This window comes from Centrocercus urophasianus, unplaced genomic scaffold (genome assembly GCF_019232065.1).
Source record: "Centrocercus urophasianus isolate 14NV4802_14NV808 unplaced genomic scaffold, USGS_Curo_1.0 seq_12, whole genome shotgun sequence".
Taxonomy (NCBI): domain Eukaryota; kingdom Metazoa; phylum Chordata; class Aves; order Galliformes; family Phasianidae; genus Centrocercus; species Centrocercus urophasianus.
This window is the reverse complement of record NW_024884364.1, coordinates 62,622,544-62,744,439: the sequence shown is the minus strand read 5'-3', so window position 1 is coordinate 62,744,439 and position 121,896 is coordinate 62,622,544. Positions and strand designations below refer to the sequence as shown.

General features: G+C 44.4%; 3 protein-coding genes across 13 annotated transcripts; 1 reads left to right on the top strand and 2 right to left on the bottom strand.

Annotated features, from left to right (window-relative positions):
- Positions 1–421: 421 nt before the first annotated feature.
- ING1 (inhibitor of growth family member 1) lies at positions 422–6,602 on the bottom strand. Of its 3 annotated transcripts, none has more exons than XM_042811000.1 (2): positions 5,937–6,602; positions 422–2,076 (listed from the first exon to the last, which is right to left on the bottom strand). In XM_042811000.1, the coding sequence occupies exons 1-2, from the start codon at positions 6,076–6,078 to the stop codon at positions 1,373–1,375; spliced, it is 846 nt and encodes a 281-aa protein (XP_042666934.1). In that variant the 5' UTR covers positions 6,079–6,602; the 3' UTR covers positions 422–1,372. The 3 variants fall into 3 exon arrangements, with proteins under 3 accessions (XP_042666934.1, XP_042666936.1, XP_042666935.1); XM_042811002.1 differs by lacking the exon at positions 5,937–6,602 and adding an exon at positions 5,559–5,583; XM_042811001.1 differs by lacking the exon at positions 5,937–6,602 and adding an exon at positions 3,624–4,206.
- Positions 6,603–7,260: 658 nt separating this feature from the next.
- On the top strand, positions 7,261–45,940 carry CARS2 (cysteinyl-tRNA synthetase 2, mitochondrial). 7 transcript variants are annotated; one of them, XM_042811081.1, is made up of 15 exons: positions 12,194–12,381; positions 12,463–12,513; positions 17,515–17,632; positions 20,510–20,581; positions 21,263–21,368; positions 22,061–22,144; positions 24,153–24,282; positions 26,608–26,741; positions 30,907–30,974; positions 34,008–34,074; positions 37,657–37,795; positions 39,537–39,660; positions 41,003–41,101; positions 44,000–44,263; positions 45,782–45,940. In XM_042811081.1, exons 1-15 carry the CDS (start codon positions 12,194–12,196, stop codon positions 45,854–45,856), a joined length of 1,719 nt encoding a protein of 572 aa, XP_042667015.1. In that variant the 3' UTR covers positions 45,857–45,940. The 7 variants fall into 7 exon arrangements, 6 of the variants coding, with proteins under 6 accessions (XP_042667016.1, XP_042667019.1, XP_042667017.1 ...); XR_006167462.1 differs by lacking the exons at positions 12,194–12,381; positions 12,463–12,513 and adding an exon at positions 7,261–7,329 and having other exon boundaries at positions 44,000–44,626; XM_042811083.1 differs by lacking the exon at positions 12,194–12,381 and adding an exon at positions 7,273–7,340 and having other exon boundaries at positions 44,000–45,940.
- A 424-nt stretch (positions 45,941–46,364) lies between these two features.
- On the bottom strand, positions 46,365–96,947 carry NAXD (NAD(P)HX dehydratase). Of its 3 annotated transcripts, XM_042809568.1 has the most exons (11): positions 95,357–95,997; positions 93,954–94,325; positions 90,580–90,730; positions 89,282–89,327; positions 87,379–87,467; positions 74,973–75,081; positions 59,233–59,283; positions 59,047–59,151; positions 58,564–58,684; positions 50,804–50,924; positions 46,365–48,713 (listed from the first exon to the last, which is right to left on the bottom strand). In XM_042809568.1, the coding sequence occupies exons 1-11, from the start codon at positions 95,904–95,906 to the stop codon at positions 48,563–48,565; spliced, it is 1,866 nt and encodes a 621-aa protein (XP_042665502.1). In that variant the 5' UTR covers positions 95,907–95,997; the 3' UTR covers positions 46,365–48,562. The 3 variants fall into 3 exon arrangements, with proteins under 3 accessions (XP_042665502.1, XP_042665504.1, XP_042665503.1); XM_042809570.1 differs by lacking the exons at positions 93,954–94,325; positions 95,357–95,997 and adding an exon at positions 96,870–96,947; XM_042809569.1 differs by lacking the exons at positions 93,954–94,325; positions 95,357–95,997 and adding an exon at positions 96,767–96,863.
- Positions 96,948–121,896: the final 24,949 nt, after the last annotated feature.

Genomic DNA, 121,896 nt, shown 5'->3' with positions numbered 1-121,896 from the left:
ATTTTCACGGGAGGTGACCGTGAGAAATAAAAACACCTTCCCTGGAGCAGCTGCAACACTATTTTGAAAACGCTGTAATGCAAAAGAACTTTCTGCCAATAACACAAGCATGGCATAATTTACATCCACCGTGTAAAGGCATGAAAACAACTGAGCAAGACCAGCTCTGTGCAATTGATTTTCAGATAAATGGCCAGGTCTGGGAGCGACTGCAAGCACAAGAAAGAGTAGCTGAGCAGGTTAAGCGCTGCTTTGACTCTCCAATGCTCTTGTTAGTCTGTAAAGATTGATTATCAGAACTGTAATTTGGTTACTACTACAACAGCTTCAGGTTTCCTAGCAGCAGCTTGCTGGAGCTGCGAAGGTTAAAGACAAATTATGCTTTTTTTTAATAAACTCTTCAAATGATCGTTAAACACGATTGCTAAGAAGCAAACTGTCAAAGTTGTTTCATTTATTTCTTAATATCACAGCTGTACAATTTTCATACATAACAGCAGGAAATGCACATTGGTTACACAATGGCATTTGGCTGCACTTCCAAGTATAATACATTAAGTGCAATTCCACTTAAAAATGTACATTTATACAACTTAAACAAATTAAGGATTGCTACACTACTATCGGTGACAGTATAAAGCTTCATTTATGTTAAGTCATTACTAAACCACTTCCTGGTTAAATATAAAACATATTCAATCATTTTTAAATTGTTCTCGTGGTACTCGGCCAGAATATAAAATATCTGCCGTGTAAAATTGAACCACTGGCTTTTCTTTTCAATAATCCCCTAAGCCTATTAAAATGTTTGCTGTCGAACTGTTATACTGGCACTTCGTAGCAGGAACCAAATTGTACCCTCCTTCAGTTTGACCTTGCACTGCTCATCACCGAAAGAAATGACATGTGTAATATACTGCAGCTTTATTCAGATACAACCAGAGGGCTCAACTATTTTAACAATTCTGCTCAAATGTTAAGTAACATTCTTCCATAAGGAAAAAGAAATTACATGTCAGAAATATTCGCCGTCAACATTGTAATGGTTGCTGTGCTACAAGCACTGGGAGGAAAAAAAAAAAAAAAAAAGTGATTTATTCATTTATCTTTTAAGACCCACCTGGATATTTAGTTTGAACTCTTATAACTTCACTTTTGGAATACATTGGTCCACAGACCATATTCTTGTTACAGCTTACCAAGTGAAAAACAAAACTGCTTTTATTGCCGTCCCTGTAACAGGAATGGTTCAGTTTTAAACCTCCTTTAAAAATATACATTTTACAATCCTTTCACCTCAACAAAGGTGACACTGACAATAAATACACTGGTTTGGTGGTTTTCTTTTTCTTTTCCACGAAAAGTCTAGAAACTACCTGTTGTAGGCCCTTTCTTTTTTAGATTTCTCCAACGCCTTGTCCATAGTTTTCTCATTTTCTCCCCTACATTTGGGGCAGTACCACTTGCCCTTCGGTTTGTGATTGAGTCCCACACATGAAAAGTGAAACCACTCAATGGGGCACTCATCATTATCGCATCCTATCATTTCTCCATAAGAGACTTGGTTGCATAAGCAGTATGTTGGCTCGTTAGGATCAATGGGAAGGTCTGGGGGAGAAGCTTCCCGCTCCGCTTTAGCCTTGGATCGTTTCTTCTTCTTGGACGTTTTTGCTTTCTTCTCCTTTGGAGTTCCTGAAGTGATGTCATCGTGGTCATGATTATTTGAAGCATTTTCTCGATTCTCATTATTTCTTTGCCTCCTCGACCTCTTGTTGTTGGGCTTCTCAGATTGAGCGATTGTCTCATTCTTTGACTTATCCTGGCTGGCTTTCCCACTGTTTCCAGTGGTGTCATTAGTCTCTTGGCAAGTCTCAAACAGTTCCACATGGCTGTCCACTTGCCTGGATCTGTTCTCGACCAGCTCTACCATTTGACTGACGATTTGGATCTTCTCATCTCCCAGCTCCTGACTCCGAATCAATGCCCTCTGAATGCAGTGCAGCATTCTTCTCTTCTGCACAGCGTCATTCTCTCGTTTGAACTTTTCATAGTAGTCATCCAAGTCCTTCAGAATCTCTGCAAAGGAAAAATAAAACCAGTAAGGAACTCAGATAAAGAATATGATGAAACAAAGCCTTCCTGTATTTTTCCTCCCATTCAGCAACACCTTTTCTAAAACACACAGCTGATCAGCTGAGAGCAGCCCTGCAGAGAAGGACCTGAGCGGTCCTGATGGATGAAAAACTTAACATGAGCCAGCAGTGCGCTCTTGCAGCTTGGAAAACAAATGGTATCCTGGGCTCCATCAGAAGAGGGGTGGCCAGCAGGGACAGGGAGGTGATTGTCCTTCTCTACCCTGCTTTTGTGAGGCCCCATCTGGAGTACTGTGTCCAGGTCTGGAGCCCCAGTACAAGAAAGACAGAGAGCTGCTGGAGAGGGTCCAGAGGAGAGCCACAAAGATGATCAGGGCAGTGGAGCACCTCCCCTACGAAGACAGGCTGAGGGAGCTGGGCTTGTTCAGCCTGGAGAAAAGAAGGCTGCAGGGTGACCTCATTGCAGCCTTTCAGTACCTAAAGGGAACCTACAAACAGGAGGGGAATCAACTCTTGGAAAGGGTGATAACTGCAGGACAAGGGGAAATGGTTTCAAGTTGAGTGAGGGAAGATTCACATTGGATGTCAGGGGGAAATTCTTTACAGAGAGAGTGGTGAGGTGCTGGAACAGGCTGCCCAGAGAGGTTGTGGATGCCCCGTCCCTGGAGGTGTTCAAGGCCAGGTTGGATGGGGCCCGGGGCAGCCTGGTTAAATGGGGAGGTTGATGGCCCTGCATGTGGCAGGGGGACTGGAGCTTCATGATCCTTGAGGTCCTTTCCAACCTCGGCCATTCTGTGATTCTGTGATCAGTGATGAATTCCCTGAAGTTGAAATCTGCCCAAGGACTCATGACTCCGTTGGACTGCTTTTGTCCAGCAGGTCCCTCAGGAAGAGAATGCAAGTGCCGATTTAAGGAAAAAAAGAAAAAAAAGATGAAACAACCTAGTGCATTTTGACAATTCTTTTCTTTAAGCTCATCAATAATTTAAGAAAATAATAATAATGACAGAAAGTATAGCAACAAAAATTCTGACATCAACTGCCGAATTGAAGGGGGAGGTAACAGAATACTTCCTAGGACATTTTCTGTATAATGACATGTGTTTGTAGCGAGTGACTGAGAGTGGAACAGAGAGAAAGCATAAACCAGCACAGAAGTTAGCTTACGAGTTACTTAATAATTGCTATCTCACTTGACAGCTGATGCAGAAGAACTCCAAATGCGCCGAGCAAGGCATTCAGTTACAGTAAGCGCCATCCGATACTGCTCTGTTACTGCTGAGCATATGAGGCCAATTAGATGCTGATAATGACACAACAACTACAATAACCAAGAAGTCTAGGTTGTTTCAGCCCTGTGTATTCTGCAAAACACCCATAACTTACTTTCCTAAACACAGAAACATATTTTTCACTAAATATTTACTGTAAAAAAAGAGACAAGAGTTAGGAGATCATTGTGACAATTTCTAGGGTATATCTACAAACTTGCTTTAAGCAGAGCTTTTGGAGTTCTGCTGTGGTACTCACACACACTCAGCCATCCTAACTCACGAGGACTTGGCTTCACAGACACCTCTGTCATCGTTCTGCTCACAGCTTTCCTTTTTCCCAGGTGAGTCCATTCTGGCTCAGATGAGCAAGATGCACACAAATATGGAATCTCACCCCAGCTCACTGAGTGGAAATCATCAACCCATACGCAAACGTCTTTGCTAAAGCTGTAGAGAATTATTTCTTAAAGTGTTTTGTTGTTGTTGGGGGTGGTGTTTTGGTTTAAGAGATCTCGATGCTGTCCATTTCTGCGCTGACATTGCCGTTTTGCCACCCCTGGGCACTTGAACAAATCCATTCCGAAGACGCATGCTGACACGTGAAGCACACACAGGTTTTATACGGCCCTGTTAGTCACCGGCGTGACTAGCACCGGCATCTCACGCTGTTACCAGCTACCTCCAACAAGGAGCTTGGCTCTCACTACTCCAGCTACCGCTCCGCCCCTCCCGAGCTCAACAAGTCGGGACGTGCAGCACTCTGCAAGCGGCGGAACCTAGCAGCACTAATTCCCAGCGGCTGCAGCTCCCCCAACGCGTCCGTTCCCAGCTCCGGAGCCGCAGAGGCACCCCGGGATGCACGGCAGCGCCGTCCGCGCCCCGGATGTGACGGAGCAGCTATTGTTCTCCGGCAGGAAACCGGCGGCGGTTCCCCGGTTCGCAGCGCAACAGCCGGAGCAGAGGAAGCGGGGTAGGAGGAGCCCAGAGAGGAGCGGAGGCGGCCCTCCCGCCATTCCGCCTATCAGAGAGGGCGACGAGGAAAGCCCGCCCCTGCTGTCGCCCCGCGCCCAATTGAAAGCCGGAAGAATCAAAGAGTAAAAAAAGCACAGAGCCAATCACAGTGCGCAGAGCTACCTCGCGCCCGCCCCTCCACAGCTGCCGCGCCACTCACGAACGGGAGGAGGCGGGTCCAGCCGCTTCCCCCTCCCGCGACGCCGCCGGCCTCCGGACGCCCAAGGTTGGCCTGCCCGCTGCTGGCGCTGCAGCCAATGGCAGCCCAGAGGCCGGGGCAGGTCGAGATATTCAAATCAACGCCACAGAAAAGTTGCTTCTCGAAACGTCACGCGGGGGCGGAGCGAAAGGCGGGACGACCCGCCCCGCGGCCCAATCAGGGAGAGGAGGCGAGCCGCGGACGGCCCGTGGGGAAGGCGCCCACCAATCAGCACGCCCGGGGGCGGGGCGAGCGGCGCTATGCTAACGAGGGATGGTTATAAAAGCCACACCGACGCCAAATCCCCACCACAGCGCGGAGGCACCCGCTGGTGGTACGGTTTCGGAGCGCGCCAGAACCGCGCCGATCGCCTTGCCCCGCCACTGCCGTCTCCCCACCCGCTGCCCAGCCCCCGCGGAAGTTTCCCCCGTCCCCTTCCCTCCCGTGGGGCCGCCTGGCGATATGCCCGCTGAGCACCGCAGGGCTCGCTCCCCGCCTCCCCGGGAGCCTCGAGCAGCGGGGCACAAGGGCTGAGCGAGTGGGGTGCTCCCCACCCCGCGCCCCGGCTGTCAGCGCTGCCGGCTACGGCCTCCCATCCCCCTTTCCTTCCCGAACGCACACCGGCGAGCGAGTGACAAAGCTACCCCCAGCTCCGCCCGGCCCGACCCGGCCCTGCCCTCCCTCCGCCCGTGGGGCAGAGGCACAGCGTGCCCCAAGGAAAGGAGAGGGGTACCCCGGCGCTGAGCACATCCGTGAGCGTGGCCGCCCCCCCCGTACACACACACACACATACACACACGCATACACACCACGCACCCGCCGGTCCCAGCCCCCCCCGCCCCGCTCAGCGGGGCCGCCTCACCGGGCGCAGCGAAGAAAGCACACCCTGCCCCCCGCTCTGTTAACCCCCCTCCGCTCTCTCCCGCCCGCCCCCCCACGAGCCGCCTCTCTCCCCTAGTCCAGCCATCATGAATACTGTACATTCCTCTATGTTGTGCCGTAATCTCTCCCTCGCCGTCCGCGCGGCACTTTCCTCCGTAGCCCCGAAGCCTCCCCCCGACGCCCCGCAGCGGCGGAGGGCCCCCCTTTGTGCCCCGCACGCCCCGCTCCCTGCCCCCGCCTTCTCGGCCGGCGATTCGCACGGCGAAGCGTAGTCCTCGCTCCGTATGAGGAGCCGGGGACCTTTTGTTCCGCCCCGTGACAAGAGGCAGCGCTGCGGCTCGGCCCCCCGGCACACGGCTGCCATCCCCGCGGCGCGGGGGGCACGAACAGCCGAGCCCCGACTGCGGGGAGAAGAAAGGCAGAGACAGCCCTCCCCCAGCTCCGCACCGCACACACGCACGCAGAGAGAGCGCTTACCTTGGTATTTGGCGTCGATTTCCCTCATCAAGGAGACATTTCTCTGCAGATCGAAGGGCAGAGACTCGATGGAGTCCAGATAATCCTCCACGTAGTTCACGAGGTGCAGCTGCTCTCCGTTTGCAGGACTCAACATTTTCATCCGGCAAAGAGGAGAGGAAAAAAAAAAAAAAAAAAAAGGGGAAAAAAAAAACCTCCTCCTCCTTCCCCACGCCTCTCTCCGCCGCCGTCCGTGCCCCGTTCCCCCGGCAGCTACATGGGAGCCCGCTGCCAGGCACAGCCGAGCTCGCAGCCCCCTCCGGTCCCTACAGCCCGAGCAGCTGACTGAATGGCTGTCGCGGTGGGGAACTCACGGAGGAGGTGGTAGGAACAATCAGCGGGATTTGTGCGTGCGGAGGGAGGGGGGGGAGGAGGAGAAGGAGGAGGAGGGAGGGGGCTCGGGCCAGCCCCTCCGAAACAAGCCGCCAGCAGAATGTGCCCCGCCGGGCGCTGTCAGAGCCAGCCCGGCCCGGCCCCCGTTCCGCCACCCGAACGCAGCCTCCCCGCCGCCGCACGCCGTGCTCGATCCAACGTGGAGGAGCCGAATCCCAGTTTCAAACACTTGGGAAACACTCAGCCCCGCCACGAACAGCGCATGCGCGGCCCTCCCCGCGCTGTGTACACACACGGACGGACGGACATACGGACGCGGGCGCACACACCGCGCGCGCACGCTCCCCTCCCCCGCCCGGAACCGCGGCGGGGCTCGGCACCGCCCCGCGCTCCTCGTCCCTCCTCCTCCTCCGCCCCTTACTCACGTTTGGGGGGAGGAAGGCGGTGTGGGCGCGGGGAGAGGGAGGCGGAGGCTCCGGAGAAGTCGTGCCCGGAGGAGAGCGGCTCCTCCTGGGCTCTGAGGGCGCGCGTGGCCTGAAGGGGAGCGGGGTGCTTTGGGGCACGGGCAGCGAGAACAGAGCTGAGGAGTGGCTCCGGCCGCTCGCCGCCGGGGCGCCGGGAACCACGCGGCGGCGCCGCCGCCCCGCTCCGGGGGCAGGGCCGGGCCGGGCCTGGCGGAGAGCAGCGCGGCCTCCCGCCTCTCAGCGGGCGGGCGCATCGATCACCCCCGCGGCCGCGCCGGCCAATCGCGCGCTCCCTCGTGGCCCGCCCCGCGGCTGCTCGGCCAATCGGAGCCGAGTGGGAGGGAGGGCACAGCGGTGACAACACCGCCCTCCCGGGATACCGGAGGGGCGGGAACACGCCCCGAGGGGTGTGGAAGAAGGAAGAAGAAAAAAAAAAAAAAAAGAAAAAAAAAAGAAGCGGGGCGGAGTGCGCATGCGCAATGCCCGCTGCGCGAGTAGAAAATGGAGCCGCGTTGTGGTGGGGCAGGGCAGGACTATGTTTCCCGGCAGGCTCAGCGGTGAGAGAAGGGTCAGTGACAGGCGGTGGTATTCTGCTCCTCTTTGGGCCTGAGGCGCTGGCGTACAGCTGCAGTGTTCCACAGCCCTAGCGGGCTGAAGCGGTGGAAAGCGCCGGGAGCGAAGCACTCTCCCGCGCGACTCGTCCCCGCCCTGGCCGAGGCAGCCGAAAGAGCCGCGGGTGGCCTCGCGCATCCGGTGCCGCCCCTTCGGGGAGGGGCTCCGAGGTGCAGGGGCTGCGCCTCAGCGCTCCCGCCCTGTGAAATGCAGCGGCGCGGGGCCGTGCACCTCGCTCTTCGCTAAATACGGAACGCAACGCGCTTTTCTCACTGCGCGTGCCGCGGGACGACGTCACCGCCGCTGCGGAGCGCTTTAATCTCCTTTTTATTTCAGTGGTCACGGCCCGTTGCCAGGACGACGGCCTCGCTGCCGGGAGGAGGGCTGCGGGCGGGCGGGCGCTGAAAGGGTGGATGGGAGGCGGCTGCGTCTCGGCTCGGGGGGGAATGTGCTCATGTTTACCTGGAATTTCCTCTCGCGGCGTGCCCGCGGTCGCCCGAAGATCTCCGGTTTCTGTTAGGAGGGGCGGGGAGGGTCTGGAAAAACTAACCCGGCTCTCGCAAAGCAAAACAAACGCTCGCCGTCTTATTTTCTTAAACCGTCACCGGCAATCCCCTAATTGAGGGGACTGACTCATGGCTTCTAAGCCCGGACCTGCTGGTGCGGTTGTGCGTTAGGCGCTGGCCGTTCTGCTGACTATCGTGTGGGGCACGGGAAGGGCCTCTGCGCTCGGCTGCCGTCGGCGTAGCGCCCAAGGATTGTGTTTCTAAGGTCTGTGAGGGTTGCAGACCGTGTACCCCTTCCTGCTGGCAGCCCTGCCCCGGCAGAGGTTGGAGCTGGGTGGTCTTTAAGGTCCCTCCCGACCCAAGCACACTACGATTCTATTATTTCACAGGGCTGCTTCTTGTTTCCTGAAGATGCGTTAAGTTCTTGGTTCTTCCCCTGGTTTTCTGTTTCTTTGAATTGCTGTGCTTGCTGTAGCAGACGTTGCTCATCTGAGTTCTTACGTAAGTTACTATGAGTACTACAGCATCCAGGCAGCGCTCCAAGCTGGCGTTCCTGGGCCAGTGTGTTCTGAGTTACAGCGGCATTGAGAGAGTGCAGTGGCAGCAGCAGCCTGCAGGCACCACAGCTGAATCGCTGGCTCCACCTGGGCAGTCGCTCTTGCCTTGAAGAAGCTGAGCTACTGTCAGCGATTAAAGGTGGTTAACAGACCCCGGTAGCATAAGAACCAGAGCAGATAGCTGTAACGTGCTAGAAACCAGACGTTTAACAAAAATATAGGTGAATCCCGAGGAGAGCCATTCTTACAAGAAGGGCCACAGCCATCCTAGACACACAGGACTAATTAGGCATAGGTAGCTCTGAAAGTAATGTCTCCTGTTTATTTCCATGGAAACTACTACAGGTGCGAAGAGCACAATAACGCTATTTGATAGAGCACATACTCAGCTACAAATCGCCGTTTGATTTTAACAATCACTACTGTTAGCTGTGCCCTTTTGCCATACAAATAAGAAATCAGTTCATAAAAGTTACCTGTTAATTTGTTATAGGGAGGTGTAACTTCCAAGTGTAGCTGTGGTCTGCCAAGCTTCAGTGACGTGCTCAAAAGCAGATGGGTGTGGATGTGTTGAGGATGGAGAACTGTCACCTGCTGCAGGGGTGCTGTTTGCTCAGTCTTCTTCCATTTGCCCTTTGGTGTGGGCCAGAAGAGTGACGGAAAAAGCATTGCTGGGCTTTGCACCAGTCTTGCAGCAAGGGTAGGGCTGAGTTCTGAGAGTGTTTAGTAACTCCTTTCACAGTTCCTTCTCTATGTTTTACACTGGCCTTTTCTCTGTGAACTGAAGTAGGAAGATGAGATGGAGGACTTTGAGTGGAGTTTCAGTTCTTCTTTATTAGAGGCATGCTCCTTACAGTGACAGAGCACGCACAAGCATAGGGGATGACTGCCATGTGTCAGAGAAGGAAGAGAGTTGTGGGCTTTTGTGTTCTTCCTATTTTCTGTGCCTCATGGGAGGATGGTGTATCTAATGCTCCTGCTCCCAACCTCCTCTGCTCTGATTGTACGAAGGCTTTTCCTTTTTAGAAACCCAATTTTAAGTTTTTTGGAAGTTTATTGGAGCCGTGACCTCGCTGAAGATCTGAGCTCTTTGCAATGAGAATCAGAGGAACATGTAACCAGATCAACAGCTCATACAGCTACTGTGTAACATACTTTGTGTATATGATTCATGTAACATGAATATTCCAGAAATTGTCTCCGGATCATCAGCATAACATTCTGGATTATTAATGTAAGCAGCACAAAATCTCAAACATTCAAACATGAATGTAGATATTGAGGATGTGTAAGGACTTCTGCCTCTTTTCTCCACTTTAATTGAGTATTGCTGCATGAAATACTGTGCAATTGCTACAGCTGTGTCCCTTTTTATTAGAAAACAGTGTCTTCTGATCATTGGTCATCATACTTCATAGGCACAGACAATTCAGATGAGTTATTCCTTCTGATGAACTGTTGTTTTTTCTCCATTTAATAGCTTTATCCCTTTCTTCTACAGTTACATATGGGTGTTTTTTGTTGTTTCATCTTGTCCATTTTTTTAGGAGACTGAATTCATACTCACCTTGGAGGTTACAATGGCATTTTACAGCTCTATTTTGCTTACAGCTGAAGGTTTGGAAACAAAACAGCAGAAGTTTAACATGCGAGATGAGCAGGGTTGAGTTTTGCAAGTATTAAGACCAACAGAGAAGTCACACTTCAGACTGTCATCCAATAGGTGCTGTGTGTGAGAGATATCTGCTTTTGTCAACAAGTGGTGTGGATCTGATGGAACTGTAACATCTGGGTCACTGAGTCAGTCTCTCTGCTGCTTTCCAGGAAGAACTGACCTAACCCAGGCCTTTTGTTCTTTAAAAAGTATTGTAATAGAAGAACAAGGATTAAGCCCTGCTTAAGAAGAAAGGTATTTCACTGGATGCAGCTGCTCATCTCTTTGCCCTGGGACTGTCAGTCTCACTGCCTCACATGTGTTTTCTGGCTGCTGCGCTTTGTGAGCTCAAACAGCACTGCATGAAGGGTGCCCTGCGAATTCTGACTACAACCAGTGACTGCGCTGCAAGGTAGAAGAAAATTCAGATACAACATGGATCAAGGAGCTCCAGAATCCCACCATGATTTCTAGAGATGTACCTCAGCAGCTGGAAACATCAAACAGACACCAATCTGTCCTCCAGCTGAGCTCATACACGCTCTCGGGAGATGGTGACTGCGGTTTACTACAGAGCTCTAAGAAGCTCAGCCCACTGCAGTGGATTTAACTCATCTTCCCCTATGGTTGGTAGTTTGTCTTCACAGCCTTTTCCCCCCCCTTTATCTTCTCAGGATCAGTTTCCTTACCAGGTTTCTGGGCTAGAATCATTCTAGAAGGGCCACAGATACCAGCAACATGTTCCTGTGAACATGTGCCAGAGAAACGCATGTTATTTAGTATTGATTTGGGCTCTCTGACTGTACAGAACAAAGCACACAATGGAGTTAATGACAACTCCTAACAAGATGTGCTGAACGGTTAAGATGTCTAAACCAGCTTGCTATGGAAACTGAAATAAGGGGCTTTTGAAGCTTCTTGTGAAACGTACCAAGCAAACATTTACAAGGTCCTTTGAGCTTCATCCTCCAAGATGCAAAACAGTAGGATAGGTTTCTTATTTGATCAAGAAGTTAGGATTGTTCGATGAAAAGTATTATGGAAAGCAACTGCATGTTAAGGAGAGAAACCATCTGTCTGTGGTAGGGCTCTCTATCTGATACTGTGTGACTAAGTGAGGCACAGGTGGACTGTATGAAGAGAGAAATCACTATGATAACAAAAAAAAAATAATCATAGAATACTCTGAGTTGTAAGGAATGTACAAGGATCACCAAATCCAACCCCTGGCTCCATACAGGGCTACCCAGCAATCAGACCACACGTGTGATAGAGGTGTCCATACACCCTTTGAATTCCAGCAGCTCAAGGCTGTGCCCACAGCCCTGGGCATTCTGTTCCCTACCCACCGCCCTCTGGTACAGAACCTTCTAACTCCCAGCTGCCCCTCTCCTGACAGCTCCGTGCCGTTCCCTCGGGAAAGCTGAATGCTGTTGTTAAACACGAGAAACACCCACGAAAGCCGTCCCCGACAGATTCAACAGGATGTGACGTCTGTGAGGCAGGCAGCTCACCAGAGCCAGTGCCCAGCGTGTTCATCCTGGCGGGCCCTTCAGGACGCTCCAGCAGGCAGCACCGCGGGCTGCAGCAGGTGGGGTAACCAGCTTCTACATTCAGCACGGACCGCCAGGACTCCTGAAAGCGGCAGCAGCCGAAGCAGCTCAGGGGCTGGAGAGCGGCAGGCAAAATGCGGCGAACAGTTGCGAAGTTCTCCCTTGTTTCCCCGGTACCTGCGCGGTTAAAACAAGCAGTAGCTTAAAAAGACTTCGAGCAACCGCGCGTGCGTTCCATCGAACTTTTATTCACTCCGATTCTGCAGTTCACAACTTCCACAGCGGATCCGGGCGGTGTAAGCCCAGCCTCCTCTCAGCGCTCAGACCCAAGAACGCCGGCAGCGGGACCGCCCCGCGAGGCGCGGCGCCGCTGGCCCCTCCTCTTCCTGCGCCGCGGCTGTAGCTACCCAGCTCGCCGGCTGTCTCCCTGCACGGGGAGTGCGGCTGTCGCGGTTAGCTGTTCGTCGCCGTTAGCTGTTCGTCGCCGTCTCCTCTCGCCCTCTCCCTCCCCTCGGCGAGGCGGGGCAGGCGGTGCGGCCATGCTGCTCGGCGCGGCGTTCCGACGGTGCCGGGCCGGTGGCGTCGTGGCGCGGCGTCGGCGGAGCGGGGAGGCGCGGCGGAGGGAATGGGTGCCGCCGGCGGGCCGAGCGTGCGGCGTGGTGGCGTACAACAGCCGGAGCCGCAGCAAAGAGCCGCTGGTGCTGGCCAAGGACGGCGTGGCCACCTGGTAACGGGGCGCCCGGGGGCTGCGGGGTGCCGCCTTCGGCCCGGCGCGGGGTGACGGGCGCCGTGTGTGCTCTCTCGGCAGGTACAGCTGCGGGCCCACCGTGTACGACCACGCGCACCTCGGGCACGCCTGGTGAGTGCGGGGGGCTGCGGGTATCCTGGGCGGGTAGCGGAGGAGACCCTCCTTTTGTGTCGGTGTGATTTTGACAGAGTGGATTGTTCGAGTCTCGATATGGCAGCTGTTAGTTCTTTCATCTTCGTCTTACTCTCTTCTGCTAGTACTGCTCGGGCGTGTGTGATGCTCCTTTAACGGAGTATCACTAATGAAACTTCTTTCTGAGGAAGGAGAGCTTGCACAGCAGGATGGTGGAGCAGCTAAGAATCATAGAATCACTCAGGTTGGAAAAGACCTTAAAGATCGAGACCAACCTCAACCTATCCGTACTACCCTAACAACCCTCTGCTAAATCATGTCCCTGAGTACCACATCCAAATGGTTTTTAAACACACCCAGGGATGGTGACTCCACCACCTCCCTGGGGAGCCTATTCACTTAGCAGGGCGGAGGACCACATGTTTTGGTCTCACATCATTCTGCATCTCTTGAGTGCCGGTTTTGGTCAGCGGTTCTCCATCTTATTCTGATTGAAGGGAAACCCTACCCATATCTTTATATCCTGTGCCCAAACTACCACTTCCAAGCTTCAGTTACTGTTGTATGAAAGAACAGGTGGGGCTGAATGTCACACCCAAAGCAGTGTGTCATGCAGATAAGCAGCAGCATTACCATTCTGTTGCTGCCTCTTTAGTGCCTTCATGGGTTGTTTCCTATGGTAGAGTGAGGTGCCTGCACTGAAGATCATCCTCTTTTTTGATCAGGTGAACCCTTCAATGAGAGAGGCATTAACCATTCCTTCCAGTGTCTGCAGTCATGCATATGTCAGTTTTGGCATTTTGTTGCTCAGGTGCTTTGTTCTAGATGGCAGAACATACTTTATTATTATTACTATTATTATTGCTGCTATTGTTATTATCAGAGGGGCAGCTTTGCTCTCTGTGACAGTGACAGGGCACAAGGGAACGGCATGGAGCTGTCAGGGGAGGGGCAGCTGGGGATTAGGAAAGCATTCTTCACCAAAGGTTGTGGGCATGGAACCAGGCTGCCCAGGGCAGTGGGCAGGACTCCAAACTGCCAGAGTTCAAGGAGTGTTTGGACACTGCTCTCAGCCATGTGGTCTGATTGTTGAGTGGTCCTATGTGAAGCCAGACTTGATGATCCTTTTGGGTTCCTTACAACTCAGAATATTCTATGATTCTGTATTGTATTTTTAATTTTTTTTTTTTTACCAATTGCTAGGCCCACCTGTAGAGCTGTAAGGATATTGCTTTGTTTGGCACAGCTGAGAGAAATGCTGCTGCTGGGAGTCTACAGGCCAGGAAGCATACTGGGAATAAATAAGAAGTCAAGTGGAGCGATAGCTCTTGCTGTGGTGTCCTTCCTACAGAAGTCCCTCATTGTGCTGCACCTTTGCAGCATCTGATCTCATCACAAGAATTCTAAAAGTGAAGGCATGAAGTCATCTGGACTTCTGCAAGGCCTTTGACAAGGTCCCCTCCACATCCTTATTTCTAAATTGGAGAGAAATTGATTTGAAGAGCGAACTACTTGATGAATAAGGAATTGGTTGGAAGATCACAGCCATGGGATTGTGGTCATTGGCTCTATTTCTGGGTTGGGGCTGGTAACAAACATTGTTCCCCAGGGGTCTGTCCTGGGTCTGGCACTGTTTAACATCTTTATCAGTAACATAGATAATGGGATCAAGTTCACCATCAGCAAGTGTGAACGGATCACACTGAGCTGAGCTGTACAGTTGATACAGCAGAAGGAAGGGATGCCATCCAGAAGGAACTTGATAAACTCAAAAGATGAGCCCTTGTGAACCTAATGAGGTTTAACAAAGTAAAGTGCAAGGTTTTGCACTTGGGTCGAGGTAGTTCCACATATGTATACGAGCTGGAAGAAGAGCTCCTTAAGAGTAGCCCTGCTGAGAAGAACTTTAAGGTTGTGGTTGAAGGAAAACTGAAAGTGAGCTGGCAGTGTGTGCTTGCAGCCCGGAAGGCCAATGGTGTTCTGGGTTTTATCAGAAGAGGAATGGTCAACAGGGACAGGAAGGTGATTGTCCTCATGAGGCCTCAGCTTTGGGAATACCACAAGGCTGGGACTTCCAACACAGGAAGGATGTGGAGCTTTTGGAGAGGGTCCAGAGGAGGGCCACGAGGATGATCCAAGGGCTGGAGCACCTCTCCTGTGAAGACAGGCTGAAGGAACTGGGCTTATTCAGCCTGGAAAAGAGAAGGCTGAAGGGAGACCTCACTGTGACCTTCCAATTTTTAAAGGAAGTTTATGATCAGGAGGGAAATAAACTTTTTACACGTGTAGATAGTGATAGGACAAGGGGGAATGGTTTTTAAACTAAAGGGAGGTTTAGATTAGATGTCAGGAGGAAGTTCTTTACTGAGAGAGTGGTGAGGTGCTAGAACAGGTTTTCCAGAGAGACTGTGGGTGCCCCATCCCTGGAAGTGTTTAAGGCCAGGTTGGATGGAGGAGCCATGGGCCATCTGATCTAGTACTTGGTCGAGTGGCTGGCAGCCCTGCCTGTGGCAGGGGGGTTGGAACTCGATAATCCTTGAGGTGCCTTCCAACCGTTGCCATTGTATGATTCTATGATAAATCCTGCATGCTATTCTTCCTGGTGTGGCACCCCCAAAAAATCATAGGGAATTGAAAGGGACTTGTAAGGTCATCTAGTCCAATTGATCAAGGTGCTCAGAGCTCCCTTTGGCCTGGCCTAGAGTGTCTTCAGAGATGGAGTGTCCGCTACATTTCTGGGCAACCTGTGCCAATGCCTCGCAAAACTTCTTCCTTATCTGCCCTCTTTTATTCTGAAACTGTTTCCCTATGTCCTGTCGTAACAGACCCCACCAAAGAGTCTGGCCCTAACTTTCTTTTAGCCTCCCTTTAGATACTGAAAGTCTGCCATTACATCTTCCCAGAGTCTTTTCTTCCCCAGCTCTCTCAGCCTGTCCTCATAGGGAAGGTGTTCTATCCCTTGGATCATTTTTGTGGCCTTCCCCTGCACACATTCCAACAGGTCCACGTCTGTCCTGTATTGAACTCCACATCTGAGTACCGTGTTCCAGGCGAGGTCTCACCGGTGCAGAGTAGAGATGCAGGATCACCTCCCTCGACCTACTCACCATGCTTCTTCTGATACAGCCCACGGTGTGGTTAGCTTTCTGGGCTGCTGGAGCACCTACTTCATTTGAACTGCTTTCTTCTTTGCAGTTTGATGCTGAAGTTGCAAGGAGCCTGCTTTCTGAGATTTACTTGGGCTATTGCAGTGCTTCTTCCATCGATTAAGTTAGAAGATCAGAGGGGAGAGAACAGCCCGGAGATTGTATGTGCTCTGGAAATTAAATCTGCAGCACTGTTAAATCTGATTTTAAGCTTTTTGATTCTGCTATTGTCCCTTTGAAAGAGATCCAAAGAATAATTTAATATTCTTCTGGAATAGTGTCATGACATGAGATGAATATTGCTCCCGGTGAGCTGGTATTCATTAATACCAGCTGTCTCCCTGGTAGCATGTGGCACATTCCAAAAGGCCTTTTTCTAAGATGGACACAGTGCAAACAACATCAGAAATGTATTTTTCTTCATTAAGATACTGCGTATGCTGAAATCATCACAGAATTGTTTGGCTTGGAAGGAACCTTAGAAGACCATCCCGTTCCAACCCCCATGAGCAGGGACACCTCTCCATCCAATTCTATGGTTTTGAACACCTCTGGGGATGGGGCATCCACAGCTTGTCTACATAGCCTGTTCTGGTGCCTCATAACCCTAGTCTTGGAGGGTTTCTTCCTTGTATCTAATCTAAACCTACTGTCTGTTAGTTTAAAGCTCCTTGTCCTATCATTACACTCCCTGATGCTCCCTCCCCATCTTTCCTGTAGGCTTTTTCTGAAAGGCTGCAGTGAAGTCTCCCTGGAGTCTTCTTCAGGCTGACCAACCCTAGCTCTCTCAACCTCTCTTTGTAGGAGAGGTGGTGCAGCCCTCTGATCATATTTTTTGTCCTCCTCTGGACCTACTCCAGCAGGTCCGTGTCTCTTAATGCTAACTGATATCTGCAGCTGAGGAAAAGGGTACAGATCCATTGTGTTTTCCTACATGTATTTGCTTTGACAGATGCTGGGGGTGCATCCCAGCCAGGGCAGTGGGTGCCATGGAGAGCTGCAGGTCTTGAGGTTTCCTTTACTCCATCCTGCAGGTGCGGTGCACTTGGGTTTCTTCAAAGCCAGAGGAGGCTGAGATTTCTCCTGGTCTCACAGAATGGACTGAGAGCCTGCAGTCACCTTTTCTTATTTCTCACAGAAGCTGGGCTTTACTCAATTGAAGCGTGTTTTGAGAAGTCATGGGCTCTGCATTCTGAAAACAGAAGGCACCACTTGTATGTGGGTCTGTCTGTCCACACTGAATATTCATTGTTGTCATGTAGAGCCTGAATGGTGCTGAAAATTTATTCTTGAGTCTAAATAAAATAACCTCCCAGAGCGACTCTTCTTTGCTGTCAGAAAAGATCTGTGGTGATGTGTTAATGAACTATAGCTGTGCTTGTATCTGTAGCTACCACTCATCTGTAAGCAGTGTTGGAGTGAGTTGGTTTGTTTCTCCATATTGTGGGCTGCGGGCTTTGAGAACCTGGTAGCATACAGACTAGGGGATCAGCTTTTTAGGATCAGCTTATATGTCATGTTGTGTTCTTTGGAAGAGTCTTTTGCTTAAGAGGCAGTTTCAAAAGTACCCCGTTGTTATCATAAAAGAGATGCAAGAGAATGGGGAAAATTTGCTGTAATGTGTCACTAATGCCAGAAGAGGGTAGAGCAGTTCAACTGAAATTTACTTGACTTCTGTGTGGATTGGAATTAATTTTGGAAAAGCATTTTATGTACTTGAGACCTTCTTTTGCAAGTATTTGGGTATTTGGGGTATCTGTACAGCTGTCATTTTTTTTCCAGGGTTTTATTCATATTTACTGCATCTCTAAAAGCTCCTCTTTCTCTTTTCCAGCTCCTATGTTAGGTTTGATATAATCCGAAGGATATTGACTCGTTTTTTTGATACTGAAGTTATCATGGTGATGGGGATTACAGACATAGATGACAAGATCATAAAAAGAGCCAATGAGGTAGGTATATAATGCTACAGCTTTAGACCCAAACGTTTGGTACGTCCTACTGCTAGTTATATAGGGAAATGTTCTACATTTGTTTGTTTGTTGTTTTAGTACTATATATATATTTTAATTTAGATAAGAAATTTTGGGATTTCTAGCCCTCTGTCTGCACCTGAGGCAGTGGGCCTCACAGCCTCATGCCTTGTCTGGAAGGCAGTGGAAAATAAAAAGCCGTGATGTCCCTTTACTAGAATTGAAATGAACTGAAACTTTCAGCCAGCAGAGTTCTGTTTTCTGTGTCACTGATTGTTAAAGACAGCATGTAAGTGATGATGCACAAGGTTGAGAGCAGTTCCTAAAAGGTGCTGAGCACCATCTAGCTACAAAGTCAGCACCTTCTTTGGGTAAGTCTTGACAAGACTGGGGCTCGGTGGCAAGATCAATACAAAAATTGTGAATTAAAAAAATAAATCAACACAATCCAACTTTTCACTGAATTCTTAGAGATATTGGCCTAATTAAAGGCTTTATGGCTGTAAGTAGCCCCTAGTTGGTTTTTAATCAGATCTTTTGTAACAGCTGAGCTTGTGAATGACTATTCCAATTTCTTTTTTTAATGTTTTTTGGACTGTAAAATGCCACAAATGTGTTCTGCTTTATAAACTTGTTTTAAATAAACATTATATTGGTTTTTGAAATCTGGATTGTGAATGAAGTGAACTGTAATTACAGTTGCAAGTCTTATGCTTGAGCCAGATAATTTGACAGGTATCACTTTATTTATTCCTTGCATAAATGATTACTCTTGCAGTACTAAATTGAAAAGAATGCTAGCACTGCTCTCTTTTCAGAAATATATTTGTTCCCTTAGAAACTTCATTTGCAGGTTTTATTTTTAAGACCACTACTTTCTAACAACAAAAAAAGTCACAACCTTTTTAAATCTATATGCATGTATTTTACATTTTTTTTCTTTGTCAGAACCCTATGGGATTTTATTTTGAAGGTAATATGTTCAGTTATTCCATTCCTTGGCTCTATGAGGAAATCTCCTATGTGGATATTTTTTCTTTTTGAAATACTTGCCCTTTTGTGCACATTTTGTTTGGGACCTCTGTATCTGAAACATTACGACACCAGAATCAGTGTATCTGACTGTGTTGTCCATCCTCTGGTGGGACTCATCTATACAGAATCTGAAAGTTGGGCATCTGCTCTGTGAGTAGAGTGCTCCGTTCCCCCCGTGGTCCTTTGAGGAAGAGATAAATTGGGTGCCCATTTGAATAGGAGGGATTTCCTTGTCTCCCAGTGAATGTCTTTCTGTTGATCAAAGAAGCATCTGAGTTGCTTGTTGAGATGAACCACATCACAGGAAGAGTTCTCTGTCTGGTCTGCAGGCAGAAGCATGACTTTGCCTCAGTGCTGAAGCATCTTCCTCCTTCCATTGCTGGATGAGCATCATATCTGTCTTTTACCAGAACTCCCACCTAGACCAGCTTGTTCAGATATGATACCCACCCCTTAAAGATCCTCTAGTAAAAAATTTGGATTTCTTGTGTTAATGATTTGATTATGTGTAAGCTGGAGAGAGTGGCAGTCTGTTGGCTCCTCCTTGGTAGGTTTTACTCAGAGAAGATGTAAAAGCTTGGATTTGAGATGCGCTCATATAGAATCATGGGTTTGGATTGGAAGGGACCTTTAAAATCAAGTAGTTCCAACTCCCTGCTATATGCAGGAACACCTCCCACTAGAACAGGTTGCTCAAAGCCCCATCCAGCCTGGACTTGAATGCTTCCAGGGAAGGGGAATCCACAACCTCTCTGTCGCAGTGTCTCACCACCTGCCCAGTAAAGAATTTGTTCCTAATATCTACTCTAAATCCACCCTCTTCCAGTTTAAAACCATTTCCTCTGTTTTTTTTTTTTACTTACAACAAGTCCCTCCCCAGCATTCCTGTAGGCCCCTTCAGGTACTGGAAGTCCGCTATGAGGTCCCCCCAGAGCCTTCTCATCTCCAGGCTGAAGATCCCCAGCTCTTTTGGCCTGACCTTGTAGGTGAGGTGCTCCAGCCCTCTGATCATCTTCATGGCTGTCCTCTGGACCTGCTCCAACAGCTCCCTTACTTTCTTGCATTGGGGGTTCCAGAACTGGACGCAGTACTCCAGGTGGGGTCTCACGAGAGCATATATCCTATCATATCATGCTTTTGCTTGCTGGGACGGGATTTGCCATCACGTGTCTTTCAAGTCCTGGCCTATTCTGAACGTTTGAGACAAGTGTCTTGTCATGTTTAAATTGCCCCTTTTGGATTGCATTTCTGTGAGCACTCCTGTTTCTGTCAGTCAGTCCGTGAATGAGCAATGTGGAGGTGTTTGCGAAGTACCTGGAAAAATATGGAACTGGCTCTCAGTTAATTTTCCTGATTGTACTGAAATATGTGAGTAATGATCAGCTGAAATATCTTATTTTTCTTAATTGCTGCAAATTAATATCTTGACTCATCCTACAAGTCTCTGGTCTGCCTTTCTGACACGTTGGTGGTATCGGTGTCCCTTGACAATAGGTGGAATGCATTTTATATCCGTGTGCTGTAGTATATCTTGTCACTGGAAATGGAAGATGACCCTCTTAAGAAGAGGGAAAGAATTCATTATTTTAATTTTTGGTTGCTTTCTCCTAAAAGATATCAATATTTTGGCAATTTGGAAGCCTAGATGAAACACTGCTCTTAAGTTATAAAAGCTGGCGTCGCCTCCTCATGAATGTTAGTTAGATTAATAAGCCTCTCTGCCTCGTTACCTTGGGGGCTCTGCCAATTAGCTGTTAACTGTCTGATAAAAGATTGTGGTACTTTATGTTGTTATTTTGATTTACTAATCTTTTTTTTCAGATGAATATATCGCCAGTAGCTCTTGCTCGTATGTATGAAGAAGACTTTAAACAAGATATGGCATCATTAAAGGTACAGATACGTGAGCTGCTGCATTTTAGAGTCTTTCCAAGCACTTATTTTGGTCAGGAATCTGAATTTGACAGTTTGATCTGAGGGGAAAAAAAACAATTGGTTGCTTGTCTTATGAAGTGTTGTTCAGTGACTGGGTAGTGTTTTACTTTTTCACTCTTCTGAGAAGACAAAGGCTTTGTATTGCACATCTTTTGTGTTAAGAATGGGAAAGGAAGCAAACCTTGGCTATTCAGAGAGGGGGAATAAACAAGTTAAATTTGTAAAGGAACACAGACTTTCTGCTCTGTGTAGTAAGGTCTTGATTCATAGATAATATGTGTTTACTGTCATGCAGAAATATCCAGACCTAAAGTATATAAAGCATCTAATATTCATTCTTTGATTGCAGATGACTTTGCTTCTTGTTCAGAAGCAGGGAGTAAACCTCTGGTGAAAGCTAGCAGATTTATTTATTTATTATATCTGTCTCTTCCTCAATTTCATTTTAATATTATCTGCATCTTAAGTACTGCTTGTGACCTTCTTATGATATTCACAGGGGTTTTTTGTTTTTTTGTTTGTTTTGCTAAGATAAAAACTAGAACAGATGTTCTTTAAAGTCAGTTTCTTAATTTGGAGTGGCTTGTCAGCAGTGCATTACGTGTGGGTTGATGAACTGTTACAATTTCTTTACTTAAGGTCCTTCCTCCGACAGTATATATGAGAGTGACTGAAAACATTCCTCAGATAATTTCCTTCATAAAGACAATAATTGCTAACGGGCAGGCTTATGCAACTTCACAAGGTAAGATTTGTAGCAAGGCAACTCGCATGCATGGAAAGCAAGCACTCAAAGGGATCCTGTTTTGGGGTCAGATGAGATATGCTGTACCAGATTTTCCTTATGTTGATTATCATGGTGTGAGCAAACTTGCTTGTTATGATGCAACTGTGCAGAACAACTCTTGAGTCAATATCTAAACAAGAAGTAATTCAGTACTGAACATAAATGTTTATTGTAATAAGCTGCTGTTTCAGCTCCTGTAGGGAAGTCCTGGCCTAAGTTTTTGAGGGAGCTGTGGGTTAGCTCTGTTAGCCGTGAGCAGGATTTGGACATCTCCTATGTACTGTAAAAGTCATACCTGCAAACAGCGTGTGGGAAATTTTTAGTAGAGCTGATGCTTGTAGAAGAGTGTTAAGTGTATTGTAACAGGAACAGTATAGGTAATGCTTCAGTCGTGGGATGGATCGCTTGTCCTGGGAAGAACCCAGGGGGATCTCCAGAAAACAACGTTATCTTCAGTGCAAAATGAGTAAATTAGGTTACTGGAAAGCTAATAATAAAGAAATGTGGGCTGCTACTGCTGTAGCATTTCTGAATTTCAAATGGAAGTCCAAGGGTGTTTTATTCTGCTTTTGTGGAAATGTTGTCTCCATTGTATCAACAGTGAACGTTCCCCATCTTCACTGTGAAGCTAAATATTTCTTTTCTATTAGGCAATGTTTATTTTGATGTCAAGTCTTGGGGAGAAAGGTATGGAGTATTAACTGCTGTTTCTGCTGATACACAAAGTGAAGCAGGTAAGTTCTTGGTAGCAATTTGTGTTAATGCTTTGTCTGAACTCATGATGTATTGATATATAAACCTTCATTCAACAGTCTGAAGCAGTTTTTTAACTTGTATATAGACAGCTTTTTCAGTTAATCAGAACATCATTGTTTTAGTAGTTACTTACTGAGGTGTTGCCAGTGCAAGAGGAAGCTTAATGGTGTCTTTTTATGCTTGTTTTTCTCTCCATTTTTGTTCCAGTACCTTAAAACAGTTGTGGTTCTTAATTTTATTTAAATCCTTGGAGCAATACATACAGACTGAGTAGTGAGGTGATGCTCTCAGCCCACACACTAGGCAGCAGTGAGGATTGGCAGGGAGAAACATCACCTGCCTTGTTATAGTTGTGCAGTTGCGTCCTACTGGTGTGCACTGACCAGATGCATTCACATCTTTCATTGCTTACCATCACTGTGAAGCAGAGTGATTGTATGAGCTCTCTTGGTGGGCTGTGGTAACATACACCTGTACCCTTGGTTGTATTCTATTTTTGCTATAGTTTTGCTGAGCAGGATTGCTGATCCTCTCTGTAGTTTCTGTAAATCAGCTATGGTCAAGTCTCTGTGTAGGAGAGTTTAAGACAGATCTTCTGCATGCTGTGTGTGCTGAAGTTCACTGTGTCTTCATTGGAAATGTTCTGTTTGCAATTCCTGAGAATGCCCAGGAGGTGATATTCGAGTGAGCTGCAGCCGGAAGCTTTTTTACAGCTTTGCTTTGGAGTTGTATCATTAAAGCACACAAAGGGATTGTGTTATAGAGCAGTTCCTGACAAGCTGAAAACATCTCCCTGACTAGCTGCAGGCACCTAGTAGCATAGGGGTCCCCAGTGAGTATGGCTAGGGACGTGCTGTGTTTCACTGCGCTGTTAAACCTGCTGCCTTCACAGGGTTTCTGCATACAGTATTAACAAGAGTGTAGTTGGGCAGAGGATACTAGCACTAGGTTGTGGAGTTTCTTCCCTTGAGGGTGCTCACAGTTCCACAGGATGTGACCCTGAGCCTCCTGCACTGAGCAGGTGGTTGCACAAGACATTCTCCAGAGGTGCCCCTGAGCCTCAACCGCTCATGTTTTACCTTGTTTCCCTTCAATTCACTTGCTACTAAATTTACTCCAATCTCTGAAGATTCTGTGCCTGTTATTGAGTTTATAACCAAGTAGACAAAGAGTAATTTTTTTTTTTGTAGAAATATACTGAAAAAAATCAAGAGAGACGTGGAGTCAACAGGCACAAATCAGCCAGGGCTTGGCAAGGTAGTGAAAGAGCCAAGGTGAAGATTCACTAGATAAAACTTGGGCTGTGTTTCTATCCTTTATTTCTTATCAATTTTGATGTAGCAGGTGTAATGGATTTTTGTAAAGTGCTTTACTTAATATTGCATGACATTCTGAATTAAAACTGATTCTATGTAATATCAATAAAGTGCAATTAGAATAGATTGAGAAAAGTGAACATCTGAGCTCCAAAAATATATTGGTGCTGGAATGATGCGGGGATGAGATTAGACCATGTCATGCACACTGTTTTTGTTAGTGATCTGGTAGAAGCAGAGGAAAGAAGTAAATCTAACTTCTATCTGCTAATAAAACAGATGAACAATGTTGAGTATTGAAGGATTTTTTTTAATTCTGCTGCTGCAGTATAACCTGTTTGTCCTAGGAAACTGGTTGATAAGTAAGTGAATGAGTGATACAAGACTGGAGAAGGCCAAAAGGATTGGAAGGATTGGATGTATTGAAGACTTTTACATCCAGATGCTTATCCATCTTCTTAGCCTGCAGAAATCCGATTCAACATAATATATAATTTTTTTTTACACAGGATGAGAAGACTGGAAACCCAGTATAAGCAGGAAAAGAAAAAAGCTGGGCAAAGAGAATAAAATCTGAGTGGTTCACTAAGCATGCAATTCTACTTTCTTTCATTTGTTCACTGTGTGTTTCTGAGGCATGTCCCATTAACCACTCTCTTTTCTGTGGCAGTTGATACCGATAAGCGGCACGGTAGAGATTTTGCCCTGTGGAAAGCTGCCAAACCTCAAGAGTTATCCTGGAGTTCTCCCTGGGGAAAGGGAAGACCTGGGTGGCACATTGAATGCTCCACGATATCAAGGTCAGATTTCTTGTATTTAAAATCCATTGCCGTTTCTTGTTTTCAGTTACAGTGCTATGGTAGCAGCAGTGCTGCTTTTTTCTTCTCATCAGTAGAAAAAAACAGTTTTAATCTATTTGCTGCAGTTTGGGGATTTTGAGTATGGCACAAATCTTCCTCGTCCACCTTGATGGAGCAGCATCTGGTTTTATTTTGAGAGAAAAGTGAGCATTTAAAATAAGCCACGCAGGATCACATAATTGATTAGGGAGTCTTTTAGCTTCAACTGAGTAACCAGCATTTTCATAAAAGTTACAGTGTGTCTTTCATCTGTCTTCCACTTTGTGCAATCCGTAGTGAACCTGGTCAAGTCTGTGGTGCAGTATGAGGAGGACAGGGCCTGGAATTCCATCCCAGCTCCACTGAACATAGAAGATTTTGCTGGCCTCGTCTTAGCAGCAGTTGTGGATGTGTGTGCTAATTACATCTCTCATTACACAGCTTTCTTTAAAAGTCAGCTGCAGTTTTACATATTCTGTTTTCTTTGTGGCAGTATTTTCTGTGAGCATGATGCAAATTGTGCATGGTAGCAGTTTGTTTAGAGCTGGTTTAAATTAATTTGCTCTTAATTTGGAATTTTGCTTTATTTACTCCACAGGATAGTAGTACTTTGTTTAGTGCAGTTCTAATTTATGACCGATTCATTTGTGTTTAGAAAAGACTCTTTAACTCTTTTCATCCTGAAAGATTGATGATGGTACTTAGTTTTCATTACTCTCAAGTCTTCTTTGGAAGCTAATAAGAAATTATTGAGACCTGAGCTGGTTTCTCTTGAATGTTTGGAACCCAAGCTGAAAGCATGTGGAACAACTGCTTTAGTTTTCTCTTCCACAGGCTGTGCTGGTATACCTAAGGTTGTTAGTAATTACTGCTTGATAGTGAAAAGCATTTAGAAAAAGAGATTTTATGTCACTAAACAATTTCTGCACTATGGAACAGCGCTTAAAGCAACTGAAGTACACAGAAGTGTGCTGCATTTGAAGTGCAGCCTGTGACACAAGTGCACTCCAGATAAGAAATAACAACCCTTTACAAAATTGCATATCTGCTATTGTGATGCTACTTAAAGTATCTGTCTCCTGTAAAAACTTACCTTTGCTGTGTCTGGATGCGGCTCTCGCCGTGGAAATAGATGTAGAGTCATGCAGAGAGTGTAAGTGTAGTAATCTGGGACTGTGGAAAATGGGAAACGTAGACTTTTAAGTTATGTAAAGTGTTTTGCTGTCACAGTCGGCTGTCAGGTTCTAATTTTAAGCAATAACTACTTGTTTGTTTTTGCCGAAGATCTCCAAGCACTTGGAGCTAGGTGAATTAATTTTGAAATATCTTTGACGTGCATGTGTAGGAAGGTGACAGAGGAGCAATGGTCACTGGTGTAGTCCTGCAGAAGGGAACCATCTGATGTGACTTTGATCTGGTCTCCTTTTTGGAGCTTCACTGACAGTGGGATGCGCTGTGCTTCCACAGGCAAGATGAGGTCTCCAGAAGTCCGTGCTTAATCTGATTTTCAAGCAGGCAGAAAGAAGCAGAGAGGCACGGGCTTTCAAAATGGCTACAGGAATACTATCTTCCTCTTCTGATTTTCTTACCTTCTTCTGCCCCAACTGAGGTGGTTTAAAAGTGTATCAAACTGTACAGATTTATGTCTATAAATCCCTGAAAGAACAGCGCACAGAGAGCATAGCCAGGCTCCTTTCAGTGAGACCCCATGCCAGGACAAGAGGCTGTGGACACACACTGGAATGTAGAGGCTCACTCTGAACACCAGGGGTACTTCTGCACTGTGCAGATGATGGAGTGCTGCAGAGGCTGCACAGAGGCTGTGGTGTCTGCTCTGAGGGTCTCTAGCAGCCGCCTGGCCGTGGCCCTGGGCATCCTGCTCTGGGTGGCCTGACAGGTACAAAATAAAAGAATGGTAATACCAAATCTGAGGAAGCAGTTGTCACTGAAGTTGTTTTGCTTGCAGATGAAGGCAGCTGTCTGATACCGTAGCAGGACAAGGAAAGGAGATGTCCTGCTTGTCAATCTTTAATCTAAATTAGAAAAAATAGTCATTCCTGCTGAGGAAAACTCACTGTGGGCAGATATGGTCCTGCTCATACACATAGTTCTGCTGCAGTTTTGATATCCAAGATCTGATCCAAGATCTATCCAAGAAAAGTTCTTTCTTGACATTACATTGCAGTCATTAAATAACATATTTATATTGCTTCCTCTTTTTTTTTTTCTTTTTTACCACAAGTTTTTGTAGTGTTCTACTTACCGATCAGGAAAATATTGTTACAGTGCAGTGTTTGGAAAGCAGCTGGACATCCATACCGGTGGGATAGATCTCGCATTTCCTCATCATGAAAATGAAATTGCGCAGTGCGAGGTGTATCATCAGTGTGAGCAGTGGGGGAATTATTTTTTGCATTCTGGTAAGTAAAGTATTCATCACCTGATGATATGGACACGAGGCATGTAGAGCTCTAGGGAACTTTATTTTATTTTTGTAGTTTTGCCATTTCTGTGGCATGAAACATGAGGGAAACTTTACAAATAGATGCTGTACTACAGCGGCCGGGTTCTGTCCTCACTAAACAAAGAAGCATAAATGAGAGTGAATCTTGGAATTGTACAGTGAACGCCTTTATTTATGAAATGGTTACAGTGAAACAGTGAAATATCATCCGAATCAGTCTCCAAGTAATAACAGTGTGTGCATTACCCACATACAGTGTTTACTCCCAAAGAAAAGTGTGGAAAGAGGAGTTCTTCCTGCAAAGTCTCTTTCATTTGAATTTCTCCAGAATTTTTATGCTTATGGTAGAGTTTCTTTTCAAATTTCATTTTGGTTATAACAGTCCTGCAGGAAGGGAGTGGAAATAATTGAGCTTTTCTGTATGTTCTTCTGAAAGTAGAAATTCCTGCTGTCTTAGAGATAGAACCTTCAGTATCTGGAGACGGATGAATGAAGGTGCCAGATAGACAGGTAACTGATCATAATATTTTAAAAGCTTTGAAACTGGAATAAACCACTCCAGTTCTCCAATCTGTCTCAGTACCAGTTGCTTGTGGGCGTGAAAGGAAGTTTTAAGTAGAGTGCTGAGCTAAATAGTAAGTATGGTAAAAGGCTTTATTCACGATAGGGAAAAGACATCATACTACTGGAGGATGAGAACAGAGTGGATGCAAAGCTGCACGAACCAACGAACCAATCAAGCTCACAGCAGTGATCCTGCAGACAAGCATCTCGGTTGAGATGTTTTGCATGGTTTGAAATGTGGGGAAAACCTAACATATTCTCTAGTGACTAATAACTGCAAGTTTTGAACGTGTGATTCACATATCTGTAACTATGTAAATTATCCAGAGAAGCTCTTATAAATATATTCCTCTCTAAATACTCCAGTAGCATTATATTGAGTGATGAGTAAGACACAGAATTAATAATACTGAGGACTGAGTGAGTCAGACACTTTGGTTGAGTCTGCTCAGGCACGATTGAAGAAGTTGCTGCTGGGAAGGGAGAAGGAGGTATGTAACACCTATGGGCTACATCTAGACCGAGTCACTCACCCCTCCCAGAATCACAGAATGGCCCGGGATAGAAAGGACCTCAAGCATCATGAATCTCCAACCCCCCACCACAGGGAGGGCCACCAACCTCCATCTACATTTATTACTAGACCAGGCTGCCCAGGGCCCCATCCAACCCAACCCATCCAGCCCTTGGTGTTGTGGAAGAGCAAAGGCAGTGAGGCATGTCACCGTAGATCCCTTAACCCTCCTCACTGGTACCCAACTCTCTGCCTATCCTATAGAGAGTGACTGACTCAACTTGACCTTGGTCTTGGTGTATCCTCTACATATCTGTCGTCTTCCCCTAGAAGTGACCTCACTGCTCACACCTGACTAAATTATGCCAAATTGTCTTTTACTCACTCAATCTTTGGCATTATGATATTGCTTGGTGTTGTGTAAAACTGTTCCCTGCCACCTCATATGATGTCCTTCAGTGAAGATCCTGCTGCAAAGTGCTCTGAACTACATCATTTTATGATCATACTGGTGTTGTTGTTCTGCTAGAAACCTTGAAGTTCATACTTCCTGTTGTAGTTGTAGTGGTTCTGGATGGTTTTCAAAGTACTGAAGGCAATAGAAAATCAGCTGCAGTCTATGTTTTCTCTTCTTACTGAACAATACTTTGTGCAACATCTCTTGTTGAAGTTTTTGGGTTAGTTGTTTGAGCACAAGTTGTGCAGCCTATGGTACACTCTGGGAATTAGTCTGGCTTTTTTTTGTGTGTGTGTGTGTATAAATATGTATCTGTTTGTACAGTTTGGGATGAATTTTAAATTCTAGTTTCAGTTCCCAATGCAGAGCCTGTTATAAGTCAACAGAAATTGTCCAGAGGCTGGTGCATCCTCCAGGGTGTGCTTTACTCCTGCCGTGCTGGGGATTTCTCTGCACTTCTACTGAGATGCACTGGTTGCTGCCAGCTGAAGCCCTTCTGCTAAACAAAGCAGTCAGTCCGAGTTGTTGAGCTTGGACTCATCACTACAGGGCGAGTATTCTTTGAAACAAACCGAAGAGGACTGAAGATTTCTCAGAAAAGAAAAAACAGAAAACGTTGATTGCAAGAGCAGTTTGAATGCTGAGGTTCTTTAGGAGCTGACGGATTGCGTTCATTAATTCAAAAAAATTTTGCTGGAGGACGATAGCATGAATTATTTAAGGCAAACGAATCAGCTTCAGAAACAGTTTATTCTGGTAACAGACTTCAGAATTTTAGCAGGCACAGAATTGGAGGAGCAATCCCCATTAGAGGAAGAAAATCCCCTGCACCAGGGATAAATCTTCTTATAAGGACTTTATTTTTAGACTGCTTGTACTCTGGGAAAAGCTCCAAGCCAAAGTTATGAAAATCCTTATATTTTGTGATTCTTTAATGAAATCATTCTCTTTAAGTACTGAAACACTTGGAGTATTATTTCAAATTCAGATGTTAATGATACTTTCCTAGGAAATCATGGCCAAGTCCTTTGAAATCTGGCTGCCAAAAGTTAAGTCAGTCAATATTTAGGCAGCTTTAGAGAAGGAAAAAAGAAAAAAAGAAAAATCACACCCAAGCTATTCCTTTTCCCTTCACAAAAGTGTCTGCTGATTTTTACTGGAGTCATTAGAGCTGCAGGTGTGCAGTATTTCTGGCAGTCCACATGTTTTTGCTTAGGGCCCTAAATTGAACTGTGTAATGAAAATGCCCTCGCCTGGTAGCAGCCAGGGCAAACACGATGGAAATGAGGTTTTGATTGACCTGTGCATTTTTCTTGTAGCTGGTTCTGGATCTATGGATCCCCCGATCTTTTGCTACCCTTGACAGAGGGTATATTTCTCTTCTATCTGATGAACTCCCCAAGGCAGCAGACGAGGAGTCGGTTCTGATGGAAGGCCTTCATGGGGGCTGGTCATAGTCATGCCTACATGAAGGTGTGGTGAGCAGATTAGCATGCAGCCCTTGTTGCCATGCAGACGTGCTCCTTGTTGCCTGGAGTGCTCTGGAGATGCCAGACTTTGGAGGCTGTGGCTGACAGCCCTGTGTCCTTGGTGGGGGCACAGCTGAGAGCTGAACAGGGAAACACAGTTTAAGGGTAGAAGATCTGGATGGCCACCTTGTGTTGCCCGGATGTTCCCCACAGCCTTCACTAGCTCCTCTTTGAGCAGACTCCCAGATAGCATTTTTGACTTTATTTCCCAGATACAATATTCCTCACAGGCTTTTTTTGTACGTCTTCAAGCTGCTGTCAGATTTTTAGATGTAAGTATTAGAAGGAACACTTGTGTTTTCAGAAAGCAGCTTCTGAGAAGCAACTTGTAAAAACTACCCTTTGCTTTTCAAAAACTTGCTCTGTGCTGTCTTTTAAAACTGAACTTTAGGAAACGCAGATCTGAGTGTCTTCCTTATCCTGTCTAATCCATTGTGATGACCAGCTATTTGCACAGTTTTGGTAGATTAAGTTTTGGAATTGGCAATGTGCAGAAAATTGTACACGCAAGGTATTTTGTATCAATGTAATACAGTTTTGGAATTTAAAAAAAAAAAGGTAGTATGATAGCCACCAGCAATTATTACATATTAGAAAAACGTCTGGGTCTCCAGGGTATTGTGCTATCACTGGGCTACCTTTGAAAGCCTTAAAACATTTCTGGAAAGTCAGGGGTGAGGTACTTTTCAGTGAAGAATGAAGGATTCTTCCTTCCTTGTTTTTTTTGTGTTTTTTTTTTTTTTTATTTTTTTAAAAATCTATTATCAGTTCAATTAATGAGGACTTTGTTATTTCTTTATTAATGTTTCTATTCATACCCTGGTTCTTCATTGAATAACATTTTCTTCTGTTTTATACTCCACCCAGCTAGAGCTGAGTGGGGAGATGTGCAGGACTGCTAGCAACAGTTATGAACAATAACTTGTGCATTGCATTGAGATGGTTGGCATGCATCTGCTGCCTCCTGTGACTCCAGTGTCTCAGTGCAGAGATTTTTCTTGTTAAGTGCCCATTCAGAAGCACACTAACTTATCCTGATGCATTTGTTTTGTTCTAGGGCATTTACACGTTAAAGGAAGTCAAGAAAAAATGTCTAAGTCGTTAAAAAACTACATAACAATCAAGGTAATCTATATGTGTGCGTTGGAGAAATGTGTATCCATAATATCTAAATACTAACCACAGTCTTATTTTGAGAAAAGATGTGAGCATGTGCTTATACTGCAGGGAAAGTGAAGCAGAGTGTTTTTTTTTCTAGTGCTAGTGCACCTATTTGAATGCAGGAAGCCTGCTCTCACTCAGGGATTGTTCCTAACTTGGATCTGGCTGAGCTGAGAGCACATGTGGGACCATAAATACTGGTCTCCTGTCTCCTTTATTATATTTTTCTTACTGTCGCTTTCTTGCTGATGCATGGAGAGCTTTAATTGCCACCGGGCCGCGTGACTATGTCCTCTTCTGGTGTGTGAGAGAGAGGGAACCCTTAACCAGAGAGAGTTCAGTGATTCAGCAGCTTCTGGGTTATCTTATTTTCCATGAAAGTCCATAAAGAGGTTGAGCTCAAGTTTGTGGTGCAGCACGGAGCAGGGTTTCTGTGTCACCACATCTGTGATGCACTGTATGTAACACCAACATGGCTCCAGTGATAGCTGGCACCTGTTGTTAGAAGCAGGTAATTTTCTTCCTTGAGACAAAGCTTTAGAGGCAGTTTCAGCACATATGTTCCCCTCTGACCCTTGGAAAACTAGTTACAATCCTTTTAAATTGGCGTGAGCTGCTTTATTCTTAATTCTCCTCATCTTGTCTCGTCTATACAGTTAAGCCCTGTCTCCCCCAGCAATATTGTCCTTTGCTCACAGTTTTCACAGCACTTTCCTGTGTCTCAGCAGACGGTGTAGGCAGGACAGAGAAGTGACCATTAATGCAACACGCACAATGAAAAAAAAGTATGGAAATGTTCCCCTCTATTTTTGCAGTGGCGTTTCTTTGCATAGAGGAAAGTGCTGTGCAGGAAGCAATTGTAGCAGTGTGCTTCACAACAAAAAATTCAAGATCAGCTCTCTTCCCATGCTGGTCTCGTCTTTTAATTTCACAATTAGACATGGTTAGCAAGTATTAATCCTCTCCTGCAAGTAACTTGCAGCCCAGCGAACCACATTTCTTCCCATGCGGCCTTCCTGCATCCTGGGCATTGAGCCCTGCGTGGAACTTTGTGAGTGTGCTCTGAACAATTCACGGCCTCCGATGGTGCCGCCGGCTTTTCCTTTGTTGGGGTGGCAGAGGAGCACAGAGCACATTCCTGGCAGGCACTGAGGCATGGCTCGCCTTTCCTGCTGCCGCGTTGATGCTCTCTGTCCAGCTGTGCTATTTTTCTTCCCCCTTCTCCCTTTCTGTGTGTTTCTTTCTCGTGTTTTAGTCTTGTTTTCTTTAATGGCTGTTAATTCTGACCTCCAAAATCAAGTGCTTAGTGGTGATGCACAGCCAAGCCACCCGCTTTGGGAGATCTATGGTACTTTCTCCGTGTTCTGTTCTTAATGAAATACAGAACTGATTTCTAGAAATTCCCTCCCAAATTCAAAGTTTTCCTCATTAGAATTTATTTTCTTGTTTTAGTATTATTGTTTTCCTTCCACATATTAGCATTCAGGAGATTGAAGTGCTGGAGCAGGTCCAAAGAAGGGCAATAAGGCTGCTGATGGGCTTGGAGAATATGCCTTATGAGACTGAAGGAACTGGGGCTGTTCAGTCTGGGGAAAAGGAGCTGAGGGGAGACTTTATTGCTCTCTTCCAATACCTGAAAGGTGCTTATAGCGAGAGCAGGGTTGGTCTCTTCTCACTGATGACAGAACGAGGGGAAATGGCCTCAAGTTGTGCCAGTAAGTTTAGATTGGATATCAGCAAAAACTTCTTTACAGAAAGGGCTGTTAAGCACTGGAATTGGCTCCCCAGGGAGGTGGTGGAGTCACCATCCCTGGATGTGTTTAAAAATCGTTTGGATGTGGTGCTCAGGGACATGATTTAGCGGAGGGCTGTTAGAGTTAGGGTAGGATGGTTAGCTTGTGGTTGGACTCCACGATCTTTAAGCTCTTTTCCAACCTGAGCGATTCTGTGATAAAGCTTCTGAGAGTGCCAAGCACGTCAAGTTACACAGAGTTGATTTTAAAAACAGCCATTTACTATTGCAATCTGTTTCTTGATTTAGCTTGCCCCGATTGCCCCTGTTGCTTCTATTTCCACGTGAGAGACTGCACAGTGCTGACGTGCTGCCCTCCATGTTCAGGCTTTTTGATGTTTGGGCTGCTAGCAGAAGCTAAATTTCAAAAACTACACCTTTAAGCAAATGACATTTCTGCATTTTCTTACTTGCACTGACTTCACCCTATGATTTTGTATTGGCAGTGGTGCTTCAGTGTTACAAACTTCCTATCACTGATTTTCAAATTAAAAATCAGGAAAGCAGTGGCAGTTAATCGTCCACCTTGTCCAACCTTCTTGCTGAGAGCAGAGCTGCTGAGTGATTGAATGTCTTATCAGTGTACCTTCCACGCATTTAAATAGCTCTTTGTAGGGGTAATAAATTATTTTTAAATAAGTAGATAAGCAGTAGGGTGAAATTAATGAGGTTTCGCAGCCAGCATAGATAAATTCCAGCAATATATATATGTATATTAAAAAAGAGTTATTTTTATTCACTCAGTTTTCTTTCACGTGCTCCAGAAAAGTTGCCCTCTTGTTCCAGTCTTTCATAAGCTTTGCAAAACTTGGTAGCTGTCCTTTCCTGCGAGGTCACATCCTAGTTTTGGTCTGATAGCTTTGGTTTGTTTTCTGCAGAAGTCTTTATTTAATGCACAGTTGATCATAATTACAAAATATTTATCAACGCCGTATATTCGTGCTTGGGATTTCATGTATATTGCTGTCTTCTATCTATGTATACTCATCTGTGTTACATGTACGTGGCAGTAGACTTCAGTTTAGACGTTAGACCAGATCTCTAATTTAAAGTTTTAATCCTATCTTCAAGTATGATTATGGGCTTTTTGTAAAGTCTGTCTGCCTGAAATGTGCTGTAAAACTAGTGTGAGAGGATTGAATAGCAGACTGAGAAACGGGTTGCTGTGATGCTAATGATATAATCTTTCTGTGGGTTGGGTTTAGGAATTTCTGAAGAAATTCTCCTCGGATCAGTTCAGGATGTTCTGTTTGCGCAGCAGATACAGCTCAGGTAAGAAGAAGGTGCGTGTGGTTCATCGCACTCCTCCCAGCCTGGATTTCCAGGGGTGTTTTGGAGCTCTCACCTTGTGGCTGGAAATGTTCCCTGCCCAGAGAAGCAATGGCAGCACAGTCCCTGGAAGTGTTCAAGGCCAGGTTGGGTGAGCCCCTGGGCAGCCTGATCTTGTGCCTTATTTAATGGTTGGCTGCCATGCCCAGGGCAGGGAATTGGAAGTGGATGATCTTTGAGGGAGGGAAGATTTAGGTTGGATGTTAGGGGGAAGTTCTTTACAAAGAGAGTGGTTAGGCCCTGGAACGGGCTGCCCAGGGAGGTTGTGGATGCCCCGTCCTTGGTCGTGTTCAAGGCCAGGTTGGACGGGGTCCTGGGCAACCTGATCTGAATGTGTGTGTTTGGTGGCCCTGCTAGGCAGGGGGGTTGGAACTACATGATCCTTGAGGTCCCTTCCAACCCGGGTGATTCTGTGATTCTGTGATGTTCCTTCCAACCCAAGCCCTTCTGTGATTCCCTGTGGGATTGCTCTTAAGCCAACATTTAGAGAAGCATCTTTACCAAGGTCAGTGCTTAACTGTTTGTCTAAATACCTTCCTTCCTCACGGGAGGAAATAAATTGTGCATGCTCCAGTGGTGCTGGGCTGCAGCTGGGGGCATGTGGGAGTCTCATGTGAGTGTGCTACTGAAACAAAGGATGAAGGAAAAAGGCTTAGGACTTACAGCACTCACACATGTATTTATTCTGTAAGCAGGAGCTGGTGTCTGGGTTGCCTCCAAGGTGAGGAATGACACTGAGCCCTGTGAGTGCCTGCACATCCTTCTCTGCTGCTCCTGAACTGCTTGCATCTGGACGCGTATGAGAAGGATGTGACAATTCTAAGTGGTTAAATGTCTTCCTGTGATAAAAGCAGAGGGCTACCTTGTAAATCCAGGCAGATTTGATAACAGGAAGTGGTGGTGGTGTATTGGAATACAGTGCCAGTATGCTGCTCGGTAGATAAGAATTGCTGGAAGGTCTGCAGTCCTTGTCAGGATATGATGCTGATGGCACGACCTATGTCAGATAAGCAGGCAGAGTCAGGTACTTGTTATGCAGTTTGTCAGCAAATGTCCATACCATCAGCTCAGTTCTGCTCAAAGATAACTTTACTTCATTCCACCTTGTCTTGCTGTCTGCTTCCAGAGTGATTTTGTCAGAAATGAGATCCCAAGCACCTCCTCTTTGTTCTTAAAAAGGTTTCTGTAGCCTAAACCTATTTGTGATGTTTCCTGCCATCCCAGACGTTGAAGGAGGATGTGTTATCCTTACTCGAGTATGGGCTTGGGGAGCTGGGTGCTATTAACAGTCTCATCAGGGTGAGCTCATGAAAGGCTTTTAGGAGCACTCTGGTGAGGCCAGTGTCCAAGAGCACTTCTCTGGAACGTGGAGGTGGTGTCCACCAGAATAAAGCTCCTCTGTGGAGATCAGACTGTGTTCCCTGGGGCTGGGCAGGCACCTACATGGTGTCACTTCGGCCTGCAGACACTGGCGTTACTGAGCAGTAGAAGCACACAGCTTAGAGACGTGGCCAGTGAAAATGGTTTGACATTGACGTGGCCTTTGGAAAGAATTGTGCTGCAGTTTGGTATTGTAGCAGTGGACACGTAAGTGGGGTTGGCTCCTCTTCTCAGGGGAACAGATAGAAAATGCTGGGTGGCTCTTCCACGTGTGCTTCTTCCACGTGTGCTCCCTGCCTCCATCTCACCCTGTGTATTGATTTCCGCAGCGTGTTGGGGAGAAACAAGAAACAAGATGTTTACAGAAGAGCCAATGTGCTCAGCTGCTGATGCTGCTTTTGTCAATGGTTTCTGGCCTCTGTGCTGTACTTACTGATTTATTCATTCTGAGAGCATCAGTCGCACACTCAGTACACTGTGTTGTGGCAGCATGAAGCTGGATGCCTCACCTGTGCAGGAAAGCTGGAAAAGTCAGATGGAAAGGGCCTTGGTGCTAGACTGTGCTCTCCTCCTGGTGCCTGTGGGTGCCCCCTTCTTGGTATAAATCATAGTTGGGTCCACGTAAGGCTGTTGGGAAATGGCCTTTCCTGAATGCAGCACAGTAAAAGCGCGTGGTGCCCTCAGCTGCTGCTGGGTGCAGCTGGTGGGGAGAGATGCTGTCCCTGCAACCCTGAGTCACTGGGTTTCCTCTTGCGTTCCATCACGTGTGGCTTTGCTCTCACTGTTGCTCATGGGCTGTGAAGCTGCTGTAGGCATTGGGGTTTGACCTCCAAAACCCTCTGCTGCTCTCTGGAACAGGCTTAAGAGATTTTCTGAGCTTGAATGGTGGTGTGCAGTGTGTGTGCAGTGCGTGGCGGTTCAGGAGAATGCCCTGAATCAGCAAAGAAGAATGGATTTAATCAAAGCTTCATCAGAATAAACTTCCATCAAGTATTCCCCTCAGAGCCCTGTAACCAGGGCGATGGGTTGAGTAATCATAGCGGATATCAATGATCTCTTTCAGTACCTCACCGTTCTCTGAAAGTCAGTACCTCAGCCTTTTAGAAAGCTTCATAAAGCTGAATTTTAAGACCAGCGTTAGTGGGACAGTAATGCAGATTTTTAATTGCACACAAGTGGAAAATCTGACAAACGCAGCCCAGGGTTATGCCTCAGCTCTCCTGGGCTGAATCCCACGGGAAGTCGGTCCGAACAGCTAGGCCCCCCCAGGTATGGAGAATTGATGTTACACTGTTTATGGCCCCTCAGTGGAAGTGACTGATGCTGATGTGGTGCTGTTGGAAGGAGCACACTTAGCACACTCAGCTCCCACAAAGCCTGCTGAGCTGACTGGCATCAGGCAGTGTGCTAGCAGTCCAGGTCAGCAGGGCTTAAAGGTCGGTATGTGAGCTGGGTGTGATGGATCCCAGCATCCCAGCACAGGTGGGCCCTCATGAGTGCCACCGGTCTGTATTTTCTTTGGGAGTCACTTTAGCAAATGGGTACAGCTGGCTCAGCTTCGGCACTGTAGTTGGATTCTGCACTAGATACATGATCCAGATTGCCAAGTCCTAGATTTGTTGGTGCTGGTGAAGCAGTCCTGTAACTGTGAGTGCCTGTATCCCTCACAGGGTCTGTGGCTGAGGGTTAGGTGCCCTTGGAGATCTCCAAAGGCAGGTCTCGTCTGCCTAATTAGAACAGGAATGGAGTTTGGGGGGAGATCAAAGCTGTGTCCTCCTGGCTTAAATCTGGGGGGGACAATCAGAAATACATCACATCCAACACTTCAGTAGAGGAAAACGCTTTAAATCAGGTCGCTTCCAATCAGTGAGCTTCCAAACAATATTCAGAACAGTCTGATTCTTTTTCAGTATGTTATACGTTGTCATATATAGGAATTGTCTTTTATGTTGATCTACATAATTTACTTATTGCAACTTAAGGATGGTGTCTAATTAGAAGTACAGGTAATTTTAAGAAAAGCTTGCTGTGACAAAGAGTAACAAACATTTTTGCTGGATTGACTGTGTCAGAATATTGTGCCTAGGTGTGACAGCTACATCCTCTGTGTCATAAGGCTCAGAGGTTTTGTTTTTCTTTTCTTAGCTGTAGAATTTAGTGATGAGACCATGAATGATGCCAAGAACATTCTCCAGGCAATCTCCTCGTTTATTAGAGATGCAAATGCTTATATAAAAGGACAGCTGGTGTGTGACCCTGTTAGAGAAGATGTACTGTGGGAAAGGTAAGCGTGCTTCTTTTATCTAAAGACTGTGATTATTTGCAATGATTTGCAAATTGCTGACAGGCTTAGAGGGCTGAACTCTGTAGCTTACTGAGTTCTATCGAAGAAGCAGGACAAGATGAAGGACTGAGAAGCAATCTTCCCTGCCACCCCTCATCTGGCTTTTTTCCTTCTCTTCCTCGCCAGCTGTTTTTGCTCGTAGTTTTCTATGCTTGCTTTATTGTGTCTGTGAATTCCTTGTTACTTATCTAGTATGCCTGACCTAATGTAGGTGTTTTTGCACCTCCTGACTGATGTAGAAGGAAAATCTGTGACTGAAGTTGTAAGGCTACTCAGGATGTCAGAAGGAATGTGTGTTAGTGACTGGACAGCTGGGAAGTAATGTGCCTTGGGCACGTGAGCTTGTAGTCAGACGTGCTGACAGCTTGGTGTGGGGCAGAGGGCAGAAGGATTGCTCAGAAACTGGCCGAGACAGATGTCATAAGGAAAGAAGTTACGGTTGTTGGGACCCTGACAGTGACAAGGAGAATATCTTTGGAATCTCATATGAAAACTGGATTATCTCCCAGGATAGAAAGATGTGGTTTCTGCAGGGTGTGAAACTGAGGAGTGTGGTGCTCTGGAAGCAGAGTAGGAAAGGCAGTGAATGCTCTGAAGCGACACATGTACAGGCAGCTCTGAGGCATGTGGTGAGAGGGAAGGGTGGTCTGTGCTGTAGAAGGGAGAGAGCTTCTTGGTGGTGCATGCATGTAGTTATTGAAGAGCTTGTGGCTGCACTGTGGCTCACGGGAAGCACCGAAGCATGCTACAGGAAGGGGAGGCTGAATTAACTGCTTGTAGTGTTTGACAGCTTCAGCTGGAGGCTATGGGACACTTGGTGGGGGATAAGGCTTTGAGGTGTGAGGCATGTAAGGAAATCAGAATAGATTGTCAGTGGAAAACGTAAGAGGGCAACGCTTGTGTATTTTTAAATACAAAGCCAACCAAGGTGGTACAAGGTTCATACTTTTGGTAAGAGGTAGATACTGAACAGAGAAGGGCAAAGTCACAGGGAAGAGCTTAGGGTGGGATGAGTTTAGGGTAGCAGCAATCTGATACCCGAGGGAGGCAGGCACTCCAGGCAAAACCACCCTGCAACAGGCAAAACAGGGAAAAGAGGAACCTCAGAAGAGCTGGAGTAGCTGGAGGTCCCCAGGTAACTGTGCTCCTTGGGCATTATTGTGAAATGGCCCCTGGGGTCAGTGCCTATCCGTGTGCAGTTCATCTGGCTTCCTACCAGAGAAAGCTGCCAGCACTGTTTGCAGCCCTGGTTAAGCTCTCCTGTCAAGTGCTGGAGCGAGGCGTGGGACGGGGCTTTGGAAGGGAAATGTGCCAGTAGCACAAAAAGTGGGCTGCTGGGGGAAAAAAGGGCTTAGCAAATAGTTGATGTGCTTAATATCAAGTGAATTTTCCATGTGGTTTTAAATGATTAGGCAAGCATTGCTCTACTGTTGCTGATTCCTTTGGTTAGTGATGTGTTAACTGAACAGGTTTAACACTTTGGATTTTGACAGGCTTCAAGTTTCTCCCTTTGCAGATGCAGAATGTGCTCTTTCCTGACCAGTGCAGCATCTCCCAGAGCAGCTAAGAAGGAAATGGCAGTGTCCTTTCAGTGACTCCATCTGGCTGAATAGCTGATGAATTCAGCATACTGCTGGCATCTTGTTTGTCTTATCTTAAATGTTGCCTCTCCTCTTTGCAGGCTGGCCAGCACAAAGGTAAACGTGAAGGCTGCATTTGCAGATGACTTTGACACCTCCAGGGCTGTTGCAGCAATTATGGACCTCATTCACCATGGCAACAGACAGCTTAAGGCTGTTACTAAGGTAACCCATTAGGATACAGAGATCAGAAAATGACAGCTGTCCACTGTCCCACTGTTTAACGCAGACAGATTAGTTTATTGTTCACATAAAAAAAAGGCAGAAACAAAGCTCCATAAATTGTTGACCTTAATGGTACCCATTTGTCCTGACCGTGTAGCAGGAATTGTATATGGCTGTTGTTTATGCCTCGCTGTGGACAAAGTGTGTCTCTTTTGCTGCCCTCTATTATTTATACCTGAGGTTTTTGAAAGGCCTGAAGCTGTGGTGCCACGCTGCTAATTGCAGTGCAGGCTTTATGGCCTTACTGCGCTTCTTTGCCTACTGTCCATGCATAGAAATTGACCTGAGGGGGAGCAGGAGGTGGCTGTTCTGGGGGGCTGTGGCAGGCAGGCACAGCGAGCTGCAGGTGCATGCTGGTGCTTGAGCTCAGCTCTGAGCCCTCTGGAACCAGTCTGGGAGCAGCCCCACTCCTGAGGCTTCAACTCCTAGGCAAGGGGCGCGGGCACTTTTCCTCCTTAACAACTGGGAGTGAATTCATGTGAACGCGGCTCGTTCCTCTTTAATCTTCTTATAATCCTTATCTCAGTTGGTACATTCCTGCCCCTTTTCCTCAGTGCTTCACATCAGCTCCTTCCAGTTCAGATCCTTTGCAATTTTCAGTTTGTGGTTCATCTCAGATCCTCCTGGAGATCCTGGATAAAGCCCAGTATCAGCTACTAATTTGGTTGTTTGTGTCGCTATTCTTTTTCTAGGCAAGCGTTAGTCCCTTAAATCTCTTCTCAATCTGTCACTTAATCTTGATCTTTTTTTCTTGAAAACTGAGATAAATGTGGAGGAAATAAATGAAGACCTCTGTTCTTAAATACACTGCTGGTGCTAGCAGGATATGGCACAGCACCACAAGCAATCTCAGAGCAGTCTTGTTTAGATCAGTAAGACACTCAGCGAAGGTGGTATGGTGTTGGTTTTTTTTTTTTTGTCATCTATTTTTTAGAATGCCCTTGAACCTGTAGTTCTGTTTTCATTTGGTTCTCGTGCGTGGAGCCCTTCTTTGCACAGAGCACAAGTTTTCAGGCCTCATTCACTGTGCACACACCACATGCTGTGGTTTCATGCATCTCTTCCTCACTGTGCCTGCTGGTAACAGCCCCCCTCCATCCACGTGCATCTTTCCCCTTGGTGTTGTGTGGGGAGGTGGCTGAAGGTGCTTTCAGAGCTGGGTGGGTTTTACTGGTAGGGGTGGGACTGTGCCATTAGCAGTGGTTTCCCCTGTGGGCTTGGCTGTCGAGAGCTGAGTTCTGTAATGAGTATTGACCAGGCAATCTCTTCTGTTTCCTAACAGGATGTTGGATCTCCCAGAAGCTCGGTTGTGTACGGGAGCATTACTTCCTATATAGAAAGCTTCTTTAATGCCCTCGGGATGTCCTTTGAAGAAAGGCAGGTACGAAACTCCTCTTTGGGATGTGCTGGTGTGTAGTAACAGTGTCAGCGTTATGCTCTGTGGAGCACTTGCTAAAAGCCTCAGAGGTAACAGAGCTGTTTATGGCTTCAGTAAACCTTCCTGCATTGCTTGTGGTTTCTGCTGTGGTGTGTTAGGAAAGCATCTGAGCAGGCAGAAAAGGATGAAGCCCTGTGGGAGCCTGTTTCTTCCTGTGGGTGTCCCTGTGTGACTTCTGCAGCTGTCGTGCTGTAGTAACGCATGCTTGAGGAATGAAATGAGGAAGTGGGCACTTGAAAGCCTTTACCTTGGTACTGTTATGTATGTGTTATGTACCTGGCTCTTCCTCTTTTTCTGATGATTGCATCCAGGACCTTTGCTGGAAATACCTCACGTGTCTCCTAGTGCTTGGAATGGAGAGGGAGAACGGCTCATTCCTTCAGACTGAGCTCTCTGTAAGCGAGTGTCGCTGGATGTTTATTTTCACTGAACTCAAAGCACCTTAATGCTTTCCTTCTTTGTGTGCTGCATTGGTTTCTCTGGGTATCAGGGCCAGCAGACAGAGTTGGTGTGAGGTCACCAGGTAGAAGAGAGGGCTCCCTGAGGTGGCTGCTGCCATGCTGACAAATGAGTGGAGAGGCTGCTGGGAGCAGCACTTGGGTTGGGGGACTTGCATGCAGCCTGGGGGTCTGTCCTGCTCTTCAGATGCAATTCATTGCAGCTGGTGAGCCATGTAGTCTAACATAACTCCCTGTACTTCTGCAGTAATCCCATTTTGTACAGTCATCTGGGTGCAAGCTACCTTTCTCTATGGGTTAGAGAAGGAGCCTGGACAGCCGCAGGCAGGTAGGATGAATGCATTTTTGCACTTACGATGGATTTGACCAGACAGAAGTCTCAGTAGATGTTTCTCTTAGGCAGCCCTCCCAGTTACTGCTGGGCTTCTGGCCCATGCATGGAAGGCATCATTGCCTGTTTGGAGCTTGTCATAGAACCACAGAATATCCTGAGTTGAAAGGGAACCACGAGGACCTTTGAGTCCAACTCCTGGTTCCACACAGGTCCACCCAAAAATCCAAGGTGAGGCCAAAGTTCTCCCAAGGATTCAGTGTTCCAGGAGTAACAGCAGGAATCATCCTCCATATGGGCCCTTGAATTGATTGGTACTACAGAAGAAGAAGATTAAGCTCGGCTCTCAGAGCTCATGTGATGTTTTACATGGAAGATGAACTGATCTGATATTCAGAGCTGTCCTCCTTGGGGAGGATCCTGCCTTTGTGCCATGGATCAGTGCTTCCATGCACGATGACAGTAGTGCCTGTGGAAGCACGCTGCTCAGCCCTGCTCACCATTCATCTTTACTCTCCTTCACTTCTGCATTCAAGCATTTACTGTGCTCTTCTCCATGCCCTCGGTTTGTGGCTCTTAAATTTATTACTTTCAGTCCCATAAACTTCTTCTTCAGAATGTTTATCAGGAAGAAATTCTTTACTGTGAGAGTGGCGAGACACTGGAACAGGCTGCCCAGAGAGGCTGTGGATGCCCCCTCCCTGGAAACATTCAAGGCCAGGCTGGACGGGGCTTTGAGCAACCTGTTCTAATAGGAGGAGTCCCTGCCTATAGCAGGAGGTTGGAACTAGGTGATCTTAAAGGTGCCTTCCAACCCAAATCACTCCATGATTCTGTGTTTATTTCTTTTGAAAGTTTGCTGTCTTTCACAACAGTGCAGAGCACTGAACATTCAAGCTCCAGCCCTCAAATAGTTCTCTTCAATTCCTCCCCTCCAGTTGTTCCCAGCCTCTGTAGCACCTCCTCCTCATCCCACCCTGCTGCTCTTTGATGACATGCTGTCCCCTCTGGCTTTAATTACTCAGCTGCAGTCCTGCTTCCAGCCAGGTATCACTGCAGCCACCTTGCCCTCCGGCACTGCTATGCTGTACTAAGAGTAGAAGTAAAATGTAATAAAAAAATGTGACAGCAAAAGAGGGGGAGATTTAGATGGGTTATAAGGAAATTTCCTTACAATAAAGGTAGTGAGGCACTGGCACAGGTTGCCCAGAGAGATGGTGGATGCCCCATCATTGGACATTCATAGTCAGGCTGGACCAGGCCCTGAGCACCCTGATCGAGCTGTAGGTGTCCCTGTTCACTGTAGGGAGTTGGGTTGGATGGCCTTTAAGGCTCCTTTCCAACTCAAGTGATTCTATGATTCTTTGATTAAAAAATGCCTCATCTTCCTTGGTTGTATTCCTTGAGGAGGGCTGGGGTTCATACGCAGGGTAGGAGGCTGGTGTGCGTGCTCACTCCTGGGGAGCTCATAGCTGTGGGGCTGGGCTTCTGTTGTGCTGAGAGTTGCTGCCAGGCCCTGCTGCTATTCATTGTTCAATGTCCTGTAAGAGATGCGTGCTTTGGGCAGCAAAAATTCCTGTGGCAAGGAGTTTTACAGCTGGGTTATGCAGCGTGCTACATTCACACGGGTACCTCTGCTCCGAGAGGAACTCTTGCATGTTTGGGAACACATGGAGCTACTTGAAAGTATGACCGTGCCATAACTTTGGGCGGTGACGTGCTGGCACAGCTGCCCAGAGAAGCTGTGGTGCCCCATCCCTGGAGGCACTCAGGGCCAGGTTGGATGGGGCTCTGGGCAGCTGAGCTGGTGGGGGGCAGCCCTACCCACAGCCCAGGGTTGGGGTGGATGGGCTGTGAGGTCCCTTCCAGCCCAAAGTGTTGGGTGACTGTGATTCTTTGCACTTCTGTCCAGTGTGAGGAACGGGCTGCCGTGTTTCAGTTACATCACTGTAATGGAAGGCACACATCCAGGAGAGGTGGCGAGGCTGCTGAATTGTGATTGACTTTGAAATCGTTCTCAGATGTTTTTAAAATGACATGCTTGGTTCGTAGGTGGCAGTGGGAGGAAGAAATACAGCTCTGCTCTCCAATGTGATGGATGAGCTCGTGAGCTTCCGCACAAAGGTTCGTAACTATGCTCTTGTGCTGCCGGAAGCCACAGAGACTGTGCAAATGGAGGAAGGTGCCGTGGGAGCAAAAGGACCAAAACAAGGACAGAAAGAGAAGAGACGGCAGTTGATGCAGGAGAGAAAACCCCTCTTGGAGGCCTGCGACAGCCTGCGTGGGGACCTGGCTGCCTTTGGAATCCACATCAAGGTAAAAGACAGCTGCTCCCCGCGTGAGATGGGCCTTGGTTTGTCAGGCAGCATCCGGTTGTGCCCTTTCACAGCTCCCATTGCCGTGCTACAGCAGCAGTAGCAGGAGGCAGCTAATGGCCTGTCCTGATCCTCAGCCTTGTGTCCCCGTGCAAGCTGTAGCTCCTTCTGCAGCTGCCAAGGGAGTGTTGTTCTGCCGCTGAAAATCCCATTGTGTTCAGAAATCCTGAAATTGTCCCAGTTCCATACAGCAGAAGGGCTGGGAGCGATGTGTGCTGTTTTAAAAAGACTGAAGAGGAACAGGAAAGTAAACTGAGGTGACTGGTGGAAATATTGCCTCTACCTACACACCCATATCAAAAGGGTAGGTCCTCACCGGAGGGTCTGTTCCTCACTCTTGAGTTGTACATACTTTCCCTGGTTCCTGTACCACTTCTCTCTCCGTGGTGCATTCTGTTCTTAGTCTGTTCCTAATACCAGTCTTCTCCTTTTGCATTACCCTGACTGTGCTCAAGAGAAGTCCCCTAATTGGGTTGCTACCTCCTCCTGGTTTCAAGATGCTGCATTGCTGCTTCAGGGGGTGCTGCTGCTTCCAGCTCTGTTCTCACCTCAGCTTCAGGCTTTTTATATGCAGAATCGTGCCTGCTTTGCTCAGCAGTTCACTCTGCTCCTTGCACGTGAGCCGTGCTCAGTGTCCTTGTGTTGTTTTACCACTGGGCAGGTACAAAGCAGGATCACGTCAGGGGGTGACCACAGGCATCCCTGGTAATTGCTGAGCGTGAGAGGCAATGTCAGTGCTGCCATTAAAAGCAGGCGGGAGCTGTGGTCAGCTCAGGATCTCAGATGGAAGCCAGCGTGCTGCTAAGTGCTGGGCTGAGGGACAGAGCACCCCGGTGCTGAACTGCAGCTGTGAAAGCAGAGGAAGCCGTGGGAAGCTGGAATATTTGCTTCCCTGTATGTCCACGACTGCCTTCTGCTCAACCTCCATTCTGTAGGGCTCTTCCGAGACTGCTGGAGGTGCAGCACAAGGGGTTCCTCTGTGTGCTGAAACTGACCCAGCACCCCTTGAGGGGTTTGGGCAGGCAGGGAGGGCTCAGCTGCTGCAGGCTGTAGTAGCAGCTCAGAGGGTGCTTATAAGTGAATTCAGTGAAAGTCAGATTTGAAGAAAGGGCGATTTCTTCAACTGATCGAGTTTATGACATCTGCATGCTGTCTTTCATGTCGCTCAGTGCACGTGAGGTTTGTCTGAATTACAGAGCTTCAAGCAACCAGATGGAAATATCCATCAACCTACTGCTACCAAGGGCGTTCCTGGGGGATGGCAACCACCACCTCTGTTCCCTGTTTGATTAATGGCTTTGCTGCACAAGGGCGATGTAGTAAAATAAATAAGGAAATAAATTTGAACCCTCTCAGAACTGCACATGGTGCATTGTGTGGCACCCAGACCCAGTGTGAGGCAGATACAGACCCTTTGTGATCCCAGCTGCTAGGCCTGACCCACTGCTTGTTCTTGCAGGACAGAAGCACAGCTTCGACGTGGGAAATGGCAGAAGGTGGGCGAGCAGAGCAGCAGGCTGAGGAGAAAAGCTGAGCCTTCAACGCTGGGCTTGTGCTTTAACTGCTGTGTTGTGAATACTGCTGCTATCCTAATAAAGTAGAAGGCGTCATCTTTTCAGTTTGCTTTGGCACAGTGTGATTTCAGGGGCTCAGGGTGCGTCTGTCAGCACTGGAAAGAGGGAGGTGGTGCATGCAGTGCACTACTGGTCCCATTAGTGAGCCCCCACAGAGCAAGCAGCCGGCACACAGCGCAGGGGGGAGTGGGAGGCGCTTGTGGCAGCCTCTCCTAGGGCTGCAGGGTGGCTCTGCGCAGGGCAGCTTGGATCAGCATTCAGTACTGAAACCCAAGGGGCTGTCAGGCGTGGTTTGACGACAGCCATAGAGGCAGTTACCGTGTGAGAGAGAGCAAATGCCTCTTTGCTTTGGCTGCGTGTGCTTTAAAGATAGGGGTGAGGCGACTGTCGCTCTGTGCTGCCATGACCTGGAGGCAACAGCTTTGGGGGGGGGACAAAGGTGCTCAGAACACAGGGAAGCACACAGTGTGAAGTTGCTATATTTTTATTTCCTACTGAAAGGAATTGCTACATTTCCAGAATGTTTAAAAATTGTAACAATCGTTATTTGAGTACATTGGTGAATAACAAAGTTACAGCTCTCGTGAAGACTTAAAAACCAACATGGCAGGTTGAGGTCTGTACTGACGGAGGTCCATCGGCTTGGCCTACAAATGCCATTTTGCTATAATGCCATTTTGATACCCTGCCACTGATGTTCTAGATAAAACCTTTTGCTCAGTGTTCTACAGGAAATCCAGTAGCTGTTTTAAATCAGTTTGCTGATTATTATTATTATTTTTTTTAAAGGAGTTGGGCTTCTCCAATGAAGGGGAAAAATCATGGTACCTTGGTTTCCCCCAGTGTGGTGGGAGGGTAGAAAACTGCTTAAAGTGAACACCAGAAATCCATCTCTTGTGAGTAGACAGGCTCTAATTTAAGAAGTTCTGTGAACCCTCATAGACCAAAAAGAGCAAACATTTAAAAACCCATTTTACAAAATAGGTAACTGGGTTAAAAAGAAAAACAAAACACATTGGGGTGAGGTAGTAGTCACAGTGCATACAGAAGTAGTAATGCTAAGGGCCAGAGGGGCGACAGGCAGAGCAGCCAGGTGCTTTCTGTGGGAAGCTATTGCAAGCTATGAGGACACAATCTGCCCCGTGTGTGTGTCACTGTGCTCCACTCCAGAGCTAGAAAACAGTGGTTGCAATGAATATTTAACACCTGTTTTAACTACAAGGCACACCACTGTGTGCTTGTTCCTGCGTTTCAGTGAGTATATACAGCTGGAGCTGGAGTGCAGGTTCAGTGGTAGCACCATTCCCTGCCAGCTCTCTGAGAGTGCTCAGGATGAACTTGCTCCTCTCTCCATATCGGGGCAATCCTCACAAGCTTTGACTGAATACTCCAACAATATGAAAAATGGTTGTTATGCAGAATGCCATTCAACTTCCCCTTTATATCCAACACTGAATACCTCAAATGGGAAGGAACCCACAGGGATCATCAAGTCCAACTCCTGGCCCCATGCAGGAGTTTCCAGCATTCAAACGCTATGTCAGAGCGGAGCTGTTGTGCCACTGAGCCAGCCAGGTATGTCCCTAACAAACAGGGGCAGACGCAGCTTGGTCACATCTCTGCACAGCTGCCCCACACAGAGCTTTGGCCCCTGCCAGCAATTTTCTGTTCCTGTGGCTCACAGTGCACACAGCTGCCTGCCTTAGCTCTGACATGCAGGGACATACAGGCTCGTATTCCTGTTGGCTAACAGACACCGACCTACATGGTACATCTGTGCTCACGTTCTCAGAGCTCCAGTGCAGCAGCACTTGGGGTCCTACAAAGCTTTGCCATTACACCCAAGAGCCTGAGCCACGTCGGTTCAGCAGCACGGCGTTCCTACCCTGCGTAGCACCTCTCTGAATGAGAACGTGGCACAATTCTTTGTGCCCAGTTCCGGATGACTGAGACCAGCTAAAGGACTAGAAAAGAGTTCTTCTCTCAGGTAAGCATAAATGCTGTTTAATACTAACATACCTACAGTCTATCCTTACTGTGCAATGGGGGAATCTTCCCAAAGCCCAGACCTTGAAGGAAGGATGTCTAGTCAAAATGAATGCTGCCTCTGGGACTGGGAATGGAAAAGGCAACTAGTTACATTCAACATCTAAAGCAACGCTCATGCATTCCCTTTCCAAGGAGGCTGACTTTCTGCTTCTTAAAGTGACTATACTACATGGCAAAACATGAAGTGCAATCGTTAGATTCCAGACAGAGGGTCTAAGGATGAACTCAGGACAACCGTGGTGCAATCTAGGAAATTCGGTTGAGCTGGTGGAAGAATTTCATTCTTACCTAAGTCTTAAGTGCATTGTTTTGCTGTTCATATTTCAGTTATTGCTCAATAACTATCAAAAAGAACAGAGGAATACTTTCAGCTTAGTTTTATTATATTATAACAGATCTGCAACTACAGCTTATTTCAGCCAAAACATTTCTGTATTCCAAACTCTTAAAAAATATCTACATTAATCATATTTTTCTATTCTTAAAAATTAAAAAAAAAATCTACCTAGCATACCGATGCTGCTACAGCACTTGCAGGGTGCATTACTTAAATTCTACTGTAAATGCAATGATTCTTGCAGTCGTCGGTCTTCCTTCTCTTCTCGGCTGCTCTGACCTCAGGTTTCAAAAAGTTTGCTAAAAGCTGTTCCAACTTCTGAAACCATGTCAGAGGCTGTCAATGAACGTCCGAATTTTTGGAAGGCCTGGTTGTTGCACTGCCTCGTCAGAGAGCAAGCTCCAAATGCAGCCACGAGGAAGGGATTTTGACTAAAAGGAAAGAAATCAAATTACAAACCATAGCTGAACGTTCTGTTTCTAAAGCAGTCTTGTGTAAGACTGATCCGGCCAGCGCAAGTAACCCTATAATGGACCAGGGAGCTCCTCAGTGATGGAGCTGGAGCACAACAAGCCCTTATGCAGCCACACTGGTGTAAAAAAGTGCTTAAAAATGGGATGGCAACCCAGCCCTCACCTTAGCTGGCCCCTAAAAAATACCATACTTTTATTTCTCACCCTTGGGTGTAACACTGGAGTTCCTTTCCCCATTAGCAGAGGGGACTCTGCTCTCAGGGACAGCGTTGGGGTCATGGACAATCAGGTGGCAGTCAGTGAGAAGATGTATAAATGCCTCATGAACTGCACAGAAGGTCATTATGTATCATTAGATCAGCTTAACAAGAGTGCTCTAACACCTGAAAGCCACAACAGAAACTCTTGAAGCTCCCTATGTTGATGAGCTACCTAACAGTGTATCTGTGCCTGCCATTCAAGCACTGATCCTCCCCCAAAGAAGGCAGCACAGATATGAGGCCCAGCAGCCTGCACACAGTTCTTATGCTCCCTAACACCAGGTTCATGCCTATGGTATTCCAAAGCCATCACCTCTTACTTACTAGAACCCTGTGTGCTGTACCAGAGTGTCTGCAGAACATGTGCTGGCTGTGCTCATCTCCCCAACAATCCGGTGCATGCCACGCACACAAATGAACTCATCCTTTTCATTATGTAAAATGAAGTTACTCTTTTACTGACAGCTGCAACTTCAGACACACCAACAACCCAGGTTTTGTTCTCCATTCTGGTTATGATTTATGTGATGGAAACAAGGAGGTGATGCTCATTACATTTGATATTTAGCACACTAACTAGAGAAAGATGAAAAGTGGAGCAGGGATCTGGCATTTGCTGCAGTCAGCCACGCTCAGTGGGGCACCCAGCAAGGCAGAATTCAGCCTTAAGCTTCAAAACTGTGCTCAGTCCTGAATACCCTTTCTCCAAATACCCAAGACTGAAAAAATACAGAAAGAACTGGAAAGATACCTAAAAAATGAGACAGACTGCTGTGTGAGGAAATGCTGCAAATACAATCTTTGGAAGAGATGATAAGATGGTAATAGCAACATTTGCTCAGCAAATTAAGTGAAACACTCCACATCTTTTTCTCATGCAAGCTACCATTTCATATACTACCAAAGGGTATATTACTACTGCTGCTACAACACCAGATGGGATGTACAATCACACTAACGACATATTTGAGAAGTACTTGGGGAAATCTTTTTGCTTAGTGGATTAACAAACATAATAAATTACTGAAAATAAGGGTAAACTAAGCGTATTTTTTTTTAAACGAGTATTTAGACTAAGAAAAAGCCTGATGCTTCATTACTTCAGACTGCAGTCTACATTCTTAGCTCGCTACATTCTGGGAAGAAGCACTGTTGTTCCCTAACAACTGCTTGTCATCCTTTACATTTCACTTAGAGCAGCTTCTTTCACAGACCACAAAACTCTACAGACCAAGCAGTCAGATGGGAATTGATGTAACTCAGCAGACAAACCAGCAGCCAGCTGCAGGTGAATGTCTGCTTTATGTATGAGCAAACAGGGCAGCTGCTTGGCCTTAAAACTGTCACCCTCTTGGAACCTGTATTTTGTTTTTGAGTTTCAACCCACCTGCTCCACTACCTTACTTTAGTGAATGCAAGGTAATTCACCAAGTTACAAAAGCAAAACTACATCAAGCTTGGCTCTGAGCTACACAGATGTTACTGAGAGTGACCACTACTTGCTTACCCTTCACACTTCCTGCTTACATTCAGCTGTTTTGGAAACACACCCTCCATATATAAGTGTCTGTGGGAACTGAGCCAAGATCACACTCTTCTTCTGCCTCCAACTTGGGACATGCTTGTCTTGTGATGTACCTCAGCTCCAGAGCACACTTGCAGAACTGCATGGATGCTTCAGACCCAGCGACTCCTCCAATTTTATTTGGACATGTCTAGAGCAGGACTACAGCAGCCGCCACAGGGGAACACAGACTCACAACAAGACATTATTAACAACATCCATACCCGTTCGTTTTTTCTGCTCCAGCCAGAAATGCCCAGTGCGCTAAGACTCCGAGGGAACCAGAAAGGAGGTCTCCTTGTCCTCCACATCTCCGGCTGCTTCCTTCGTGACTGCACACAAGCACTGTGAACGAGCAAACCCAAACCAGTCAGGTGCATTTCTTCTTCTATACACCGTGATACTGCTGCGGCTGTGGGAGCGAAGCTCTGGGGGAACTCACAGGCAGCAGCGTACGCTGAAATACGCTATTTGTTAACAACAACAAAATGAAATTGTGTTCATATTTAAAAACAACAACAAACCACTTTCCAGTTACTTTTCACTCCTTGGTAGTGACGTGGCACAACGCTGTTGCTGTTTCCATTCCACTCAGCCTGCAGAGAACGCTGCCGCCCAGCAGTTTAGTGCTCCATGTTTCCATACACCACCAATGCCGCCATTATATGCACACACACCCCACAGTGGCCCAGATCTCCCCACTGCATGTGTGCATCTCTGCAGAGCCTCAGCCCTTCAGAGTTCACAACAGTAAACCAAGGCGTTTCACATGGAGTAAGTGCAAAATGGAACTCAATTCTGAAGCCACCTGTGCACATCAGAAAGCAAGTTTACTGTAAACAGTCTTTTCTTTAGGCTTTGTAGAAATCAAAGGCAAAAACAGATCTCTGCCGGTCAGCAGCGTCCTGAGAGTCCACGCATGTCTCTGTCAGCAGCGTCGCTGTGGGCAGGTCTGTCAGATAGCAGCTGCTGCCTTTCTGGTTTTGGTACACCAAGGTCCTTGGTCAAACTGATCTCTGTGGAGCTTTAACTAGGAGGGACATGCAGATGGTTTCACTGAATGTAAGACCCTTGCTCTACACTCTCAGCAAGACCAAAAGTAGGAAGCCAGTTATTAGCATACTCCTGGGCAAGCAAAGCACACAAGGCAATACGAAGCAAGGCACGGCTTGTGCCAACAGCTTTCCCCTTGGGATTCTCCAAGGTGTGTAACAGAGCAGCCTAGGAGTTTTGAAGGGATTACCATTCCTATTTTTTAGAGTAACCATGTCTTTCAGATAATGGGAAAAATCTGCCTGCGCACAAACCGAAGGCCTTGCAGGTAAACCTTAAACAGCAAGATTTAAAAAAACCTACTTAACACAAGCAAACCTTCCCAGTTCATTTGCACAGCTCATTTCTTTGTTACTCAGTGCAGCGGAGAATTGTACTTTGCTTCCATTGCTTCCCAACTCTTCCAGCAGTAATTGCTGAGCTCACGAGGCCGGGCAGCTGTGCGTTTTTGCTGCCACGGGGAGGGCAAAGATTCATTAGTCACCACCAACACAGCAGACACCGCTGCAGCGCTCCCAGCACTTAATTTTCCCAATTGCTCTTCTCCCTCCCTTCCCCTGGCCCCCAAATTAAGATTCCGGAGGTGTTTCTCAGTGAGCAGTAGTTAATGTCAAATTTCACAAGTGTAATAACTCTTCTGAGGGTGGTATTTGAAAAAGGTATGCCCTCTTAGGTGGATTTTTTTATTTATTTTTTTTTTAAATACAGTGCTTTGGAGAAATTACCTCTAATTCTGTTACTTTGAAGATGGTATCTCACAGGATTTTCACTTTGAGGTCTTGAACTCCTGGCAGGAGGCAGGATGGAAATCCTCTGTTCAAAAGCTTTGAGGCCTTCTGACTGACAGCTGAGCACAAGCCCCTGCTTATTAGCTGTATGTCACCATCTGCCACTATTCTGCAGCCCCACAACCTTACAGTCAGTTTGGAGCTGTGCAGGGAAGTAAGATCTGCTCAAACTAGGCCAATTATAATACCCCGCGACAAAAAAAGAAGTGCTCTTTTGTTTGTAAGTCTCAAATATGTGCAGAGTACCTCACAGGCAGCAACAAAGGCAGACCTTTGTACTCTGCACAGAGATGGTGGAAAACAAATCCAAGCGATAGCTTCAAAGCAGCAGAATTACAGGAAATTCACTGAATGAGGGGGAAAGGTATAAGGCCTGGCCAGTTCTCGCACAGAGGCTCCACTCCTCAAGGAACATCCCTAAATAAAAGGACGATGAACATTACAACAGGCAGTGTGAAAAGGAATGAAAAGCTCCTCTGAACAACAGTCGCTGTTGAGAGCTTTTGAAACAAAAGAAGGAATCCCACAGCAGCGATGTGACAGCCTGGTGTGCCGCCCAACCCGCACAGGACAAAGTCTTCCAGATGCTTTTCTCAATCTTCTACCACAGTAAGAACACCCTGCTGCCTTCCTCACCCCTGCCAACCCAACACCCCAACTGAATGTGCCCCACTGCCTGCACAGAGCAGCTCTTCAGCCACCACGTGGGTGCCCTCCTGACACCACTGCACCGAGCAGTGCCAAGTGGTGCTGATGCTACCAGAGCTCTGTTAGATCACGAGGAGTGGTGTGGGTTGGAAGGGAGCTTTAAGATCACCCAGTTCCAACACCACTGCTGTAGGCAGGGACGCCTCCCACTAGACCAGGTTGCTCAAAGCCCCATCCAGCCTGGATGGACACGAGTGGACGAGGTAAATAGAAAAACAAGACCTTCAGAGGCAAAAACAGGCAGCCGACGTCAGCTGGATTGAGGTGCCCCTGCTCTGTTTTTGAATAGCTCCCGGCAACCAGATCTGATGTCATTATTTCACTGGGCGATGATCTGAAAAACTAACTCAGTATAATTAATGGCAGACTTTTAATGAAAACCAATTTATGCCAGGCAACCTTCCGAACAAAAAAGTCAACCTGACTCCCTAGCACTATGGAGCACACAGACTTGTAGTAAGCAGCTGAAATAAAAATGCTGTAACTGACAAAATCTCTGAGTGAAATAAGGCAAGAAAGATCGACTACAGCCAGAACAACCACAGCCCCGCTGCAACAATTTCAACACCATTTCAACAATTAAACAGCACGTAAACATTGCCAGAGCCGCATGCAGCAAATACAACACCCTGGCACACAGAGTCACACAGGTTTCTTGCCTACAGAAGTCCATTAAAACAATTTGTAACAACAGGAACAAGAAATGAAGGCTGTCACACTGACAGAATATTGGAAAGTAGAAATTCTCAAGCTTTATGCACTAAACAATTCAACATTGAGCCCCACATTTCCTGGATAACTATGGGAAAATTATTTAGTGGCTCTCTGCCTAACATATATCAGGCCATGGAATAAGTTACCCTCAGTCCCTTTTCAGCATGCCTTGAAGATAAACAATAGCATTTTGGGAAGCATTCAGACCATGGCCTCATGCTACCCTGTATCTCTACCAGCAAGCTTTGAACCAAAGGAGCTCACAGCCCAAACTGTGCAGGCAGATCAAAACCCAAAAGCATGACACATTTATTGCTATTCTATGTTTAATTCAAAACAAAACAACGAACACACAAACAAACAAACAGTCTGTGATGTAAATGAAAATAGCTGTCATGACAGCTTAAAAACAAACAAAACTAGAATTTAGTAGCTTTGCTGATATCAAGCACTGTGAGCTGACTGGGAGGCATGAATTTTGATATCGCTATCTATACACAAGCAGCTTCTAATTCCCTCCAGGCATGAGGCACCTACAGCATCTCCACAATGCCAGCACCTCACCACCCTCTGAGCAAAATATTTCTTCCTAACATCTAAACTAAAACTCCCTTCTTCTAGTCTAAAGCCATTCCTCCTTATCCTATCAATCACTATCAGACCATGCAAAGTTGGTCCCCTCCCTCCTGCTTATAAGCTCCCTTAAACCCCTCAACCGATGTGGAAAAATGTAAGTTGGCTTTTATATAAAGGGTGCTTATACTTTCATATTCACTAATCACACTGCTAAAACTTAGCTAGGTCCTTGAGTGTGAGATATTAGGTAATACAGGTAACATGTGTTAAAAGAAAACAAATTTTGTATTTCTTTCCTTGGATGGGTGCAGGAGCCAGGGAATGGATGCTATAATAGACAAGCAATGACAGGGAGGCAGCAGGCTGAGCTGAGCATGTAGTTGACAACAGAGTGGGACCGTGGATGGTAACCAAGAGCTCTGTTTTGCCTGGACTGCAGAAGCAGGAGTGGAGTTGAAGGCAGTGCCTTTCAGTTACAATCTAGGCAGAATCTACTGGGCAGCCAGAGACTGACAGGCACGGAACAGCTTCTTTTCTAGCCATGTAGGGAATAAATGGCAGAAACTCTTAAGTAGTGTTTGGGGATTCAGGGCAAGAGATATTTTTCACCCCATATCAGTAAACCTTACTCCCTTTCACATGCTCTGCTTTTCTTGTCCATGCTGTTGGGCAACAGGAGAGAAATGTTTTGGTATAGGCTCCAGGTAGGAGAAGACAAGAGGCAGCAACTGGCTGGTTACAGTGAGCCCTGCATTGGGAAAGGAGGAGAGAACAAACGCAGGTGCTGGCAAAAGTATAGGAAAGACTCATCATAGCATTAAATCAAAATGAAACAAAAACCAAAAAACCCCAAACAATCAACAAAATAAATTCTCTACTTCAAGGACCCAGCCAAATTTTAAACTTGCTAGGAAATAAGATGGGTATAACCACACTTTATTATTGCCCAGTTCTCCAGTGAATAATAAAAAGAAAGCCTTAGAGAGCTGTGCCATAGTGAATAAAAGCTGACTTACCCTTTCCCCATAGGCTGAGTACTCATTCCTACCCTGGTCAGTGATGGCACTGATATCACCTACTAAGAGCATGGTGAAGCTCATCTTTGTAGAGCAGGGAATCAACAAGTGTAGACCAAGCTATAATGCGAAATTGCAAAAGGAAAGAGAAAAAGAGTATATAAAACTTAATTTAAAATCTTGCCAATTACGTTTACAGGGCAGTTGGCAGCTCATAACTGAAACTGAAACATTTTAGGAGAGCCTCATTTGTAGTGGAGGATCGTTACTGATTTTACAGAGGCCACGTATGTGATTCAGTTCTGATTTTAAGGCTTCAAAGAACCTCTTGAATCATCTGATGTGATTTGTATAAAACAACCTTAAAGGTGTCCTGACATTTTACAGTTTGGGAATTTATCAGCATTCTTGATATGCTATTCCCATAGCTAATTTCTTTGACTCTTAATAAAATCTGCCTTACTTGTGATGTGAGTTTGTTTAAACTTCAGCTTCCAATCAGAGCTTATTGTGCTGGTTTGTTCTGATTACAGTTATCTGCTAACAGCAACCCTTCACCAACAACGCCTGTACTTCCAGCTCACTATCAAAGCACTTTATGACAAAGGTAAATTGTCAAATGTATTTCCTACAGACACATGAATAAAAGTACACTGAAAAAAACCCACTACAGTCAGATCTAAGCTAAAAAGTATTCACCAAGCCATTGTTTTCCCTGCTGCAAAGCCCTGCCTCCTCAAAAAGCTTTCCTTCCACACCAGCCAAGCACTGCACGCCACAGTTACATGCCTAAGTTTGCAATTTCTACTTTTTCTGGAGAGCAGTGACACTTAATTCTTCAGAAAGTATGCATGCATTATCTGCCCAAAGGAGAACGTTTAAAAGTGATGCTAGACATCACAGTATTGGTGTGCTAGGCACAGGAGCTCAAGCACGAAAGGCCTAAAAACAGATAAGGCTAAAGCATGATAGACAGAAGATGATATGAAAAATAAAAGGCAAAAGGAGAACACAGATGTTTTCATAATATTTGGTTGTGCTCAGGGGACAGTGCCTGATCCAGTGGTCTGCATTTCCCTCACACTGGAATCATCACGTATGTTGTCTCAGCTGAAAAATAACGACATCAGATCAAAAGGACAGACAGATGAAAAAAGCAGTGAGTTAAGAATGGAAAACCTGGGAGAGAATTCAAGGTCAGAGACACAACAGCATGCTCTGTGCTGCATTGGAGGAGCCCTTCAGAAATCAACCAACGGCGTTTCTCACACCCAGAGAACGTTTTTGTTAAAAGGAAGCTGAAGTCTTTTCTGCAAAATTCTCAGGAGCTCTTTACCAGCAACACAAAACCTAAACACAGTGTTTGCAGTAGACACTATAATCTGTATTCAACTTGACAACTGCTTTCTCGTGGCTCAGCAGTGCTACCTGTGACGTCTGCAATTCAGGAGAGAGAAAGCCATCAATCATATAACCAATGTAAGAACACGAACGCGGCCTATAGCTGTATCAAACAATTGCTACAAAGGCACAGAGTTGTTTTTACTTCAAATTAAAAAGCTGCTTTGCTAAGAGAAATAAAATCAGAATGTTAGACAAAGGAAAAAAAGGTGGGGGGGAAAATAACAGTGAAAGCCCCAAAAAGACATGAGACACGAGATTTGTGCCAAGCCTGACCATTCAAAATTGAAATTGCAGACTTTTAGTTGCTTCCTCCCTTTTTTGAACCTTGCACGACAAGAGACAACAGATACTGAGTGTCTCCTCTCTGCAGCAAGCGCTGAGAATATACTTCTCTCAACAAGAGCAACCCAGAAGAACAGAGAGGTACGAGGCAGTGGGCTTCGTCCAAAGTGTCACCCAGTTTTCCCAACAGTCATCACAAAAGCAACAAGCCTGCACAAAAAGTAACATGGTTGACAGAAAAACCACAGGAAGATTTGCTGCAGTATTCTAAAGGTCTCTAACTGACCTAAACTGGAGCCATGGTATTTCTTCCTCTGGCATGGATCATTCTCCCTTAAGCGTGGACTGATAGTCCAAGGCTGCGAACCAAGTCTGCCGTTGGTACAAATATGACAGCAGACCTTATATAAGGCAATTTGGGTGCTGCACGACCCAAAGTCCTTCACCACACAGCCATAACTACACTGTTTCCAATCTCAGCTTGCTTCAAAGTCTGCTACAGTATCTGTGCTAATGGGGCTATGTGGAAGGTGACTCTGCACAAATCAACTGTGGTACTATGCGTGTTTTTCTAGTTATAAAAGACTCCCATTGCTCCTAATAATAAAAAAGGATATGCAAAAAGATTCTGAAAACATCAGTATTTATCAGAGTTCATTTATCAGCATTTCAAGTAATTAGGGGCAGGGCTGCTGCTTGTTATGTATGTGAAATAATGCCATGCATTCAAAATGGGATGAAGACACTCATGAATTCATTTTATACTTATGCCAGCAAACAATCTTAACATAAGACAAGCAGCTAATTTCATTAAGTACACTTAAACTGTATTAGTAAGTGACAGTTTTCAAAAGTTGTAATGATGATCTAGAGCTAAATTAAAGAAAAGTTGTCAGGGCTAATATATAACTCATACAGGTACATACTAATCTACAACCCCACGGAGGACAGTAACAAGCAACTAAGCAGTCCATGAACCCCAGGACATCCTCTTTTCAGACACATCAATACATGGTGTAACAGCATTATTCTGCATGGATTTAGCAGTGACACCTGCACTTAGACCATCTCAGTGAAGGACTTTTAAACAGCTTATAAAAATAATGAACGGGGGGTTGAAACTTGGTGATCCTTGGGGTCCTTTCCAACCCAAGCCATTCTATAATTCTGTGAATGAGTTTCTTAATATGCATTTAATGTAAGACACTGGTTACAGCCATTTACACTCAAAATAATATCAGCAACTTTTTTTCAGCAAGTAAATTGCTCTTTTTAAAATACCAACTTACATAAGGCACCTAAAGGTGATCTGCAAAGACAGCCTTTCCCTCCTTTCTCAATTGTCAGAATACAACCAACCAGTTATTATACAGTCAGCCACTGGCCTTCAACTGAAAACAAACAAACAAAATCACACTGCTGAGAGCAAAAGGTTTCACTTACCTTTCTCTCCATCTGAAATAAGATCTCGTTCTCCCTTTTGAACAACTGTCAAATTCCCCAAGGCTTGGCTGAGTCTTAAAACACATCCATGATGATCACTACTGTCTACGGGGTCTCTAAGCTATAACACAAGAATTCCACACACAGTACGTATTTTATTACTAGAACAAAACATTCTAACACACACGCTAGCTACTTCAGCATGTGTGGGGAAAAGAAAAACCATCATCATCAGTCTTTCCAGGTATTTTTACTCTATACCCATCACAGTGCCAGAAATACCTAAGAAATGGTCTCCCATGAAGGAGAGCTCTGTTTAAGAATATGTATTGCTGATGCAATTATGCCCCAGAATGAAAACCCAGACAATGCTTATCTTGCATATAAAACCAGCATGTGATGTTTAGCCCAGTAATTGGGTGCTTAAAGCCTTCGAGACTAAACTTGTGTGTACTTAAGTATCAAAGAAGGGAAACAGCTCACCATGGCCTCATACAGTCTGCTAAACTCCATATAGTTAGGAGTAAGAATAGCTCGCTGGTACCCTTGAATAAGAGAAGGCTGCTGGGAAATAAGCCACAATCCATCCTGCAAGAAACAGCAAGAAAAACATTTTCTGAATGGATTCTTAAATGTCAAAGCCACTGAATCAATCAAAAATATACTTACAGCATCGATAATGATAGGAATTCCTTTCAGTTTTGATTTTTCTATAATAGCCTGCAAAAAAAAAAAAAATGCAGGTAACTTTAAGACACTTGCATTTTCTTCCTGTCTAAAAGGTAGGTGCTGTACTGTAAGTCTGGTCATATAACATGCTTTTTAACAGCAAAACAAATTTTATTATGTTCTTTAAAGTAAAAGAAGGCATTTTCATATCCCTTGGTAATTTTACAGTGGCATCATTCCCTCCCTAGTTCAAGCAGTCACAAGAAGGCTCCTACACACAATTGACACAGCGGTACTGATAAGCAAAGAAGAACACAATGCCTAACTCACTCCTCTGATGCAGGAGACTCATGATGCCAACTTAAGTCACATATAGGAAATGTACATCTCCAAGTAACAAAGGAGAGAAAAGTCCAAATGAGTAACGTCAATTAATTAATTTCCAGGGTACTATATGTACCTCTGTTCTTACAGTCAAAATAAACACAGCCCACAATGCTTCCTGTAAATTACTAATGATGGAATACACATAGCCCCATTCACTCCTACACAATTCTAATTTTTCCAGTTGCAGTAGCAATGTTTCCCTTCTGTATTTAAATAGATGACCAGAACACAGCAGCGTGCTTCCAACCAACATTACTTCTGCTCGTTTGGGCACAGTTTTCATGTAAGCGTGAGACTGAAACACGACCCACTGCAACAAGCCTGAGGGCTTCTCTCAGTACACAGCTGCAGCTGCGTTAGGAGCCACTACAGAATATAAACCTCTCCATTACATGCACACACTTGCACAGGTCTCAGCTTGGGCTGCATTTCACAGACTACCAGCTGTAACCCCCTCCTGGGATTCCAGGGGAATGCCACAGGTCCTCTTTTGTATTCAGCTGCTTGTATAACTCTGAATAGCAAATTTCATACAACTCATACCATTCAGCTACTACAAAAATATTCAAATTTACAAATAAGTGTATTCAGCAGCTGTGTGAGGAACACAGCTAGCTAGCTGTGGCATAACTGAACACTTGGTAGACTCTCTCAGAAAGATTTAAAAAAACTTACGAGATAAAAGAATCACAGAATTGGCCTGGGCTGAAAAGGACCACAATGATCATCTGGTTTCAACCCCCTGCTATGTGCAGGGTCACCAACCACCAGACCAGGCTGCCCAGAGCCACATCCAGCCTGGCCTTGAATGCCTCCAGGGATGGGGCATCCACAGCCTCACTGGGCACTCAAAGCCAGGATGGATTGGACTTTGAGCAACCTATAGTGGGAGGTGTCTCTGCCTATAGCAAGGGGTTGGAACTAGGTGATCTTTAAGGTCCCTTCCAACCCAAACCATTCTATGATTCTTTATTCATTAAAATTATCCCATCACAGAAACTGGACTGCTTTGTGCCTGCTGTTTTAACTTAATTTAAATTACATTTGATTTGACTCAATGGTTACATTAAGAAAGTGCTGCGGATCTAGCACCCAGGTTTGTATTTTTTCTGTGTAAATGAATGTTACACATCCACAAGTCCAATTACCTTTGAACTGTAGGCTCTTCTTAGTAGATATTATATAGCACTGAACTCCAAGAGGTTAACAAGATAATGTGTAAGAAGAAACATCCCCCAGAATTTTTGATGACATGGATACCATTCACTGCAACCTCATTTTTTAACCAGTTTTAATTAGAAAGAATATTTTTTGTTCATTAGCAGCTTCCTCAAATTTCTTCAGTACACTTAAAATGACTAGTGTCCCACTTCCAATTAAGATGAATCCTCAGTTTATTCTGGTTTCAGCATACCAATCTTTCTTAATGCTTCATTTTTCAGAACAGAATAAACATTTCTCCTAACCAAGTCTGATGGAAGACACCTCAGAAGTCAGTACCTTTCCAAACAATTCTTTTAACTTTATTTTCATTAATCCAATGAATTAATTTTGCCAAAGTGTTTTCTGCTTCTGAAACAATTAAGGTTTGGCTGTTGCTGTTACTGTCTGGTCCCCTGACTACTAGCTAGAATTTCTCTTTACTATATATATATAACAACAGGTTAAATCAATGAATTCTGAAGGCTCACTGTTCACCTCAAGAATTTACACTTAAGGGAAAAAAAAAGGTGGAATTTACAAGCACAGGAGGTACAGGTAAATAGCTTCTGGAAAGCCAGGTCACTGGCACACCCCAGAGAAATAAGACATTTCTTTCTAACAACATTTTGAACTCCCATTTCTCTAACATGCTCTCCACAATCTAAGCGAGGCATTTGACCTCTGCTCTGAAGAAAAATTCCATCTTGTTAAGTAAAATCTACTGGCCAAGCAACTTCTGCTGTGTACTGAGCCTCTGAGGTATCAATTTCTAATCTCACATTGAAGCAATCTTTGTTTTCTCTTTCTCCCTTTATAAATCAAACAGGGGATACAAAGTCCATTCCCTTATTTAGAAAGCTTTTTTTAATTCAAAAAAAAGAAAAATCCAAAAGTAATTATTTTCATTTCTTCCTGTTCCATAAATCCAGCCAGAAGCTGCCTGTTGACAGACAAGGAACCTCACAGAGGAAGTTGTGGGGAGAAAAGGGATAATGTGGTAACCACAAAAATCAGAAATAAGAGAGCTCTCATAACATAATCACCTCCTGAAGGGCACGATATTCATTGGAGAACCTCTGCTTCTTATCGATTGTGGACAGGATTCATCTCACCTGCTGCCATTTAAAGGCCAAAAGGCTCAGTACAGGAGTGCATCTGGCTTAGGCATTGCATTTAGGGTGGCATGGATCACCTGCAGATGTATCTGTCCCTCCTCAGTTCTCATAGAGAGAGCAGAGAAAACTTACTACTGTATTTTCAGGAATCAAGAATTAAGTGAGACGACCCCCCCCTCCACCTTTTCAACACTCCATTACTGCAAATGCAGCATACAAGAGTTATTTTAATAAGAGGTGCTTACAGCAACAATGGCTACATCCTCTATGGGGAGTGTTTTATTTCTGGAAGCAGAAAAATGAATTTTCATCTGAAAATGCACCTCCATGTTCAGCATGGGCTTTCCTGTGTTAATACTTAGAGTGATTAGAAGAACCTTCATTGTGATTGTATAATAAATACAGCTCAGGATAACTTCACTTTCCACCAAAATCTATTTAATGTTGTCTAATAGGACTCCTCCTAAGAGCAAGAACTAGCTGCTCATTTCTGTCCCAAGCAATAATCACTTACATGGGAAAGGACTTAGAATATTGCTAATTAAAACAACTAAGAAATTTTGCTAATAAAACACCCAAATTCCAAAGTTAAGGTAGGTCTGCACACAATTAGACACCAGCACATACAGCTATGAATGATGAAACTAAACACTGCCTTTTGAAACGACCCGAGATTCACACACCTCCTGAAGGTGCTGTAAGGGACAACCTTCCACACGGTTAGCATTTGCTAGTGGCCAGAAATACCTGACATTTAGGAATGCCCAAAATAGTGTCCTTTGGTGAGTACAATTTTTAGTGGAGGTCCTAAAAGGAAGGGAACCAGAGAAGATAAAATTATACTCAATCTACTCCCACTCTACTCTTGAAACACACAATTCCCTGAAAAATCTTTCTCCTGTGACTGGCCATCTGGGACTTGTATGCCAGCAACCTACTCAGTAAGAACTGAGAAACAAGCTGTGTTACAGCAGGAGCCAGTGCTCTACCTGGATAAAGGTAACCCCTTACTGTAACTGGGAAAATTTACAGAGTAAGGGCAAAGAATCTTCATGTTTATCCCCTGAAACACAACGCATTAATTTCAGTAGAAATCTCTGTTCTCTGTTCCAGCTTTCAAATGGCAACTATAAAACAGACTGCCAATAGAAATAGAAAGCCAAATTTCAATTCTTTGTTGAAAAACGAAACAAAACTCACTGAAACAGGACAAGGGGAAATGGCTTTAAGCTGGAAGAGGGTAGATTTAAACTAGATATTAGGAAGAAATTCTTTACTGTGAGGGTGGTAGCACACTGGAACAGGTTGCCCAGGGAGGCTGTGGAAGCCTCCACCCTGGAGGTGTTCAATGCCAGACTGGAGGGGGCTTTGAGCAACCTGGTCTAATGGGAGGTGTCCCTGCCTATAGCAGGGGATTGAAACCAGGTGATCTTAAAGGTCTCTTCCAACCCAAACCATTCCATGATTCTATGAAAACCAGAACCAAAAATACATGAAATCAAGATCATCCATGCTGGAAAGGACCCGGTGAGGAAGAAGCTTGGAGAAACAAATGGGCAGGATACTACTGAAAGAAGAGAAGGTAAAAAATGGAAAAAACCCAGCCCACTGAATGATTTATCCAGTCTACAGCCTGTGACCTTTGCCTTGAAACACAATGGTCATCAATGTCTCAGTAATAAAGACATGCAGGACTCTTGCACAGATTCACCATTCTAATCAGAAAAAAGGGAGTGGACTGATATGAATGAGTATAAGACACTGTCTGCAAGAAACAAGAACTAGGAGCAGAACGGAGGGAACATTTCCATTCCCTCCATGGGGAAGGAATGGACTGCTGTGGAGCTCCCGGGGACAACTGGAGGACCAGACTGCCAAGGAAGTCTTCAGAGAGCATGAATCCCAAGGCACAAGGAACAGACACCAGGCAGCATGCTCAAGGAACATCCACAGCTTCTTACAGCCGGTCAGAACACCTCCCACCTGCTTCATGGATCAGCAATAGCACATGTGTTCTACTTACTCTGCCTTTGTTCAACAGTATACAACCTGGCTCTCAATGGGATCACAGAAAAGACCATCACGTACTGTTCTGCCCACATCTGACTTAAGTGTACTTTCCTGCTTTTTAAATTAGATGTGCATGGGCAGAAAGAATATCTGCAATGATACTTGAAATATTAGTAGTAGTAAACTTGTGGTTTTCCTGATGAACTGGTTTAGCTACACAATAACCTTGGCGTTCAGTATTTGAAAGGGAAAAATAAGGAAATTGAGGTCAATGGTTTCAAAAAAAGATTGAATCTTAATGAAACAAACAGAAAACCACTGTAGCAGCATATGAAGCAGCAACATTTATCTCACAATTGTAATTAATTTTCTCTAAAGATATATCACACTCTCATCGTTTTACCTTGCAAAGGAAAGATACTGTAGGCAAGGTTTCCTTTACTGACACCAGCAATAAACAGTGCATTTGTTAGGTCCCTTAAAAAGAGCCACGTCCCAGACCATTCCTGGCAAAATTCCTTAACCTGTGTGTTTGAAGACAGTTCAAAACTCAGCATACCATAATACTGGATAGCACTGACCACAAAATCATCCTAACACCCCAGTAAGCAGTATACCCTTGCTATAATCTCTATAAAAAGTGCATTCTATTTCAATCTGAAAATGCCAAGTATGCATCTAAATTTTCTGCTAGATATTCCAAAGTAAAGACAAAATATCTTCAGTGGGCTACTGAGCAGATGAGGTCTTTTAAACAACAGTTTGCATGTCTACAACTCATCAGCAACCAGACTTCTGTGAATAATGTCTTCACTTGTCCAAATAGGTAACTGTCAGATGCCCTTGGCACCTGGGCACTATGTACCTTGCAACCAAGTCTATTTCATGTACCTGGAACTCCAGCCAGCTGAGGCCTGCAAAGTTCATCAGCATTACAGAATTATTTGAGTTGGAAGGGACCTTTAAAGCTCATCTAATCCAACTCCCCTGCAACGAACAAGGGCATCTACACACCCACAGCTCAATCAGGTTGCTCAGAGCCCTGCCCAGCCTGACCGTGGATGCCTCCAAGGATGGGGCACCCACATTTCTGGGCAACCTGTTCCAGTGCCTCACCAACCTTATTGTAATAAACCTTCTTCTCATATTCAGTTTAAACATCCTTTCTTTTAGTTGGAAACCATTTTGTCCTATCACCAGAGACCATGCTTTAGCAGTCCCCTTCCTTCTTATAGCCCCCCTCTAGATACTGAAAGGCAATTATCAGGTCTCCCTGGAGCCTTCTCCAGCCTGAGCAGCCCCAGCTCTCTCAGCCTGTCCTCACAGGGGAGGTGTTCCATTCCACAGATCATTTCTGTGGCCCTCGTCTAGATGTGCCCCAACAGGTCTGTGCTGAGGACTCCAAATCCAGATGCAGTACTCTAGGTGAGGTTTCAGCACAGAGTAGAGGAGCAGGTTCACCTCCCTTATCCCACTGGCCATGCTTCTTTTGTATATGGTTGGCTTTCTGGGCTGTGAGGGCACACTGCAGGGTTGTGTCCAGCTTGCCACCCACTAGCATCCCTAAGTCCTTTTCAGCAGGGCTGTGCTTTATCCTCACATCCCCCAGCTTGCACTGATTTGGAGAGTGGGGGTGAGTTCCCACAATCCAGGTGCAAGACCTTGCACTTAGATTTGTTGAACCTCATGAAATTCTCCTGGGCCCACTGTTTAAGCCTGTCTAGATCTCTCTGGATGGCATCCCATCCCTCAGGCTTGTCTACTGCATTGCACAGCTTGGTGTCATTTGGGAACTTGCTGTACTCGATTCCCACTGTCGATGTCATTGACAAAAATATTAAAGAGCATTGGTCCCAGTACTGACCCGAGGGTCAGTTATTCTACCCTGCAGTTCTCTGGCAGGGTAATCAAAGAGGCTGATAGAATCATTCTCCAAAAGCACAGATACTAGTTCAGAAATATTGGCGACACCGAGGTGACTGACATTACAGTTTAGCTCCACTGTTCATCATGTGCTACTAACCCAAAAACAGTGGGCTGACCTGGGATCTCATCTGACTAAGCTGGAGTAGCCAGACTTGAGGCAGCACACTCCCTACCAGCTCCTACAGATGGGCACTAAAACCACTAGGAAGTATTTCTGTGTTCCTTGCTTCGAGCCTGGAAAAATGCAGAGTTAGCACGGACTCAGCTTCATAGAGGTCAAGAGGCAGCTCTGTGGCAGAGATGCTTGGAAAATGGGCTTAGCAAGCACAAGTTAGTCATCTTGAACAGCTTGAGACAGGCAAATACTCCAAGTCCAGGCTGTGCTCAAGGCTACAGCCACAGCTGCTGGGGATGGCGGGGTGGGCAGGGAAAGGAACATCCCTAAACAGCATAGCTTTCACAGAATCACAGAATGGCCAGGGTTGGAAAGGACCTCAAGGACCATGAATCTCCAACCCCCTTCCACATGCAGGGCCACCAACCTCCCCATTTAACACTAGACCAGGCTGCCCAGGGCCCCATCCAATCTGGCCTTGAACACCTCCAGGACGGGGCATCCACAACCTCTCTGTTCAGCCTGTTCCAGCACCTCACCACTCTCTGTAAAGATCTTCCCTCTGACACCCAACCAAAATCTCCCCTCCCTTAACTTAAAACCATTTCCCCTCGTCCTGCAGTTATCAACCCTTTCATAGCTTTAATACAGAAGGTTTAAAAAATATGTGAAAACTGAAGTTCCACTGCTTCGCATCGGAGCCACCTTCCAAATTAACTGCTTTTTTAAGCTACTGGTGGAAACATGCAGTTAACTTCAAAAGGACCTGCTCTGGTCTCTGTTAGTTCCCACACAGTGATCCAAGAACTCACCCTCCTTCCAAAATTGAGCAATGTCAATTGAAGTCTTGCTTTGTGGGCAATTTATATATATCAGCTGCCCAACTGCCTCAGTTTTACTTATATACTCCTGTATGCATAACTATAACTAGCTCATTAATCACTCCCAGCTCTCGAACCTTACATATGAGATGATTAACTACTGATCACCACTCATACTACCTGAATGAAATAAACATTTAACAGAGAAAAATATCCCCTCCCTGACACAAATAGCATCTTTATCCATACTTTATGTGGCATTCAATGTACCTGGGTCTTTTGTCTTTTAACTCTAGTATCACATGCTGGGCCCTTCTATCCAAAACTGCAGGTACACAGGAAAATATTTCATTTAAACAAGGCAGATGGTGAGAACAACTTTCCTAAAGAGTACCCTGCTACCTCATCTAGTGCTTTGGGAAATGTTAGAAGCTGCTGTTCAAACTAACAGGACTGAAAGTGCCGTAGATGGCAGTTATCAAAACAGTTCTGTTCTACATAAAGAGAAAAATATGAAACAATGATCTACTTGTAGATTCTCTGTTTGAATTTATAGCAGATCATCTGCTGACTTGGAGGAGGAACTGCAGCTTAACGTTTGCCTCAATCATATGCTAAAGTTAAAAGTGATGTAATTGAAAATAACATCTGAACAGAAAAAGCAAAAGCCTCCAAAATGCTATTCCAGTTATGCAGAAAAAAGAACACTCCTTTTTAATCACCTCCCCCCCCATCAAATTCATGCACAACTAGAAACCACTTGGGATGCTATACTTCAATATTCCCATCCCTAAACTCATACAAATCCGGCTTAAACGATAATCTTGTTTACTCCGATCTTAAGTAAGAATTCTGAATCAGAATGAACAAATGCACTAAGTTTTCACATGCTGTCTCACCCACTGAACACTTAAGTCAGAAAGCAAACTCCTTAAGGTTTCCAACTTACGGTTGGTTATGTTAATGTTCAATTTGGCTTAAGATATTCCTGGTGAGTTGCTGGCATTTTGCCTTAAAATGAAACAAATAGACTTAATTTTAATTCTGTAAGTTATCACTGCCAATTTCCATTTTTTGGAAATTCCAATTTTTCTTTTACAGTTTCTTGCTGAATACTGCTCAGAAAGAGTTGAGAAGGCATTCAATGCCAACGCTTTCCTTATGAACATCTTAAGCTTCAAAATCAAGTTAGACAACAATACAAGCCTGCACACAGAAAGCAAATAAACATCCCACTTAACCGTGAATGACTTTCATCAAGACCCATTACATATATTAGAGAATAAATCCTGCTTTCAAGCTGCATAAACCTGTATTTAAGGTTCTGTTAGCATATTTTCAAACACTGTTCTTCTAATCAACACATCTGTGTTGAAGCTACTGAATACTAATAGTTCTGAGCATAAGCAGCAATATTGCTTAGCATAACCAACAGCATTTATCTGCCTAGGGCTGGTGTTCCCAAGTTGTACCTGCACCAGTATAACTCCTACAGAAACACAACTCTATCATATCCCTGCACCTGTCTCATCCTAAGTGAAGATCTCCTCAGCCTAAATCCTGAAGCTGCGGGGCCTGAGGTGGGAAATGAATCCCACCAACAAAACAGAAAGGCTGATACTTCATTTGAGGTGGGACCAGGAATCCACTAAAAGAAAAATCTTCAAATGGGATCTATGGAGGTGATCCGTGACAATGGCCCAAACTTCAGTTACTCCCAGCAAGAGGTACTTAAAGCCAAGAAAATTCCATGCAACCATAACTAAAGATTCAAGAGAAAATGAGTTTTCTGAAGCGTATATTCCAGCAGATAGAGATCTTCAGTAGAAAAAGCTCTTTGAATAACTGGTGTGGGAGCCTCAGGAGGGTAGCATTAGGGAAGGTGAGAAGGCTGGTGTTATCTATCAACACCAGCGGTCAGAAATGGCAGCCAGGAAAGGCCTCAGTCAGGAGAAGAACCTCAGCTGGTATTCCACACATTTTATTGGAACTAAAACAAAGCTTGAGCATTGAGTAAGAGGAATGAGCGTGCAGTTTGAGAACCCAGTCGATTTTACCCTGTAACATGAGTTACACAGAGCTACTTTGCTATCAGCCATTACCTCTCATACAGAATGAAAGTAAGCCTGCTCTGCTGAGAACAGCAATTTAGCTTTGCTGCTGTAAGATGAAACACAGAAAGGCTGAGTCCAGGATTCAGTGCTACTAGTTCAGGAAAAGAGGCAATGAGCCCAGTGACAACAGAAAATGATTTTAACATCAGACATGCTTCAATTAGGATAAGGCTCTTCATAAGGACGAATGCTTTTCTCTACCTGATACCAACAATAACTGCTATTCCAACAGCAATTCTGTACCAGTCCACTTGAGAACAGAGCCAGTAACTACCCAATAAGAGATTCACCAAACTCAGAAGCAGAAAATTTGTCAGGAATATCACACTCATGACAGAATGAGAAAGGGAAAGATACAAAAAGAGGCTGGAAAGTGATAAGCACATAGTGAAGCCCATAAACACGTAACTGCCAGGCAGCAGGCAGATGCAGAACATCCGAAAGCATGAGGAATCATTGATTGCTCTTCCCAAGGACTACACAGGGAAGATAAAACTCCTTTCCAAAGTCTTCTTAGGAGCTGCATTCATCATCCTGCAGCACAGGAACTTGGTTCTCTCACAAATCTGAGGAACTGCTCTTCAGGTGGGAATTACCCTGGTTCAATTCAACTCATGCTACAAGAAAAACCAGATCACTGTAAGACCAGAAGTACAAACATCCCTGAAATGGTTGAATAAAAGTCCTTGTGGTGGGCAGATAAGATAGGGGCACAGTACTTCCATGTGAAATAAAAGGAAAATAGCCAATAACTTTAGAAACATGCTGCCTTTAAGCACTGACGGGCAACAGTATGAGCAACCTTGGCCTTGCTTGAAAGACAGCTAAACTGTCTCAACAGAGTCTAAACCAGCACCAGCTGCATACCAAGGGCAGTGAACACAAGGAAGCAGTGGTACTTTTGTCTCCAGCCAATATCAGAGACATTGAAGGGGAAAAAGAGATAGCCTGATGTTGCCTACAAGGAAGCTGGCTGCGGAAGACAAGCTCTGCAAAGGATGTGACAAAGGCACTTTGGAAGACTGAAGCAGAACAGGGAACAGAGACAATTCAATCTGCATGCTCCAGAGCTGAGAAGTGGAGGAGAAATGATCCTTTGTTCCTTCCTCTTTCAGTGGAATAGCTTGGACTGCTTATTTGCTCCAGGAGTCAGAGGTCAAGTCTAGAGCTTCTATATCTGCATGGAATCCAGCTTGACAAGTATTTGGACCCAACAAAAGATTTAACTGCTACATTTTTTTTGTGAAACTGCAGACTCTGATCCTGCAAACCCATACCTAGGAAGCATCAGATCTCACTCAGGCAGCTAAGGAGTAGTATGTAAAAGTTTTAGCACAGGCTCATAAAAGAGAGTGGGATATAACTTTTTGAGTAGCTTCTCCTAACAGGCCTTGTAAATAGAACTATAACCAAAATCAGTCAACCGTAGGAAAAAAAAAACTAAGAGTATGCCTTCAAAAAGTATCACTACACTCAGGAAAAGCATAAAAGAAAACTGATCATAAAATGCTTCTTTTCCAAAAGGTTGTTGAAAGGACTTGAAACACCATGCCCATGGAGGGCATTAACACAGTAGCCTTTCTGTGTCAGAAAGGAGACTATGAGAAAGAAGGGGACAAACTTGTTAGTAGTCTGTTGTGATAGGACAAGTGGAAATGGTTTCAAACTAAAGCAGGGGAAATTTAGACTGGATATAAGGACAAAAATTTTTACAATAAGTGTTGCAAAGCATTGGAAGAGGTTGCCCAGAGACATGGTCAATGCACTCCCCCTAGGCCAGGCTGCACCAGGCCCTGAGCAACCTGATCAAGCTGCAGGTGTCCCTGTTCACTGCAGGGGAGTTGGAAAAGATCTTTAAAGTGCCTTTAATCTCAAACAGTTCCTTGATTCCATAAGTGAGAAGGAAGTAGGTATATCATAAAGATACAGAACCACAGAATGGCCAGGGTTGGAAAGGACCTCAAGGATCATGAATCTCCAACCCCCTGCCACATGCAGGGCCACCAACCTCCACATTTAATACTAGACCAGGCTGCCCAGGGCCCCATCCAACCTGGCCTTGAACACCTCCAGGGACGGAGCATCCACAGCCTCTCTGGGCAGCCTGTTCCAGCACCTCTCTGTAAAGAATTTCCCCATAGCATCCAACCTAAATCTTCCCTCACTCAACTTGAAACCATTTCCCCTTGTCCTGCAGTTATCACCCTTTCAAAGAGTTGATTCCCCTCCTGTCTGTAGGCTCCCTTTAGGTACTGAAAGGCTGCAATGAGGTCACCCTGCAGCCTTCTTTTCTCCAGGCTGAACAAGCCCAGCTCCCTCAGCCTGTCTTCGTAGGGGAGGTGCTCCAGTCCCCTGATCATCTTTGTGACTTTCCTCTGGACCATCTCCAACAGCCCTCTGTCTTTCTTGTACTGGAGGCTCCAGACCTGGATGCAGCACTCCAGATGGGGCCTCACAAGAGCAGAGTAGAGAGGGACAATCACCTCCCTGTCCCTGCTGGCCAGTTCAGAGGTCCACCTTTCAAGTCTGTTGAGTCCCTTTGAATGGCATCCCTTCTTTCCACCATGTCAACGTGATCCTTGTGGTTCCCTTCCAACTCGGGATATTCCATGGTGCTGTGATTACAAAGGCCCGCTGTGCTGTGGCCATTCACCTGCATGAATGAACCGCCAAGTGGTTCTGAATTGCAGCTCTTCCCCTCTGAAAGCACCCCTCTTCTGTTGGAGCCCAGGATACCATTTGCTTTCCAAGCTGCAAAAGCACACTGCTGGCTCATGCTGAATTTTTCATCCACCAGAACCCCAGATTCTCAGCAGGGTGCCTCTCAAGGGCTGCTCCTTCCAGCCTGTATAAATGCCTGGGATTCCTCTGGCCCAAGTACAAAACCTTGTACTTTGCTGTGTTGATCCTCATCAGGTTCACCCAGGCCCACCTTTCAAGTCCGTTGAGGTCAACCTGTATCCAGATCTGGGGCCCCCACAAAAAGGATGCAGAGCTGTTGGAGCAAGTCCAGAGAAGGGCCATCAATGTGATCAAAGGGCTCTCTTACAATGAAAGATTGTGGGAGTTGTGTTTGTTTAGCTTGAAGAAGAGAAGGCTCAAGGGAGACCTCACTGCAGCCTTCCAGTACTTAAAGAGAGCTTATGAGCAGGAAGGGAAGAGACATTTTATACAGTCTAATAGTGATAGAACAAGGGGGAATGGCTTTAAACTAAAAGAGGGGAAAAACAGATTAACTATTAGGTGGAACTTCTTTACTCAGAGGGCAGTGAGGCACTGCCACAGCTGCCCAGAGAAGCTGTGGTGCCCCGTGTCTGAAGGCACTCAAGGCCAGGTTGGATGGGGCCCTGGGCAGCCTGAGCTGGTGGGGGGCAGCTCTTCCACAATTGGGGGTATGGAGCTTGTCAAGGAAGGCAATCCTCCCCCTCTACTCTGCCCTGGTCAGGCCTCACCTGGAGTACTGTATCTAGTTCCAGAATTCCCAGTACAAAAAGTGACAGGGATCTCCCGGAGAGAGTCCAGCAGAGGGCCAGAAAGATGTTAAAGGGCCTGTAGCATCTCCCCTATGATGAACGGCTGAGCAACCTGGGTCTGTTTAGCATTTAGAAAAGACTCAGAGGTGACCTTATTAATGTTAATAAATATCTTAAGAGTGAGCATCAAAGGGACATGGCCAACCTCTTTTCAGTGGTCCGTGGGGACAGGACAAGGGGAAATGGCCATAAACTGGAGCATAGGAAGTTCCACAGCAACATGCAAAGGAACTTCTTCACAGAGAGGGTGATGGAGCACTGGAACACACTACCCAGGGCAGCAGTGGATTTTCCTCTGGAGATATTCAAGACCCAGATAGAAACAGCATCAGTCAGCTGATGGACCACTAAGCCTCATCACTTCAATGAGGAAAGAAGAATAGAGGAAACCTCTCATTGTCACTGCCACTCTGATACAAAACCCTGAAACAAAAGCAGACACTAATCTACATCTCAGCAATGTACTCCAATGACAGCATGCTGAGGTTAGCTTAAAGGAAGAGAGAGAACTACACTTTCAGCCAGCATCTTAGAAAAGTTTAATATAGCAATGCTATCATCACTTGCTTGGTTTTTGGAAGGTGAAGAGTGATACAAAGCTTAACATTCACTGCAGAAACAAGAGGGAGACAGCCTTTCCTCAGCACAGAGAAACACTAGTCTTTCTTAAGCACACAACCAGTGTTCATTTGCCCCCAGTTATACGCACTTACTAAAGCTTTTGGTTGAATGAAGAATTTAGGAGATAATGGTTGTGGGATTCAAACAAGCAAAAAAAAATCAGATGTAACTGGATAACTAACAAACATTTACATAATTAAAGCAAAGACAAAGAAGTTGAGCTTTAATGTGACTTGAAATCAACAAGGTCAGACCTACAACTCACAAAAACATGACCCTAGATTTCAGTATGAAGGAACTTCCAAATGGCTGGTCTTCATCGGCTGTATTTGTTTTGTTGACTGCAAGTAAGCTCAAGAAGCATACTCAAGCTGAAGGAAAAGCATGACTATAAATTACTAAGAAAGTAAAAATTGTTTTTAGCAATAGGGAAGAACATCTTTAATAAAGAAAAGGAATCTTCCAGATACTTCTGTAATGCAGATAAGAACATGACAGATGTTTTTAAAATCCGGATGGAATTTTTACACTGAAGAAACTTAAGTATTTTAGATATTCTAAACAAAGTGTTATTTACTTTCGTTTAAAGTCACTTTTCTTTAGAAAGAAAAGTAAAAATAAAAAATGAAAAACATCGCTCAAATCTTTTTGCTGGAGAAAGAATTCCTCATAAAGTTCTAAAAATCTCTGATGAAAGTTTTCATGTAGGATCAAATTTGCTTCATTGTCAGCTGTATTAAATTCCTTTATTGCCACTCTGAATCCATGTTTTTTATTAGTTTTGTACCTGTGTCATACAAGACATACTTTTTGAAAGGAGAAGGTTAAAAGGAGTGAAGAACTTCCAAAGGCAACTTTCTCTAACATAAGCTTAGCAAAAATGACCTCCTCTACTGTAAGGGATTCTACATGTCTTGGATAGCTTGGATTTACAGCTTCTTACGCTTTGTAAATCCACTGTTTAACTTCCAACACTTCTGTAAATTCTATTAATTCCACTTGTTAGTACCACTGATTAATTCAGTGTAACGTCTCAGACTTTTTAAAATTAATACCAACCTTATTTTGTTTGAACTGAAACATGCAAAGATGTGTTGGGAGTAGCACAGGACATCTGGAAGGCTGTGCGGGTGCCTACTGCTTAATGCACAGAGCTATCTAAGCTCCTGTTTTCAGTCCAACATTAAGACTTGAGAGAAAATAGGATTACTTCTTTATCCAGAGTAGAACTCTGAAGCATTTTATAATTAAGACTATTATTTCTTATTGCAAGGGGACACAATCTCTGTTCTCTGGTACTCTCCTAGCACATGCTGCCAAATATAGCTCCTAAAATTAGGAACTCAAATTCATACTGAGATTCTTACAGTAACGGGTGCTCAGCACCTAAGGAAACACAGAGCCCTTAACCTAGAGATCCCAATATCTATTCCTAATTAGCAACTTTAACAACGAAAACAAAAGCAAATCAAAACAACCACATGGGTCTCTGAACTTAAAACTTCCCTCTGAATTTTAATAATGCAGACCATAATTAACAGCTGCAATTTTCCGTCAACAATACCCAGTTAAACTCTTTCTTTTAAATTATAATTGCTACAATAAATACTAACCATTCATTTACAAACAAACAAACAAAAACCAACAGCACGAAAATAAAAATCAAACAAAAGGAACCAATTTTATGTAGATTTCTTAAGAAAGTGGGTGAGAATGAACTGTGGAAAATATCACAGAGACTCCTTTCAATTATGGAAATATATTGCAACAATTTTGTTCAACCTGTGAGTTAGTAGCCTTGATCACAAACATCGGTGTAATCAAGCAAAAGATACAAAATTGGTTAATAAAATTCAACAGGAAGACAAAGTATAAAAACTCAGTAAACACATTACCTTAGCATTCTCAAGTAAAGCTTCGTCTCTGCCTAAGCCAGGTCCTATGACAACTGAGTGCAGTCGTGGTAACCACTTATCCACCTCATGCACAGCGTTGGGACTATCACTAAACAGAATTAGGAAGAAAAAAAAAGAAGACATGTTAAAAAAAAACACCTCCATTTTAGTATTCTCAGAATGTGAATTCCAGGTGCAAGATAGAAAGAGAGATCTCTTGTCCAGAGCATCAAGCAACTGTATCCTCCAAACTACCAAATATTTGTTGCCCAGGAAATATGGAACGATTGTCCAAATAGCTAAAATGAAACATTAGTTCCTTCTCAATTCGTTCCTTAAGGGATACCACATAAAAATGAGGAAATAATTACAAGTGTCCCCCTATAGCTATTACAAAACAGAAAAAAAAGGCAGGAAACTGACATTTCCTACAGTCTGACACAGTTTCATGCTTCCTACTTAACACTCCTTCAAGGAGATTACACCTCGCAGAGAAGATCCACAATATTTGTAGATACATTCTGTAAATTGCTGGAAATTATGCAATTATTGATTATTCTGCATGGTAGAATGATGAAGCTACTCATAAGCTTTTTTTGTCAGTTGCTTTATGAGCATTTGTTCCAACTGAGCAACCAAACTGTCCCAGAAGAAACAAGCTACTCACTGACGGTTGATACTGAAGGTTTTGGCAGCATTTTGATTTTGTCTATGTATGAAAAAATGAAGAGAACACCCACTGCCAAACGTCACTGTTATAATGCAGCGTTCAGTATTTCATCAGAACCATTTATTTTGTTCTGATCGGTTCTGCTGTGTAAATCGGTCAGAATATTATGAAAGCACAGCTGGGCAGTGCCAGTTAACTCTCACCAGCAATACAGAGGGGAAGTTTAGCCTCCCCTTCCACCTCTGGCTAAGCAGTCAATAATAGATGATCATTTTAACTGAAGCACGAGAGGCAAAAGCTTCCTGTAAGCTAAGCAAGGAGGTACTCCACGATAGCATGACTCCGACCATCTTGAGCTCACAATAATCTGACGAAGCTTGATTATTAGGGATAAAAGCCCTCGCATGTTTTTCGTAACCGGCAGCTGTACCGATGGGCCATACCACTTGGGAACAAGTGTTTAGCTCCGCTCTGGCAGAATCAGCAAATTCCACAGCGATTTCTGCAAGTGCCAGGCAGGAGCCCAGAGCGGCCGCAGCTGCGGTGGGCGAGGCGGCCCGCTCAAGGCCGCAGGGCTGTGGTGCCTCGCGCCTGGCCGCGGCCCAGCAGCCCCTTCACCAACAATAGCCGTCTCAGAAATGCCGGCCGTGCCGGCTCCCCAGAGGCACCCGGTGCTGACACCACAGAACAGCTCTGTCAAAACAATGCTGCTGGCTGGAACTGATGGCCCACCGCAGGGGCGACGGGGATGGCGGGGCACGTGATGACAGCCGTGTCCATGAAGCAGCTTCCCCGCTATGGGAAGTTGGATTTCTGATGGAGCCACGCAGCTCCTCCTTCTCCAAGGGCCGAGGGAACAGCAGCAGTACAGCACATCCCTACAGCCACCTATCAGCTTACGATCTCAGTATGGGCTGGAAGTAACGTTTTTCTATATGTGTTAGAGCATTAAAACCAAATGAAACCCAATTCTAATAAACTGTCACCATTTCTGAATGCAGACAGGATTTTCACATATTAAATGTGAACAGAAAATGATCATAGCTGTAGAAAAAGACCTGATCTGTGGCAAAACACTGCTTCGCTGATAAGGATGTTTAAAAGGATTGGATTTGAAATACATTTGGGTAGCAGAAGCCAAATGCACCAAATAAATGTTATTTCAAACAGAGCCGAGATTGCACCAAAACTTCCTCTGCTCTTTCACAGACCTCTCATGCAAATAATCTCAAGGTAGAAAGTTTGCTAATTTGTTTATATTCCAACTTGAAATAAGAGCATTCTGACTCCAGCCCAGTGGATTACATACACTCTTCAAAACAAAGCCATCTCTTGGGAAATGAACAGTCCAACATTAAGCTGCTCCTGTTCACTTTGCCTCTGGTAATAATAAAAACCTACTGTAGAGCTTTTCATCTTCAAAGCATTTTACAAACATTACGTTTCACATAACTCCTTTGCAATTTCACATCAAGACGCAACCCACGGCATACAAAGGGCCAAAAGATTTAAAATGGTGATAATGACTATTGCATTGCAAAATCAGCTATAAAAACATACTGAAAAACAGCTGATGGATTTCTATTCTTTATAAAAGAAAGCAGAACAAAATATGCCTCTTAGTAGCATCACACCAACTTCACTTTAAGATCCAAGATGTTCACAACAGCTGCAATTATGCAGCTAAGGACACCCTGTACACTATCGTGTCTCTATGGCTTTTCTCAAAGCAGAGGGGCTTATCATGCCAGCTTGTAGGAACTGCTTGTTCCTACACACAGGCATCAAAGCAGCAACATTTTCAAGCTGATACAGTAAAAATGATCAGCATTCTTGATCATTTTTCTTTGGGAAGATAATGAAGAAGTATCCTCTCCAGCTTTCCTGACCATGGGATTTAGCACAAACAGAAACTCTTTTTACTCTTAACAGCTACAATCTACACACAAAATTCAGACATGCCCCAGTTGGGGCATACAGAAGTCAACTGGCCTCTGCACTGCAAGGCTTCAGAGCAGTGTGAACACCCAAAACTGCCTACTATGGTGCCTGGACTGTAGTAATTCCTCAGAGTGCAAGAAGTTGTGTAGGAGAGGATGTTTGGCACAGGGCAGAACCTTGCCTCATATTGTTCAGATAATTTGACAGTACAGGTAATAATTTTCAGGTCTCTGGGAATACATATGCTTTGGCCCTGTTCAGTTTACTACTAGAGACAAAGCCAATGTGTACTCTTCAACAACAACAACAGAAATATCAAAGGCACCAAAATATTCGCAGACATACCAGCACACAAGTCAGGTTCTCAGCTGCTCTCTATGCACTTTGCTCACACAAATAACTGTTCGCCTCCCTTGTCTCTTCCTGCCAATTTTTCTGCCTGATTACTAACCTGATTTCAAACTGCTCTATTTCATTATCGCCTCCACTGCCAAAGATGTGCACACACAAATTAGCACCATATTTTTTTAAAGTATCTAAAAAGGTATGAGGTATGAAGGTGATGTCCTCTTGATCAAAAGAGATGTGATCTTCAAAATTGGATAGACCAAGATCCAGTAAACAAGAATCAGAGTTGTTTTCAGAAGCACAGAGCCATAAGATAAAGTAACCCAGCTTTCTTACAAAACAGGAATCACAAATGCAATACCTCTACTTTGAAGAACAAAGCTAATATTAATATAAAATGGAGTCAGAAGATCTTTTACAAGGTCACAAGAAAATAGTATTTGCATTTTTTACAAGTGTAAAAAACTTGGAAAAAGAGATGTTACCTTCCCAGATCAAGACTCTGATTGACCAGAAATTAGGGATATCAAAGAATCACAAAATGGTGGAGGTGGGAAGAGACCTAAGGAGGTCATTTAGTCCACCCCCCTGCTCTAGAAGGACCACCCAGTACAGGATACCCATGTCCATATCCAAACACTTTCTGGAGATTACCCTGGGAGATTCCACAAACTCTGTGGGCAATCAATGCCAGTCACTCACACAGCACAGAAAACTTTCCTGGTGTCTACATGGAACCACTTGTGTTCCAGTTTGTGCCCATTGCCTCCTGTCCTGTTTATTTTCCAGTTTTCTCTTGCTCTTTATTTTCCAAAGTAAAGTAAGATTTTTTTGGAAGGAGATGGGGTAGGAGATTGGGAAACAATCTGGCTTTCCCATGATTTAAAAATATACTCTCACACCATGGATATACACAATGGGAATAATTTGTGAAGCTGAATGCAAGCAATAACACTTGTAAACATGAAAAATGAACAACAGTACCATTGTGCAGATGTGTGCAATAAAGATTATTGTGAGAGACCACAGTTATAGATTTGGAGGCAATGACTGCATCTTTAAAGAATTACTTAATTTGCAGCTAACCAGTGTTAAGTGAAATATTATCAGACACTATTTTACAGGAAATCTAGATGATGACAGCTCATTGTTGCTCAACCAAGAAACAAACCAACGCCCTCCTAAAACCCATAAAGCTTCCTCAAAGTTTTAGCCTGCATGGAAAGCAACTGATAAAGCTTTGCCTGCATATGGAAAAGGAAAACTATAGAATAAACAAGTAAATAACAACTGTATGCAACAAAAGAAGCTTGCTTAAGCCACCCAATTCCTGTTAAGTCTAATAGGTAGGGAAGAGTCTAAAGTTAACGTCAAATCCTATCCCGTTTAATATCTTTATTGATGACATGGACAAGGGAAATGAGTGCACCCTCAGTAAGTTTGCAGATGACATCAAGTAGGCAGGAAGTGTTGACCTGCCTGGGGACAGGATGGCCCTACAGAGAGATATCAACAGGCTGAGGCCAATGGGATGAAGTTCAACAAGACCAAGTCCTGGCTCCTGCATTCTGGCCACAACAGTCCCAAGCAAAGCTACAGGGTTGGGGTAGAGTAGCGCAAAGACTGTATGGAAGAAATGGACCAGAGGGTGTTGGTCAATGCTTGGCTAAACATGAGCTAGCAGTGTGCCCAGACAGCCAAGAAAGCTAACAGCATCCTGGCTTGTACCAGAATTACTGTAGTCAGCAGGCACAGGGAAGTGATCGTCCCTCTGTACCCGCCACTGGTGAAGACGCACCTCAAGTACTGTTCAACTGTACAACTCAATTGCACCTCAAGTTCAATTTTTGGCCTCTCCTTACAAGAAAGACATTGAGGCCCTGGAGCATGTGCAGAGAACGGCAATGAAGCTGGTGAGGGGTGTGGAGCACAAGTCTTTCAGGGAATGGCTGAGGGAGCTGGGATTAGTTTAGTCTGGAAAAGAGGATGCTCACGGTAGACCTTATGGCTCTGCACAAATGCCTGAAAGAAGGCTGAGGAGAGGTGGAGGTCGGCCTCTTCTGCCACATATCTAGCAACAGGACTAGAGGGGATGGCCTCAAGTTGTGCCAGGGGAGATTCAGGTTGGATGTCAGGAAAAATTTCTTCTGCAAGACATAGGTCAGGCACTGGAATGGGCTGCCCAGAGAGGTGTTTGAGTCACTGTCCCTGGAGGTGTGTTCAAGTAACATCTGGATGTTGTACTAAACGATGTGGTTTAGTGTGGAAACACTGGTGGTAGGAGAATGGTTGGACTAGACGACCTTGGAAGTCTTTTCCAATCTTGGTGATTCTATGATTCTAAGTGTCAGAAAGATAACCTTCTATCAAACAATCAACTTTACACATTGTCTATTAGTCAAAGCAGAGGTAAAGAAGCAAATACGCAGTTTCACAGTGGAACACTGAAAAAGGACTTCAAGCATGTTTCTCTGATCAAACTTCCCTGGCTATTAGTGACATGTAGGAGAGAGAGACAGAGCCTTGCTCACTGAGAAGAGACAGCAAAGAGACAAAACAGCTTTACCCTTTGCCTTCCTTGAACATTACGTAGACAGGTCCAAGGCACAGGTTTAAGAATAATATATGTTTCACTCATTTATCTGTCTTTTAGAATGTAATTTTAATGGAAAACTCTGAAAAAACAATAGTTTCTCTTCAAATTAAACAATACCTAATCTCTGAAGAAGCAAGGACAAATTTTCTTTGTGAATTACTGGTAACTTTAGATAACTTCTGTCAAACCAATATTAGTACATGCTGACAGAAATCCTCTTGGCTTTCCACACAAGCTATTTTTATGTACAAGAACAGTAGAGGTTTAGTTGCTGTGCTTATGACAGTAATTGCTGGATTTGGTAGTGCATAGTCTCAGTGTTACCTCCTATCTGGATGCACAGCCATACAACTTTCTATACTTCTTAGTTTTGAACTCTAGTAAGCAGAACAACTGCTTTAAGTCAAGATTTCTGCCCTTCAGAACTGTTCTACATTTCACTATCACACAATAAAAACTGATATAAGACAGTTTTATAGATCTTTATCTTTGTGAAACCTCGATGTAGACATTTCCAAAAAATACCCAAAGAGCTTGAAAACAGATGGTGACTATAGACCTAAGATTCCCCACAGTTTTTAAACATCTTCCACAGCAGTCCGTAATCAATATTCAGTAGTCACTATGTGAAAGTCTGCTCTAAGCTGGTCACTGTCCAGAACTGAACACTTGACAGCTTGAGCCTGAAACATAACTCTGCTCCCCAGCTGCCAAAACAAACAAAATTCTGCTGTATGCCATATTTTACTCAAAGAGCGGCTTTCAGCAAATGATCAAAAGCCATCATGGCAATAGCTTTAAATTATCACAGAAAGCTCTAAACACAGCAGCATTTCCTAACCGACAAGAAGGACAGTCATTACTTTCTAGAAGCGGGAAAAGGGACAACATGAAAAGCTGCAGCCTTGTCAGATTTTACACAGAAACAAGAAACTGTGTAGCAAATTCAGCACAGGTGTAAGTGGGAGCTATGGAAGTAATAGATAACTAGGAATGACAGCACAGACAGAGACAGCAGGACTGCAGCTCTTCACTTTTGTTTCAGGCAGGTGGAAGCACCTCGTTAATCAGAGATCTGCTTCCGACTTCATAAAAACACACATAATCTCCTACTAGAGAAGGTCAAGGGATACAAACAAAATTTCTGCAAACTGATCAATACAGCACCTGAATGGAGAACACGTTTTTAAAAACCTTCTTCTTATCAGCACGCAGGTACAGCGATTGGGGCCAACTCCAAATCCATTAAAATGCATCACTGCAAAAGTCAGTCAGGTAAACTCAAAGACATTTTAAGTGGGCAGTTTCAAAAGCCAATCTAGAATCTTATCTTCAAAGATGAGAACAAGTCTCTGATCTGAGGATGGAAATTTTTGGTTTTGCTTGTCCAACCCCTGCAGGTAATTATATTTATGCGACTCAAACACTAGACCTGCTGACATTTAGATCCTGTCATGTTATACAGTACATCAAAAGAGTGAAAGACAGGACACAATGTGTAGCTCTAGAATGTAGGAAATTCTCTCAGAGAGCTAATTATTAACTATTGTGGTAAACTTTGGGTGAGGTGAGGCCATTACTAGAAAATAGGCAAATAAGACAGGGATAGAGATTATTCCACAAAGGTTAGGTCAAAGAATTATAGGCAAAACCAAAGAGAGCATAACATTAAATTAATTCCATACTCATAGAGTATACGATCATAAGCCTTTGTCAATGCTTAAATCATTACTCTTGTAAATTTACTCCAAAATTCCAGAAGTCCAAACTTTACATGTAGCAACTCTTAGTCCCTTGAGCACAGCTAAAAATAACAGCTCGTTCTAGAAAATCTTGTTGATCCATGGCCAACTCATAGCTTTCCCCCAAGCACCTCAATGAGGTGGAGCAAATCTCAGAGATGACAGCATCATGAAGTTGGCTGGATGCATTTTGAGACAAAAAAAAAAAGAGATATTTAGTGAATTAAATACATTAAAATTCCAAAAAGAAACTTTAGAAGACAAAACTATCATTTTCACCTACCAGGCTGCTGAAGGATACTTACACAGTGTTTAATCTGCAAGTATTGCACAGACAGTAGTTATTTTCTTGCCACTTTCTGACTAAATGACAGGGAGCAAAACGGAAAAAAAAAATCCCTCCTAACGAGGGAGGGATTGAATCATAATAAAATTAATTATTCCTCTTCAGTCATCGGATAAACTAACTTAGACACCAAAATGTATATATGACAGGTTTCATTAGAACATCAACAACATAGCAGCAAGAACAGCAATCCAGCAGCCAGAAGGAGCAGGGCCTCCCACACTCATGGCAAAAGACTGCTCTCAATCTGCATATACCACAGCCTTGCTCCATGTTCCACCTTCAAGGTAGAGAGAGTGTGAATGACCTATCAATGTACGTATTTGCAAAAAATGCATTAGTTACCATATCATACCATTCTTACTGATAAAACCCCAAACGTATTCCACAGCTGCTACTCAGTCACCAAAGACTCTCATACAGGCATGAGATCTTCCACTTCACCAGGTATACTGTCAGTGCACTATAGGCAACAGACCCAACCACAGCCTCCTTTTTTAGGAACCTCAACTCACTACACAAACGGGGTCGCTTCTCTTATTCAGATCAGAGCATCTCAGATCCTGTGAGAAAGAGCCCCAGAGGAGAAGAAGCTATCACTTAAATCTGCTTCTGGAGATTTCTCATGCAGACATGGCAACGGCACTCAAGGGCAACCCTCCAGCCTTGTAAAGATACCACAGTTATTTTACAATCTTCTTTTAGATGTATCCTAATCTTCAAAGCAGTTATAGTACGTTCTGGTCTAGATCACATACCAGTGTGTGTTACAGCAGTCCCCCCCAAAAGTAAATAACAACCAAATGTCTTGACTCAGCTGTTTTCACATTTTAGAGTTCACAGAAGCAGCCCTGACATATTAATATTTCCTTTAACTGCCTTTGTAAGTAGAATCTGTCAAAATCTCTCCCAAATGGAATGACTGCCATCCAACCAAATCTGTGATTTTATAAGTCACAGCATGCAGCTGAGTTGACAAGGCAACCTTCCTCAAAACGAAACAACATTGCCCTTAGAAAAACAAATACACACTTTTTTTTCCTTTCCTTTTTTTTTTTTTTTTTTTTTTTTTTTAAAATGTTGGCTGATAAAGTGCCAGGTTTCTATCACTTTGATATCACTCTTTAGTTTACATTTGAATGCTACGTTATAGATTATAGTTGAACCAATACCTAGAAGGCTAGAGTACTTCAAATCAGCTGTGGACACACAAGAGAACAAGTCTCAGTCAAAACATGTTTTGGTAACTGTCAGATAGAAAAATGAATAAGACCCTAAAAGCTTCCAATAATAAATAAAGAAAATGCCAGGCATACCTTTCTTCACTCAAACTCAAGGAAGACTGAATACCGAAGAAATCTAATGCACATGTCAAATCACAGCAGCATGGCAAGCATTCAGAAGGATGATTGTATTCCAGGACCTAACTGGAATATAATCTGTCTACACAAGTATGCTTCTCTTTTTTATGTATGAAGAAGCAGCAAGAATAGTGTCACCACAGTGACACCACAAATCTTTAACTTCACCTCTATCTGTAAGTTTTCACCTAGGATGAGAATCCTTGCAACAATAGGGAAGAAAGAGACAGAGTATGAGGTGAACTCATCTCCTTTCTTCTATTCTATAAAGGAAAGAAGCAGCAGCTTTTCTTCCCAGGAACACTGGACAGAAAACACAGGTCTGTAAACAAGTTTTGTCCACGGTGCTGCATGACATGATTAGAAGCAGCTTAAGTATACTCCTCTGAGTCAGCATACATGCAAACTGACCTTTATCTCACCCTAAGTCCTTTGGAAAGAAAAAACAAACAAACAAACAAACAAACACAACTTTCTCATGTGATTCCTAGCCAGGCTGCTGTCTAAATGTGGTTTCAGATAAACATCACACAGTTTATGCATGCTTTTATCACTGCAGGTATGTAAGGATCCAGCAACCAAGACATTCAGGAGGAGTCTTTCTGGTAATCAGAGCAACCTGTGCTCTCTCTCTGACTTGCTTCAGTGACAAAAACCCTTTTGCTTCTTCCAGCAGACTACTCAAAATTGAGTTTAGCCCCACTGTGTTTAATAGCTATTCTTAACTAACAAAACTGAAAGCTATGAGCCTCCTTCCACAAACAAACAATGTTTTTGAATCTCCTTTCCACATTTTGAATGAGAAAGGGCCAAAGAAAAACTCTGTACAATTACGAAAAAGTTTTCCTAAGAGGCAATCTAACAGAACAGATTTATTTCATCTTTTCAAATACAGCCAACTGGGTTCATATAGCTCATTCAACTCTGTGATCACTGGCCTAACAAGAGAGGGAAAGCTAACTCAAGACAAGTATTGAAGAAGTCTCCTCAACATGAACTAAGCCAAAGAATCGACACGCCTGCAATAAACCTTGGCTTTCACATTTCAGTATTATCTTGTCTTTGCATAAAGTTCATAGTAAGCGTGTGATTAAAACAAAAACAAAACAAACAGAATAATGTAGCACAAAACATGGGTGGTAGTAGGAAGAACAAGGTAGGTATGACTAAAACACAGTACAGTCCATTCTCCAAAGGACCTTCACACCTTTCTAATTTTTAGTTCTCCACATGTAAGCAAAAAGTCAGACAGCAAAAAAACTGAACTGGATAGCTGGTTAAATTGTTACTGATGCCTTTGATAGAATCCCTGAATAAGAAGGAAATATCACTGTAGATAATATTGACAATTCACTGCTCCTAGAAACACAGCGAACATTAATCAACTCAGGCAGTGAGGACACACAGAGCCAGGTGTTAAAGCTTTATCTTCCCAAATCCCAGGCTGCAAAGTGCAGTTCTGGCTCTTTCACCTTCACACACAGGAACACTGAATGAAGTCACAAGATAAATTGCAAGACAAACTTGCATCATAGGGTGTCTCTAGCACAAGACGTTACACTTTAAATGAATCTGGGATGATCCACAGCCGTGGCCACAGGGAATTACCCTGGCAATTCTGCAGGAGGGATGGTTATTTTCATAACTCTCCTTCTACAATCCTACTCAATCCTTAACACATAATGTTCTTGACATCCTTGAAGTGACAGGCATTTGCCAAGGACCTGAAACAGACTAGCACAACATCTAGCTCTCACACACCTCTGCTAGTCCTGCCACCAAAGATCAGCTGCAGCAGCTCTAATGAGCCAGAAGAGCCTCTACATTCAGGGGGCAGCAAGAAAAAGATGTTCCTTCCTGAAGTTGATCCCCCTTGAGGTGATGGCTGTACAGAAAGGTAGCAGCAGCCGAGTTGCCGAGGAGATGATAAAATGTCAGACTTCTGGCTGTACAAAATGGCAGTTGAACCCTGGCAAAATGCCAAGCTGTTCAAACAGTGAATTGAGAAGTACACGGGGCCATCATTACGATTAGCATAAGAAGAGAGTGGTACAACAGCTACCTAGCTACTCTGGAGGGTCACGGAGAAATTATAACAAAGCAAAGTTTTAGGGAAGGACACAAAAGAAAACAATGTCATAGCTCAGTGGTTTTTACCCAGAGTTTCTCACTGCATGAAGCGTGGCTCGGGACAAAGTACAAAGACTTGATTAGGCTCTGAATCAAGAGCGGCCAGCAATGCTAGCAGGACTCAAACTGCTTCTCTACATTGAAAAGATCATATAAAAACGTGACACCAGAGACAAAGTATTTTACAGGAAAACAAGCTGTACTGTAAATTTGACTAATGCCTGGGTTCAGCACAGTTAGTCAAGATCTCTTCCTTTCTCGCTGAAGAAGACTGCTTTCAAAAGAGATTAAAAAAAAGAGATGTTTTAACAAATAAATTCTGAACATTCTGATATTTGGGTTTTTTTTTTTTCCATTTTTAATATCGTATAAGCAAAGTTTACAGAGCCACAGATTCACACAATTAACCAGCTGCCAGGGTGAAATTAATCTGAGTTGCAATAAAAGTAAAACACATTATCATTGATTTTCAGTCTTAATACAATATGGATATGAAAATTGCAAGATTCATCATAGTTTGTACAGCTTTTCTATGAATTCCTGTAGATGAAGCTTAACTCAGAAGTTCTCTTTGCAAATAGAAGGATTAAAGTCTACACTGGAATCTGAATTCCACAGACAACACAGAGAACCTACATAGTAAAAAATCTCCATTCAGTAGGCACAATTCAGTTCCCCATGAACAGAAATTTTGCTGTTCAGACATTTCTACTGTTCATGGTCACACCTGTTTTTGATTACGCCGCTTCTCTTCTTCATATAAAATTTTTCTATTACCACAGATATCAAGAACCCTAAAATTGCTCCCCTGAAGGCAAAATCAACCCTTCCCATAGAAGGCAGCCGCATGTTGTACTCCAAGTGGCACTCACCAAGACAAGCAAAGTGAAAAGCTAAGACTCCCATGGAGATTTTCTGTCTTTTTAGTTATCCTACGGTATTGGACAAAACACCACGTTACTGTAACCACTGTAACACCTCACTGAAACAATTCATCCACTTCAAGTTCATCCATCCCAGACACATTTCAGAACTCAAAGTCAGGGGAGCACAAATGGATCTTCCCTATTAAGACAGTTGGTTATTAAACTTTTCACCTTCTTGTTAATAAATCTTTTCCCTCTACTCCCAGCAGCAGCTGTGTATCTAATAATACAAGACACTTAAGAAGAGAAGTGAGTAAGTGTAAACTAATGTAAACTAATCAAGTGTCAGACTGAAACGTTCAAACCACTACTCCTGACTCATTTAAACAAAACAGAAGTCACTTACAGAACTGGATGAACAATCAGCTCGGGACTATATGATTTGATTACTGTTGCTGCATCTTTGGTACAAAACACATGGGATAAATCTGCACCCTAAAAAGAAAAATTGCAAAAATAATTATCAATTACACAGCAACAACTTCAGAATTCCAACGCTTAGTCAGCAAATAATTCGCCTCTTTTTCTATTTCTCAGTAAAGGGAACTTTTCTCATTTTTTCTACTTTGACTTAGCATAACATGCAACATTTTAGAGAAAACTTATATTTGCATCTAAACTCCAAAATATTTTCTTCTGTTTCTCACCAGTAGGATGACTGATTATGAATCTTTGCTCACCCAAACAATGGTTCTCATTTGCAGATTAGTAAAGATTAAAACATCACACACACAACCAGAAAAAAAGGCAAGAGAACAGAGTTGAACAAGAGACAAGCTACACTAAGAAAGGAAAATAATAAGGAACTATACTTGCAAAACACAGCTATGACAATCTCTGAGTACTATTCCAGTCCTACCATTTTCACTCAATGGGCCTAATCCATACCAGATAAAGTCTGGCACAATTTCAACAACTTCCCTTCAGCTAAATGAAGCCAAGGGGCTTAGTCTCAAGCTTCCATTAACAACTCAGAAAAGTCAGAAATACACTTTAAAAATATGTAATGTGTAGGAAACCTAATCTGCTATGTCTTCCATGTTGAAATTTCCCAAGGTTAATATAGCGTCTCCTCTGCTCTACTTCTTGTACATTTAACATTAAAAGCTACTAAGCAATTCATAAATATGATCCTATGATTCCTTATGTGAAGCTGCAATGAGCTGAGACCAAGTTACTCAAAGAGAGGACTCCCATTATGTACTTCTGCATCTGCACATAGAATAAAGGCTGAGTAGATTCTAATATTTTATAGAAGATTAATAAATGATATAATTTCAGTTAAAATTTTTGAGAGACTGCAAGTCTGGGGGGGGGGGGGATTTAGATTGTGGTAGGAAGAAATACTAAGTAAGTACTGAATTGGTACTTATTCAAACAAACCTACAAAAGGAGCACAGTGAATGGAAAGTACTGATCACAGAGCTCTGAAAAATACACATATTATGTAAGCGTGTTTTGGGTACATTTGAATAATCACCACAGTATTCATGTAGTGTGCAGCAAGTTTATCTTTAGTCGTTTAATTTGTCACTAAAATAAGGAAGTTGACACTTCTAGGAAAAAAGCCTGGAAAATACTTCTGCTAAAGATTATTAATTTACAATGTAAATTAAGTTGATATGTTGAATTCAACCAACAATGTTTACATTTTCAGCACCAAAGAATTTTACAAGCCTAAAGCTGCACATTGCCCCATCCCTGGAGGCATTCAAGGCCAGGCTGGATGTGGCTCTGGGCAGCCTGGTCTGGTGGTTGGTGACCCTGCACGTAGCAGGGGAGTTGAAACTAGATGATCTCTGAGGTTCTTTTCAACCCAGGCCATTCTGTGATTCTATGATTTCAAAAGAAGGTTACTTCATTCAATGCTTACCAAGAATTCTGACTGCAACACTGAAAATGCAGCTGTAAACACTAACCTAAAGTTATTTGAGAAACTACTTCAGCAAGTTTTCAGATTTGCTATCCAAGCTTCTGACAAAACAGTTTTCTCTCTAAAACCTTCCATTTTCTGGTGTATCTCTACCTATACGTTACACAGAGAAAATATTTACAGGAAACAGCAAATGACACATCCATACCAAGTACTTCTACAAATCCAAAACAGAGGATTTTCTTTGTTAAATAGAAGACCTTTTAGAACTCCAATTTCAAGCACAGCACAGACCAAATGCTTTTACAAAATGGCACTTAGCCAACATAAATGATGAGAAGTTCATTTTGTATTGATATAGAAGAAGAACACATACCACTTTGAGAGCTGTAATGGCAGCAAAATATGGTGCTCCTGTGTATCTAGAATGAAATGAAAAACAATTTAGATTAGGAAACACATTCATGATGTTAGACAAACTGGAAATCAGTCTGCTTTAAAGAAGACTCAAATGTGAGGGCAAATTAAAAAGCTTTCTCTTATGTTTGCTTTCAAAGACAGATAAAAATCCTGCTATGCCGAAGCCAATCTCAAACTTTGCTTTAATTTCAAAGAAGCTACTTCAGTCACCTGATCTCTTCACAGAAATATTGATAAAGACCATGATGTAAAAAAGCAAATTCTTTTCAGACAATCCACTTAAAAAGTTTGAAAACAGACAAATAAAAGAGAACAATAATCAAGCATTGTTTGCAAGCCAAGCCTGAGATCCATGACCTAGATCACTCCCATCTGGTTTCAGATGCTTAACCAAATTGCCTAAACCTGATTCCAGTTGACCTGAATTCTCTTTATGAAGACTGAAGAGCAAAGTACAGGCAGACTCACTCTAAGAGGTGTCTGCTTTGGCCAAGAGGTAAGAACCCAAGCCTAGCAGACCAAAAGGAAAATGAATTCCAGTCTAGCCAATGCAGCACCTTCTGCTCTTTATATAATGGCAGATCTTCAAGGGCAGATCTCTTTCACAGAAGAAAGATGCCACCTCTATTTTGAAAGGGGAAAATTAACAACAGGAAGGCATAGTAGCTTGTTCAAAGTATTGTACACATTACTGAAAGTGGCCAAGAAACAGAACAGAGGTTTTATTTCTAGATCAATATAACCAATTTATATTTTTTCCCGAAGCATGCTATTTCTATTGCTCGAGAACATAAATCAGGATATTAATAAAATCTAGTAAACAACATAATTCATCAAAATAATAAGCACATAGTAAGATGATCTCAGCAACCTTCTATTCCTGACTTGAGAGATCTAGTTCCCAAGATACCAAAATACAACGAAGACCAACTGTCTTATTCTAGTCCATTTACTTCTATAACCTCGTCATGCAATGGGCAAAGACATTAATATTGAATGCCATGTTACCATAGTCAAAAATGACTGAGAAGGTAGAAACAGGCACAAACTGCACTCTAAGTTTCAGCCACGTTCACAACTGAAAGTTTGTGTCATAACCTCTGGACAACATGACCATTCACAAGAAAGATCATGATGATGGACTAGTAAAGTATACTCGTGTTTTAAATACAAGGCAAGCTTAAATGGCTTCCACAAGTTGTAATGACATCTTCAAGCTCTTGGAAACAACACTCCAATTTCTGATTAACTTACTCTCTACATCCTCCAACAATGCCTATACGTCCATCTTGACCTTTATGCCTCTTCCCAGTTAGAGGAGGAATAACGTTGCGCACCAGTTGAAAAATATTCTCCATATCCTTTAGAGTGTGATTTCGATGCAGTGAAAAAGATCTCTCTATAACTGAAAAAAGAAGTATTACTTTAAAACATGCTCTTTCTTAAGCATCAGCATTTAAGTACTCAAACAGTAACAAAGTCACTCAAAGATTCACAAACTGACATCCTTGTAAAAACCCAAAGATTCACCACCTAAAGGCCTTTAAAACACCGAGAAACTAGGGAAGGTGATCATTTTTTTTACATGCATTTCAAGTCTGATGCAGTGAGTATTCCCACCGCTCACAGTCTTAGGGCTCAAGAACAGAAAGAAACAACCCCCCCAGTAAGCTACAGAACGTTCACAAGGCTACCTTCTTAGTTCAGTCTCAGATCATTTCCACAATTCAGCTCAACTGAAACAGGTACACTTGGTGAGCACTTAACACACCTGGACATGAGACGAGTACTCAACAACCAAACCCGCATCCCATATAGATACCCTAGTTTATTTCCATTTCCCCTCACAGACTTCCACCTCTTCGCAGATTTGGGGCCTATCTCACTGCTTTATTTTGGCAGGTGGATACGGAGCATAACAGAAGCCATTCTGCAAAACTCTAATTCAATTGCACTAGCTGCAAGCATTACAAAACCCACAATTTTTAGCTAGAATGCAGCTATTGATCTCTGATGCAAAGTTACATGTGAAACTACATACTAAACCAACCACACACTCAGAAGGCTGTGCATTCAAATTGCTGTTTCAGTAGACTGCAAAAATACAGAAGAAAAACATATTTCAACAATTCTACTACATAACTAAAGAGTATTAAACAGTCAACCCAAGGCACGGCAAATTCAAAGATCAGTACTTCAATGGACAATACATTAGCCATAAACTGAAAAAATAAAATTCTTGTATTTTGACACAACTCCCCATATCTGCACGAAGTCTGCTCAGAATTGCAGTTCATATGATTGGAAAGCTGCTCCTACACTTTAGTCAGGTTTCTTTTCTCACCAAACCTCTAAGAAGCTTTCAAGGAACTGCTAAATATTAACAGAGAATTAAGTAATAATAACTTGCACTATAGTCCACAGCTTCCAGCTGTGTAACATTTTGTAAGCCCAGCCCCAAAAACTGGAGAAGAAAAAAACTGTACCAGAAAATGAAAGAACAATGTACTGAGCAAGAAAAACTGCATCTGCGCACTATCAGCAGAAAGCATCTTTTCCTCCATTCTCTGGAGAATCTAAACCTAAACCAGACAAGCTAATCTTCAGTAATAGAATGCTTTAGTGTTCCACAACGATAAATACTCCTGGCTGATCTTTTGCTTCTAAAATCCTTCTATAATACAGGCATTCCTCTCCTATTGAGATAAAAAAAAAAAAAAAAAAATTAAATCCACCCTGTTTTGGACCACGGCCAAAATAGCATTGCAGCAACCCGGAGTAAAACAAAACACTCATCTCCTCTGGAAATAGGGCAGATTATTTTCTTTGAATCACGCTTCATACATTAACTGGCTTTCAACCGCACGAGAAACGTACCTATCTTCCACCTCAGGAGGACTTCACAAAGTCCTCTGTTTGTTTCCTGCTGGTTCGTGTAAACGCGAGCAATGTAACAAACAGAAAGAAAACAAAATTGCCAGAAAGGAATTTTCAATAGAGTCCCACTTACACACTGGGGCACACTTAGCTATGAACAACTGAAACCCTAATTCCTTAAAGGATGTACTGCCTGAAGTGCTTCATTTTTAGCACTCCACTGCAAACACTTTGTTACACCCTCAACGTTCAAAAAGATTCAGAGTTTCTCTTAATAGAGTGGGATATATGCAATGCATATAAGCAATGCACAGTGCAATATAGCTGTATGCTCACATAAGGAAATCCAGTAAAAGACACTAAATTGTAGTTTCAAGCCTTTACAGATAATAAAACTCCTCCAACTTCTGGCAAGAAGCATTTCTTAAAAACAATGGTAAACCCCTGCATATACACACCAGTGTAGAACGTCCAATGATTCCCTCAGAGATTTTCTAAAGCACTTCAGGTTTCCTTCCACAGGAAACATTTACACACAGAATCCATACACTTGCTGTAATTTATCTAGAAAAGCCTTCAGACATTGAGAAATTCTGCAAACCAACCATCTAATCAGAAAACACCTACCCTAAGCCCCTAGGAGGCCTGAACATTCAGTTCCCAACCCACCTACAAGGACACACAGCATATTTAACACAGAACGGTAAAGGTTCCAAGATCCTCTCAGGAATCAGTGTGCACCTTTTAGGATCCAAAGCATGAGGTTATTATTCAATGCTGTGAGTTTGGGTGTTGTACTTTTTTCTTTTTGAACCACAATGTCTCCGTCAAGCGGTGTGAAGTTCAGAATTAAACCCAAAGAGACCTGTTTTCACACAGCAAGCTACAACCACCGAGCCCAAGGCTCACTCTGGTTTCAGCATCAGCCAAATATCAGCCTTCCTCCTGCCCACACAGCATACCTCCACATAAGGAGACTACATAAATGACACAGAGCCACGGCTCTAGGAAGTCTGGTAATAAACGCTAGGATCTGATTGTCAACTCCTGGCCCACGCGTGTTACAGAAGAAAAGGTCTGTGCAATTCATTCAAGAGCGTTTGCTTTGTCTTTCTCTATAAAATCAATTTCAGACCCCCAAAGAATTTATAAGTGAACTGATAGAGAATAAAAGGCAACGCCAACATTTCCATATCATGCCACATCTGCTGCAGTAACGTGATACTTACTGAGGAGACCGGTAATTTTTATTTAATGGAATTAGTTTTCAAGAAGCTGGATTTTAACATTTGACTTTTTTGGAGCGCAGACAAAATGCCACTCCATTCCCAACGTGGACAAAACGTACGCACATCCTTAACTTCACACACTGAGTCAGGCCTGTTAGTATCAGCAACAGCAGAACTTCTGCGACAACACACTTCCCCTTCCCACTTGCCTTTTATATATAAAACTTCCTTAACTTCATTTCACAAAGATGTGAACGTAGAAAGAAGAGCCCAACATTTACGGAGTTTGAAAAGCGTTAATTCAGTCGAGGAAATCTGTTGTAATAACTAACATATCTATATTAAATAATCAGTACAGTGATACAAACGACGTTTTAATTGCATTTGACATCAGACAGACACCTTCACCACAATATTAAATAATTCCAACTACCTTTTATTTGCAAAAGCTACTTACTAACAGGGCTTTCACACAGAACTTTAAAAAAGACTCGCTTTTATTTATGCTATAGAAGGAAGTACCTATCGGCGGAGAAAGTGCTGCTGTCATAGCATTATAATTAAAGTTATCCCCATAAGAACGATGGTTTGCTCTCTGAGGTGGACTCGTTGGTATAGACTGTGCCCTTTGTGATACCGTCGAAGAAATTCCTGACAACATCTGTCCCAACATCTGCAGCATCTGGAGCTCTCGAGCGTGCTCAGCTTCACGACGTTTGTCCTCAATTTTGAGCCTCTGCTCTTCGTATCTATAAAATTTTTCTTCTGTATCCACGCTCTGCTGCAGGAATTTCTCCATCATTTTATCCAACGTTAAATTTGCATGGCGCTTTTTTGATCTTTTGGGCTGACTGAGAGGCGGGGTAACCGTCGGAGCGCTCATTTCTTTAAAGCCTAAAACAAGAGGAGAGAGAATTATTTTTCTGAAGGACTAAGAAGAAAGAAGCAAAAAAATCTCCTTATGAAACGTGGACCTAATTTGCTACAATGTTATTACTCTTTCAATGCAAACTGCCATTATTTCAGACGTTTTTATTTCAGAGTACCTGAGCAAAAATACCCACGGCCTTCTATAAAGTTACAAAGGCAGCACAAAAATCATGCAGACATCTTTTAATTGTTGTAGTACTGAACTTCAACAATAGCAGCCTTTTTGATCTTCTAAAAAGGTTTAAGTGAAGGCTATTAAATAGTATAGGCTCATTTGTGTATTGCAGGTAATTACATTAATCTAAATTGAGTTTCAGTCTGTTGGCATTCTGGATTTGCATTTCAAAAGCACATGAGTGTAAACAACTCTTTGATGGGGTTTATGTGTAAAAAGAAGGTTGGTTAAACGTCAACCAATTGGCTGATGCCTCAGTGATGTCAACTACCGAAGACAGGTTCATGTTTGTATTAAAGCCCAGCGTTAATCTAGATTTAAAACAAACAAACAGCGCTCCCCCCGCCTCCAACTCCCCCTCCCTGAACAAGGATCTGCGGGGAAAGGACAAGGAGGAAGAGGCAGGCACTGCTTAAAGGCTGATGGCTGCGCGCCTGCTGAAGTTGGAGCAGCACTGATAGAAGAACTCAAGCAATTCCTTACATAAAAGCTCCCCCCTTGCCTTCTGCCCCATCTGCAACAATAAGCAGATTTTTCAGTGCGATCTCCATCATCACCGTAACCCAAAGGGAACGGGGAAAACCCTTGGGTGAGAAGGACAGCCGCGGCCACGCACAGCGCTACCAGCAGCGTCCTCAGCTCTGCGCCAGCGTTCCCTCGGTTCCCCGCCGCTGAACACCAATAGAACCTCCCGGCACTGCCTCCTTCCCCTCCCCTCCCCTCCCCTCCCCTCCCGCGGGGCCGAGGCTGCCGAGGACGTGCAAGGTGCAGGGCCGGGGCCGCACCGATAGGGCTGAGGGGGGGGCCGCTCGCTACTCACCGTCTCCGGGAGGCACCGGGATGGCGAAGGGGGGGCACTCCACCTTGATGGGGCGCTCGGCGTACGAGGAGCACTCCCCGGAGTCCTCGGCGAAGTTGTCGCGGGGGGACTCGAGCCCGGCGTCCTCGTCCGCCTCGGGGTCGTTCTCGCGGCCGTTGTGCAGCGCGCCCGGGCTGGGCGGCCCTCCGAGGGGCTGCGGACCGTCGGGCAGAGGGGGCGGTGGCTCGGGTGCTCCGTCGGGCCCCCCCCGACAGCTGAGGATTCGGTCCATCTCGTCGTAGTACTTGCAAATCTTGCGGGCGTGCCCGTTCTTCTTCAGCCCGTCCCGGGCCTGGTAGTACTGCCGTTTGAGGCCCTTGATGCGGATGCGGCACTGCTCCGGGGTGCGCTCGAAGCCCAGCTCGGCCAGGCGGCACGCCACGTCCCGGTACACATGGCTGTTCCGAAAGTTGCCGTCCAGCGCCGACTGCACGTCCGCCTCGCCCCAGATCTCCAGCAGCGCCCGCGTCTCCAGGTCCGACCACAAGAAGCCCCGCGTGTTCGTGATCATCCTCGGCCGGCCGGGGTCACTGCAATGGCCGCGCACGGGGAAAGGAGGAGGAGGAGGAGGAGGGAGGGACGGAGAGAGGAGGTGCCGGGGGGGCGGCGGGAGGGAGCGGGGGGGGAGGTTAATACCCGCGCTGCGCGCTCCCAGGGGGCGCCTACGGCAGCCCCGACCGCGGTGCGGCGGGAGGCGGCGGGGAGCCGGGCCCCGGGCCCCGCATCCCAGCGCGGGCCGCCCGCCCGCCAAACTTTCCAGCGGGCACCTGCAGAAACGGAACGGAAAAAAAAAAAAAAAAAAAAAAAAAAGCCACCAACCAACCGAGCCCGACACGCACAAAGCCTCCCCCGCAGCTCTCGCCCTGCCTCGGCGAGAAGACGAAGATGCGGGCACGACCCGCCGCCCCCCGGGCAGGACGAGCAGCCCCGCTCGGCGCTCAGCTCCGCGCGGCCGCTCCCCTGCCGCGGGCAGCCCTGGGGGCGGCAGGACGGCGGCGCGGGCGGCACGCGGAGGCCCGGCTCATGGCAGCGCCCTCCTCCTTCCCTCCTTCCTCCCCCTCCTCCTCCCCTCCCTCCCGCCGCAGTGGAGCGCGATCCCTACACACACACACACACACGCACGGCGCTGCAGCTCGGCGGCCGGAGAGGCCCTGCGGAACGAGGCAGCCCCTCGCTGGGGCTCGGCGCCCCTCGGGGCAGGTGCGAGCGGGGGGACACGCGGGGTCTGCTGCGCCGCGCCCTTTCCGCCCGCTTCCCTGGCGCGCACCGGCGGAAGGCCCCGCTCCCCCCCGGGCTCTCCCAGGCCCCGGCCCCCGCCTCGCGGGCGGGTCCCACCCCCACCTCGCTAGAGCTCCGCAGAGATGTCTGTACCTTCGTCACACCGCAGCCAGAGAGCTGCGGCCAAAGCCAGAGCGGCCGCCGCGCCGACCGCGGCCCGTCCGCACATCCCGCCGCGGGAGGCCCCTCCGCTTACCTGGCCGCAACGCGAGGCTCACGCCACCCCCAGCCGAGTGCGCGGCCCAACGCCGCACCCAGCTCATCGGCGCGGCTTCCGGCTCCGCGCCGCGGCGGGGCCGGGCCGGACCGGGCAGGGCAGCGCAGGGCCGGCCTACGCGGGCGCGGCAGCCCGGCTCCGTTCCGCGCCTCCCCGCGGCGCCCCGCGGCCATGCTCCCCCTCCCCCCCGGCGGCAGCCAATGGCGGCCGCGCTGAGAGACGGGGGCTCCCCGCGCCGCCGGCAGCCTGCGCCTCCACCGCCCTGACGCGGGAGAGGTGCCCGGCGATGCGCCCGGCCCGGCGGCCCTCGAGTTGCCTCTGCGGCCCTTGTAATTGAATTTAAAAGGTTTAGAAATTACCATCCGTATTTATTGCTCCCAGCTTTTAAAAGCGCTTCTCATCCCTCATCTCACCCTGCTTTTTGGAGCAAACCTCTGATTTAGGAGCGTGATTAATCTCTGAGGTGCTATTTATATCTCAAATACATCACTTTAAAGCAGTGTTCTTGTACCATTTTTCTTTAAAACACACCAGAGGCAGTGGGAATGCCAGCTAGCGTTCATCAGTGGTCCTGCAACACCTGCTTTATCTACGCAGTAAATCAAAACACAAGAAAAACTGATGGGATTGTATGCATGAGACACCTGAAAGCTCAAAACAATTTTAATCTCTGCCTGATGGTTCTGGGTAATTTGAGCAAGACTTGTTAATAACTCAGAAAAGCTTCTAGCATAGTTAGAAACGTGGAATCATTGAATCATTAGAGTTGGAAAAGACCTCTCAGATGATCAAATTCAATCACTACCCCATCCCTGCCATGCCCACTAACCATGTCTCTTTGCCACGTCCACATAGTTCTTCAGTACCTCCGGGGATGGTGACTAGACTACCCACCCACCTCCTTGGGCAGCCTGTGCCAGTGCATCACCACTCCTGAGGATAAATTCTTGATATCCAACATGAACCAATCGTGGTTCAACTTAGGGCCCTTTCTTCTCATCCTATCGCTGTTACCTGAGAGGAAAGGCTGACCCCTATCTCACTACAACCTCCTTTCAGGCTGCTGCTTTTTTTTTTTTTTTAATAAGCTGAAAACAGACAACATTTCATAGAATTGTATCATATCACAGAATGGCTTGGGCTGGAAGGGACCTCGGAGCCCACCAGAGCAGGCTGCCCAAACAACATTGTCCTTTGCATTATTATTTGCATATACATGATGTGGTCAAACAGATCTGTCAGGTTTCCTTGGACCAAACTTGAGCAGTAGTGATTCAGTGATTCAGTGATTCAGTGATTCAGTTTTGGAGGCATCACTCACAAAAGCCATGCTGTCTGCAAACTGCAAGGCAGACAACCTGAGCTTTAGTTGCCCATACTGAACAGTAACTCGGGGACCAGGGCAGCAGCGTGGCTGCCTAACAAGCGCACTGTCAAGTATTAATTTGTCTGCTGAAAAGTTTCTCTTCATTAGGTCCTGCTTATCTGATATGATTTTGAAAGCAACACCAGGTCAGTGAAATTTGCCTTGTATGCAGTCAACACAAGTAATTGGTTATCTGGCTGTATGGCAGCCCAGAAGATGTATGTTTAGCATCTGCAAAAATTCTAGCCTAGAAAAGAATTACCAGATTGTAGAACACCACATTACTTACACTCATGTAAGGATTCCAACTGGAAGGAGGAAGTCCATGTCAATTTCCAGTAACTCCAGCACTGATTCAAAGGCTGGTAGAAACTGAAATGAACAGTGCAGATGGGTTTTGATCCCACCAAGTATCAGAATTTCCATAAAAAATGTATTTTGTGCCCCACAAAAGAGAGAGAAAATGTAATGGTGTACTTTTTACTGAGCTTCCTGTTCTGACAGATCTGTCCCTTTGTCTCCTCTCACGTGGAGGGAGGGAATGACTGTGCAGTTTCTTCTCATACGTGGACAAATCATTGCTCTGCTGCATGTTCCATTGCTGGTCCCTACCTGTTGTTGAGTATTGTGCCTTCTTCTCTTGCTCTCGATGTCAGCTTTCAGTTCTAGCATTTAACCCCTTTTCTAGCACACTGTCAACACAGGAGATCCTCCTCATTAATGGAATAATTACTGCAAAGAAAGCCTGCCCATCAATGGCTTACCTGAGAGTTTCCTGCTGCTGTCAAGGTAGGCAGACAACTGGAGGCTTGACTTAGTAGTGGATGGCTGCAGTTACTGACAGCACATGCTTGCTGGGAACAGGATGTTCATACATAGAGGAGGTGAGGAGTGGGCTGTAATCTAGATGTAGAAACCCCAAAAGAGTGACTGCTCTGGACCACTGTTCTTTCTCTTCTATGGTTTCCTGCTGAATCTTCACTCATTCATTACTTTCCACTTCTGATCACTTTGTACACACTCAGTTCTTACGTTTTGGTCTTTGCCATTCACTTGGATTGTGCAATCCTGCCTGTCCCAGCCATTCCAAGGGGAACATGAACAGCAGGTGGCAACAGCAGAGCTTGCTACATCCTTTTATTGCATTCTCCCTTCAAATAATTGTCAACCCTCACTGGAATCACCATTTTAGATCAGAAAACATATCCTCATTAGAAACTGCTACAGAAGGTTTAAACTTTCCTGTGGGGTGAGGGAATGGAAGAGCTCAGAAGTAGCTTGAAGCTGCCGGTGAAATATAACCTGAGACATTTTTGTTTTTGTTGGAACGGGAATGTGGGAACACTTTTCAGCGTAAAAAGATGAAAAAGTCAGAAATCCTACTTTCATTTGAACGCTTACCTAGTTACATAGCAGGAGTTGGAATTGCTAGTAGTAGTAGAGAAGACAGTAGTAGGATAGGTGTTAAAATTAAAAAGCAAAGGGCCAATCCTGCAGACATTATGATCAGTACAGCTTATTGCCATTAAAGTGGGTGGGATTAGCATGTTTTATACCAAATACTGCATTTGTCTTACTACAGGACAAAACAGGTTTTTATACCATGCGAATTATTTAGTCTGTTATTTTTTATGTCTGTCTGAGCTGCGAAGAAACTACACATTTTTGATTAGTAAGACAGCCTCAAGCTATAATAGTTCTTCTTGTCATGACACTTCTGTGCATTATTATATTCAGTAGAAATGACAGCAGCAGTGAATTAATGACAAGCAGGTACAAAAAACCCCAAAACATCAATATGCTTTGGCTTCCCTATAACATTTACTGAATAGGAAAGTCAAATGAAGAAGGGAAAGGAAACAGTAATAGGTACACCCACACCCAATTAAATCACATATATCACTCCTTTAATGTTCAATAGCTATGTGTGATGTTTCATTTCAGTTGTGTTAGAGCTGAGCATAGAAGCTTTGCCTCCTCTTGTCAATTGTAGATACATGATAGTCAGCTCCTTGCATAAAACACAGCTTTCTGTGCATGTAAGAAAGATACAGATGCTCAAAATGATGGGCAGATTTGTAAAGTATACATTGGTTTTACCATAACTGACACATTTCATGTCAGTCCAGGAAAAACACAGTATATATTGGACATGACAGCTAGAAGAAGACTACATGCTCTATCCACAAATGGATTTGAAAAGTGAAAAAATGTCTTGCTCAAATACTTTGCTTTCTTTCTTTTTGTGTAATGTATTGTTAATCATCACGCAGATCCATCATGTCAGCTATTTCAGTTGTGTCCCCAGGTGTTTCTAGAGACTTTGTAGTAGCTTTCCCCATAGCCATCTAAACCTAGCATTTGTTTTCAGTCTCAGATTGCTGCATGCCGTGGGTGATGCCTTTGCCTCCAGCTGCTTCTAGAGTTCTGCATAATTTTGTTGCTCAAAGGGGAAAGTTGCAGTTCTCTTTTCTCCCTCTGAGAGCTGCTTATGTTACTTTTTTTTTTCCTTTTTTTTTTTTTTTTTTCTGAGATCTCATACATGGAAAATACACTCTAGTCCTTAATGTGCTTGCTGTTCAGTTTACAGGTGTAATTTAGCACACATACCTGAGTTTCATTTCAGTATCCTCTACCTGAAAGTCAGCGTATAAGCATATATATTATTGCTTCCTGTTGTTACTTCAGCTGTGTAAATGCATGAATAGCAACAATTCATATTCTCAATGTCGAGGCCAGCCCTACAAATTTTACTGGTGTAATTAATCGTACTTGGGAAAAGAAATGTCATTTAAAAACAAAAGCCAAAATAAGGTAAGAGTTCTACGGTGCAAGTAACTGTCATTATAAAGATGAGACATAGAATGATGATTTTCCTCACAATATGGAAATAGCTATCCCAGTATGAAGCACCTTTATGTAACTACAACTATGGGCTTACTAAGAAGTTGAGATGGCAGGGGAATTTTATTACTTTAGTCCTATAATGATAATTAAAATGGTACGTATTTCTGACTGACAAATCCCAAATAACCTATGACAACTTTAAATTACTTCATTTGGCCAATGATTTTCCACAGAGAAGCTCATCCCTTCTGGAATGATAATGAGCTGAGAACTCAGATGCAGAGCTGGAATAAGTGGACAGTACTACCATATAGAAGTATCATCTTCAGTTTGCAGTGTCAGGTGAACTCCTACTATGTCCACACACCTCTTTAACCTCACACTCACTTCCTTAGAGAGGAAGAAGGTTAAAAACCCTTTTCAGGTACATCCACTCTGACATCTCATCCACGCTATTCTGTAGTTACACGTCCCTCTTCTTCAGACTCTTCCCCTCTCTGCATTTTCTTCTGGAAATGAAGTGAATCTCAGCTCTATATTGACTGCAAGAGAGCAAATTGCTGTGGAGCAGGCAGCACAGCCGGGCTCATGCATTTTCAGCATTACTGTGTATCTTCATACAATACACCAAATGTGCCACAGGTGGGCAGTTTCTGCAGGCCACACCAGAGATGGAAAGAAATAGCCTGTGAGATGCCTTCATCTCAAGTGCCAGACAGCAAGTTACATGCTGTAAAGAAGTCTTTAAAAACACTGCCTTCCAAGTGGCCACGAAGGCTTCCACCTGCTATACAGAAAGCTTTTTTTTTTTTTTTTTGCTGAACTTATTTGATCCACTCCTAGGGAGGAATAACAGCTACCTTTCTGTCAGTAAAAATTCTATCCAGTCTCTGAAATATGATATGTCAGGCTCCCACCTTCAATTGTCATTCGCAATCCCTGTCTGGTTACTTATCAGCTCATCTGTCATAAGAAGCAGAAAGATTCCCCTTGCAAAAGGGGCAAAACTATTACCTCCTGAGGCCTCTAGTCACCAGTCCTGAGTCTATTTAGGCAACTGAAGTGGCACAAGTTTTTAAGGTCGCAGCAACATAAAAGGATTTAACAAGCTGCCCATTCTGTTCAGACATTCAGAACTGTCTCTAATAAGAAGCTGTTTAATGGGGAGAGAAATCATTGGAAAGAAAATTTAATCACCTTTGTTTTTTCTCTGGGAGTGCTCTTTTGTAATGCTTCAGTGCAGATGGGCTAGTTAGGAAAATCACCAAATGGAATGCCATTCTTTTGAGATAAAATTTGATGCCTTTCATTTGCAGCTGTGCACACACGGCCTTAATCCACCCTGTGTTTATTGGGCTCAGAAGTAGTTTTATGAAAATCAGTGAAGAAAAAGAAGTGCTTCGAGTCTAGACTTAACTGTACTTCTGATACCTGTAGGGCAAATTGGAGACCTCAGGTCTTTCCTTCCCTCCCTGAGTTTATTAAAGCTGCTGACTGATTACAATTCATTATGGTGACACAAGAAACAGTCACCTTTTGAAAGTATCATGTCATTTCAAGATAAAAACATTAAAGAATGCCATTACACACAAACACAGAGAATTGTTCAGGCTGTCAGGGCCCTCTGTGTCCATCTGGCCCACCCCTTCTCCAGCAGGGCTACCCAGAGCAGGGTGCCCCATGCCCATGGCCAAGCAGCTGGTAGAGATCCCCAAGGAATCCTGACAGCCTCTGAGGCAGCCTGTGCCAGTGCTGCTCGGTCACCCACACAGTGCAGAAAATTTTCCTCATATTCATATGGAATTCCCTGTTCTTCTATTTCTGTCCAGTGCCTCTTATCCTGTCACTGGGCACCACTGAAAAGAGTTTGGCCTCAATTATGGAAAACATTTGATGGAAAAAGAATAACTTATCAGGTTTAACAGGTGCTTCAGGTTATTAGTTGTTCTGCCAAGTGTGTGTTCCTGCACATGCTTCCTTGACCCTCTTCAGGGGTTCCCTGTCAATGCCCTTCTCCCTCTGTTGTTCTTTTTCTTTTTTTTTTTTTCTTTTTTTTTTTTTTTTTGTCCTGTTGAGCCAAGATTCACTGGTATAGTCCTTTTCTTGAGGGCAGAAGGCTTCTCAGACTCTTTTATCAGCCATAAGATTAATGTTAACTACTCTGTAATGATTCTATGATCTCGAAGACCCAAAGGACACCTACTGATGCATTAATCTACAAACATCTCATGTGTGCACAGTCTGGAGATACAGTCTTTCATTTTCTGGGCTTCCAAAGTTCCAAAAGGCTTTTAGCCTATTCAGTGTGAGTGAAAAGACTCAGAATTAGAGGTCAAAGTGACAAGGATGACCTAATTGTGGAGGTGTGTGAGACCTGTTTCAAAGTAGTGGAAAAAAAGTGGGAATAAAGGAGGTCAAACAGTTTCAGAAGATGCTTCTGGCTGAGTATTTTTGCCAGGTCGTGAGCTGTGACAGGAAACATGGAGTGTAACTCAGCTCCAGATTGTAGACATCTAAATTTAGCTGTTAAATGTAGGTAACTGCCTGTGAGCCACATACCTCAACTTTCATTTCAAGGAATGGAGATCAAGTCCTTACAGCTATTGGGGCCTGGAGAGCTACTGTCCTCATCCTAAATTAGATATCTACCAGGCCAGTCAGTCAAAGTCCCACTCCTGCTGCCACTGAGGTACTTCTTAAACTTTGGCAAATCTGTTTGGCATGTATCCAGACATCTAGGGTACCTGAGGATATGCTGGTTTCCCCGAAGACAGAGGAGCCACATGTATCTCCCTGGTAACTTTTTTTGGTAAGGGGAAATTATGTACCCTTTTGCCCATACAGAAACATGCTAGATGGTTGGGACAGCTGAGTGTAATGCATCCTTCAGTGCAAGTCTTCTTGAATGTCCCGAAAGGGCATGTCCCCAGAGCTGCTCATTTGCTTGCTTGTTTTATGTGGTAGACATGAGAAGAAATACACATGGCATCAGCTGCCCCTGGGACCTTCCTCTGTTCAGAATCTCTCATCTAGGCTGGCTGATATGGGTACAGCCTTGGTGATGTGGCTGTGGACTAAGCTGTAGGACTTGTGGCTGCATGACAAGGGTAACTAGATATATAGCCACTCTTATCTACAGTAAAGTGTATGAATTTAAAAGACATGGCACTGTATAGATACGGAATATAAGTAGAATGTGTAGAGGAGGCTAGAAAGAAATATTATAGTGCCAGTGAGTGTATGTATAGCTCACTCCTGTAACAAGAGAAAGGGCACTTTCCTCATGTATTTCTCTTTTATCCTAACCTCTGCTCAGCCTAGAAGTTAAAAAACAAATCCAAACAAAGCAAAAAACAAACATCCTAAAGAAATCACGGAATCACAGAATGGCCAGAGTTGGAAGGGACCTCGAGGATCATGAATCTCCAACCCCCCTGCCACATGCAGGGCCACCAACCTCCCCATTTAACACTAGACCAGGCTGCCCAGGGCCCCATCCAATCTGGCCTTGAACACCTCCAGGGACGGGACATCCACAACCTCTCTGGGCAGCCTGTTCCAGCACCTCACCACTCTCTCTGTAAAGAACTTCCCCCTGACACCCAACCAAAATCTCCTCTCCCTCAACTTGAAACCATTTCCCCTTGTCCTGCTGTTATCAACCCTTTCAAAGAGTTGATTCCCCTCCTGTTTGTAGGTTCCCTTTAGGTACTGAAAGGCTGCAATGAGGTCACCCTGCAGCCTTCTTTTCTCCAGGCTGAACAAGCCCAGCTCCCTCAGCCTGTCTTCATAGGGGAGGTGCTCCAGTCCCCCAATCATCTTTGTGACTTTCCTCTGGACCCTCTCCAACAGCTCTCTGTCGTTCTTGTACTGGGGGCTCCAGACCTGGACACAGTACTCCAGATGGGTCCTCACAAGAGCAGAATAGAGAGGCACAATCACCTCCCTGTCCCTGCTGGCCACCCCTCTTCTGATGGAGCCCAGGATACCATTTGCCTTCCCAGCCACAAGGCACACTGCTGGCTCATGTTAAGCTTTTCATCCATCAAGACCCCCAGGTCCTTCTGTGCAGGGCTGCTCTCAAGGGCTGCTCCTTCCAGTCTGTATAAATGCCTGGGATTCCTCCGGCCCAAGTGCAGAACTTTGCACTCTGCTGTGTTGAACCTCATCAGGTTCACCCAGGCCTACCTTTCAAGCCTTTTGAGGTCCCTCTGAATGGCATCCCTTCCTTCTACTGTGTCAACTGCACCACTCAGCTTGGTGTCATCAGCAAACTTGCTGAGGGTGCCCTCGATTCCATCGTTAATGTCATTGATAAAGATGTTAAAGAGCACCACTCCCAAGGCAGACCCCTGGGAGATGCCGCTCATTACCGGCCTCCACCTGGACATAGAGCCATTGATGACCACCTTCTGTCTGCGGCCTCTCAACCAGTTTCTTATCCATCAAATGGTCCACTCATCAAATCCACATCCCTCCAATTTGGAGATAAGGATGTGGTGGGGGACCATGTCAAAAGCCTTGCTCAATTCCAGGTAAATGACATCAGTAGTCTAGGCAAATGACATCAGTAATCCCAACGACATTACCACAACTTATTCTTAACTCTTTCTTTGCTGACTTTACTAACAAGGTTAAAAACTGTCTTGGTATATTGCACAAGGGTGCAAGAATTTAACTACTGATTAATTTTTACAGGTGAACATGAGTACAGAGCATTTCTGGAAATACAGTATGATCGTGCAGATCAACATAAAATATGCGCACATGAATCCTCAACAGCAGTGACTAAGAGTAGATGCGATCAGCTAACAAAAGAGTATCAGTATGCACACATAATTCTCTTTCCCTTCACAAGAAAGCATTTGGTCCCCCACTGCTCCTTGCACGTTCCCTTCACAAGGTGTTGCTGGTGCACGCCTGCTTTGAAAGCATTATCAGCTTTGTCTGTGCTGCTGTTTATATACACAGTCATGTCCTTTTTGCTGCTGTTAGGCTTCTGTTTGCAACTAAAGGCTGTTATATCCATCTGTTCTGGGCAAAATTCTGCTTCTGAAAGACTCTCATTGTCCTTTGGCAGTGTGCCAGAGAAATGTTTATTTACAAAAACACTAGCTGGATTAACAGGGACTGCAGGATCACCTTCAGCTCACAACAGCAACATCTTTCAATTAGTTACTATTATGCCCCTCCAGGAAGGGAATTTTCTGGGCTTGGACTTCTGGGCCACTTTTCCAGATGGAGAAAAAACTGCCATACAACTCACTGCTCATGCAGACATAGAGCAGCCCAGTTAAGTGTCAGTGCTGTGAATCTGCTCCTTCTTTTTCTTGATTTATTTCTTTTCAGGCAAGAATGCTGGAAAGAGCAGTGATTCTCTCCTGTAAGCCATGTGTATCACTGTGCTCTGCTGTCCACCTGACAAAAGATTTGCTCTGCCCTTTGTAATCACTACTGACAGCACAACTCTTCTGGTTGACTTATAACTCATCACTTTCAGGTTGGAACTTGTCTTGAGTTCCTTGCATTCAAACTGTGCTTAAATCTTGCAGGTAATTTTTGCCCACTGTTGAAAGTGATCCTTCCTATCTACTTGCACAGCATAAAGCTTGTCGGACAGAGACACTGCAATATCAGGAGGATGAGAAGAACTGCTGAGCTTTGTTAGAATCCTCATTCATAACTACTGTTGTGCTTAGAAGTCCTACTTACTATCGAGGACAACACTGCACTAGGAATTGTGTAAAACAAGGAAAAAGAACTGGAAATTAGAAACTTCTAGCTTTTTATTTTCTGCACTGAGCTTCTATAGGACTGAGCAGGTGATTTCAAGAAGTGTGAGGGAAGGTAAATATGAAAGATAAGTCTTGCAGGCATTTGAACAGGGAGATGTGTTGGAAATGTTGCTCTGAAACGATCTCTTATTTTGCCTAAATATACCTAACAACCAAAAGTAGGTCATGAATATAGATGCTATGCTTTTGCTGTCAGGACAGAAGACTGAAGGACACATCAGATGTAGGGGTATACACCAGAAACAAGTATGCATATTGCTGTTACAAATTCCTTAGCTGTATTCAGCTGACTAGACACAGACTACGAGGCCTGATTTTACTATCCAAACAAGTGTGATCAGTGTATAGTTCACATTAGATTATTCCCAGCTTTAAAAAGTGTCTCCTATTCTTAATTTTTTTTTTTTTTTTGTGAGTTTTCCCTCAAACCACTTTCACCCTCTGCAATACAATCCTTTATCCCTAGAACGTCTCTGCCTTCACAGCTGCTCAGCTCATCTCAATCCTTTTAGGCTGCTCATTGGAGCACCACAGAATCACAGAATTATTTGTTATCCTTAGCACAAGTTAGAAAGGGAATTGCCAAGGTCTTGGTATTTTTGCATGTTTGGAACTTTTTCTGCTTTGAAATAGAATAAAACCTGGGGTTTGAAATCCAAGGAAAATACTGAAAACAATTGTTATGGGTCATTTTGTGGATGTCAATTTCCAACTGCAACCTTTCCCTTCCTTAATATAAAATTAAAGAACTTTTGAACCAATTATCGCTTACAGCAAAATCCTTTTCACCTAGTCCTTGCCATTTAAAAGTTAGTCTCTTCATCTACATGTCAGTCTACTCAGCTCTGGATGAATGAATACCACGAGTGGTTCATTTCATCCTTTAAAAATAAATATTTACATTTTCTAAGATCAGATTCTAATTCCTTTACAATAGGACTTCAATTATTCTTGACTTTGATATCAAAACTGTGGCTTAGATGCTCTGCAACGTATATTTGGATTTCTGGACTCTTGATTTCCCACACTGGGGAACCAATTTGAGTATATCACTGCCACTTCATTCTCATGTATCTAGCTTTCCTTGGAAGGAAAAGAGTCTCCAGGGAAGAAAAGAAGGACAAACACCTGGCTTTCCCTATTGTATGCAGTCAAGGTAGAGTCAGAAAGAATATATGGACCCAGGTACTCTTTGACAAATGACACCAAAAACTTAACCTATGACATATCATGCTAAATAACCTCTTTTTATATTTCTTGTATAATAGTAGTTTGGTTTTTTAGAGCTGTCAGATATGACACACAAATCTGAAACTATTTTACAAAGCAGGTCAGAAAATCCAGGAAGGGAAAGAAGTTAATATGATGATACTCAAAGGCCTTTGGCTGCCACTTCTGTCTAGTTTCTGTGTCTAATACTGATCTCTTGAAATTTTATGATGTTGCTTTCATATGTGTTTTTCCCTCTTATTGTTAGGAAATATTTATATTACTATTGAGTTGTTTATGGCTCTGTGGCAAGCCTTAGGATTTTTCTCATTTTTTCTAAATGCTCAGTAATACCATTGTTTCAGAAAAAAATAAGTATGCCCAATAATTCATAGGCACAGCAAACTTCAGAAAAGCCATTCAAGTTTCTGAGCTCTCAGTTTTAGTGCTGTCTGTCCCTTTAACGTCAGCTGAACACTTAACACTGATGAGAAGACAGCTGGTTGCTCAGACATGGACGTACAACATCTGTGGGCTGCTCTATAAGCATTAGACTTGGAACAGCTTCCACTCACCATGCACCTGACTTTTTTGAAAATGGTCCAGTTTTGTGTTTGTGAACTGATTTGGTATCTTTATTCATGATAGCACATCTCCTCATCCCTTCTTTATCTATTTTTGAACCCGTGCCACACCATCTGAAAATAAAAGATTGAAGGATAGCACTTGTTTTTTAGCTTTTACATGGTTCTTCCAACATTTCTTCTAGTTTGAACAAAAATACATAATTTTTGGAGTGCCTGGAAGTCTGTGAGACTCTTTGTCTCACAGGTGGCAGAAGTGAGAAAACAAAGCATCCAAATGCTCACAAGCTCGGAGCTACAGGAAAAAAGCTGCCAAAGAATCTATGTAGGGCTGAAGTGTCTCTGGTTCTGAGCAGCTGAACTATGAAGTCTCAAATCATTAATGAGGGAAAGCCTGTGACTAGTAAGTGTGTCAGGGAGATGCATTAAAGTATCGGCACTGGAATCCACTCAATAAATCTAAAGAGCATCTAGTTGTAGTTGTAGTTCAGTGAGCATCCTGCAAGGAGAAAACTCGCCAGGGCTTTAACCAGCACTAAGAATAGTACCTGTCTTTCTTTAAGCATAAAGCTATAGGACAGTTTACATTGTACTGGAAATGCAAATGTGCAGATGGTGGCTTTGTAATTCTGTAAATGCTTTCTTTCCGACACATAATTCATGCATGTCATTCTGTGCTGGTGTGATTGTGCTTAGGCAGTTTGCTAAAATCATCCTTTACACCAATGGGACAAGTGGGAATATAGGAGCTCTATTTGCCATCAACACGAAAATATGAAGGAATGTATTCCATTGCCTCTTTCTGCTTTAGCTTGGTCACTTCTTCATAGCAAGACCTGCAAAAACGCATGCATTCACCAGAGGAATGGTGAATTAGGCCCTGGAACAGGCTCCCCAGGGCAGTGGTCATGGCCCCAAGCTGCTGGAGTTCAAGAAGCATCTGGGCAGTGCTCGCAGACAAAGGGTTTGATTTTTGGGGTGGTCTTGTGTGGAGCCAGGAGTTGGACTTAACGATCTTCACGGGACTTTCCCACCTCAGGATATTCTGTGATTCTGTGATCTGTCTAACTTCAAGTGTGCAAACCAGTTTCCATGATGGGAGAAAAGACGTTGATAAGCTCAAAGTTGTCCCCATGGTTAAGAATTTGCAGACCCAAAGCTGTCCTCCTAGGCAGCTGGAAATATACAGGATGACAGAATCGCAGGGTTTGGAAGGGACCTCAAGGGATCATCGAGACTAGCTCCCCTGCCAGAGCAGGTACCCTACAATATGTTGCACAAGTAGGCATCCAGTTGGGTCTTGAATATCTCTGTAGAAGGAGACTCCACAACCTTTCTGGGCAACCTGTTTCAGTGTTCCATCACCCTTACTGTGTAGAAGTTCTGTATGTTAGCATGGAACTGGCCCGTAAACCATTGACACTATGTTCGAGTTTTAGGCCATTACTCCTTGTCCTATCACAATGCACCACCAAAAAGAGCCTGCCTCTTACTAAAGCACCCATCTCATTTAGTAGGGGACCCACATTTTCCCTCGTCTTCCCTTTACTGTTGACATACTTAATAACACCTTTATTGTTTTCCTTTACCTCCTTTGCAAGGTTTAATTTCAAAAGGGTCTTAGTCTTCCTCGTTGCATCCCTACAGGCCCTGAAAACGTTCCTATAGTATTCTCAGGTGGACAGGCCCTTTTTCTGTTGATCATGCTTGCTAGCCAAGATAATACTTCATGTACATGTCTACATGCATTCTAGGTTGAAGTTATCTCTCTCAATTGAAGGTGAAGGAGATTAATGGAATAAGTATCAGGTGCTGTCCAGTGTTCAGTACAGCCAGGGCTCTGGGTCTTGCTCTGAACCTGTAGATAGTATTTCCATAGAAGTAGTATCTTTTTCCAGGTTTATCAAGATGTTAGAGGGTTTGATACTTTTTAAAGAAAGGGAGAAATTCCTATTTAGGATTTCAAAGATTTGTGCAAGTGAGATTTTTGGTCTTTGTTGATTGTTGAGATTTTGGTCTTTGTTTTGTCCCCTTACACTTAACTACGTTCACTGGGTCATTGCAAAAGTTCTTTCCAAGAAAAGATTGCAAATTGTGCCAAGAAGTGTTGGCCTTTGTAGTTCTCTGACTCACCTGCAATGGATTAAATAGCTGTGGTGATTTAACTCACACCTATTCAGCAGCTGTCTGCACCTTCTCTCTGCCAAAAAAAAGTGAATGTCTTCTTTTGTCCTGGCTACTGTAGTCATTAGGTCATGCTGGTAAACACAGTCTGAATTGAAACACTTCAGGTCAAGTATGTGCTTGATCATGCTGTTATTATTCTGCGGGAGTGTGGGTGGACTTAGAAACTCATTTGGTGACTGTAGTGCCTTTGTCATGTTCCTTCTGTACTAATGTCCTGTGAGGATGTAGGGACACAATAACCTCTGTTTTTGATTGCAGACAGGATCAGATCTGAAGATACACCACTGCCTGTGAAAAGGTTCATGTGCATTTACTTCTGCACATGCTCAAAGCCTCTTGGCAGGTACATTTCTTGTGAAGGTTAAAGGTAAGAGCAGAATTCATTTGCTTTAATTTAGGTGTCAGAAAGTAAAGTATTTAGAAACACAGAATCACAGATTCAAAGGGGTTGGAAGAGACCTCTGGGGATCATCTAGTCCAATCCATCTTGCTAAAACAGGTGCCCTGGAGTGAGCTCCTTAGGAAAGCATTCAGGAGGATTTTGAACATTATGGAGAAGGAAATTCCACAGCCTCTCTATGGCAGCCTGCTCCAGTGCTCTGTCACTCTGATAGGAAATAAGTTCTGTATCATGTTCAGATGGAACTTCTTGTGTTCCAGTTTGTGCCCACCACCCTTCGTCCTGTAACTAGGCACCACTGAAAAGAGCCTGGCCCCACCCTCTTGACTGCTGCCTTTTAGATATTTATAAGTGTTGACAAGATCCCCTCTGTCTTCTCTTCTCTGGGCTGAATAGCCCCAGGTCTCTCAGCCTTTCCTTATATGGGAGATGTTCCAGGCCCTAAATCATCCTTGTAGATCTCCACTGGACTCTCTAGAAGTTCCCCGTCTTTCTTGAACCAAGTAGACCAGAACTGAACACAGTTCTCCAGATGTGGCTTCATTAGGGGGAGGGGAGTCCCCCTAATGGGAAGGGGGAAGGATTTCCTCCGTCGACCTGCTGACCATGCTCTTTTTAATGCACCCCAAGATCCCACTGGCCTTCTTAGCCACAGTGTTACACTGTTGGCTCATGGCTGTCCACCAGGACCCCAAGGGCCACCAAGACTCAGATCTTCATTGTAGGCTCCTTTTATAATCAACTACCAAGCAAATGCACTATAAAAGATATGTGTCATCCTAAAAAGAAGGAATGCCCATAAAATGTTAGGCAATCAATAATTCAGTGCTTGGATATTCCTTTTTGCAGGTAACAAAAATAGAATGAGGTCATACTAATAAATGTTGGAAAGACCTGAGATAGACATTTACAGTAACCAACAGGACTGGATGGCTCACATCCAGGAGTGGTAAAGAATGGAACAGCTGACTTGTTAAATATCTACAAGTGATCTTCTCACATTTATTAGGCAATACTGACATGAAACCTTAACCCTGACTAACTCTAGCCATTGACATACCAGTTAAGTTATAGATATTTTATTTTTGCGTAATCCTGAATAATACAAACACTGTATTTGTGCTAAACAAATTCAAAGATATGTTGACCAGTCTTAATCACTGGAAGTAATAGTTAATAGAGGATGATAAAATCTTGAGATGCTTGTGATTTGAGGACAAATTAACAGCTTTCTGACCAATTAAAGAAAGGAATAGAGAAAAACAGGAAAACTGGATAACAGGATTACTGGCTGAAGTTTCACAAGATGGACTGTAAAAGAAACTTGGTCTGCAGGTGAAAGGAAGCAAGAGATAATATTATCAGTCTAGAATGAGTTTAAACTTGAATTGTTCTAGTGACCAGTACACAGAAAAGTTTCAAGTGTACTATCATCAGCTACAGTGAATTAAACTATCCAACTATCACAAAATGCACATGCAATTATTTAACAAAATATTATAGATCTGAAAAAATGTATTAAGTTGAAGATAAGCAAGGTTTGTTTGTTCGTTTGTTTGTTTAATTATTATATCTTACTCAACTATGCCTTTAAGTCTTTTGACAGTATTATTCAGTTCAACTGTCTCATGGAGTAAAGGATCAGTTTCTTCTTTGAAATCCCTGGAATATATCCATTTGCTAAGTTGCAGGTTCTGCATTTTCTGGTGTCCATGGTGTAGGATGGGAGTGCAGCCGGTCACAGTTGCTCATGCTTTATACCACTTGACATATAAGAGACTCAATAAAAACTATGAGCATGCCATCATGAGTATGTTGGCTTGAACACTTGGCCAATGGCATACAAAATATAAACCCCAGTGCAGAACTGCACAGGCTATCTTATTCACTGAACAGTTGCACTGGCCAGGTGGTCCACTGAGGTTGGCTGGGGACACAGATGCTTCATTTTACACTTTCTGTGAAGTGTCCGGATGCAATTAAATGAGCCAGGAACAAAATCCGTTCTTCATTCCTTGGAAAGCTGAGGTAATATGGAATAAATGCATTGGGAATACACTCCTGAAATGATTTGGAGAAGAAGCATATCTGACCAGATGAGCACAGAAAATGCAGTATTGCACCATCAGAGGGGTGGGGTTTGGATGAGGGGAGCTCTTGCAGTGTGGGCACAGACAGACCACAGTTGTTTACTGTTGCCTTCTACACTTTGTGGTATCATGAAGATGAGGGAGCTAAAGAATAATCCTTCCAGACCCTGCAGAGGCAGGGTTTTTTTTATCTACCCACTGCCTCCAAACTGGCTACTGATACTGTGTGGAGAAGGTCTCAGTGTGGGCCAACTCATAGTAGAACAGTTAGTTGCTTTCAAGAATGAGAGCAATTGATCTAACTTGGTTTTGACACCCCTTTTACCCCATTTGAGTTGTGTTACAGACAGGGTCTTCATTTTACGTGTTCTTTTTGCACGCTTCAGTTTTTCAGCACTAGGAAACAATGTTCACAGTTGGGTTAGTTCAAAGAGGACAAGTGCAGAGATCTGTAGGTGAGGAGGAACAAGCCCAGACACCAGGATATGCTGAGACCAAGTGTGTGGCCAAGCAGAAATGCAGCTCTGCAGGAAAGGTCGTAGGGTCCTCGTGGACACCATGTTGAAAAGGAGTCAGCAGAGTGCCCTTGCCAGGAAGAAGTGTGAGGATCTTTAGGTTGGATGTCAGGGGGAAGTTCTTTACAGAGAGAGTGGTGAGGTGCTGGAACAGGCTGCTCAGAGAGGCTGTGGATGCCCCATCCCTGGAAGTGCTCAAGGCCAGATTGGATGGGGCCAGGGGCAGCCTGGTTAAATGGGGAGGTTGGTGGCCCTGCATGTGGCAGGGGGGTTGGAGATTCATGATCCTCGAGGTCCCTTCCAACCCAGGCAATTCTGTGATTCTGTGATGTGGGCTGCATTAGGAAAGGTATTGCCAGAAAGTGGAGGAAAGTGATCCTTCCCCTCTGTTCAGTACTGGTGAGAACACACTTGGAGCACTGCATCCAGTACTGGGTGCCCAGTGCAAGAGAAACACAGACATACTGGAGAGATTCTAATAGAGGGTCACCAAGATAATTTGGGACTGGAGGACCTGTCCTGTGAGGAGAGGCTGAGAGGGCTGGGACTGCTCAGCCTGCAGAAGAGGGGGCTCAGAGGGATCTCATCAGTGTATATGAATACCTGAGGGAAGGTTGGTAAGAGCATGGAGCCAGGCTCTTTTCAGAGATGTCCAGTACCAGAACAAACAGCTATAGCCACAAATTGGAGCACAGAGGTTCCCTCTGAACTCCAGGTAATGCTGTTACTGTATTGCTGGTGGAGCACTGGCACAAGCTACCCAGAGCCTGTGAGATCTCATCCCTGGAGATGTTCAGCAGCTGCCTGGCAGGGGGTCTGAGCACCCTGCTCTGGGTGGCCCTCAGACGCAGGTATCCCTGCCAGCCTCAGCCAACCTGTGATTCTATGGTTCTGTGAATTGTGTCTGTAATAGAGTGAGAGGTAACTAGCAATATGTTTTGTATGCAAACATTCTAGAACCATGCAGAGTATCACTAGCACGTTGACAGAAACATGCACAATGCATACAAGTAAGATTCATGTAATACAAATATTATTATTATTATGTACTTGCTTCGAGTGCCTCTTAGAATGTGAAATAAAAATGTGAAGATCAGGACTGAAATATCCTTTTAATTGGAGGTGTAAACTGAGAGATGGAATAAGGACGGAATGTGAATAATAAAAAAGGAAAATTGCTCCCAAGGTTTTGGGCAGGCAGGCACATTCCCAAAAAGTTATGAAGACTTTGCAATAACCCTTTTGTGTATATATATGTATTTTTGCCTTCAGCTTAATATGCCAACAGAATGAATCAAAATTAGGAGTGTTCAACAGAGCAAGGAATACAGCAGACAACTGCTCCTGCTAGAATTAATAGAGACATTCTGGATCCTCTGCTCAGATGCATAAGCAACCTGTTACCTCAGCTATCAGAAACTTGTTATATATGTAGCTTTGAGAGATTTAATGAACAGTTTGAAAACTGGTGACCCTAGGAGAAATGAAAAACAAATATGTTAGCTACAGTATAATTACTTCATCTTGTCCTCAGAAAATGATCTGTGTGACTTGACCAAACAGACATACGATAGTTTCTTTTGATCAATATGAACTACAATGCATTTTGCCTGCTGCAACTGTCTGTTACTTCTTGAACAGCTCAGGTTGCACACGGTTTGATTAATGTACATGGTTTACATCGGGGGCATTTTTTTCTGCCCGCTCTCATGATTACGTAAAAAGAGATTATCTGTCCTGGAGATTATCTATCCTGAATCACAACTCTCTTATTAGAGAAACACACATGCACCATTTTTTTTTTTTCCTCTGAAATTTTGTTCTACATCTTTAAGGAAAATAACTTCTGTAATTTCCCAGAAGCTCATGCAAAATTTAATGTCATCTGGACTTCGGAGATGTCTCGATTGTGAAATAGATATAAATCTACTGGCTCCAAAATGTTCCATTAAAAAGTTGCTTAATTTTTCAGAAGAGCAGTGGTTGTTACACTGAAGTTGTTTAGGTTGTTGCATTTACAGCATTGGAAATAGTGTCAAACTGCAGCTCTTTAGGTTTTCAGCTGCTCACTTCATATCTTCATTTCTAATTGCTTACACAGAATTTCCAGCCAGGATGATTTATAGTTGAGAATGAATCAACAGTTGAAGAGGGAAGGAGAGGAGAGGGGGGAAAAAGATAGAAAGGAAGAAGAAAAATGAACCAACAGTTCTTGTTCATGAACCTGAAAATAACACATCCTGCTAGTTGTATTGAATCAAATTCTGCTCACTTGGTTCCTGGTGTGGTGCAAACAGACTCACGATGCACAGCAAGCAGAAACCTAAGGTATTTTCCTGCACTTTGGAAAGCACTGATTTTTCCTGTCACCTGCGTTTTAGTTCAGCAGAATTGCAAGTGGCTCTTCTTTTGAATAACCTGTTGACACACATCATCACTGATAAACTGGGAAGAAGGCATCTTGCTGCTTGGAAGAGCATTTCTATCAGTTAGCTGCACATAACAGAGTAATGCTTGCAGTGCAGTGCTGCTCCCATGCCCAGGTCTGGCAGAGCCCTGTAACAGCTGTGCAAAAATTTTTATTCACCTGGAGCAACCTACACCATTGAGAAACCACACATTACCATTAAGCTTAATTAAAGATGAGGGGCAAAAACAAAGATCTAAAGCTAACAGCACCACAGCTGGCATCAAAGGACATATGGAGGTTTTTTTTGCTCCCAGTTGCTCCTTCTTCATTTTGACTTTTGCAGTGCAAACAAAGAAACATACAAACAAAAAAAGAAAACTAAGCAGATTTGGATCAAGGATATTTCAATCATGGCTAACTCAGGAGCATTTATAGACTTCCTTAAGATACTGACAGCAGTATTTTTTCTTATTATCAGAGTACTCAGTCCATTCAGAAGGTAATTTCCAAGGTAGGTGAGGAAACAAAATGTGTAGTCATTCTGTTACTACAGATACACAGATAATGTGCATGAATATATAGCACAATTTGGGAAGTAAGGGATGAAGAGGTGAAAAATGCTCCTTGACTGCTGGTGAAGTATTTGAAGGCTCACTTGGTGCCTTCTGCTCCCAGCAGCCTGATTCCATATGCCTGCTCATTCCCATAGGCTATGTGCAGTGATGAGGGCTGAACTCCTCATCCCAAAGCCACAAAGCAGTCCACAAGTTACCCTCAGGTAATCGGAGCAAGGTGAGGGCACCATAAGCCCTGCAGGTGAGGAGGCAGCCATCCAGCACTTCATACTCACCCAGGAGATGCACTGTGCCAGCACAGTGCAAGGAGTACCAAGTGTGCTTGAAAGGGAGTTACTTGTTTTCATGTCTTTAAGGGACGCTGTCAGTCCCTGTGCTCATCAGAAACAAATAGTGAACAAGTTTTCCACAAAAATTAGTGTGAACTTAACAGCATCTGACCACACATGAGCATTTTCTGGATGCAATTACATTTCTTTTGGTTTTTATGTAAAGTATCCTTAGGAAGAGTACTCCATAACAGAAAACTTGCTGTAAAATCAAGGAAAAAAATGTCTGAAGGGTGGAAATCTTACAATTCCAGTGCTGTAAACATGGAGGTGGCTCTTTGCATCTGTGAGAAACTCAAGGAATCTTACACTCAGCACTCTTCACATGGCATCCATTTACAGCAGGTGTGAGGAGGTGTCATGGTTCTATGTTTTTTTGTTTCTGTTTTTTTGTTTTTGGGTTTCAGTATTCCACATGAAAACATCATGTAGTGCACTGGGCATTAAAGTGTCACTGCCCAATCCCAGCTACCTATCCCTGTACATTACAGCAGTCACAGGATCTGGCCCTTCCGGGTGGGGGGGGCGCTCTCTTGCTGCCTTGCAGTGGGTGCTGGAGGTGCTTTCCTAGCCATTCCAAGCTTTTCAGGTTTGACTCGGTCCCGGGAACTCTCTCTCTCTCATCTTGTCTGATTTATTAATCTCAATTTCAATTAAATTGTATATATTGTGTTATCTTGTATTCCGATATTATAGTAAAATAAGTTTTCCTCCATAGATTGTTGCCACTGCTCTTTTCCTCCCTTCCTTCCTTCCCATTTTTGTGGGACTGGGGTGGGGGGGAGGGCAGAGGCCTGTCGCCCCTGTCACGGACATAGATTGATCTGGTCAACTCTGTGACAGGAGGGATCGCATGTTGGCCTGTGAGTCCCCAGCTGTGTAGTCCCTGTACTGCTGTGACAACCATGAGGTTGTGCAGGATGCTCAGCACACAATTGGCGGTGGGATATGTGAGCAATCCTTTGCCATCAGTTGCCAGCACCCCTTACCAATGCTTCGTCCAGTTCAGAGACCGTGAGAAATCATTTCCTCCGGGCTAGACATCCACATTGCTGCCTTGGTAGCACTTTTCTGATGAAGGGTGTCAGATTATTCTAGCAAATAACAAATCAAGCGATGATCTTATCAATGCTCTTTAAAATACTACACCCCCCTTCATCTCTTTCAATTCAACACTGGCCCCTAGATCTTTTCTTTCTAGTCTCATGGCCATTCTGGATTATTACAGTGTCAGATTCTGGCGTGTGACAAGGAAGGCTCACAGTATCCCATGCATGTTGACATCTCAGCATCGTGTGACAGCAATACAAATGACTTGTGGGCTCCTGCTGTGACTATCTGGGGGAAGATGCTCTCCACCCCCACTACAGTACCTTTAAAGCTCTTATCAGGGTAAGCTTCCCACAGGGTAAGCTACGTGGGCAATCTCTGACATTCAAACCATTAGTCTTCATCAAGTGCTTTGTGCTGTGATAAGCATTCAGTTTAATTTGCGGATGGGATCATTCATATTCAGAGCAGTGGTAGCTGAGCTGTATCCAAATAGCATAAATGCCAGTCCCTAAGTGTCACAGCGTCCTGGGGTTCATTGAGTTATGCCCATACTACACCTTTCCTTTTGGGCTGGATTGTGATTGTGGGGCTTTCAGCAGAAAGATCTGCACCTGGATGTTGGCATCCAGAGGTCTGTCTCGCTTCTCCTCACCCACTTCTCTGCTGGCTCAGCAGTCCAAACACACAGTCCAAATGCAGTTGCAGCTCTCCAGCTTCCAGAGTCTCTTTCGTCCCGATGAAACACTTGCAAACACTGCCGTTGAGCAGATGGATGTTCAGTGAGCATCCCAGACCGTTCCTCTGGAGACCTCGAGGGAGCCTCGTCAGAGGAGTCGGAGCTCATTTTTAATTAACGATTACCGGTAAGGAAAAAAACCCCGAAGCCACAGCGAAAGGCGCTGAGGCGGAGCCGATAGGAGAAGGCCTGCTGCCACCTGGCGGTGCGGGGCTGGGGCTGCACGCAGGGCATCTCGGCATTCAAACCCAGCGTCTGAGGGCACTGCCCAAACGTCCGTTGCACTCTGGCACTGGGGTCCGTGCCCACAGCCCTGTGCATCCCGCTCCATGCCCACCGCGCTGTGCTGCAGCCCCTTTCCCTGACCCCCAGCTGCCCTCCCCTGACAGCTCCATGCCGTTCCCTCGGGCCCTGTCGCTGTCACACAGAGCAGAGCTCAGCGCTGCCCCTCCGCTCCCTGTGAGGAGCTGCAGCCGCCATCCGGCCTCCCCTCAGCTCTTTTGCTGTGCGCTGAGCACAACGAGGGGCCTCAGCTGCTCCTCACACACGTTGCCCTCTAAAAGCAGACACCCAGATCTTCGGTTCATCACGGATGGTGGTTTTCCCTTCGCAAATTCTGCTTTCATGTCCTCACAGCTGCCACTTGTTGCTCACCCTTTGGAAGGGGTGAAGTCAGCGTAACCAGGACATCTTCTGCTCCTATGCCCTCGTAACCAGCAGTACTCATCTCCAGAAATTGCCTTCTGTTTTTAAAACTTGTCTGGGATCACACATATCCCAGGTGAATAGGTCAGCAGATTTTATCCTACTTTATAATGTAAATACAAATAACACACAGGTCAGCAGATTTTATCCTACTTTATAATGTAAATACAAATAACACATGCTATGTGCACGTGATTTTTGAAATACTGAGTCTAGGAGAAATGGTAATCACTTCTTCCTTTGTAAGAGTCTGTTTCAGAAGTAATTCTGCCAGCACAGGCTGTGCCAGTGCTGCTGGGGCATGTATGCTGCACAGTGTTGCCTGCTGTCTTGATTTCCCTACTTTGTCAGGTAAGGTTTGCTGTGGTTCCCTCCTGCTTGAACATCTAGTTTTATTCTACTTGGAAAAAAGAACAGCAAAATGCTGCATATGGTGTTCCAAACATGAAATAAGAATTTTAAGCATCCAGATATGGAAATACCACATTCTGATATTCTATTCTAATGTCATATTCATATTCTAACGTCCGTTTGTGCTTGGATCTGTTTGTGCTTTTTGACCTGGCAACATCAGTTCTTAAAACCTTCATGTACTGTAGCATGGGACTGTGCACCAACTCACGCTGCAAATTATGCAAAGACCCATCACTGCAAATCCCTTAGATGTGTAGAAAGTGACAATTCTTCTGACACGTCTTATGGTCATCATGATGTCCTTTTGCATCATGACAGAGGAGGCAAGGGTCACAGTCACTGTCCTCCCGTGACTTTGGATGCAACCCTGCAAACTGTAAAGCACCTACACAGGGTGGCACATGGGAGCAGAGAGCTCCCACTTTCAGCTTCTGATGAAAAACGGTCTTAGTCAGAGAGAGGAAGTTGATACAACACATTAAAATCCTCACTTTCTCAGCCAAAATAGAAACACCCCTATGGGGATACCTACACTGCAGCCAAATTCATGAGTACAGCTCCAAGTAGCTCAGATTATCATAAGTACCACCCACAGGCTTCTGCTAGCAGTTGTATGGGGCAAAGATATATTGATTCAGCTTTCCTCTCTCTGTCATAATTTGAGTCACGTAGAAAGCATTTTCTTTTTCTTTCATCTTACTGGAAAAGGTATCAAGGAAAGGACCTGGAGCATTCAACCTGTAACTACAGTATCACGTGCAAATTCTTAATTCATTTCAAATTAACAATTTACTGTGTTACTGTGCGTGTTTAAACAAAAGCATCTGGAAGTTCAGATGGGAGACAAGAAGTCTCAAAGGAAAAAGTGTACAGTAGAAATTAGCAGAATGTTTACTACATTCTCCTGGATGGTCCCTGACTTATTCAGTATTTGCGATAACTTCATAGAGCCAATCTTGTTAAAGCTTTTTAAAAGTCCGGGTATACTGTGCTAGCTTTTTTCCTTCATGCAGGAACACCTTTAAAGAACTGTACTTTGAGGGAAAAGAGAGAGATTTGATGTTCTAGAGTGACAGTACTTGCTTAGGCATCCGACTGTGACAGCAAAACTACTTTTATGGAACAAAAATATAACAAGTGGAAAACGTGCTAGAAATGCATAGTCAATAAATGTAAAGAAATTCACCCTACGAACACCTACAATCAGCAGACAGGATCTCCTAGAGAAGACCTTTGAAAACACCTGAAGTATATGCCTAAACCATGCAATCTGGGAACAAAGACAAATCAATATGGCTAATAGATGGAAAGAACATCATGGATGCACCAGTGCAGAGGAGCACTACTGAGCACAGGACCTTGACTTCAGAACAAAGTATAGCACGTATCCGTGGCTCAGTTCAAATGCAGTTATGGAGAACAGAGATGATGTGTTTAGGCAGCCTGATTCATGAAGCAGCTGCCATGGTATCTACTTCGCACTAGGGTACAGGTAGGTAATATCCTTTGTGTTGTAGAAAGAACAACTTCCACTTTCAGGATGCTTCCCACAGGATGCTTTCCGTGGAGGGCTGAGCTCCTCAGATACCATCCATGACTTTAAGGAAAGCTAGAAAGCAGTTCTGCTAATTCAGAGGAACTTTGTGAAAACTGAAGACCCACCAGTACATGCTGGTGCTCAGTTACTTCTAGCACTGCATTTGTTACCATATTATATTAATGAGCTTAACATGCACAAACAGTTGATGAATAATGAAGATGTAGATTTTAGTTTTTCCCTACAACCAGAAA

Excerpts from the sequence above, each read along its gene's own strand:
- ING1 (XM_042811000.1), bottom strand. The coding sequence starts at position 6,078 with ATGAAAATGTTGAGTCCTGCAAACGGAGAGCAGCTGCACCTCGTGAAC. Across the intron at positions 2,077-5,936 it reads AATCGACGCCAAATACCAAG|AGATTCTGAAGGACTTGGAT; the intron begins GTAAGCGCTCTC and ends TTTCCTTTGCAG.
- CARS2 (XM_042811081.1), top strand. The coding sequence starts at position 12,194 with ATGCTGCTCGGCGCGGCGTTCCGACGGTGCCGGGCCGGTGGCGTCGTG. Across the intron at positions 34,075-37,656 it reads GCGCAGCAGATACAGCTCAG|CTGTAGAATTTAGTGATGAG; the intron begins GTAAGAAGAAGG and ends TTCTTTTCTTAG. Across the intron at positions 37,796-39,536 it reads GAAGATGTACTGTGGGAAAG|GCTGGCCAGCACAAAGGTAA; the intron begins GTAAGCGTGCTT and ends TCCTCTTTGCAG.
- NAXD (XM_042809568.1), bottom strand. The coding sequence starts at position 95,906 with ATGATCACGAACACGCGGGGCTTCTTGTGGTCGGACCTGGAGACGCGG. Across the intron at positions 94,326-95,356 it reads CCCGGTGCCTCCCGGAGACG|GCTTTAAAGAAATGAGCGCT; the intron begins GTGAGTAGCGAG and ends CTCTTGTTTTAG. Across the intron at positions 50,925-58,563 it reads TATTTCAGATGGAGAGAAAG|TGCTTGTGTGCAGTCACGAA; the intron begins GTAAGTGAAACC and ends GCTCGTTCACAG.